At 57.7% G+C, this 135439-nt stretch overlaps 10 protein-coding genes across 25 annotated transcripts in view; 8 read left to right on the plus strand and 2 right to left on the minus strand.

The window, feature by feature from the left end:
* The window catches only part of LOC118706829 (Myb related transcription factor, partner of profilin), an 8773-nt gene extending 4610 nt beyond the window's left edge, over positions 1 to 4163 (plus strand). Inside the window, 2 exon segments of the mRNA XM_036416462.2 lie at positions 2886 to 3300; positions 3302 to 4163. Of these exon segments, the coding sequence (XP_036272355.1) occupies positions 2886 to 3300; positions 3302 to 3572 (686 nt within the window). The 3' untranslated portion in view covers positions 3573 to 4163.
* Positions 4164 to 7500: 3337 nt separating this feature from the next.
* Positions 7501 to 10100, plus strand: IRF2BP1 (interferon regulatory factor 2 binding protein 1). Its single transcript, XM_036416445.2, has one exon. The coding sequence runs from the start codon at positions 7930 to 7932 to the stop codon at positions 9697 to 9699; it is 1770 nt and encodes a 589-aa protein (XP_036272338.1). The 5' UTR covers positions 7501 to 7929; the 3' UTR covers positions 9700 to 10100.
* A 7393-nt stretch (positions 10101 to 17493) lies between these two features.
* On the minus strand, positions 17494 to 24922 carry FOXA3 (forkhead box A3). The gene is made up of 3 exons (XM_036416472.2): positions 24689 to 24922; positions 18232 to 19282; positions 17494 to 18194 (listed from the first exon to the last, which is right to left on the minus strand). Exons 1-2 carry the CDS (start codon positions 24755 to 24757, stop codon positions 18239 to 18241), a joined length of 1113 nt encoding a protein of 370 aa, XP_036272365.1. The 5' UTR covers positions 24758 to 24922; the 3' UTR covers positions 17494 to 18194; positions 18232 to 18238.
* Positions 24923 to 25662: 740 nt separating this feature from the next.
* Positions 25663 to 62347, plus strand: SYMPK (symplekin scaffold protein). Of its 3 annotated transcripts, none has more exons than XM_045573715.1 (28): positions 25663 to 25795; positions 31320 to 31384; positions 31800 to 31922; positions 32070 to 32135; positions 33321 to 33374; positions 33462 to 33535; positions 34368 to 34494; positions 35604 to 35853; positions 37928 to 38098; positions 39516 to 39755; positions 41319 to 41473; positions 42736 to 42886; positions 43756 to 43960; positions 45288 to 45438; positions 47579 to 47814; positions 48710 to 48791; positions 48991 to 49104; positions 50251 to 50398; positions 51206 to 51366; positions 53452 to 53560; positions 53867 to 53967; positions 55115 to 55205; positions 56105 to 56206; positions 59371 to 59558; positions 60337 to 60513; positions 61493 to 61588; positions 61736 to 62062; positions 62176 to 62347. In XM_045573715.1, the coding sequence occupies exons 3-28, from the start codon at positions 31818 to 31820 to the stop codon at positions 62317 to 62319; spliced, it is 3825 nt and encodes a 1274-aa protein (XP_045429671.1). In that variant the 5' UTR covers positions 25663 to 25795; positions 31320 to 31384; positions 31800 to 31817; the 3' UTR covers positions 62320 to 62347. The 3 variants fall into 3 exon arrangements, with proteins under 3 accessions (XP_045429671.1, XP_036272310.1, XP_036272312.1); XM_036416417.2 differs by having other exon boundaries at positions 31320 to 31381; positions 31791 to 31922; XM_036416419.2 differs by lacking the exon at positions 31320 to 31384 and having other exon boundaries at positions 25664 to 25795.
* Positions 62348 to 62633: 286 nt separating this feature from the next.
* On the plus strand, positions 62634 to 77669 carry RSPH6A (radial spoke head 6 homolog A). Of its 3 annotated transcripts, none has more exons than XM_045573704.1 (6): positions 62634 to 63175; positions 65912 to 66146; positions 69568 to 70338; positions 72196 to 72340; positions 73632 to 73745; positions 76781 to 77669. In XM_045573704.1, exons 1-6 carry the CDS (start codon positions 62649 to 62651, stop codon positions 76897 to 76899), a joined length of 1911 nt encoding a protein of 636 aa, XP_045429660.1. In that variant the 5' UTR covers positions 62634 to 62648; the 3' UTR covers positions 76900 to 77669. The 3 variants fall into 3 exon arrangements, with proteins under 3 accessions (XP_045429660.1, XP_036272236.1, XP_045429659.1); XM_036416343.2 differs by having other exon boundaries at positions 73632 to 73749; positions 76781 to 77666; XM_045573703.1 differs by lacking the exon at positions 76781 to 77669 and adding an exon at positions 74213 to 74801 and having other exon boundaries at positions 73632 to 73749.
* A 2460-nt stretch (positions 77670 to 80129) lies between these two features.
* On the plus strand, positions 80130 to 86781 carry DMWD (DM1 locus, WD repeat containing). Of its 3 annotated transcripts, none has more exons than XM_036416431.2 (5): positions 80130 to 80654; positions 81823 to 82005; positions 83836 to 85095; positions 85828 to 85899; positions 86191 to 86781. In XM_036416431.2, exons 1-5 carry the CDS (start codon positions 80220 to 80222, stop codon positions 86236 to 86238), a joined length of 1998 nt encoding a protein of 665 aa, XP_036272324.1. In that variant the 5' UTR covers positions 80130 to 80219; the 3' UTR covers positions 86239 to 86781. The 3 variants fall into 3 exon arrangements, with proteins under 3 accessions (XP_036272324.1, XP_045429672.1, XP_036272325.1); XM_045573716.1 differs by having other exon boundaries at positions 80135 to 80654; positions 81784 to 82005; XM_036416432.2 differs by lacking the exon at positions 85828 to 85899 and having other exon boundaries at positions 80136 to 80654; positions 81784 to 82005.
* Positions 86782 to 88278: 1497 nt separating this feature from the next.
* On the plus strand, positions 88279 to 98301 carry DMPK (DM1 protein kinase). 10 transcript variants are annotated; one of them, XM_036416434.2, is made up of 15 exons: positions 88280 to 88636; positions 90827 to 90918; positions 91138 to 91221; positions 91297 to 91392; positions 91798 to 91946; positions 92161 to 92254; positions 92590 to 92796; positions 92883 to 93146; positions 93730 to 93815; positions 95370 to 95481; positions 96188 to 96345; positions 96434 to 96531; positions 96700 to 96746; positions 97037 to 97122; positions 97466 to 98301. In XM_036416434.2, exons 1-15 carry the CDS (start codon positions 88477 to 88479, stop codon positions 97623 to 97625), a joined length of 1893 nt encoding a protein of 630 aa, XP_036272327.1. In that variant the 5' UTR covers positions 88280 to 88476; the 3' UTR covers positions 97626 to 98301. The 10 variants fall into 10 exon arrangements, with proteins under 10 accessions (XP_036272332.1, XP_036272331.1, XP_036272333.1 ...); XM_036416436.2 differs by having other exon boundaries at positions 92883 to 93131; XM_036416435.2 differs by having other exon boundaries at positions 88281 to 88636; positions 97033 to 97122.
* An 804-nt stretch (positions 98302 to 99105) lies between these two features.
* Positions 99106 to 103234, plus strand: SIX5 (SIX homeobox 5). The gene is made up of 3 exons (XM_036416430.2): positions 99106 to 99973; positions 100864 to 101672; positions 101959 to 103234. The coding sequence occupies exons 1-3, from the start codon at positions 99174 to 99176 to the stop codon at positions 102576 to 102578; spliced, it is 2229 nt and encodes a 742-aa protein (XP_036272323.1). The 5' UTR covers positions 99106 to 99173; the 3' UTR covers positions 102579 to 103234.
* A 503-nt stretch (positions 103235 to 103737) lies between these two features.
* MEIOSIN (meiosis initiator) lies at positions 103738 to 118959 on the minus strand (the record flags this gene model as incomplete). The annotated part of the gene is made up of 13 exons (XM_045573692.1): positions 103738 to 104109; positions 104680 to 104769; positions 105431 to 105663; positions 105733 to 105936; positions 106965 to 107038; positions 107410 to 107565; positions 108451 to 108545; positions 109351 to 109450; positions 110233 to 110240; positions 110388 to 110460; positions 111326 to 111460; positions 113196 to 113307; positions 118867 to 118959. Coding segments are annotated over 13 exons (1542 nt in total), but the record flags the coding sequence as incomplete, so codon positions are not given.
* A 12989-nt stretch (positions 118960 to 131948) lies between these two features.
* Positions 131949 to 135439, plus strand: part of FBXO46 (F-box protein 46) — a 16280-nt gene continuing 12789 nt past the window's right edge. Inside the window, exon 1 of the mRNA XM_045573713.1 lies at positions 131949 to 132059. The gene's annotated coding sequence lies outside the window, so the exon portion shown is untranslated. The remainder of the gene's footprint in view (positions 132060 to 135439) is intronic.

Consider the following 135439-nt stretch of genomic DNA (forward strand, 5'->3'; position numbering starts at 1 on the left):
GAGGGCTGCTTTAGACAGGGTAGTGAGGGTCAGCTTCTCGGAGGAGGTGAACTTTGCACAGTAACCTGAACAGAGAGATTGAGCCAAGCGGATGAGTATCTGAGGAAAGCACTGCATCCAGCTAGAGGAAACAGCACAAGCAAAGGCCCTGAGGCAGGAGTGAGCTTAAATCTCTTTGATCAGAATAGTGTCTCGAAGACCCACAGTGCCAAACTCAAAAGAGGAACTGAAGGACTGAAACAGCCTGGGGCTGCCTGAGGTGTCTTTGTTGACACTGAGAGAGAATTAGGACCATTTCTCTCAGACCTAAGAATTCTCCATAACAACATGGAGAATTCTCACTGTGTATCCGACACTTAAGCCAGAGGTGAGTCAGTGACTCCGAGTAATGGCCGTCAGGAAGATGATCTGTTATGGGGGCCCTTGGTCTCAGGCACTCACACACACCCAGTTACAGGTAGGGAAACTGCGGCTCAACCTGGGCAAATAGGATCTTAATTCCGGTGTGATGGTCCCTCCATGAGCCCTGTGAGTGTGGGGAGAGGGCCTCTTTCTCAGTAGACGAAAAGCCCTATTTTCAGGTGGCTGCAGTTCGCATGTCCTTCTGAGTGAGACTCACCACCCCCAGGCCCACAGCCGCTGCCCAGGGAGGGGATAAAAGTGTGGGCTCTGGAACCTACCTGGGTTCCACTCCCTCTTCTACCATTCGCCAGGCCTGTGGCACCTCTCTGGCCTCAGTCACCTAATCTGTAAAATGGGATGATAGTGGGAGCACCTATCCCGAGAATGGCTGTGAGGACAGTAGCGTGGGAGGACAGCGGAGCCGTTTTAGCCCAGGGATGGGAGCCATGGAAGAGGGGAGATCAAGGAGTGTCTTCCCAAGGAGGCCACCTGGGCGCAGAGGCCTGAGGAGGCGAGGGAGGGAGCCAGGCAGGTGGGTCTGAGGAAAGACCTTTCCAGGCCAACGAATGGCAAATGCAAAGGCCTTGATGCAGGAACATCCTTGTGTGAGGACCAATGAGAAGGCCAAGGTGGCGGAGCCACATGAACAAGATAAAGGCAGTGGGGAGGGAGGTGAGGTCTGGGAGATCATGGGGCAGATCCTGCAGAAACTTGGGGTCTTTGAGGACTTTCCTTCCTCTGAGTGAGATGAAAGCCAGAAGGCTTTGAGCTGACAAAGACAACATCTGACTTGTGTGTTTTTAAAAATATATTTTATTTGATTTTTTAACAGAGAAGAAGGGAGAGGGATAAAGAGTTAGAAACGTCGATGAGAGAGAAACATCAATCAGCTGCCTCCTGCACAACCCCCACTGGGGTTGCGCCCGCAACCGAGGTACATGCCCCTGACCGGAACAGAACCTGGGACCCTTCAGTCCACAGGCCGACGCCCTATCCACTGAGCCACACCGGTTAGAACTGACTTGTATTTTTTTAACATCTTCATTAAGCTAGAATTCCCATACCGTGTAGCCCGCCTGCCCCAAGTCAGTGGCTTTTCCCATATGCACAGAGTCTGCAACCATCACAGTCCATTTCAGACACTTTTCCTTCACTTGAGAGAGAATCCCTGCACCTCTTAGCCATCACCCTCTGCCCATCCCCCCATCTCCACCCTGCCCTAAGCAGCCACTAATCTACTGTCTGTCTCTGCAGAGGTGCCTATTTTGGACATTTCGTATAAGTGGGTCACGTGACACGGAGTCCTTGGTGACTGGCTTCTCTCCTGTAGCATAACTGACATGTATTTCGGTTGGGCCCTTGAGGCTCTTGCGGAGAGCAGCCTGTCAGGGGCAGGGTGGAAGCAGGAAGCCGGTGAGGAGGCAGCTGCTGTGGTTCAGGTGGGAGGTGATGGGTGGACCAGGTGGGGGCCGTGGAGGTTGGGTGCTGGATTCGTGTGGAGGCAGAACCAATGGTGTTTGTCGATGGGTGGTGGGGTCTTGGGAGAGAAAAGGAGGAAAGGGTTTTTGTTTGTTTGGTTTTTAAATATATTTTTATTGATATCAGAGAGGAAGAGATAGAAACATCAATGATGAGAGAGAATCATTGATCGGTTGCCTCCTGTACGCCCCCCTTACTGGGGATCAAGCTCACAGCCTGGGCATGTGCCCTTGACCAGAATCGAACCCGGGACCCTTCACTTGAAAAAGACGGGAGGCCAGTGTGCTCTATCCACTGAGCCAAACCGGCGAGGGCAAGAGGAAAAGTTTGTGGCCCGAGAGAAGGGTCCAGGCTGGGCCTGGGAAGCTGGAAGCCTCTGCATGTGGACTGTGTTCAGGTTGAAAGGGTGGAGCTGCCATGAGCCGCGATGGGGGTGGCTGGGGGAGGAGCAGGCTGGGGGGACCAGGAGCTCAGCTCCGGGCAAGAGAGCCAGAGGCATTGGTAGATGATCAGCAGGGTATGCGGAGTCCACAGTGGAGAGAAGGACTGTTCAAGTTCACAGCATGAATGAGATCCCGGGGGGAGATGAGATGGAGGAAGCCCGGCAGGCCTGGGGGCGCACTGGTACAGACCAGAGCCGAGGTTGACATCCTGGCATCATCCCGGTAGGAGACAACCCCTCCTGCCAGCCTCCAGGACTGCCCCTGCCGCTCCGGCCACCACCCCTCTCTCCCTGGGACCCAGCAAAGAGGTCTGAGAAGTGCGGGGACAGAGTATCAGAGGGTCCGAGCCTTCCAGATTCTAGGTTGGCTCTGCCCGATTCAGCGGAGGCCGCCAGGGTATCAGTCTAACGCACTGACTCTGCAGAGTGCGGGCTTCTGTTGCAAGGCATGACCTGACAAGTCTTAAAGGTGGCTCTGGGGCTGAGGTGGGTGGGAGGCGGGAAGGAGAAATCCAGACAGCATCGCAGCGTCATGCACACCTTCCCAAATCTCTCTCCGCAGACCCACCAGCCCACAGCGAGGGGGGCTCCAGCAGCCCGGAGCCCTCAGCCCGGCCCTCCTGCAGCCCCCCGGAGAGGGGCTGCCCACCACTGCCCAAGCAGCGTGAGTCCTCACCCCCTCCGGCCCTGCAGACCGTCCAGCTGCCCCGTCTGGCCTTGTCTCCACCGCCCCCAGCCCCTCCGGCACCCCCGCCATCGCAGCAGGTTCAAGGGGCACCCTCGCCCGCCAGCCCTTCGCCCCCACTCCTGCCTCTGCCTGTGCCCTCGGCCCCAGACCCCTCCCTGGACTTCCTGCGGGCTCAGCAGGAGACCGCCAACGCCATCAGGGAGCTGGCTGGCACCCTGCGGCAGGGACTGACCAAGCTGAGCGAGGCCCTCAGCGCCCTGCTGCCCCTTCTGCCCGGAACCCCCGTGGACCCCCCGCCCCCCCCCGCCCCCCCCGCCCCCCAGGCCTGTCCTGCCTCCACCCGCCCCCAAGGTGGAGAGCACCCCAGAGCCCGTGTCCCTGGTGGCTGCTGTCGTGGACCCGGCCAAGGTGGCAGCCAGGGGGGTGATCGTCGCCCTTAGAAACGAGGAAAGGACCCCCCGGGCGCCCCCAACCCCTCCTCCTCCCCATGATTCCCCCCCACACAAGAGGAGGAAAGGTTTTCCCACGCGGAAGAGGCGAGGCCGGTGGAAATCTCCGTGAAACCTGCCATTGGATTCAAGCTTGTCTGCACTTTCTGCCTGCACCGCCTCCCCCAGCTTTGCCCGGCGGAGGAGGGCCATGCGCCTGCCCTGCGCCAGCTGCACCCTGGCTCCCTGCTGCAGGGGGTGAGCACCCCTATCCGATCCCCCATACTAGTTAGTGCCTGATTCGCGGGGGCCCTCGCCCATGGGCCCCCCCAGCCCCTTGTCCAGTACAGCGCTGTCTGCCTGGCTGCTTCCCTTAATCCTGACTTCTAAGCCATTGGTTTTATGTTCTTTCTTACCGCCTTCGGTGGGCTGCACATCCCCCTCCCCTAACCACTCCTGGTCTTGACTTGAAGAGAATTGATCTGCCGGGGGCCTCCCCACTTCCCAGTCCAGACTTGGGAGGGAGTGGGGGCGGCGAGACAAATCCGAACGTGGATGACTATGAGGACACAGCAGTCTGTGTTGGGGGGGGAGGGGGGAGTTGTCACGGGGAGGTACAGGTTGGGTCCTCTGCCTCCCATTGCCCTCTGACCTCCGGAAGTCAGCCCCTTCCTTTCTCCTCAGTGGTGACAAGATACCAATAAACTTATTTTTAATACAATCACTTGAGGCTCCGGCTGAGACAGGCCTAGGATTTCAGTCCCTACACCTGCCCCTCCCTCCCATGAGCTGGCGACACACCCTTGAAGTCAGAGACTGGAGCCTTTGCTAAAACTGTCAAGGCCAGTGTTCGAATGTTATTCCTACTTACTCATCCTTCAGACGTCACAGAAATGTCTTCTCCAGCAAAGCATCCTGGATCCCCTGCCCCCTAGGATGGGTCTGCTACTTAATAGGGTCCCCAATTAAAACACATTTCCTCCATAGTTCAAGAAGGCAGGAGCTGATTTTTTAAATTAATTAATTAATTTATTTAGTATAGCAAAGGTGGGAATTTACTGAGAAACAAGCACAGACTCCCAGTTGGAGAGGGGAACGAGTCCCAGCAGCTGATTTTTAAAATATACATATATTTTATTGAGTTTTTACAGAGAGGAAGGGAGAGGCTAGAGAGCTAAAAACACTGTTGAGAAACATTGACCAGCTACCTCCTGCACACCCCCTGCTGGGGATGTGCCTAAACCAATGCATATGCCCTTGACCGGAATCGAACCTGGGACTCTTCAGTCCGCAAGCCGATGCTCTATCCACTGAGCCAAACCGGTTTCAGCCCAGCAGCTGATTTTCTTACTCTGAAACCTGCTGCAGAGCCTGGAGCAAAGCAGGTAATAACCACCTCCCTGGATTCATACCTGGCTCCACCCCTGGTGTGCCCTGGCCAGCTATGTAACCACAGTCCTCCATTTTCCTCATCTGTAAAATGGGCATCTTTTGATGTAGGAGGCTTTATTTTCTACAACTAGATTCTACTTACCTTCCAGGCCTTAGCTCAAATATCACCTCCTCTCCCCCAGCAGTTACCCAAAAATGAAGTTAATCATCTGAACACATTTATTTTTTTTTTAATATATTTTATTGATTTTGTACAGAGAGAAAGGGAGAGAGATAGAGTTAGAAACATCGATGAGAGAGAGTCATCGATCAGCTGCCTCTTGCACACCCCCTACTGGGGATATTCCCGCAACCAAGGTACATGCCCTTGACCGGAATCGAACCTGGGACCCTTCAGTCCTCAAGCTGACGCTGAGCACATTTAAATGGCAGGTCTACCTCCCTCACTAGGCTGAGCCTTGTCAGGTCAAGGCCTGAGCCTCTCTCGGTCACTCCTGTGTCCTCAGCATTACCTATGCTGAAGAGGAGTTGAATCTTTGAAATAATGGGCAGCTTAAAAACAAACACTTCACTTACAGTGCTTCTTTCCGGGCCAGGCACCATGCTCAGCATTCATACGCATGTTTGCATCTTCACCTGAAGGTAGCCAGTGAAAAGCAGAATCTAGAGGTCTCCGTTTTTTTGTTTTTTTTCCCCCCCTGAGTTTAGGAACTAGCCTTAAACTTGTCAGGTGCCAATCCAGTCCACCTGAAGCTGGCATCTGGCCAAAATTCTTGTCTGCCAGTAGAGTTTGCTAGAGGATGACCCAAATGCAATTTTCAGTAATACCTGGTGGCCCTTTTATAATAGTTGTAGATGCACCTTTAACTTTTGTACAAATGTAGATAGCACACAGAGCCATGATTGTGCACATAACATTGCTTAGGTTAAAGCAAAAGGAGCCCTTTCCAGAGTGTATAATTTCAGAGAGGGGGAGAAACAACAATGATGAGAGTCATTGAGTGGCTGCCTCCCACAAGCCCCACACTGGGGATCAAGCCTGCAGCCTCAGCGTGTGCCCTGATGGGAATCAAACCGTGACCTCCCGGCTCCTAGGTCCACAGCGCTCAACCACTGAAGCACACCCGCTGGGCAAGAAGTCCGTTTCTCACAAGTTAGAGGCGGGTAACATAAAATCAGAGCTGCTGTGCTTGCAGCTGGATGAGGGAGAGGAGTAGGCAGCCCCTGATCAGTAAACATTAAAGAATGCAACGCTGACGATACATTAAACTATTTTGGTGTTCTTAAATTGGACTCAGGCTTAGGAAGAGGCTAATGGAGGTTAGGACTTAGAGACCTGTCTTCCCCGCCCAGCCCTCACATCAGCTTGCCTGGCACTATTCCCAACGACTAGAAGAAGAAAAAACAAACATGGACCAGAAGGTCAGGGTTTGATTCTTGGTCAGGGCACGTGCTGGGGTTGCAGGCTTTTATTCCCAGTAGGGGACCTGCTGGAGACAGCCAATCCATGGTTCTCATCACTGATGCTTCTATTTCTGACTCCCTCTCTGCAATTTAAAAAAAAAAAATTATAAGAAAAAACACGGGGGCCCCAAAGCCTGGCTGGGCCTATCAGGTAGTAGGCACTCAAGGTTGTTGAAAGGTGGTCTGACGCTAGTTCTTCTCAGAGACTAACCCCCACCCCCCACCCCGACTCTTGCTCGCCATCTCTGGCCTCCTCCTCCTCCCTCCAATTGGGGAGCAGTAGAAGGTGGTGATCCCCTCAACTCCGTGCTCCGAAAACACGGGAGAAAACCGCCTCCCGCCCCCCAAAACCACCACCACCAAATTGATGGGGGTGTCGGAGGTAGGACAGTCTGTGGGAATAGGGAAGGCCTCCCCCCCCGACCTCCCAGACAGCGGAAGTGCGTCAGTTTGTCCGATCCGCAAAGCATTCTGGGAGTTGTAGTGAAGTTGGAGGCGGGCGGAGAAACGGACGTGGTAACCCTTTGGACGCCAGAGCGCGCTGTCGGAGCTGGAACAGAGTTGGAGGGCAGATGAGGCAACTGAGGCAGAGGCCTGCGCCTCTCTTTGTAGCTGGCTGCTGCTGGGCCGGCTCAGAGGCTGATACCCGGGAGTCTGAGGGAAACAAAGTGCCAAGTGGACAATCTCCCCACCACCACCACCACCACCATCCAATTGCCAACTTCCCGTCCCCTACCCAGAAACCATCCAATCAGGGCCCCTCCATTCCAACCCTGGAGCGCCTGCCTTCTTTACTGGCCATTGGTTTACCTTTGACGGGCGGGGAACCCAGTCTCAGAGAGGGCAAGGCCGGCGCTTAACGCTGCACAGCAAGTCGGAGCAGAAAGCGGACGCCGGGAAACATGTCTGTCTCCTACCATTTCTGGGTTCGTGGTACCTCTGACCATTGGTACCACATCCTTACCCCCAACTCCTGTGCCCGAGCTCCTCGCAGCGCCCCGACCTCCCTGCCCTTTTGGAGGAGTGAGTGGCAAAGGGATGCGCGCGGCAAGGAAGCGACGAGGGAACCCCCCCCCCACCCCACCCCCGCCGCCGCCGCCGCCGCCGCCGCAGCCGCAGCCGTCCCCTTTAAGAACCGGCCCCGGCGGGACTACGTTTCCCAGAAGGCTTTGCCGGCGCGTTATGTAACTTTCCCTGCGAAGCGGCCTCTGGGGCAGAAGAAGGTGGAGGCGGCGGCGGCGGCGGCCGTTGCAGTGGTGGCGGCGGCGAAAGCGACGCGAGCGGCGGGAGCCTGAGGGCGGCGGCGGCACCCGCGGCCCATCCCCGGGCCCCAGCTGTGCGCGCCTCGGCCCCGGAGCCCGGACCGGACGGGGGCGCCGACGCGCCTCTGTGTCTGCCTTTCCGAGGAGGCGGGAGTGAGGAAAAAGGCTTAGGGCCCAGGGGGCGGGGAAGGGGGGCCGGGCCTGGATCCGCGGGGAGGCCGAGCCCGAGGCCCGACTGCGGCTCGCGCTTCCCGGGGACGCGACTAGAAGGAGCGTCGTCGTCGACCGCGGCGGCGGCGGCGGCGGATCGAACGCCGGCGGCGGCGGGTGGAGCGCGGGGGCCGGGCGGCGCGCGCGCGCGCGCGGGGGGCCATGGCGTCGGTGCAGGCGTCCCGCCGCCAGTGGTGCTACCTGTGCGACCTGCCCAAGATGCCGTGGGCCATGGTGTGGGACTTCAGCGAGGCCGTGTGCCGCGGCTGCGTGAACTTTGAGGGCGCGGACCGCATCGAGCTGCTCATCGACGCCGCCCGCCAGCTCAAGCGCAGCCACGTGCTCCCCGAGGGCCGCTCCCCGGGGCCCCCGGCCCTCAAGCACCCCACCTCCAAGGACCTGGTTTCTGCCGCCGCCGCCGCCGCCGCACAGGGACCCCAGCTGCCGCCGCCGCAGGCCCAGGCCCAGCCCTCGGGGGCCGGCGGCAGCACCTCGGGCCAGGACCGCTACGACAGGGCCACCTCGTCCGGCCGCCTCCCGCTGCCCTCGCCCGCCCTGGAGTACACGCTGGGGTCCCGCCTGGCCAACGGGCTGGGCCGCGAGGACGCCGTGGTGGTGGAGGGGGCGAGAAGGGCCTTGCTTGGCTCCATGCCCGGCTTGGTGCCCCCCGGGCTGCTGGCAGCTGCGGTGACCGGCCTGGGAAGCCGAGCTCTCACCCTGGCACCGGGCTTGAGCCCTGCCCGCCCGATCTTCGGCTCCGATTTCGAGAAGGAGAAGCAGCAGAGGAATGCGGACTGCCTGGCGGAACTGAACGAGGCCATGCGGGGCAGGGCGGAGGAGTGGCACGGCCGCCCGAAAGCTGTGCGGGAGCAGCTGCTGGCGCTGTCCGCCTGCGCCCCCTTCAACGTCCGCTTCAAGAAGGATCACGGGCTGGTGGGCCGGGTGTTCGCCTTCGACGCCGCCGCCCGCCCGCCGGGCTACGAGTTTGAGCTGAAGCTCTTCACCGAGTATCCCTGCGGCTCCGGCAACGTGTACGCGGGCGTCCTGGCCGTGGCCCGCCAGATGTTTCACGATGCCCTGCGCGAGCCGGGCAAGGCCCTGGCCTCCTCGGGCTTCAAGTACCTCGAGTACGAGCGCCGGCACGGCTCGGGGGAGTGGCGCCAGCTAGGAGAGCTGCTCACCGACGGCGTCCGGAGCTTCCGGGAGCCCGCCCCGGCCGAGGCCCTGCCCCAGCAGTACCCCGAGCCGGCCCCCGCAGCCCTGTGCGGCCCGCCCCCGAGGGCCCCGTCCCGCAACCTGGCGCCCGCCACCCGCCGCCGCAAGGCGTCCCCTGAGCCCGAGGGCGAGGCGGCCGGGAAGATGACCAGCGAGGAGCAGCAGCAGCGACACTGGGTGGCCCCCGGCGGTCCGTACTCTGCCGAGACCCCCGGGATGCCCTCGCCCATCGCCGCCCTGAAGAATGTGGCTGAAGCCCTGGGCCACTCCCCCAAGGACCCCAGCGGGGGCGGCGGCCCTGGGCGCGCGGGGGGTGCCAGCCCCGCGGCCTCCTCCACGGCCCAGCCCGTAGCCCAGCATCGCCTGGTGGCCCGAAACGGGGATGCCGAAGTCAGCCCCACCACCGGGGCAGAAGCCGTCAGCGGGGGCGGCGGCGGCACCGGGGCCACCCCCGGAGCCCCGCTGTGCTGCACGCTGTGCCGGGAGCGGCTGGAAGACACCCACTTCGTCCAGTGCCCCTCCGTGCCCGGACACAAGTTCTGCTTCCCCTGCTCCAGAGAGTTCATCAAGGCGCAGGGCCCTGCCGGCGAGGTGTACTGCCCCAGCGGAGAGAAGTGCCCGCTGGTGGGCTCCTCTGTCCCCTGGGCCTTCATGCAGGGGGAGATCGCCACCATCCTCGCCGGAGACATCAAGGTTAAGAAAGAACGGGACCCCTAGACCACCACGGCCACCAGCCTGCTGCCCCTGCCCCCTGGCCACCCACCGCTGCTGCGGATAAGTTATTCCCTCCCCTCCCCAGCCCAGTGCCCCCCCCCCCCCGCCCGTGTACATACTCCCGTCCTCCTCCCACGGGGTCCCCTGGGGTACACGCGTTGAGGGTGGGGGGAGAAAGCCGTGGCCTCTGTCTGAGGGCGGTGTTCGGGGTCCCTCGGCCCCTCCGGTTTCCCTTTCCCCTCCTCCGCTTGGCTTCGCTGCTGCTCGTAGTTGGGGAAGAGGCGGCCCCTTCCTCCTGGAGAAGGGCCTCCTGGACTTGTCGCTCTTATCAATGAAGCAAAAGCATTTATCGCTCCCTCTCCTGCCCCCTGTCCCCCTTCAATAAACCGAAACGTGGGTTTCTTTTCCTTCGTGGTCCCTCAGTGTGTGAGCTGCTGCGCCCTCTTTGGGACGGGACTGGCCCTGCAGGGAGGATGCTGCTTGTGTCCTCCAGGTGTCGCTCTTCGCCCAGGCAGGCCCACTGGCGAGCCTGGCAAATGCCCGCCCCTGGTCACCGCCTGCTTTTCAGATGACAGGACAGGCTGCGGGGAGATGGCTGCGGCATGGGAGCCATCGCCACGCTTGGGGATTGGGTTTCTTTTCCGGAGCTTCCCCCGTATTTACCGAGGATATAGGGGGGAGGACTCTGCCTGCCCGTGAGGGGAGGGGAGGTGCATCAGGAGGCTTTTAGGAGGGATGGGAGCGAGGCTTGCGGGCAGAGTCAGAATTGGGCAAGATCGCTAGAGGGACTTCCATGAAGGAGACGGACTTCCGTGGGTCACTAACGGGGTCCTTGGAAGCACGCTGGCTGCTGCTGGCCTCCTGGGGCGCAAGAGGCAGGCGCCTGGGAAACCCGAACTGGCTCCTCGGGTGCATCCGGGGAGACCAGCCTCAAGGGGGGCCATCCTAGAACACTCACCGGCAGGGGGAAAGCACCGCCCCCCATGCTCCCCCCCCCATTCCCCTTCCCTCTGGCGGCTGCCTCTGATGTGCCAGGCCTTATCCCGCACCTGTCAGGTGGGCTGATCATTAACTAGGACTTCCTGCTCGCTGACGTCAGGGGGCAGGGCCTGAGCAGGCTGTGGCAAGGTAGGGGTTAAGGGGAAGGGGCAGCCCCAGAAGCCCAGCCCCCACCCCATCGGCCTCCCCTGTGACCCTGAAGTGGCAATTCCGGGGAGGGGAGGGGGGATGCCGGGCTCAAAGGCTAGGAGGTGGACAGTTGGGGGATGGTAGTCTTGCCACTGAGCAGCCCTGTCTCACACTGAGACCCACAGTTGCCCCAACTCAGGCCAGGTGTTAGTCACTAAATCTGGAAAAGCCTAACATTCGGACCTGGGTCACTCAGGTGTCGCACACACACATCTTGCAGACCATATGCCCCAACCTCCAGATATTGGGGGGGAGGAGGAGGAGGGTCTACACCTTGAGCTCAAACCCCCAGTTCTTGGACTGAGGGTTCCCTCCCCCTCCCCCAGCCATCAGGTCTCAGGTGTTCAGTCACCCTGGCACTGCCAGCCTGGGCTCTGGGCAGGGCTGGGAAAACCACCCCTGGTTAAATACACCAGGTGATAAGCCCAGGGCAAGTGAGACTGGATGGAGCTCCCTGCTTATGCACCCCTCCTGGCCATCTCGTGGCCTCCCGGACACAGCTCTGCAGACGCAGGCACTGGGCAGCTCCCCTCCCCCATCCTCAGGGCTCCAAACACCAGGGCCCTCCTTCTCCGCGGGGCCAAAGAGCTGTGGAGGACACCTGGTCCTTTAAGAACAGCTGGTGGGTGGGTGGGGGGGCAGGGGAGTCACCCCCAGCCTGGTCGGTGTGTGTATTCTAGATAGAGGTGGGTTAACCATTAACAGGACCTGACCTGTGTGGGTGTGAGGGGCTGGATCGGCCCCCCTCCCCCCCACACCAGGGTGGGTCCAGAGTGAAGGGGAGCTGGATGTATTTGGGGATCATGAGGAGGTGACCAGGCTCTTAAAGACACACAAAAGAGACGTGGGGGGGGGGGGGCGGGGGAGACAGCAGGTGGCAGGGAGATGCAGAGACCAGCTCCCTGAGAGAAGGCACACCTCGAGGGACCAGGAGAGCTCAAGAGACCCTCTGAGGTGAGGGTGAGGCAGAAACGAACTTCAGAAAAAAGGAGCAGAATGTCCAGGTCCATGGATATTTCCAGAAGAGAAATAGCCTGGCGCACAATAAAGATAGAAGGAGGGAAAGAGAGACTAAGGTTGGGAGAGGGATAAAGAGCCAGTGAGATGGACACCCTGTGAAACCGAGGAGCAGGATTGAGCTGGAGAGTTCTGTGCAGCGGGGACAGAATGGAGCTTTGTGAAGGACAGGCTCCATCTGTTTTGGTCCCTTGGTCCCCTGCAAAGGCCTGGCCAACTCCTCCCCCGCCAGGTCTCAGCTCAGCTGACACCTCCTCCAGGAAGCCCTCCCGGACCTCCAGGCTGCATCAGGTGGCATTTCTGGGTCCTGACACTTCTCATCTCCCAGCCCTGCCCCTGTTGTGGCTGTGGGCTCAGAGACATAGAAATAGAGGCTGGGGCTGAGAGGGACAGTGACAGAGGGAGAGAGAGAAGCTTACGAAGTATAAGAGGAGAGAGGCAGAGAGAGGCCCAGGGTTTGACCTGGCAGAGGAGGAGGCTGGCCCATGAGGAGACAGAAAACAGTGAAGTCACCACTGTGTCCCCGCAGCTCAGGGCCTGTCCCCTCCCGTCAGTGTGTACAGTGCCCACCGAGGGCCAGACCCCGAGCTGGGTGCTGTGAACACAGCCGGGACCAGATGCAGTCCCTACTCTCCCGGAGCTGACATCCGGGTGAGAGGTACAGGCGGACCCAGCAAATGGGACAGCCGTGGCTCAGTCAGTTGGAGCATCGTGTCCCAAACACCAAAAAGGTTGAGGGTTTGATTCCCAACTGGAGGAAACCAATCAATCGATGTTCCTCTCTCACTGGAATCAATACACAGATCCTCGGGTAAGAATTAAAAAATAATAAGCCAGAGGAAAGGGATAGAGAACGATGGGGGTTGCTATTTCAAGAGGGAGGAAGGGAGGGAAGGCTCACCGAGAAGACGGCGCTAAGAACGGAAGGAGGTAACGGGGTGAGCCAGGAGGAATCTGGGGGAGCAGCGTGTACAAAGGCCCTGGTTTGTTCCATGCGGCCGGGGCAGCGATGGCAAAGGGACAGTGAGGGGGCGTGGGGGCCGGAGGGCCGGCTGTAGGGCCATGGTAAGGACTTTGGATTTTTCTTGAACAGGTAGAGGGGTCTCCAGCATTGAGAGAAGGACAGAGCCAACGAGACAGAAATGGCAAAGAATCCGGGGGCATCTCATTTACCTACGCCTCCAGGGTTCAATACAGGCCCTAGCACACATGCTCAGTGGCAGGGTGAGACCCAGACCGGCCCAGAAAAAGTCAGAGTGACGTTAGGTGAACGGACAGGCTCCCCGGGGACACCCAAGGACAGCAGACACAGCCGGCAGCCCGGCCGAGAAGCCCCGTTTCTCCGAGAGCCCTCCCCACCCGGAAAGCTTCCCTGAAGCTGGAAAAATCCCCCAGGCCCCCCGCCCACCCGCCTCACCCGTGGTGTGCCCACTCACACCTCAGGCAGAGGAAGCTGGCAGGCCCCACAGGAACCTTTCTGTGCGGGGGGGTGGGGGTGGGGGGAGGCGGGCGGGCGGCAGGGACGAAGGGAGAGGAGTGGCAGGCAGGCAGGCAGCGGGCAGCAGCTACACAAAGGCCCCAGTGTCTGCCCTCTGCCCCCGGGTACAGATATAAATAATACGTACATATACCTTTATATGTGTGTGTGTGTGTGTGTGTGTGTGTGAATATATATATATATATGCACATATCCTAGTGGGCTGGAGCTGCACACTTCCCTCAGCGGCCTGGGCATGGCAGAAGCCTGCGCCTGTCATGGCTGGGGGCTCAGAGACAGGAATAGAGGCTGGGACTGAGAGGGACAGCGACAGAAGGAGAGAGCAAAACTTACAAAGTATGAGAAGAGAGAGGCACAGAGAACCAGCGTCTGACCTGGCCTGAGTGGAGACGGAGAAATCGGACTTCACTGAGAAGACAGAAAAGGGAGAAGGGCAGTGACAGAATGCAGACACAGTCGTTCTAGAGAGAGGCAGAGCCAGAGAGACCCAGGTGAGGGGAGGAGGGACAGAGAGGCCAGCAGACAGCCAGAGACGCACACACAGGAGCAGGCAGACAGGACGGGGCCGAGGCTGGGGCTTGGGGAGGCTGGTGACTAAGAGGGGGGGAGGGAGGGCACATCTCCGGTGTGGGGGCACCGGCAGTTTGGTCCAGCCCAGTCCGGGGCAGGCGGAGGGGCAGGGCGGAGGTGAGGGAGGTGGCCCTCGGGTTCCGGATCTCGGTGTTTACCTGGGGCAGGCTCTGCAAACAGGCGTCCGGCCTGGCCCATGGAGGGTGGGATGGGGTGGGCCCCAGCGCTGGCACCACTGGGCCCGCCACGCCCACCTGTGGCCTGGGCGGTGAGTAACGCGGTGACACCTGGGTAGATGGTGACACATCGAGGGACAGACATAGTGACACACAGAGACAGATATAGGAACCCAGAGTGTCAGAGACAGAGACAAAGACCCTCTGTCACAGACACACAAAAGACAAGGACAGGACAGGGACACGCGCAGACAGAGTGACAAACACAGCAACACCTACAGCAACCCACGGACGGACACCGACACAGACACAGACAGGCACACTCGACGCACGCTAGCATGGGGACCCGAGACACATCACAGAGTGAACACACAAACCCATAGAGGCACAATGACACAACCTGACACCAGGATACATGTGTGACATCCCATGACACACTGACACGGACATGCATGTGAACACTCGTACACTGCCTGCATGCCTAGCTTCCAGAGTGTGCCCCCCCCTTGCAGCCGGTTGTGATGGGGTGACTGTGTGAGGGCTGGAGACCCCAGGGCCCCCCTGGCTGCTGTTGCCCCTCCCAGGCTCTAGAACAGCTTGGCGGTCAGGGGCACTGAGTCTGCCAGACGGTCTGGGTTCAAGTCCCAGCTACCTGACTCTTACTACCTGTGTGGTTGGGGGCACATCCCTCCTTCTCTTCCCACCTCCAGATCCATCTCCAGGAACAGGTTCCCACAGGCCTGACATGGGGAGCCCTGGCCCTCGTGGCTATTACTGTTGCCATGGTCACGTCCTGTCTTCTGATGCAGATGGCCCTCGGCCCACCGCCTGGACCCACCCTGGCCCTCCGTCTCCCCCCACAGGCCCCTCCTTTGGACCGTGTCGCCTCAGGCCCACCAACTGTGTCTGGGTCCCCGGCTTCTCTGGGTCCGCATGGCCACCATCCCTCCATCCCCGACCCCTGGCGTCCTCGTGTCTGTCCATGCATCCCACGTCTGGCCATGGTACTTTTCCACGCTGGACGTCAGCCGGCTGTCCCTGGGGTGGGGGTCACACCTGCCCACGCCAGCCGAACCGGTGGCCACTAGACACCCTGACGGGTGGCCCCACCCTCCACCCGGGACCCTACAACAACACCCGCCTCTCCGGCCACCTGAGGTCCCCACAGGGGCGGCCTGAGGCCCGAGCCTGGGGACAGGAAGCCCCAGGCCTGGCCGCCCTGAAAGCCTCTTTCAGCCTGGGCCTCCTCCCGCTGCCACCGGCTCCTCCTGCGGAATAATATTTGGGCTGTTGGCCGGGGGGCGGGGGCCAGATCCGGAGGCCGCCTGGGAGAAGCCAGAAACCGCAGGGCTTCCTGCCTCAGGCCGGCCGACTCTGGGAGAGACCCCCAGGCCTGAGGGAGGGGGGCAGGCGCCCGGGGAGACTGAGGGCCTTTCTCTCGGCCCCAGTTGTTTTTTCCAGGAACCGGGAGGAATTCCCCAGCCTGCCCAGGACAGAGGCTGCAGGGACGACTGACAGGGAGCCAGCACGGCAGGGGGCGGGGGTGACACGCAGCCGGCAGGGCAGGGCGGGCACAGCGACAGAAATAGAGGGCCCGGCCTGGGCGAGGTGGCAGGTAGAAGCGGAAACTTCGGGAGCTGGGAGAGGGAGACCAGAGGGGGGGAGAGGCCAGATCCAAAGGAGGAGTGGGGGGAGGTGGACCCCGAGATAGAAAAGGAAGTCCCCGAGAAAGAAAAGGAAAGACCCAGAGGCCCGGAGGAGGGACAGAGGGAAAGCCATGAGAGAATGAGAGAGAGACAGAGAGACAGAGAGAGACAGAGAGGCAGACCATATGAGAGACAGATGTAGAGAGAGAGTAAGCGAACATTTAAAAAAAAGCAAACAAACAAACAAACAAACAAGGGGCAGAGATAAAGGCACAGAGAGAAGCTTAGGGACGCCCTGCCACAGAGAGAGATGACATTCAGAGACAGATGGGCACAGAAACTGGGAGAGACTTGACACACACACACACACACACACACACGGATAAAGAGACGGCCTCTGGTCTTTGAGAGACTGAACACATGGACGAGTGACAGAACCCATGACCAAAGAAGACAAATGGGAACTAGAAAACACCATTTCAAACAACCGTGCCCACCTGCTCCCGGCTGGCCCGTGACCTCGGCCCAGGCCCTCCCCAGCCCGGCTGGGTTTCTGCCCCATGAAACCAGGGCTGTCAGCGGCCACCGCGGGTCGGAGAGCCATGTCCCAGAACACGGGAGTGACAGACCTCAGTCTCAGAGCCGAGGCAGGAACAGACACCCAGAGGCCTGGAGGAACAGAGACCCAGGCCCCAAGCCAGGGGCCCCCAGGGGCCCTCCGTGGCCGAAGGACCCAGCTCCTTCCCCACACCCCCGCCTGCGAGAGCGACAGACACACGCCAGGGCCAGCCGACCCTCTGTACAGCAGGGACAGCGCCCAGCACACAGCCATGATATGTAAGCACAAGCAGACAGACAGATGCTGACACAGGTACACATGAAACACAGCACAGTCATACACTCCTAACAGAGAAACACATACCACACACGCACACACACACACACACGAGTCTGATAGCCTAGCCCAGTGGTCGGCAAACTCATTCGTCCACAGAGCCGAATAGCAACAGGACAACGATTGTGATTTCTTTGGAGAGCCCCATTTTTTAAACTTAAACTTCTTCTAATGCCACGTCTTCAACATAGACTCGCCCAGGCCGTGGCATTTTGTGGAAGAGCCACACTCCAGGGGCCAAAGAGCCGCACGTGGCTGGCGAGCCGCAGTTTGCCGACCGCCGTCCTAGGGCACCCGTAGTAAGCACACGGCAAGGTAGGCACAGACATACAAACCAACACCCTTTTGAGATAGAAACAATAGATAATAGACACAATGGTGACCCCAATAGACATACTGGGGACATATGGGGACCCAGAGGCCTTCGGGCACAGGCACACACAGGCGCCAACACAGTCTCCTTCCATTAACACCTTGCTCGTCCCTCCTCCTCCACAGCTTAACCCCAAACTGAGCCGCCCGGGCCTCCGAGCTGAGCCGAGGCGAGGTGTGTGTCCGGAGCGGGGGTGGGGACGTGGCCTTGGTCCCTGCACAGCCACCTCCCCCCACAGCCCTGGCCCTGCTCTGCGGGGGCTGCTATCGGTGAGCAAACTGTCCTTGGGGTCAGGGACAGCGAGGAGCCAAAGGTCAGGTCGATGCCTCCCGGGCCCCTCCCCCAGAGGCGGCCGGCTCCTGGGGCAGGAAGGAGCAATCCGGGGCTGGAGCTCCACGGGACCCCCCCGCCCCCCCCAAGGAAGAGACGTTCCGGAAGAGGCAGAAATGGTGCCTTTTAATGTTCACACACTGCAGTGTCCCACGTCCCAGGCAAGAACCAGACTCAGTAGGAACTCCCCACCCCCTGGGCGGCCTTCCCGCTCTCCCTGGAGCCAGAGGGTTCGGAGCAAACCACCGGAGACGAGATGCTCCCATCTCCACCCCACACTCCACCCGCACCCCAAAGAGGCAGTGGCAAGGCCCACACAGGGGCTGGTCCATGGATGTGTCAGCCAGCCAATATGGCGGCCATCAGGGCGCCATACGGACCCAGGCGGGTGTCCTGTGGGGTGGTGGCCAACGTGGCAGGAAGCCCCCCAAAAAGACGTGACCACAACCCCCAACCGGCCCAAGAAGATGCCATGGAGATGGCATCGCCGTCACACACACACACACACACACACACACACACACACACCCCGGTCAGCCACGGGGATGTCCATCCGCTTCCAAAGGGCCCACCACGAGGTCACCCCCACTGCGGCCATCGGAGTGACCCCCAATGGCTCCACCAACAAGGTCAGTCCCGTGGGGGTCTTCCCCACGGCCCCGCACGGCCCCCCGAGACATCAGAGGCAGCGATCGCAGCGCCTGGTGGCTGGACGTGATGCCCAGGTCACCGCAGCGGGTCACAGGCCGAGGCGTTAACTGGCGGGGACGGGCCCAGGGGGGTCCCGGGAGGACCGGGCCGGACGGTACCAGCGAAGGCCGCACCCCGCCTCCCCTCGCTTGCGCCCCGCTAGGAGGCGTTGAGCAGGGAGCGCGAATAGAGGCCCTGGTAGTAGACGCCCGGCTCCCCGGCCTCGGCCCCGTAGCCCCCGAACCCCACGTCCAGCTTGGGTGGCGCGGGCGTCTGCTCCGACATGAGGTTGTTGATGGAGAAGGGGTGGTTGAAGTTGTAGGGCGCGTCCAGCTTCAGCTCCCCCGGCAGCTCCAGGCCCGTGAAGTAGGGGGCGGAGGGAGGGGGCGAGCCGCAGTCCAGAGCCCCCACATCCTCGCCCCGGCCCTGGGCCTCGGGCTCCGGGGGCGGCGGCGCGGGCTGGGGCGGAGAGGCCACCGTGGCGGCCGCCGCCGCCGCCGCCGCCGCCGCCGCCGCCGCCGTGGGGGCGGCCGCGGACGACGTGGCGGCCCCCGCGCTGTTCCTGGCGGCGGCCGAGGCCCCGCCGCCGCCCCCTTTCTTGGCCTTCTCCTCCAGCTTGAAGCGCTTCTGGCGGCGCAGGTAGCAGCCGTTCTCGAACATGTTGCCCGAGCTGGGGTGCAGGGCCCAGTAGGAGCCCTTGCCCGGCTTGTCCGGGGAGCGCGCCACCTTGACGAAGCAGTCGTTGAAGGAGAGCGAGTGGCGGATGGAGTTCTGCCAGCGCTGCTGGTTCTCCCGGTAGTAGGGGAACAGGTCCATGATCCACTGGTAGATCTCGCTCAGCGTCAGCATCTTGCCCGGCGCCTGCTGGATGGCCATGGTGATGAGCGAGATGTAGGAGTAGGGCGGCTTGGCGTGCGCCAGGGACCGCCGGTACCCTTTGGGCACCTCCTTCCCGTGCGCCAGCCCGGGGCCCGGGCCCCCGTACCCGGAGCCGCCGCCGCCACCGCCGCCTCCGCTGGTGCCGGCGCCCAGGCCGGGGAAGGCGGGGCCCAGGGGCGCGGCGGGGGCCGGGGGCGCCAGGGGTCCTGAGGGCAGGGGCGAGGCGGGGAGCCCCCCGGGGGAATAGGGAGAGCTCAGAGGGTTCAGGGTCATGTAGGAGTTGAGGGGGGCCATGGTGGGCACCGGGGTCACCGGAGAGTAAACCTGCATGGAGAGAGGGGGAGAGAGAGAGAGAGATAGGGTCAGTGAGTCCCCATTCGTTGCTGGACCCACTGTGTGTGTATCCGTCCGTCCGTCTGTCTGTCTGCTGGCTTTCCATCCTTTCCCCCCCAGACAGCTGTTTCTTTCCCTCCCTCCCTTCCTTCCTTCCTTCCTTCCTTCCTTCCCTCCCTCCCTCCCTCCCTCCCTCCCTTCCTTTCTTTTTAAATATATTTTATTGATTTTTTACAGCACATGTGTCAAACACAAGGCCCGCGGGCCAAATCCGTCCCGCCAGGCCTTGCAATGTGGCCCGCACCGCGCTGTCATCACTGCATTCCGCTGCGTTTCCATCACAATGACAGTTTATGACTGTTCAGTAAACCATTCGGCCCGCGATTTAGGCTGGATTTTAGATTTTGGCCCCTTCTCTGATTGAGTTCGACACCCCTATTTTACAGAGAGGAAGGAAGAGGGATAGAGAGAATCATCAACCAGCTGCCTCCTGCACACCCCCTACTGGGGATGTGCCCGCAACCAAGGTACATGCCCTTGACCGGAATCGAACCTGGTACCCCTCAGTCCGCAGACCAACTGAGCCAAACCGGTTTCAGCGATAGCTGTTTCTTGAAGTCTTTCTCTCATTCCTCCTCATGCACCCCTCCCTGATCTCATCCCTCCACTCCCCTCGCTCATGCTTCAAGAGGTCTCCAAGTGGAGACCGGGACACCCTGGGGAGTGGCCAAGGCCTCTTTAGGGTTAGGGTATCTGTGAGGTCAAAACTATTGTCCTGGCGGAAACCGGTTTGGCTCAGTGGAAAGAGCATAGGCCTGCGGGCCGAAAGGTCCCGGGTTCGATTCTGGTCAAGGACTTATACCTTGGTTGCGGGCACATCCCCAGTGGGAGGTGTGCAAGAGGCAGCTGACCGATGATTCTCTCTCATCGATGTTTCTAACTCTCCATCTCTCTCCTTTCCTCTCTGTAAAAAATCAATAAAATTAAATTAAAAACATTAAAAAACAAAACAAACTATTATCCTGTAACACTAAGATGGATTAGCCTCCTATCACTCTCCTTCTCTCAAAAGTGCACAGTGGAGGTTTCCAGAGGCCATGGGACATGTGACGTGGCAACAGACTGAACACAGCAGCAGCTACACGAACGCAGCTGCTTCGTATGGCGCAGGCACTGAAGGATCTTCGGAGGCCCGACAGTGCCCCCCCTCTCACCGGATGTTCCAAAACATACTCATTTTCATCAAAACACATTGTTTGCACTAACAAATTATCGCTGCTTTGGAACTATCTAATACATTTACATTTTTTCCCTCAGTTTTTATTTCTTATGTGGTAACCATGAAGAGATATAACCGCCCTGGCCGGTTTGGCTCAGTGGATAGAGCATTGGCCTTCGGTCTGAAGGGTCCCAGGTTCGGTTCCGGTCAGGGGCATGTACCTTGGTTGCGGGCACATCCCCAGTAGGGGGTGTGCAGGAGGCAGCTGATCAATGTTTCTTTCTCATCCATGCTTCTAACTCTCTATCACTCTCCCATCCTGTCTGTAAAAAAATCAATAAAATGTTTAATTAAAAAAAAAGAGAGAGATAACCCACACCAATGAAAACTGCTGGAGGTCCTCCATAATTTTTAAGAGTGATAAGTGATCCTGAGACCACCACCGCCCCTCCCACCCTGAAATCCAGTCCCGCTGATTTACCCAATAACCTAACCTACATGTGTGCTCTCCATCCCCGAGGTTATAAAATCAGTGTTTCATTGGTCAAGATGTTTTGACTCCCAGGAATCACGTCTTAACCTCATATCATCTACTTACTATGCATCATCAATGTAAGACATCACTGATTGTAAGCTGTAATATTACATATCAGTCAGGATGGGGGGAAAAACAAAAACAAAAACAAAAACAACACTGCCCATCATAACCCCCAGACACCACTGGCTGTGAACCCCGTTCCGTTTTCAGAAACGTTCCATGGTGAGCAAACGCGCACTAGTGGAATTCATCGGACACTGACTGCTGCGTCTCTCTAACCCGCCACGGTCTCCCATCCATCTCGCACGCAGTCACCAGCCACCTGCTCCGTGCCAGGCCCTGCTCCCTGGATGCCCATTTCACAGCTGAGCAAGCCGAGTCCCCGAGAGGCTGCCGGGTCACACGGCCAGGAAGGGGCACCAGCCCGGTGATCTGGATGTCGCCATCAGAGCAGTGACCGAGCGGACTGACAGGCCTGCTCTCCTGGAGCCCACAGCCCCGCAGGAAGTGAGCAAGACACGGAAAACATGAAGCCTGGTGGATGGTGCCCTCTGTGTGTGTGTGTGTCTCTCTTTACTCCCTCCGTCCACTGTCTCCCGTCCTCTCTCCGCCGTCTGCCGGCTGCCCTGCTCCCTCCTCCCTGGCCCTGCCGGTGCTGCTCTGGCCCTAACAGGAGCCCACGCTCAACCCCTGTCACTGCGTCCACAGGTCCCGAGGGCCAGAGAGACAAGGGACAGCCAGGGTCACTCCGGAAGTCAGGGACAAGTGGCCACCGACGAGGTCCGAGTTCCAGCTGCAGACTCTCTCCTCCTTCCCATGTCCATCCAGGTCTCTGACGCTCCCTGTCTGTGCAGGTATGTCTGCCCTCTCCCTTAGCCCGTCCCTCCCTGTCTCTCCTCCCCACACTCAGTCAGTCCTTTATCTCCCACCTCTCTGCTCCCCACTGTCTGCCCCTCTGCCTTTCGCTGCTCCGGGCTCTCCCTAACCCTGACCCTCCCTCCCCATCTCCCCACCCCCACCCCACCTTCTCTCTCCCTCTGTCTCTCTCTCCCCCACTCCTCTGCCACCCCCATCTCTTTCTCCTTCAGCACACCTTGTACCTGCGTGCCTCCCTCCATCCGTCCCTATCACGCTCCCCACAAGTCTCACAGCTACTCCCCTGCCCATGCATGGGTCTCCCCGCCTGGTACCTGGCTTCGCCCGCCCCTCCCGGAGTGAGAGAGGAGGTGAGACTGTGTCCGAGTTAGGGGATCCACAGAGAGCCCTAAATCCCTCTGCGATGTCCCTCCCAGAGGAAGGCCCATGGGGACCCCCAGGGCCTCTTGGCCCGGCTCCCCAACCCACCCACCCGGAAGTCCTCCCTGAGGCCTGACCTCCAGCAGCCCGGCTGCCCTAATCCACCCGAGGCTTTCCCACGCCCTGGGGCTGGGATGAACCCCAGTGTCCGGGTCTGAGCCGGATTTCCCTGCCACCAGGGCGGGGCTGAGGTTGTGGGGGGAAGCCCTCCGGGGACCTGCACCCCCACCCACCCCAGGAGGGTGAAATTTCTCCCCTTTCATTTCCTTATTGTCTCGGGCGCTGGGTGTGACGGGGAGCAGAGGGAGGCGGTGTGAAACCAGAAGACTGACTCCCGGTCTCTGCCCAGAGCCTCAGGCAGCCCCCCACCCTCCTGGAGGCCTCAGGGTTTCCTCTCCAAAAGGGGGTGGGGGGCAGCTGACCTGTGAGAACTGGAGGCCAGGGAGCCAGCCGGGGGGTGAAAACACCACCCCCAGCAAGGCCGTGGGGAGGGCTAGAAGCAGAGTGAGGGATCTCTCCCTTCTCAGCTGCTGAGTGAGTGCAGACCTGACCCAAGTGGGGGAAGGTGGCTCAGCTGAGGGGAAGGCTGGGAAACCCTCCCACAGTATTTCCATCTCCAGCGCCCCAGGTGTCAAAATAGGTCCCCAAAAATATGCCCCCACGCGCGGGTCGGCTCCAGACCAGCCCTCACTTTCTGGCACAAGGGTCCCCTCAACTTCAACTTCAGCTCGTGGCCCAAATAACAACTGCCCTATCCTAGACCCCCCCCCAGTTTACCTAAGATGTGCCACCCGCCCACACGCCAGTTTCTGGTTGGTTCCCTTAAATCCTAGTCCCAGACTCTGAACTCTCCGGGGTGGTGCAGCTGGGATTCCCCCCACTGCTCCGGAGCCTTCGCCTCCAACCTGGTCTCCGCTTCCCGACACCTCCGACCCCCGGGGTCTCCACCTCTCAACACTCCCCCACCCCTCCCTGGCCGGCCTGCCCCACCCCGCGTGCACCTAACACCTCCACTGCCCCCGCGCTGGCCCCTCCCGGGCACCGGGCCAAGCCCTGAAGGCCTGGGGATCCAAGAGTTCCACCCTACAGCCTCAAACCCCAGACCCATAGCTCAGGCAGGTCCGGGGGCCCCTGTAGAGCCCAGATCTCAGTTCCCAGAGAGCTCAGGCCCCCGCCTCCCTCCCGGACCTCCAGCCCACAGTCCCCTTCCAGGTGAGGAAGCTCAGCGTCCGGATTCCCATAACCCTCAACTAGGACCTCCCCCCCACCCCCCACCCCTCCACAAGGTTGACGCTGGAGTGAGCTGAGGAGGAGTCCTGGCAAGAGGAATGGGAGGTAGATTTGGGAAAGGGCTCTTGGGGGTGGGGGTGGGGGTGAGGGAGCTAAAACAGACCCCCGCCCCCTAATCCAGGGTGGTCTAGCAAGAAGGGGGCTGGTGAGGACATTAGCAATTACTGGGGAACACAGAGAGGTGTGAAAGCTGACACCCTCCCGCCCCAAGGAGGACCCCCGCGGAGGGTCTCTGAAAACAATGCAGCCAGTGAAGTTCAGTGGGAAGGGGTAAGGGTCAGGAGTAGGGATGGGGGCGGGGAATGGAAATGGACCGCTCTCCTGCTCTCCCGCTCCCAGCTCCGACTCCATCTGGGCGCCCCCTGCTTAGCTGAACCCCAGCTCTAACCCACCTGTTACTTCAGACTCCCCAAAAACCAACCTCCGTCTCTTACGCCGGAGCCCCCTAACCCTTGTTTCTGACCTTACCTTATAGATCGCACGCTCTCCCTGAACCCCAAGTGATCTCTACCCCAGAACCCGCATCTTGAGCACTGCCTTCCAACCCTGAGCCCCCACCTCGCATTTCTCTTAATGGTGACCCCTTCTTCCATCTCTTCGTTCCTGTCCACCTCCCCTCCCGCCGCCCAACCCCGACTCTGATCCCCTTCCTAGTTCCCAGGCTCTGCCTACCCCTGCCTACCTGCTCTCCTGGAGGTCTGACTCCTTCCTAGCTTTGGTTTAGTTCCCGTGTCTCCCTTGCATTTGGGGTCGCCCACCTCCAGCCCTCACGTTGCAGCGGTGACCTGACCCTCGGCCCGCCCCCCACCCCCCAAGTTTCCCTGGTCCCCACTGACCCCTCACCCCGACGAGCCCGCGGGAACCGCGCTCCGGCCACGCCTGTCCCCGGTCCCTGGCGCCGGGACACCTGGTCTCCGAGTGTCCAGCTCCTCTGCGCCTCAGCTCTGGCTGGGGCCCCCCTTTGAGCCCGCACCCCGATCATCGCCCCCATGTAAGCCCCGCACCTCGATTCTCCTGTCCCCCACTCCCCGCCCCGCCAGCCCCGCGGACACACCTCGCCCGCCTCCGGGTAGTAGCTCCACTCCGCCAGGTCGTGGGCCTCCATCTTCACCGAGCCCAGCATCCCCCGGGCCTGCGCCCCCACCTGCCCCCGCGCCGGCCCGGTGGGGGGGGGAACCGAGCGCTCCGGATCCCTCGGCCCGCACGGCCCGCGCTCTGACCGGCGCCCGCGCGTCCGTCCGTCCGGCTGCCCAGAGTCCCCGCCGTCCCGGGCGCCGCGGGAGGCGGCCCAGCTTTATAGCCGGGGCGCCCCCCCTCCCCCGCCCCTGCCCCCGCCCTCCCCGGGCGCCCCTCCCGCGCTCGGGCTGGGGCGCCCCCTGCAGGACTGCGAGGAGACAGACCTCAGGCGCCGGGAGCCGCAGCCCGCGGACCGCGCGCTGGACGTGGCCGAAGCGGGAGGGAGCTACCGGTGGGAGGCACCGCTGGTGACAGAGGCCCGGAGGGCAGGACTCGGACCCTCCTACCCCGGAGGGCTTCAACGTCTAGACGGGAAGGGAGAGGAGCCAGAGCTGGGCATGACCTCCGGGAGGAAGGGGCCTCCGAGCGCGGGGGGCTCCCGGGCTCCAGGGACGCCGCCATCGGGACGGGTAAGAGACCCCGAAACCACATTCCCATCGGACGGGCTGGACCACAGATGCTTCCAACAGATGGAAATGCCCCAAACTGTGCAAAGGGTGGAGGCGATTGGGGCCTCAGCTCATGCACCCCTCGGGCCCCCCGGGCCGCTTTCAAACCTAGGAGCCACGCCACACAGACTCGGCACTCTCCCTCCACCACCAGCCGTCCAGGGACTCCGACCCACCGGACTCCATTTCCCAGAAGCCTCTCTTCCCGCCCCGTCCCGTCCCGCTCCTCCGCCGAGGGACTACATTTCCCAGAAGGCACGACGTTCGAAGGCCGGAAACGGAGAGCCGCCCGGAGTCTTCTGGGGCGGGAGGCCGCTCGCGCGCCTGGGCTCGGCCTGCTGTCCGGACTCCATTTCCCGGCGAACCCGCGCGCGCCGCGCGTGCGCCGTGCCGGGCGGCGAGCGGAAGATGGCGGTGGCGGCGTCTGGGAAGGGGTGCTGCTGAGGGTGCGCCACGGGCCGGAGGCCGGAGCTGCGGTGAGCGGGGCGGGCGTGGGGGCCCGGGGCCCAGGGTGGAGGGACCCTGAGGCTGCAAGGCGCTGGCGGAGGGCTGGGGGCGCTTCGAAGAGAAGGCGGCAGTGACGTTTGGGACCCCGATTTCTTCTGCTCGAGGACCCTCCCGTGCTCCCCTCGGGGCAAAGTTCCAAAGTGGGCCCCTAGGCGTGTCCGCCCCCGGCCGCAGCTCTGCCTCCGCTGTCTCTGCTCCTGCCTCACTTCCAACAGCCGCTCTGGCCTTGGGTTCCTTAAACAAGCCATGCGCCTTCCGGGAGTTTTGCACATGCTGCCCCTCTGCCTGCAAACATCCTCTCACCCCCTTCTGCTTGGCTAACTCCCATTCATCCCTCGGGTCTCAGCACCAACGTCACTTCCTCTGCCAAGTCGTCCTTTCCTGTCCTCTGTCCCGAAATCTGCCTCTTAAACGCTCTCCTAGGTCCCAGTTCATTTGCTTTGTGTCACAGGGGATCTAATTTGGTTTCGGACCTTTATTTGTTTGGCTATTTGAATAATCAAATACAGTATGAGCTCCATGGGGCCGGGACTGGGTATGTATGGTCACTGCTGTGTTCCCAGCACAGTGCTGGTCACATTGACGATGCCCAGTTGATGTTTGTTGAATGAATGAATGAATGAATGAATGAAAGAAAGATACCCTTGGGGCCATTCTGTATGTGAGGGTAGTTATCGCACTCCCAGGTGGGAGTGAGGCAGTGGTACTCCGAGGCGGGTACCGCTGGAAGGAAGGGGAAACAATGGTTACTGATAATAGTAAAAGACTGCACAGGCCACTGGTGTCCTTTAATAGGAAGACTGGCAGGAAAAAAAAATCCACATAATAAAACACTATGCAGCTGTAAGAAAGAACGAGGGAAATCTTTGCACACTGATCTAGAGAGGGCTCCAGCATATAGTAATGAAAAGCGAAGTGATGTTTAGTATATACTTCCTTTTTATTAAAGAAAGGGAAATATGCCGAGACTGGTTTGGCTTGATGGATAGAGCGTCGACTTGGGGACCGAAAGGTCCCGGGTTCGATTCCGGTCAAGGGCATGTACAATACATTGGTTGTGGGCACATCCTCGGTAGGGGGTGTGCAGGAGGCAGCTGATCGATGATTCTCTCTCATCGATGTTTCTAACTCTATCCCTCTCTCTTCCTCTCTGTAAAAAATCAATAAAATAGATTTTTTTAAAAAGGGAAATATGGATATAAACTTTAAAAAAAGTGGAAGAGGAAGGACAGGTAAAAAAAGATTGATGGATCTGAACGTATCATCATGAAAAGAGTGGAAAGGTTCATCATGAAAAGAGTGGAAAGGTTCGTCATGAGAAGCTCATCATGCATGAATGGGTGGGTATGCTGGGCGTTGGGAGGCAGTGCCCCTTGGCTTGCACTCACAGACCTGGGGGGGCAGAAGCAGTTCCTTTTAAAGAGACAGTACAGCACAGCGGTGAGGGGGCTAGGCCTCACTCCTAGGTCAGCATCTCACAAACCCTGGGCCTTTGGTCAGGGGTCTTTTCCTCCCTGGCTCAGTTGGTTGGGTGTCGCCCCAGGATGGAAAGGTTGCTGGTTGATTCCTAGACAGGGCATTTGTCAGGTTTCTGGCTCAATCCCCAGTCGGGAGTTTGCAGGAGGCACCAGATTGATGTTTCTCACATCAGTGTTTCTCTCCCTCTTCCTTCCTCTCGCTCTAAAAATCAATAAAAATAAATTTGAAAAGTAGTACCAACCTGGAAGAGTTGGCGTTGTGAGGTTAAATAAGTTCATACATAATAGCGTTAAGCCTGGCCGGTGTAGCTGAGTGGATTGAGCGTGGTCCTATGCACCCAGAGGTCGCCGGTTCGATTCCCAGTCAGGGCACATGCCCAGGTTGTAGGCTCAACCCTGCAGGAGGCAGCGGATCGAGGTTTCTCACTCGTAGATGTTTCTGTATCTCTCCATCTAAAATCAATAACATTTAAGAGAAATAAAACAAAATCAATAACATTTTTAAAAATATATATTTTATTGTTTTTTGTACAGAGAGGAAGGGAGAGAGATAGAGAGTTAGAAACATCGATGAGAGAGAGTCATCGATCAGCTGCCTCTTGCACACCCCCTACTGGGGATATGCCCGCAACCAAGGTACATGCCCTTGCCCAGAATCGAACCTGGGACCTTTCAGTCCCTAAGCCAACGCTCTATCCATTGAGCCAAACCGGTCCCGGCTCAATAACATTTTTTTAAAAGGAAAAGAAAATAATCATTTTGCTTAGAAAATAATAGTGATTATTTTTCAAACATTCTAAATTTTTTAAAGTATATTTTTAAATTGATTTTAGAGAGGAAGAGAGAGAGAGAGAAACATCAATGATGAGAGAATCATGGATCAGCTCCTCCTGCACAGCCCCTCTGGGGATTGAGTTGGAAACCCGGGCATGTGCCCTGACAGGGCACTGAACTGTGACCTCCTGATTCATAGATCGATGCTCAACCACTGAGCCACACTGGCTGGGCTTCGAACATTCTAGAGCCAAAGGCAGGGATGCTAAGCCCAGTGACTGGGGAAGGCCTTTGGCATTCACCCAGTAGATAATCACTGAACACTTATTAGGTGTCAATCACTGTTCCATAGTAGGGAAATTGAAAGTAAACACACACACACACACACACACACACACACACACACACGCATCTTTGCCCTCAGGGAGCTTACTAATAGGTAGTACATTGATGATAAATGCAGAAAAATAAAGCAACACTGCCGAAACCGGTTTGGCTCAGTGGATAGAGCGTCAGTCTGCGGACTGAAGGTTCCCAGGTTTGATCCCGGTCAGGGGCATGTACCTTGGTTGCGGGCACATCCCCAGTGAGGGGTGTGCAGGAGGCAGCTGGTTGATGTTTCTCATCGATATTTCTAGCTCTCTATCCCTCTCCCTTCCTCTCTGTAAAAAAGAAAAAAAGAAAAAATCAACATTTTTTAAAAAGAAAAGATAAATAAATAAATAAATAAATAAAGCAGCACAGATGGGGAGGGAGAGAAAATTGAAATTTGAAGTAGGGTGATCAGGAAAGACCTCACTGCCAAGACATTTCAGCTGAAACCTGAAAGGAAGAGGAGGGAGGGAGCTGGGCCAGTGTCTGTAGAGGAGTATTCCCAAGCAGGAGGGAGAGAAGCACAAAGGTTTGGGGGAAGGGCATGCTTGGCATATTTAAGGGACAACAGGAGGCCTGAGCAAGGTGAGGGAAGTGAAGGCAGAGGTAGGAGGGGCCAGATCACAGGAGGTCTCTAGGCTTGGTGAAGATGTTGGCTTTGACTCGAAGCAAGATGTGGGGGTGACGGGCAGAAGGGAGACCAGGAAGCAGGCTATTGGCTAGTCATTTGTTTAGCAGATACCTGTAGACAGTATATATGTTCCTTTTAAAAGGTAATATTTTGTTGATTTTTTACAGAGAGGAAGAGAGAGGGATAGAGAGTTAGAAACATCGATGAGAGATTCATTGATCAGCTGCTTCTTGCACACCCCCCATTGGGGATGTGCCCACAACCCAGGTACATGCCCTTGACCGGAATCTTACCTGGGACCTTTCAGTCCGCAGGCCGACGCTCTATCCACTGAACCAAACCGGTTTCGGCAAGATGTATATATTTTTAAATATATATTTTTATTGGTTTCAGAGAGGAAGGGACAGGGAGAAAGAGAAGCATCAACGATGATTGGCTGCCTCCTTGCACACCCCCCACCGGGGATCGGGGCAGCAACCGGGGCCTGTGCCCTGACTGGGAATCGAACCGTGAAGTCCTGGTTCATAGGTCAACACTCAACCACTGAGCCACACCAGCCGGGCTCTTTGTTTGTTTGTTTGTTTAAAATAGGGGTGTCGAACTCAATCAGAGAAGGGGCCAAAATCTAAAATCCAGCCTAAATCGCGGGCCGAATGGTTTACTGAACAGTCATAAACTGTCATTGTGATGGAAACGCAGCGGAGTGCAGTGATGACAGCGCTGTGCGGGCCACATTGCAAGGCCTGGCGGGACGGATTTGGCCCGCTGGCCTTGTGTTTGACACATGTGGTTTAAAATATATATTTTAATGACTTCAGAGTGGAAGGGAAAGGGAGATAGAAGCACCAATGATGAGAAAGAAGCATTGATCCGCTGCCTCTTGCACGCCCCCTACTAGGGATCAAGCCTGCAACCCAGGCCTGCGCCCTTGACCAGAATGGAACCTGGGACCCTTCAGTCCATAGGCCGATGCTCTATCCATTGAGCCACACCAGCTAGGGCAAGATGTATCTTTTTTACCTTCCTCAAATTCTGTTTAACAGATTATGCAGTACCGGTCAGATCTTTTCCCATATACAGTGGCAGCTGTATTTATCTCATACTGGTGTTTACTAGGTGTGCCAACTCATGTATCTCAGGATAGTCCTGGGAGGTTGAACTGTTACCACCTCTGTTCCACAGAAGGGGAAACTGACTCCGGTCCTGCTGTGTGTTCATACACAAACGTGACAAAATGGATGGAATTGCACATACTCTGTGGTACAGCAGGCTGCGCGGACATCTTTTTATGATCCTACACCAAGACCCACCCACGTTGTTTTTGTTATTTAATCCTCACCTGAGGACCTGCTTGGAAAGAGGAAGGAGGGGAGACAGACAGACATCGATTGGCTGTCTTCTGTATCCTCCCAACCATGGTTCCAACCCACAGCCCAAGTATTTGCCCTGACCAGGAATCGAACCCAGAACACTTTGGTGCAGAGACATGCTCAACCAACTGAGCCACTTCAGCTGGCCCACCAAAGTGTTGTGTTTTATCATTTCCTTTCTCTTCTACTTTCAGGGTTTCTTTCTTTATTCCTTCCTTCCTTTTATATATTTTTATTGATTTCAGAGAGAAAGGGAGAAGGAGAGATAGAAACATCAATGATGAGATCAGCTACCTCCTGTACACCCTCTCCTGGGGATTGAGCCCGAAGCCTGGGCATGTGCCCTTGATCGGAATCAAACCTGGGACCCCTCAGTCTGCAGGCCGATGCTCTATCCACTGAGCCAAACCAGCTAGGGCATCTTTCTTTTTTTAAGCATCATTCCTTCTTTCGTAAAAAGGGGACACACTGTACACATTGTCTTCCATTTTGCATATTTTCACTTAAAGTGTGCTGAAGCCCACTGTTTATTAGTGTGTATTGTCCTCATTCCTTCTTTCCCCTCCCTCATTCCTTTTGACAGTTGCATAGCATTTGATTATGTAGATATAATACATCATCATTTTTTAGCCAGACTCCTTATTTGAGAACGCTCAGATTACTAGTAGTCTTTTGCTATTAGGAATAGTCTTTGGTTGGTATCCTTATTTCATAATTGTGCCAGTGTTGCTTTGGGACAGATGCCCAAAAGTCTCCCCTCCCCTCCCTACCCCACATTTTTTTCTTTAATTTATTGATTTATTTTTATTAATTTTTAGAGAAAGCAAGAAACATTGATTTGTTGTTCCGCTTATTTATACATATCTAGGTTGTTCCTTGTATGTGTCCTGACCGAGGATCGAACCCAAAACCTTGGTGTATTGGGACAACAAGGTGAGGCCACAGTGTTATTACCACCTTTTGAAAGACAGCTCCATAGCATTCTAGAAAGTGGCTGATACATAACGTATTTAACGAGGCCCTTTCTTGCATATTGAGTCATTACTGCGCAGGATTCTGCAACCAGTCCCCGTGTCAGAAAGCTCACTCTGGTGTCCAGCCCGGAGCATACAGCTCAGACGGAGAGGCCCTGAGGCGGGCGAGGGGCTGCTGTGTGCGCACTTGTCCGCTGTGTGTACAGTACTGGAGGGGGCTTGGTACCGCCCCTGACCGGACAGGCGTCAGTCTCCCCCACATTACAGCCCTCGGGTGCACTTACAGCCGAGACAGACCCTGAGACGGGAGGGCTTCGGAGAACCCCTCGGGCTGGGACGGTGAGGGGAAGGTCCGCCCATCTTTTCCTCTCCAGGGCATACTGGCGGCAGCCATGGCAGGCAGCAGCGGGGACAGCGTCACCCGCCGGAGCGTGGCGTCACAGTTTTTCACGCAGGAGGAGGGGCTCGGCATCGATGTCATGACCACTTCGGAGAGAGTGAGCACGGGAGAAGGGCTGGGGCGGGGGTGGGGACACAGCCCCTGTCTGGGCCGTCCGCCCCCAGCTGGCAGAGCCCAGGGCGTGTGAGGGGCTGGGCTGGGCCGGCCAGATCAGCACCACCCCCTGCCTCTCCCCTCCTTCTAGGTGGTTGATCTCCTGAACCAGGCGGCACTGGTCCCCAGTGAGTCCAAGATCACACTGCTCAAGCAGGTGAGGGGCAGGGCACGGGAGGGCCTGGGGAGCCGTGAGGAAGACACACGGGTGCTGACAGCACTGTGTCCCCATTCCAGCACGTAGGCTGTGCCTGCCGTGCTGTGCGGTGCCGTTCAGGCTGCTCTCCTCTCGTTCCCACCAAAGCTCCGGGAGGCAGGGTCATTCCATCCCCTTTTATGGGGAGAGAAGCAGTCTCAGAGCTTAAGTATCAGCCCTCAGTCAGTCACTCTGCTAGGATTTCAGATCCTGTGCGCTTCATCCTTCATTTCCTCCCTGAAGACATGCAGGTCATGTGACAGTGAGGACGGAGTGAGCAGAGCTGGGAGGAGGCGTCCGGGGGCTGTGGAGCTCGGGGAGGGCTTTCTGGGAGAGGGGACGTGGGCTGAGACATGGAGGATAAGGACGGAAAGCAGCCAAGCGTGGGAGGGGGGCTTGAGAAGAGGTCACAATAGCTTGTGCAAGGGCAGAAGAGGACATGGGAGTCTGCAGGGGTGTGGGTGTGGGGGTGTGGGGTGGTTCAAAACAGGAAGCAGGTGGGGTTCCGAACCCCAGGCCTGCTACCTGCTCAGTACCCCACTCTACTGGTGGGGGAGTCAGCTACTCCCTTTGTGTAGCTGACTCCCCCAGAGTGGGGTACTGAGGGGCCTTCCTGGGGGCGGGGGAGTTGCTGTGAAGGTAGCTCAACAGCAGCACCTTGGGTCGGAGGAGCCAGGCCTGTGCTGGCGCTGGGCGTACGTGAGAGTGTCTGTGGGAGTCGCTGATTCCAGAGGACAAGTGACAGGGACAAGGGCCTCAGGCACGGGTTCCCGCCGTCATCCGTTCCTGCTGGACTGTGGCCGTGCGGGTGGGGAGTAGAGGCAGAGGACAGTGGGGAGCTGATGACGGACGAGCCTCAGGAAGGCGGAGCCCTGCAGCACGTCCCTCCTCCAGCCCCGTGCGTACCACACACTCACTGTCCGCCAGGACGCGGCCTGTAGCAGCCCGAGGGGCTGTGTGAGAGCCCCCCTCACAGAAGAGACTCAGGAAAAGCCCTGCCGGCCCCGGTGCGATGGCAGAGCCAGGGTTTGAACCGAGTCTTCTGTCTGCGGCCCACCCCGTGCTCCTGTCCCCCACACTCCTGCCTGCGCCATCGGACCTGGTTTTACATGGTGCTCCTCCTCCCCATCCCCACTCTCCTTCCAGGTCCAGGAACTGATCATCAACAAAGACCCCACGCTCCTGGACAACTTCCTGGATGTGAGTGACAGGGGGGCGGGGGCGGGGCAGCGGCGAGGGGCCGGTCCTGGCACCGCCCTGACACGCCTTCTTCCCCGACATCGTCAGGAGATCATCGCTTTCCAAGTAGATAAGTCCATCGAAGTGCGCAAGTTCGTCATCGGCTTCATCGAGGAGGCATGGTATGGGGCGGGCGGGGAGCCCCTGGGAGCGCCCCTGGAGTCCCCCTCCGTAGCTCCCCCCCGGCCCTGCCCTCAGAGCCTGCCCTCCACTTCCCAGACCCCGTCTCCGTCCCATGCACAGGCTCCCCAGCTCATAAGTCAGAGGTTTGGAGTTGCCGGGGATAACTATTGTACCTCTGCTTCTCCCAGGGAGGACTGCTGACCGTGCCTTTAAAATGGAAACGGCATTTGACCGTTCCATCTGCTTCCCTGGCTGTCGCTCCAGCCGCCATGCCTCCTCCCGGGCCGCCTCAGTGGCCTGTGCAGGCTTCCCCTCCACTCTCTCCTCTGTTTACTTGAGGCGAAACTCGCATGACAGACCATTAACTATTTTGAAGGGAACTCTGCTGTTGCATTTAGCACATTCAGGATCTAGTTCCAAAACAGTTTAATTCCCCGAAAGGAAACACTGTTCCCATCGCCCCTTCCTCCTGCGCTTGGCAGACAGTGATCCTGCCAGAATGTGAGTGGATCGGGCCCTCCCTGCTCTCAGACCTCCCGGCCAGTCTCCCTGAGATTGAAACCCACCCTGGCTCTTCCAGGGCCTCACCCTCACTCGGCTCCTGGCCTCCCTGCTGTTCCTCAGAAAATGCTGTTCTGCTTCCTAGCCCCTCTGCTTGCAACAGTGTATCTGCAGGAACCTCACCTCCAGGGGGCCCTGGCTCTCACCCTCCCTTCCTCTGTCCTCAGCAACCCTCCCTGGCCCTGCCCTGACTTCCTTTTCCTCATGAAGCCCGGTTCCTTCCACCTGCCCAGAGACGGGCTTGATTTGCCCTTTTTCCTCCCTCCCCAGCAAGCGGGACATCGAGCTGTTGCTGAAACTGGTCGCGAACCTCAACATGCTCCTGAGGGACGAGAACGTGAACGTGGTGAAACGGGCCATCCTCACCATGACCCAGCTCTACAAGGTGGCCCTGCAGGTAGGGCTCCCTGCCCGGAGCATCCCGGCTGACACGTGTTACAGACTCACCTGTTAGCGCTCAAAACCAGCGTCAGATCGGGTTCCTTCCGAGGTGCTGTGGGTCTTTGGGAACAGGCAACAGGGTTGTCTAATGGTCAGGGACCGCCATGAGCCCATGCTTTATCCATGTACGCATTCAGCAAACGTTCCCCAATAGCTCTCCTGTGACCAAGATGGGTCAGTGCTCCCATCATGGTGCTCACGGCCCAGGGCGAGGACACCCCTAATGAAAGAACCAGGGGCCCTGGACGGTGTGGCTCAGTTCTTTTGAGGACCATCCCATGCACTGAAAGGTCACTGGTTCGATTCCTGGTCAGAGTATATATTCAGGTTGTGGGTTCATACAGAAGGCAACTGATGGATGGTTCTCTCTCGCATCGATGTCTCTGTCTCTCCCTCTCTGTTCTCTCTCTTTCTTTCCCTCTCTCTCTTTCTAAAATCAATAAAAACATACTTTTAAAGAAATCACAGAAATATTAAATAGTGCTATAAGGAAAAGAGCACTATGGTGCATTCATTAACGATCATGTGAAGATGAATTCATTCAGTCTCTGCCTCCGCCTCTATGGTCAACATTCTCATTCCTTTGTCCTGCTTAAGATTTGAGCCTTCATCACTCCAGTGGTCACTTCGGTGACCCTCGTGGGCAGGACCAGATCTGTCTTGATCACCACTGGTCCTGTCCCCAGTATCCCTTAGCTCAGGGCTGGGGACAGACTTGTATTTTTCTTATTTGTTTTTGTTAATCTTCACCTGAGGGTATTTTTTCCATTACTTTTCGGAGAGAGCATGAGAGAAAAACATCACTGTGAGAGAGAGACATCAACTGGTTGCTTCCTACACAGACCCTGACAGGTGCCAGGGAACAAACCCACAGCCCAGGTAGGTGCCCTTGACCTGGAATCGAACCGCGACCCTTCAGTGCTCAGACCGGCTCTAACCACTGAGCGCCCTGGCCAGGGCCAAATGGAATTTTCATCATCATTGGTGGATATCCGGGAGCGGAAGAGTTGGCGCCTGATGCCTTGTCCCCGTTTCTCTGTCTGCGCTCCTCCCGGCCGCTCGCAGTGGATGGTGAAGTCGCGGGTCATCAGCGAGCTCCAGGAGGCCTGCTGGGACATGATGTCCGCCATGGCCGGGGACATCATTGTGCTGCTGGACTCCGACAACGACGGCGTCCGCACCCACGCCATCAAGTTCGTGGAGGCCTTCATCGTCACCCTGTCGCCCCGCATGGCTGACTCGGAGATACCCCGACGCCACGAGCAGGACATCAGCCTGGACCGCGTGCCGCGGGACCACCCCTACATCCAATACAGTGAGTGCTCCGTCAGCTGTACTCCTCCTCCTCCCCCCACTTCCTCCTCCTCCTCCTCCCGCTTCCTCCTCCTCCTCCTCCTCCCGCTTCCTCCTCCTCCTCCTCCCCCCACTTCCTCCTCCTCCTCCTCCCGCTTCCTCCTCCTCCTCCTCCTCCCACTTCCTCCTCCTCCTCCCCCCACTTCCTCCTCCTCCCGCTTCCTCCTCCTCCTCCTCCTCCCACTTCCTCCTCCTCCTCCTCCCACTTCCTCCTCCTCCTCCTCCCACTTCCTCCTCCTCCTCCCCCCACTTCCTCCTCCTCCTCCCCCCACTTCCTCCTCCTCCTCCTCCTCCCACTTCCTCCTCCTCCTCCTCCCACTTCCTCCTCCTCCTCCCGCTTCCTCCTCCTCCTCCTCCCACTTCCTCCTCCTCCTCCCCCCACTTCCTCCTCCTCCTCCTCCTCCTCCCACACTTCTTGGTTTTTAGTTTCCTGGGACAGTATAATGCCGTGCTCAAGTGCCTGAATACTTAAGTTCAAATCCAGCGTCACCATTCACATACACCCCGGTGTGAACTTGGGCCAGTTCCCTCTCTGAACTTCATTTTCTCTGGGAAGCGGAGGGATGGAGGTGATGGTACACCCTTTCACTGTGGGTAGTGAGGCTCTCTGAGGAAGGTGAGTGTTCAGTAAATGCTAGTTTTTCCAATTGCAAATTATAAAAGTAGGACGCCGATACCACTAAGTGTTGAGCAATGAATGTGGAGGGTAAAAGGGAAAATACCCCCGGTCTTGCTTCTCAGAGAAAAGTACTACTCAGAATACTGTTTCCTTCCAGACGATTCCATGCAGACAGGTACCTGCCTGTGTGTTCCTAGTTTCTACGTTTGGTGACTTTTTTGTTTACAGAGCAGAGACATGCTTTAGATTTCCAGCTGAGAGTATTGGAGTGGAGTGGCTTGTGTTTGAATCTCTGCTCTCTTGGGACCTATTCTGTTTCTTCATTGGTAATTGGGGGTCATTATGTACTTTAGGGTGAGCATTGTAAGCATTCCTCCACTGCTGCTCTTCCGTATTGCTTGACAACCTTTTTAACTCAACGATATTATCTTGAGTTTTATCTTTCCCCATGAAAATCATGTTCGCCCTGGCTGGTGTTGCTCAGTGGATAGAGCATCAGCCCACACACCGAAGAGTAACGGGTTCGATCCCCAGCCCTGGTCACCTGATCAGGGCACATGAGAGGGGCTGTACTTCTTCCTCCTCTTCCCACTTCCTCCTCCTCCTCCTCCCGCTTCCTCCTCCTCCTCCTCCTCCCACTTCCTCCTCCTCCTCCCCTCTCACATCCATGTTTTTCTCTCTCCCCATCCCTTCCACTCTCTAAAACTCAATGGAAAAAAATTTCCTCAGGTGAGGATAACAAAGAAAATCATGTTCAGTTGCTATACAATATTCCATAGTATGGTTACATCCCATTTGGTGTTTGTTTTTTGTTTAAATTATATTTTTATTGATTTAAGAAGGGGGGAGAGAGAGAAACATCAGTGATGAGAAAGAATCACTGATTGACTGCCTCCTGCGTACCCCACACTGGGGATGGAGCCTGCAACCCGGACATGTGCCCTGACTGGGAATCAGACCGTCACCATCTGGTTCATATGTTGATCTGAGCCATGCTGGCTGGGTTTATTCCATGTCTTATCCAGTGTTTTTGCAAAGAAAGATAACAGTGAGGTTATGAAGGGTCAGCTTTTGGGACTGGGTCAGTAGCATAGGGTGGTACGAAGGACTCCGAGTTCCCTGTGTGTACTTACGCATATATAAGTACTCAGCGTTTACATCCACACAGTTCATCCCGTCCGATTCTGGGAGTTGGATATTTAAAATTCTCTCATGTTTTGAGCAGTCTCGTCACTACATCTTTATACTCATTAAGTCTCAGAAGACTCATCCGTGCTAAAGTTCCTGTTTTTCAGCCAATCACAGCCTTCCATGTACGAGGTCGCTCTCCTGTCGGCCCCAAAGGCTGCTCTCTCCAGAGCCCCGGGAGAGAGGCTCCTGCTAACTGGCTCCCTTCTCCCCCTCCCTCTCTCACTAGACGTGCTGTGGGAAGAGGGCAAGGCAGCCTTGGAGCAGCTCCTCAAGTTCATGGTGCACCCCGCCATCTCCTCCATCAACCTGACCACAGCGCTGGGCTCCCTGGCCAGCATCGCCCGCCAGAGGCCCATATTCATGTCCGAGGTGATTCAGGCCTATGAGACGCTGCATGGTAGGTTGGTCCTCCCCCACCCCCGCTACCCGGCCGTCGGCTCTTTGCCGGGGAAATGTGGGTGCCAGGTGGTGGGCTCCTGAGAGATTCGTCATTCATCCAGTGGGTGATGGGCACAAAGAAGGCTCTCTGGGTTCGATGCTGGCTTCACTATTGAGGGGCCTGTGGGTGAAAGGACACCAGGTCTGTGAAATGCCTTAAACATTCCAGCCTCTCTCCCTCCCCCCAAAAGCAGGGAGGATCCATGTGTCAAAATAAGCGAGACGTCGATGGGCACATGGCGATTCCTTGTTTTCTCTGCTTTTGTGCACATGTCACACTGGCAAGTTGAGCAGAGATGTGAGTGCAGACCCTGGCTCTGTCTCCATCTGTGGGTTTATTGTCTCCCATGTTGGGGTCCTTCTGTGTCTCCTCCCTTGAGGTAGCCAAGATGGCCCCCAGTAGCTCCAGGCTTCCGTTCTGTTCACTTGGCAACCCCAGGAAGAGAGAGTGTCTCCTCTCCAGTCATTCCAGCAAAACTCCGCGACCTGGTGGCCATTGTTTCTGATTGGCCGAGAAGAGATGACAAGCCTGTGTCTGAGCCAATCACAGTGGCGCAGGGGTTGCTGTGCTCTCACCGGCCCGGGGGCTTTGCCCACTTGGACGGAGCATGGAGCCAGGGTGGTCCCCTCACGGGAGGATGGGAGGGCTGTTGGCCGAGGAGGCGGGGAAGGACGCCGGGCAGGCCCCGTTACCGGCGTCCTCGTTTGCTCTGGCGCAGGGGAGGCTCGCCCACCAAGGTGACTGGTGGGCATTCCAGTGTCATTCTGGTGGCAGGGCCCCACGTGAGCTGTGGGAGCAGCTCAGTGGGACATTCTGGAGGTGACGGTGAGGCTGTAGTCATCCCCAGGGGAGGCATATTGGGATTTCCCGTCCAGAGATGGAGGGAGACGAGATTCTGTGTGTAATAAAGGGAAGGGTAAGTTTTCTCTTTGGATTAGGTTGTAATGCTGATGAAAACCTCTCGGGGGAGGGGGGGGGGCGGGTGTTATTTTTAATTTTTTTAAGTATATTTTATTGATTTTTTTACAGAGAAAGGGAGAGGGATAGAGAGTTAGAAACGTTGATGAGAGAGAAACATTGACCAACTGCCTCCTGCGCATCTCCCTACTGGGGATGTGCCGCAACCAATGTACATGCCCTTGACTGGAATCGAACCCAGGACCTTTCAGTCCGCAGGCTGACGCTCTACCACTGAGCCAAACAAGTTTCGGCATCTCGGGGGTTTTAAGCATAAGCTGGTATAGAGGGAAGGCAACGCATTCGATCGGAGCATGAGGAACTTTCAGGAGACGCCTGTGAGCACTGCTGGGACTTGGGAAGTGAGACTGAGGCCCGAGGGCTCTGCTCACAGCAGAACCCTCCTGTCTCTCCTCAGCCAACCTGCCCCCGACGCTGGCCAAATCTCAGGTGAGCAGCGTTCGCAAGAACCTCAAGCTGCACCTGCTGAACGTGCTCAAGCACCCGGCCTCCTTAGAGTTCCAGGCCCAGATCACCACCCTGCTGGTGGACCTGGGCACCCCGCAGGCCGAGATCACCCGCAACATGCCCAGCAGCAAGGACGCCCGCAAGCGGCCTCGCGACGACGCGGAGTCCTCGCTCAAGAAGATGAAGCTGGGTGAGCGGAGAGCCGGGCGGGGTGGCAGGAGGGTGGGGTGGCAGGAGGGCGGGGTGGCAGGCACTGACCGTGTTTAGTGTTTCAGTCACTTCATCAAACTAATCTCCATTTTTATTAACGTTATAGTTACATTGTGTATGATGACATAAATATCAAAATGGTTATTAAAGTATAGAGTATGCTCTAAAGCAGAGTTTCCCAAACTTCTGACATGTGTGTGCCCCTTCTATAATTTCCGTAACACTGAGTACCCCTCGTCCTCATGAGAACGTAGAATTAGGCGCAGCTAAGCCTGGTGCAGTGCATATCCCCACCAAACTCCGGCGCAATGCGTACCCCCACCCAACTCTTCCCGTACCCCTGGGGGGACGCGGACCGCACTTTGGGAGACACTGCTCTAAAGTAATTATGAATTATTTAAATTATACAGAAAGGAACACAATAAAAATAGTCTCCCTCTTGCCCCTCTCCCCAAAAGTAACCACTCCCAAGTGTCACACTTAGCCTCATCTATGTAGAATTCTCCTTCCTTTTGTTTTATTTATGTGGATTTTCTTTATTTTTTATAATTTCTTTTTTATTTTTATTTTTTATTTTATTGATTTTGTACAGAGAGGAAAGGAGAGAGATAGTTAGAAACATCGATGAGAGTCATTGATCAGCTGCCTCTTGCACACCCCCCACCGGGGATGTGCCCGCAACCAAGGTACATGCCCTTGACCGGAATCGAACCCGGGACTCATCAGTCTGCAGACCGACGCTCTACCACTGAGCCAAACCGGTTTTGGCTCTACTGATTTTTTACAGAGAGGAAGGGAGAAGGATAGAGAGTTAGAAACATCAATCAGCTGCCTCCTGCACCCCCTCTAGTGGGGATGTGCCCGCAACCAAGGTACATGCCCTTGACCGGAATCGAACCACTGAGCCAAACCGGTCAGGACTTCTTTTTTAAATATATATTTTTTATTTCAGAGATGAAGGGAGAGGGGGAGAGAGATAGAAATATCAACGATGACAGAGAATCTTTGATTGGCTGCCTCCTACGTGCCCCCTATTGGGGGGATCGAACCCACAACCGGGCATGTGCCCTGACTGGGGATCGAACCTGCAATCCCTTGGCGCATGGGATGATGCTCAACCAACTGTGCAGCACAGGCTTGGCAGCCTCTTTATTTTGTGTCCATCATAGAGGCAAAGTGCTCTGACTGGGTTTCATTTCCCCGAGCCTGGTGACACTGAACGCTATTTCAAAGACGGGGGGTTTTAAACAGTAAAGCTCCGGAAATGATTAGTTAACCAGTTTTTATCTTCCTGGAGCTTAGTGTGATCAGCTGGGCTGGGCTGACATTCCCATTCCCCAGATGAGAACTGAGGCCTGGAGAGAGGGGCAGCTAGTTCCCAGGGTCACATGGCCCCTCGATGGCAGAGCCAGGCCTGCAACCAGGTCTTCGTCGCCTGCGCTGCCCCTGGCTGCGGAGGCTGCGGAGGCGGCCGCTGGCTCCCTGGGAGGAGGGAGGACCTGCGGCCTCTCGAGAGCCGGCACCTGTCTCCTCCTCTCTCCAGAGCCCAACCTGGGGGAGGACGACGAGGACAAGGACTTGGAGCCAGGCCCATCGGGGACCTCGAAGGTCTCAGCCCAGATCTCAGGCCAGTCAGATACGGACATCACAGCCGAATTCCTGCAGCCTCTGCTGACCCCCGACAACGTGGCCAACCTGGTGAGGAAGGGGGGGCCGGTCCCCGCAGGCGGGAGGGGGCGTCTGTGTCCTTTTCCTGCCTCCACTCCACACTCCACCGCTGCAGGCGCATCAGTCCTGAAACTCTCTGTTCGGGGCGGGGCGGGGTGGGGCGGGGGTGGGGGAGACAGTGGGCCCTCCGACCTCTTCTCTGACCTTTCCTCCTCCGGGGTCACTGGCCACGCCCCCCACGGCTCCTCTTTGGTGGTCAGTTCCCATCCAGACCCACTCCCTCTCACTCACCCGGGGGCAGGGCCGTGTTAACTAGAGAGTGAACTCCGTGACTTGGTGCTAAATGGTGTGGGATTGGCGTCGGGAGCAGGATGGCCAGCCTTTTCTGTCTTCTTTTCCAACATAAGCATTTAAGGATCTGATTTTCCATCTAAGTATCATTTTGGCTGCATCCCACACATTTTGATTTATACTCATGAAATTCATTATCTTTTCGTTGTAATTACTTCATTACTTAAAGTATGTGCTTAAACTTCCAAGTTTAAACTTATTTGAAATTATCTTCTTATGATTTCCTGACAGACATGGATATGCTTTGTTAGGATACTGATGATTTTTTTAAAAGTATATTTTATTGATTTTTCACAGAGATGAAGAGAGAGGGATAGAGAGCCAGAAACATCGAAGAGAGACAATCATCTATCGATTGCCTCCTGCACACCCCCCACCGGGGGTGCGCCCACAACCAAGGCACATGCCCCTGCCCGGAATCGAACCCGGGACCCTCAGTCCGCAGGCCGACGCTCTATCCACTGAGCCAAACCAGCCCGGCTGATTTTTTTTTAATTTTATTTTATTTATTTTTATTTATTTATTTTTTTAAGTTGATTTCTGGTCCATGTTATATTTTTTGCTGAACCTCCTTCTACTCTTTGGGCAGGGGACTAGCTCTGCTGCCTCTTTGCCTCCACCCCTGCTGCTCCTGTACCTGAAACACATCCCCGCTCCCTCCCACAGCAAGACTTCCCCCTTTGCCGGGGGATTCCTATCCTCCTCTCAGTCCTCCGCCCAGGGGCCAGCTCCTCGGGGAGCCAGGGCTGTCCCTGGTCCTGACGTGTCTTATGGCCCCTGCACCTTCCCCGTCACGCACCACACCGCTGCATGACTCACGGCCCCTCTGCCTGCCCAGGGGGTCTGTCACGGTCACTGCCATGTCCCCGGCTGCCTGGGCCTGGAGCCAGCGCCTGTCAGATCAGTGAGTCAGGAAAGGCTCCCCTTCCTGGCGCCCACAGGTCCTCATCAGCATGGTGTACCTGCCCGAGGTCATGCCTGCCTCCTTTCAAGCCATCTACACCCCCGTGGAGTCGGCAGGCACCGAAGCCCAGATCAAGCACCTGGCTCGGCTCATGGCCACACAGATGACGGCCGCAGGCCTGGGGCCCGGTGAGTGTCACCCGGGGCCCACGGAGACCGGGGATCGGCCCCGCCTCCCGCTCCCTCCTTCCTGGAAGGGCGCCGCCTCGCGGTGGAGCACATGACAGTCATGTGAGATTTTAGATCCACTGGAGGCAGCTGCTCAGTGATTGTCATCACTGAAGTTTCTCTCTCTCCCCCTTCCTCTCTGAAATCATTAAAAACATATTCAAAATAATAATGAAATAGTTACAAATCCTGTAGATCTATTAAGTGCTCAGTATTTTAGACCCTGGACTTTGAAATCCAACAGGCTGGGTTTGATGTCTAAGTTGAACCAGACTTTTTCTCAGTCACTCAGGAGCTGTGTGACTTGGGCTAAGTTTCTTAACCTCTCTGAGCCTCAGGTGTTTTGTGTGGTTTTTAAAAAATATTTTTTATTGATTTCAGAGAGGATGGGAGAGGTAGGGAGGGAGAGAAACATCAATGAGGAGAGAGAATCATTGATCAGCTGCCTCCATGCATGCCCCCTACTGGGGACCTATCGCACAACCCAGGCATGTGCCCTTAACTGGAATTGAACCTGGGACCCTTCAGTCTGCAGGCTGATGTTCTACCCACTGAGCCAGACCAGTTGTTGGGTCATGTGTCAGAGTCTGTTGGTTGCCATTAAATGTCCATCCGCTTACCGAAGTGGCTGTGCAGCAGTGAATGGCATTTCTAGTCGGAGCCTCGGTTGTATTGCAAAGTGACACAAAGCCGACCTGTTCCCGACATGCATTGTGCAGGCCTAAGCGAGTCCTGTGTGTCCGAGGCTTGGACCAGAGCCCGGGGCATGGCGGGTCTTGCATGGGAGCACGCGGTCGGAGGGCCTGGAGCCTGTGTGGCCTCCCTCTCAGGTGTGGAGCAGACCAAGCAGTGCAAGGAGGAGCCCAAGGAGGAGAAGGTGGTGAAGCCCGAGAGCGTCCTGATCAAGCGCCGCCTGTCCGCCCAGGGCCAGGCCATCTCGGTGGTGGGCTCGCTGGGCTCCATGGCCACCCTGGAGGAGGAGGCGCCCCAGGCCAAGAGGAGGCCCGAGCCCATCATCCCTGTCACGCAGCCCCGGTGAGTGCCCTGCAGAGCTGGGGTGTGCGTGTGCGCGTGCATGTGTGTGTGTGTGTGTGTGAGAGAGACAAAGCTAAACAGAGACAGAGTCCTCTTTTTCTTTTTAATGATTTCAGAGAGGGAGAGAGAAACAGAAACATCAGTGATGAGAGAGAATTATTGTCCTGCTGCCTCTTGGACATCAAGCCCACAGCCTGGCATGTACTGTTGACCAGAATCAAATGTTGGGACCCTTCAGTCCTCAGGCTGATGCTCTATCCACTGAGCCAAACCAGCCAGGGCTGATGCTTTTTTTTTTTTTAGAAAGTGGAAGAAGGGGTCGGTTGCCTCCTATACCCACCCAACCAGAGCTGAGGTTCGAACCTGCAACCACTACTGCCCTTGACCAGAAATCGAACCCACCACCCTTTGGTGCCTGAGTTGACGCCCTAGGCCAGTGTTTCTCCAGCTTCTCTCATGATGAGAATCACCTGGTGGAGTTGTTAAACTACAGATTCCTGAATCCCAACTAAGAAGGGCTAAACTAGAATTTTGGGAATGTACAGGTAAAATTGTATACTTAACTTAATGCTCTGTCTTAGAGCACATACAGTTTTACCTCTATGTTCCCCAAAATTCTAGTTTAGCCCTTCTTAGTTGGGATTCAGGAATCTGTAATTTAACAGCTCCACCAGGTGATTCTCATCATGAGAGAAGCTGGGGAAACACTGCCTAGCCAGTTAGATATGCTGACCAGGGCCTTAGGAGTTCGTGGGATTTTTTTTTTTTTTTTTTACCTAAAAACATCCTCTTATGTATAAAACTGGAGAGATATTTTCTCTCTCTAAGGATCAGGTAGAATTAGATTGAGTTCACAATCATGGTTAGATGATTAACTCGTAGGGTTGAGATGATCATGGTTCCCAACATGTCGTAAGCGCTGCTGGTTGTGACCATCACTGTCCTCGTTATGACCGCCTCACAGACCACAGTCCAGCCGCTCCCTGCCCAGGGTCCAGTCGGCAGGGCCATGCTGACCCACTGCCACTCCAGGCCTCCATGCCCCTCGTGTCCCCACTTGAAGGCCTTTCACTTCCTGCTCTGCCTGCCTGGAATCTGTGCCAATTGTCCCCTCTTCATTCAGACCTCCGCTCCCTCATGGCCGCTCGCCCTGCGACTCCCTTTACCAAACCAGAGCGCTCACTGCCCCGTGCCCTGCTCTGCCGCGGGGCTCCAGGGCGCTGGGCAGGCCGCGTGCGGTGTCTGCGTGGCCTGGAGAGTCACGCCCGGGCCGGAGCTCCGGAAGGGCCTTCCGAGTCTCTGTGTCCCTGCCTTCTCTCCCACGCAGGCTGGCGGGGGCCGGCGGCCGCAAGAAAATCTTCCGTCTGAGCGATGTGCTGAAGCCCCTGACGGAGGCCCAGGTGGAGGCCATGAAGCTGGGCGCCGTGAAGCGGATCCTGCGGGCGGAGAAGGCTGTGGCCTGCAGCGGGGCGGCCCAGGTGCGCCTGTCCCCCCAAACCCATCTTCCCGGTCCCCGCCCTCAGCCCGCCTCACCGCCCTGTCCCCCCAAACCCAGCCCGCCTCACCGCCCTGTCCCCCAAACCCATCTTCCCGGTCCCCGCCCTCAGCCCGCCTCACCGCCCTGTCCCCCCAAACCCATCTTCCCGGTCCCCGCCCTCAGCCCGCCTCACCGCCCTGTCCCCCCAAACCCATCTTCCCGGTCCCCGCCCTCAGCCCGCCTCACCGCCCTGTCCCCCCCAAACCCATCTTCCCGGTCCCCGCCCTCAGCCCGCCTCACCGCCCTGCCCCCCCAAACCCATCTTCCCGGTCCCCGCCCTCAGCCCGCCTCACCGCCCTGTCCCCCCAAACCCAGCCCGCCTCACCGCCCTGTCCCCCCAAACTCATCTTCCCGGTCCCCGCCCTCAGCCCGCCTCACCGCCCTGTCCCCCCAAACTCATCTTCCCGGTCCCCGCCCTCAGCCTGCCTCACCGCCCTGTCCCCCCAAACCCATCTTCCCGGTCCCCGCCCTCAGCCCGCCTCACCGCCCTGTCCCCCCAAACCCATCTTCCCAGTCCCCGCCCTCAGCCCACCTCACCACGGAGAGATGCCCCTCCCCGGCTCTCATTCCCAGCTCGGCCGCTCACCAGCCGCCCTCTTCAACAGCCTCCTGTCCTCCGTATCCACACAGATGGCGGAGGAAGAGACACACACACACACACACACACACACACTCACACTCACACACACTCTCACACTCACACACACACTCACACACACACACACACACACACTCGCACACACACACACACACACACACACTCACACTCAGACACACACACACACACACTCACACTCAGACACACACACACACACACACACACACACTCTCTCACACTCACACTCACAAACACACTCGCACACACACTCACACACACTCACACACACACACTCTCACACTCACACACACACTCGCACACACACTCACACACACTCACACTCACACATACTCGCACACACACTCACACACACACACTCACACACACACACACACACTCTCACACTCACACACTCTCACACACACACACTCACACTCAGACACACACACACACACTCACACTCACACTCACACACTCACACGGAGGGCTGCTGTTGTGTTCTCTGTGCTTCACACTATTTTTGTTCTTATTTAGATTCACACATACCTGGTTTATTTTTATTTTTTTATTTTTTACATTTTTTGTTAAATACACACATACCTGGTTTTTATTTATTTATTTATTTATTTATTTATTTATTTATTTTTACATTTCTTTGTTAAACACACACGTACCTGGTTTAAATCCAGTTCTGTCACTTGCTGGTATTGTAGCCTCAGTCTAGTGAGTTCTCATTTCTTGAAGTTTTTATTTTTTATCCTCACCTGAGGACATGTTCGTTGATTTTAGAGAGAGGAAGGGAGAGAAAGGGTGAAAAACTTCAGTATCAGAAAGAAACTGATCGGCTGCCTCTCGGACACGCCTCCAGCGGGGACGGAGCCCACAACCTAGGTGTGTGCCCTGATCAGGAGAAGGACCTGCAGCTGCCGGTGTGCAGGCCAGCACTCCAGCCAGATCAGCCACCTGCCAGGGCAGGTTTGATTTCATTAACCAAGTCGTATATAAACACTCCGGGCCTGGCCGGTGTGGCTCAGTCCCAGTGTTGTCCCAGGCACCGAGAGGTCTCCGATCGATTCCTCGTTGGGACACATGCCCGGTGTCGGGTTCCATCACCATTCGGGTTGTGGATGGGAGGCCACCCACTCCCTTTCTCTCTAAAATCAATAAAAATACATTTTTTTTTAAAGAACTCCAGGCTATAGAGATAGATATCTGCGCCCCATCCCTGTCCCTAGACAAATTCAGGAATCCTTCAGGATCTTTTCTGGTGTATTTAGGTGCTCCTAGAAACTGTCATCCTTTTATTCTATAATGATTGGCTTTTTTCTCCTTTTCTGCCCCCTCCCCCCTCCCCCAATGGGACCTGCTGGCATTGGCTCCGCCCTGCCTTCCTCCCTTCACCTCGGGCTGCCCCCGGGGGCGGGGTGGGGGTGGGGGGCTCGAACCTGGGCGGGAGCTGCCAACACGCTCGCTGTCCCGCCAGGTGCGCATCAAGATCCTGGCCAGCCTCGTGACGCAGTTCGACGCCGGCCTGAAGGCCGAGGTCCTGTCCTTCATCCTGGAGGACATCCGGGCCCGCCTGGACCTGGCCTTCGCCTGGCTCTACCAGGAGTACAACGCCTACCTCGCCGACGGCACCGCGGGCTCCCTGGACAAGTACGAGGACTGCCTCATCCGCCTGCTGTCCGGCCTGCAGGAGAAGCCGGACCAGAAGGACGGGTGAGGGCGGCCCGCACCTCCTGTCCCCACGCATCCCCCTCCTGCGTCCGCCTCTCCTTTCCAGATCCTGGCCGGCTCCCTCCTCCCACCAGTCCGTCCGCATGTGTCCCTCCCCCCCCACCCCCAGCTGGAGGCCCACGGAAGGGTGCTCAGTGTGGCCTCTGGTCACCCCAGGCTGGATCTCCAGCGGCCGTTAGCACCTGACTGGGCCTCCACTCACCATTGGGCCTCCTTTTCTCACTGTAAATAAGTGCTGCCTCGTAGGCTTCTCTCCGGCCCAAACAGAAGGCAGTTCTGTGCCTCCCTGTGTCCTCAGCCTCCAGCTTTTCTCTCCGTTCTCACCAGCAGCCAGGGGCACTGGATGGTGCAGATCCACTGAAATCCTCCTCTGGGTCTCCGTTGCTCTCCCATAACCTCCAGGCGCCTCCCGGTGCCCTGGGACCTTGTGGGATCCACTCCCTACCTACCCTTCAGCCTCTGTTTTGTGCCAAACTTCCACCACACTGGGCTCTCGTCTATTCCTTGAACATGCCAAGTTCAGAGCTTGGTACCTCCTGTTCTCTCTACCTGGAAGGCTCCCCACACTGCATGGCTGGCTCCTTCTCACCCACCAGCGTTGACTCCGTCGTCATCTGTGGTGGCCTCCACACCTAAAATAGCACCCCCTCTCCCTCTCCCTCCTGCTGCGGTATTAAATGAGGAGAGCTCGGAGTCCCCAGTGGACGGAGGGAAGGCACTGAGTCTCAGAGAGGGGAGTCTCCGCCCAGGTCCCCAGCTGGCAGCGCGGGAGCCGGCTCTGTGCCCGCAGAGCCATGTGCGGCCTCTGAGCCCGGTGGTTCAGAGGAACTGGGGGGCGGGCGTCCTCTGCAGCCGCTGCCTGTCCCTCCCTCCGCAGGATCTTCACCAAGGTGGTGCTGGAGGCGCCGCTCATCACGGAGAGTGCCCTGGAGGTGATTCGCAAGTACTGCGAGGACGAGGTGAGCCAGTGAGGCCAGAGCCCTGCTCGCTGCAGCCTGTGGCGGGCGGGGCCGGGGCCCAGCGTGGGGCCTGGGGGGCACCCAGCCGAGCCGAGACCCTGTGGAAGGGTGTGTGCGGGCAGGTCCAGGTCTGAGCGAGGCGAGAGAGCCACCCCGAGGCCCCAGCAGGCGGCTTGAGCCTGGTCCCCCCCTCTTGCAGAGTCGCACCTACCTGGGCATGTCCACTCTCCGGGACCTCATCTTCAAGCGCCCGTCCCGCCAGTTCCAGTACCTGCACGTCCTGCTGGACCTCAGCTCCCATGAGAAGGACAAGGTGATTCCCGCCGTGCGGCTGGGCTTCCTGCAGCCCCTCCGCCCCTTCCCCTGGCGGCGCCTGCTCACAGCGCCTGCTCACAGCGCCTGCTCACAGCGCCTGCTGGGCGGTGGTGGTTTTTCACGTGTGATGTCATGAAGCTGTAGGATGTGCACACGTGTGTACTCACCCGCCCAGGAGGGGCAGTCCCCTTCCTGCTCTTACTCCGCCGTGTGGCGAGCCCCTCTTCCTGCCTGGCGCTGGGCCGGGCCTGGGCGCTGGGCCGGGCCTGGGCGCTGGGCTGGGCTGGGCCGGGGCGCTGGGCTGGGCTGGGCCGGGGCGCTGGGCTGGGCTGGGCCTGGGCGCTGGGCTGGGCCTGGGCGCTGGGCTGGGCCGGGCCGGGGCGCTGGGCTGGGCTGGGCCTGGGCGCTGGGCTGGGCTGGGCCTGGGCGCTGGGCTGGGCGCTGGGCCGGGCTGGGCCTGGGCGCTGGGCTGGGCCTGGGCGCTGGGCTGGGCCGGGCCGGGGCGCTGGGCTGGCCGGGCCTGGGGCGCTGACCAGGGGCGGAGCAGTGCACCTGTCAGCGGCAGTGACACTGCGTGGGGGGCTGGGAGCCCTGGCCCACCTGATGGAGGTGGCCAGGGAGGGGCCAGGAAGGCTTCCGGAAAAGGAGGCGTGTGAGCCGAGACCTGACAGGTGCGTGGACGGTGTGCTCTGGGCAGAGGGAACGTGTGCGGCAGCCTCACGCCAGCTCCCTTCCCGGCGTCCGGGCCGTCCGCTCGGCAGACCCTCTGTGTGCTCCCGCTCGGCCTGCGGTGCTGGTGGGGCCCAGCCCCCGTCGGTGCTCAGGGCTCCCAGCGGGGGGTGTCTGAGTGACCCAGGACATGGCACACGGCCCGGCATTCCAAGCAGTGGGCACCTCTGCCAGGTCCCACAGCCAGGGCGAATGCTGCCCCCTGGAGGAACTGAGGAAAGCTGCTCTGGGTGAAGGGTAGCAGGGCTGGTGGTGCGGGAGGGGCGGAGCAGGTAGGCAGCAAGGCGGGCGGGACCCGGCGTGGGCTCCCAGCCGTGGGCGCGGGGCACCCAGCTGGCCTGGCCCTTTCCGCGCGCGCGCGCCGCTCACACCGGTGCAGCCAGAGTTGGCTCAGCGTCTGCCCCCTCCCCCGCAGGTGCGCTCCCAGGCCCTGCTGTTCATCAAGCGCATGTACGAGAAGGAGCAGCTGCGCGAGTACGTAGAGAAGTTCGCCCTCAACTACCTGCAGCTCCTGGTCCACCCCAACCCGCCATCCGTGCTGTTTGGAGCCGACAAGGACACAGGTTCGGTGCCGGTTCATCGGGGCCTGTTGAGCACGGCTGTGCTCCGGGCTCTGTCCTGGGTTCAAGCTGGGCCCGCCCCGCCCACCGGGGAACACGGCGGAGTAACAGCCAGACCAGCACGCCCCGGGAGCGAAACCCAGGAGCTTAGGAGCCCCCAGGGGTGCCTGACCCAACCCGAAGGGTCAGGGGGATGTCCTGGCGGAAGGAGCATGGGGCTGAGAGCCGGAGGGCAGGAGGGCCAGCCACGGGGCTCCGGGGGGCCGGGCAGGATCATCGCCTGTTCCCTCAGCAAAGGCCTGGCCCCCGGAACTACAGACGGGGGACCTGGGCCCTAAGTCAATGAGCCATTGAATTGGGAGGTTCGGGCTGGGAGGGAGCACGGGGCCTCCTGGGAGCACAGGGCCTGGCCCAGCCTGGGTGCTGAGGACGCTTCCACGGGGGCGCTGGCCACGTGTGGCCCGGAGGCGGGGAGGAGGTGCAAAGGGAAGAGCCGGCGGCAGCGGGCCAGGCGGAGCCTCCCAGGAAGGGCTGGGGAGGGGCTGTCAGGGCACAGAGCCCAGAGGCAGAGGCTGCCCCTCGGCCTCGTGGGGGAGCAAGTGGTCAGAGGGGACGGGGTGGGAATTAGGGCAGAGGCTCCTAAAAGGGGGGCAGTCCTGGTCCCACCCCGTTTCCCTGATCGGCTTCCTGCCCTAGGACAGTCTGCTTCCAGGCCCCGCTCTATCCGATTGCCCCCCACAAAGGGCAGGCGTGGGCGCGGGAGGGGTGGGAGGGGAGTGGCCAGCCTGATCCCGTCTCCTGCCCCCTCAGAGGTGGCGGCGCCCTGGACCGACGAGACAGTGAAGCAGTGTCTGTACCTCTACCTGGCCCTCCTCCCCCAGAACCACAAGCTGATCCACGAACTGGCCGCTGTGTACACGGAGGCCATCGCCGACATCAAGCGGACGGTGCTGAGGGTCATCGAGCAGCCGGTGAGCCCCGCCTCCTGCCCCGCCGTGTGTGTGTGTGTGTGTGTGTGTGTGTGTGTGTGTGTGTGTGTGTCCGTGTCCCGCGGGAGCCAGCTCTAAGGGTTGTCGCTGGGCCTCGCTGCAGCTTGTGCTCATGGCTGCGTCCGTCTTCGTGAGAGGACAGCAGGGTGGCCCACAGTGAGCCTGGAGTTGGACAGACCTAGTTCACATTCTGCCTCTCACCTTTTTTTCAATATATTTTCAATATATTTCAGAGAGGAAGGGAGAGGGAAAGATAGAAACATCAGGGATGAACCGAAACCCGTTTGGCTCAGTGGTAGGTAGAGCATCGGTCTGCGGACTGAAAGGTCCCGGGTTCGATTCCGGTCAGGGGCATGTACATTGGTTGCGGGCACATCCCCAGTAGCGGGTGTGCAAGAGGCAGCTGGTCGATGTTTCTCTCTCATCAATGTTTCTAGCTCTCTCTCCTTTCCTCTCTGTAAAAAATCAATAAAATATATATTTAAAAAGAAAAGAAACATCAGTGATGAGAATCATTGATTTAAATATGTTTTTATTGATTTCAGAGAAGAAGGGAGGGGGAGAGAAAGAATAATCAGTGATAAGAGAGAATCATTGATGGGATGCCTCCCGCATGCCCCCCGCTGGGGATCAAGCCTGCGACCTGGGCATGTGCCTTTGATGGGAAGTGAACCCGGGGCCCTTAAATCTGCAGGCCGATGCTCTACCGCTGAGCAAAGCTAGCCAGGGCCCAAGAGAATCATTGGTCGGCTGCCTCCTGCACCTACTCCCCTGGGAGTTGAGCCCACACCCTGGGCATGTGCCCTGACTGATAATTAGCCATGATCTCTAGGTTCATAGGTCAATCCTCAACCACTGAGCCACACGGGCTGAGCTGCCTCTCACTTTCTCTGCAAACATGGCAGGGCGGGCGGGTGGGCAGGCACAGTCCGCGAGTTAGTTGTAGGAATTTGTGTAAACATGTCCCTCATGAGCTGTCCTGCCCCTGCCTCAAGCCCCAGGGTCACCCCCATGAGAAGCAACTCAATTGCAGACTGGCCCTGGGATCTGGAATGTCTGTCTGTCCTGCCAATTTGCAGCTGGATTTTAACCACTCTTACGTCTCTGCCTTCGATACTTTCATTCCGGAATGTGCCGGATCTGGTCAAAAGGAGAGTGTGTATCTTAATCCCCACACACCTGCCACCGGATCCGGCCTGTCCCTCCCTGCGCGGGGGATAAGTGGTGGTCTCCCCAGCCTGAGGGCGAGCCCAGGGCCTGAGGGGGAGCCCCTGGAGTGTGGCTCCTTGAGGGCAGAGCCTGTGGGTCCCCCTCACTGCTGTGGCAGAGGAGGGCACAGTCGCCTGAAGCCTGGCCCTCTGCCCCCTGTGCTGGGTGCTCACGGGGGCAGCAGCCCGGAGAGGGTGGGCAGGTGTCACTGATGCCTTCGGAAGCCAGACAAGCTCCCTGAGAAACTGAAGGTCAGTTGGGTGGAGATGACGGTGAGAAAGGGAGGCCGGCAGGCCGCGGGATCGGGTGCGAGACCGAGGTGCTCTGCCCCGATTTCCCATCCTCAGCGCCGTCTCTGGCTCTCCCCACGCTCCAGGTCTGTGCAGATGGAATGGTCCTATTAGTTTAGTAGGGGTGTCGAACTCAATCAGAGAAGAGGCCAAAATCTAAAATCCAGCCTAAATCGCGGGCCGAATGGTTTACTGAACAGTCATAAACTGTCATTGTGATGGAAACGCAGCGGAGTGCAGTGATGACAGCACGGTGCGGGCCACATTGCAAGGCCTGGCGGGACGGATTTGGCCCGCGGGCCTTGTGTTTGACACATGTGGTTTAAGGCATACGTCATAATGACTTAATATATGCGTCTGTTGAGAAACAATTGCAGCAGTAAGTTTAGTTCACATCCGTTAAGTTCCTCTTTCTAGTGATGAGAATCTGTAAGGTCTGCTGTCACCAGCTCTTACCCCCGAGTCCCAGCACTCCCGAGCCACCCTGCCCTGGACGCTGGGTCTCCCTGAGCTTTCCCCCCACGTCGCCCAGCTCCTTGCTCAGGCCTCCCTGTCTCTCTCCCTCCAGATCCGGGGAATGGGCATGAACTCGCCGGAGCTGCTGCTCCTGGTGGAAAACTGCCCCAAGGGGGCGGAGACTCTGGTCACGAGATGCCTGCACAGCCTCACAGACAAAGGTGCCCCCGAGTCCCACCCTCCCGCCCTCCCTCCATTGCCCAGGCCTCCCCCCTGCCCTCCAAGGACCTGGGTTAAAGCTGCTGGGTCCCCTGACGTGGGACCTCTTGTCCCTCCCCACCCCGGACCTCAGTTCTGCGTTCAGGACAGCCTGTGGCTAAATGCACTGAAACCCGAGGGCCAAGGCTTCTGCTCTGAATTGAAGCTGTTCCTCCCCTCCTTTCCCACCCCCCCCACCATCTCCCCTCTTGGTGCCCCCCCCCGCCCCTCCCACCCCAACACCCGGGCCGCCTCCTCACTGCCTGCAGTGCCGCCCTCCCCGGAGCTGGTGAAGCGTGTCCGGGACCTCTACCACAAGCGGCTGCCCGATGTCCGCTTCCTCATCCCCGTGCTCAACGGGCTGGAGAAGGTAGGGAACTGGGTGCCCCACTGTGCGCTTGCGGGCTGGAGAAGGTAGGGAGCTGGGTGCCCGGTGCCCACTGTGCGCTCAGCGGGCTGGAGAAGGTAGGGAGCTGGGTGCCCTGGGCCCCACTGTGCGCTCAGCGGGCTGGAGAAGGTAGGGAGCTGGGTGCCCCACTGTGCGCTCAGCGGGCTGGAGAAGGTAGGGAGCTGGGTGCCCACTGTGCGCTCAGCGGGCTGGAGAAGGTAGGGAGCTGGGTGCCCGGTGCCCACTGTGCGCTCAGCGGGCTGGAGAAGGTAGGGAGCTGGGTGCCCGGTGCCCACTGTGCGCTCAGCGGGCTGGAGAAGGTAGGGAGCTGGGTGTCCGGGCCCCACTGTGCGCTCAGCGGGCTGGAGAAGGTAGGGAGCTGGGTGTCCGGGCCCCACTGTGCGCTCAGCGGGCTGGAGAAGGTAGGGAGCTGGGTGCCCACTGTGCGCTCAGCGGGCTGGAGAAGGTAGGGAGCTGGGTGCCCGGTGCCCACTGTGCGCTCAGCGGGCTGGAGAAGGTAGGGAGCTGGGTGCCTGGTGCCCACTGTGCGCTCAGCGGGCTGGAGAAGGTAGGGAGCTGGGTGTCCGGGCCCCACTGTGCGCTCAGCGGGCTGGAGAAGGTAGGGAGCTGGGTGCCCACTGTGCGCTCAGCGGGCTGGAGAAGGTAGGGAGCTGGGTGCCTGGTGCCCACTGAGCACATCCGGGGCTGTCAGACCAGTGCCAGTCTCAGCCCAGCCTCAGCCTCATCGGACCTCCCGCAAGCCACGCCCCTCCCTGAGCCTGTTCCCTGTCCCGAGGCCTAAAGGAACCCCCAGGGCTGATCTGTTCCCGGCAATAGGAACCTCCTCCCCTTCTCCCCCTCCCGGTCTGGTCCCGGTGGGCTGTGTGCTGTGAGCTCCATCCGCCCTGTGTAAGGAGGGGGTGATGGTAATAACACCCCATCATGGGGGGATCATGAGCTGGTCCAGGGGTGCGTTCCATGGCAGGGGTGAGGAAGGTGGGGCTGTCACTGAGCTGGGGAGGAAGCTCAGCCCTAAGGGGCCAGAGGGAGTGAGAGGAGGAAAGGCTCGGAGGCCGGAGCCACAGGCAGCTGACCTGCCCCCCCTCTCCCCCCCCCCCCCCCCCCCCAGAAAGAAGTGATCCAGGCCCTGCCGAAGCTCATCAAGCTCAACCCCATCGTGGTGAAGGAGGTCTTCAACCGCCTGCTGGGCACCCAGCACGGTAGGTCCCGCCCGCCCCCGGCCTGCGCCTCGCTCCCTCCTCTGGGGGCTCCCTCGCGGGGTCAGGCAGGAAGAGGGGTCACGGAAATGAGGAGCCTTTAGGGAGAGGGGCCTCGCCCTGCTCCCTGGGGCTGCCACCCAGACTCGGCACTAACAGCTGTCCCAGCCCCCATCCTCCCCTCCCCGGCTGCCTGGGTGGCGGGTTCAGCATGTGGAGCCTGGAGCTGAGCTCCTGTCTTCCATTCCTGGACCGAGTGCTTCCTCCCTCCGGCATTCCTGCTGCTCCTCAGCTCCCGCCTGAACCCCTCAGGCCTCGGGGGAGGGCCGTTTTCGTCAGGGTCAGAAAGAAAGACTCGCCCTGGCAGAGGTGGCGCTCGGGTTGAGTGACCTCCCTGCACCGAAGGTCATGGGTTTGATTCCCGCCAGGGCACCTGCCCAGTGCGGGCTCCGTCCCCAGTGGGGGGTATGCAGGCAGCCAATCATCAGTGTTACTCTCCCTTCTTCTCCTTCTAAAATAAATAAAAACATTTAACTTGGAAATTAAACGTTTAACTTGGAAAAATTACCCAGTGGGTGTTGGAGGCTGTCCCTCAAACCCGGGGATTTAAAACGTGCACCTCAGCTGAGGTCTGGGACCCTCAGCCGGCACCTGCAGGGCCTGCATTGTGAAGGAGGGCTTCCCGGAGGAGATGGCTGCCTAGTGCTCCTCGTTCGGCCCTCTTTCTGTGTCCTCAGTCTTTGCCTGCTCTGGCCCTGTGTGTGTGTGTGTGTGTGTGTGTGAGTGTGTGTCCCCAGTCCCATTGAAGCTGAGGGCGCCTCATCTTCACTCACTGCTCCCCAATGGAAAGCCTTCACTTAGGCTTCCATCCTGTCTCCTCCCTCCCCCGCCCTCCCCTGCAGGCGAAGGGAACTCGGCCTTGTCCCCGCTGAACCCCGGAGAGCTGCTGATCGCATTACACAACATCGACTCGGCCAAGTGCGACATGAAGTCCATCATCAAAGGTGAGGCTCCCCGCCCCCCTTAATGGCCCGGCCTCTCCGGACCCAGGAAGATCCCCAGTCCCTGCCTCCCTGGAACCACCAAGCCAGCCGCTGTGCCACCTGCAACTCCACTCAGCTCCAACGCCCACCCCGTCTTCCCCGCCCTCCTCCTCCTCTGTCCTTCTCTTCTCCTGAGAAAATGGCGCATGTACCACATGCTGGCACACACCTGCCCTCCCCAGCCCCGGCCCCAGGAGCGAAGCGGCGCCTGCAGCCAAGTGGGGGGCGGGGGGCAGAGGGCACCGGCCCAGGCTGGACCAGGAGGCCATGGGCGGGGGTGGCGATGGTGTCAAGCTCACCACCATCAGCAGCTTCACGGGAGCTGCTGTCCCTCTGGCCTGAGCACCCACTCTGAGCCAGGCTCTCCTGGGTGCCGCCCAGCGTGCCTCCCCATCCACACCTCCCGTTACCTGGTGAGTATGCGGACTCCAGTTTGTAGAGGAGGAAGTGGAGGTGCCAGAGAGGTTAAGGAACTTGCCTGGGGCCACACAGCACCCAAGTGGGTGTCGGAAATAAAACAATCTGAAGTCAGTGGACCTGAGTTGGAATCCCAGTCCTGCCGGTCCCACCGGTTCCACCTCTTCCGTGGGAAGGCTCTCCCTCGGCTCCCAGCGCCCCCCCCCCCCCACGCCCTCCCCGAGAAGGTTTCTGGTCCAGAAGCCGAGCTCTCCCTGCAGCTGGAGTGGACGCCTCCCTGTCGCTTGCTCTCCTCGGAAGACAACTGTCCTCTGGTTCCTCCTGTCTCCCTCAGGGGCGGTGGCAGTCCCCTCCTGTCACTTTGCTTTCATGTCTGGCCTTCCCCGGCAAGCTCTGCGCCTTTAAGTCGGGGGAGGACCTGTAGCATGCCAAGCCCGTACCCCTGAGGAGGCACCCGGTCCCAGGCAGGCTGCATCCCAGAGCAGGAAGCAGGCCAGCTCCCCAGAGAAGCTGGAATCGGGGTTTTCAGGAATGCCACGATGAAACCAAAAGCGGACTTCCACAGCCCTCGGGCTGGATCCGGCCCCTCGTGGAAGGGTCTGGAAGCCGGGGTCCCAGAGTGGGCGACGCTCTCAGGCCCCTTTGATGATCTGAGGAAAGTTAGAGATTTGTTCCCAAAGACCAGTGTTTGGCAAACTCAGGCAGCAGAGCCAGGTATCAACAGTACAACAGGCTCTCTTTTGAGAGCCAACTTTCTTAAACTTTGTCTAAAGCCACTTCAAAATAGACTCGCCAAGGCCGTGTTATTTTGTGGAAGAGCCACACTCAAGGGGCCAAAGAGCCGCATGTGGCTCGGGAGCCACAGTTTGCCGACCAAAGACCATAAGCACACACGGCTTCGTATTCAATTTGAGGGGACTCACAGCCCCCGCCACCCTGAGCCCCTTCGTGGATCTGGATTTAGGGCCTGATTTCCCACGTGGGCACCAAGCCCCTGGAGATGTCAGCGAGGCCCGGCCTGCAGAAACGCCCCCACCTGCTGCCTCCTGCCAGCCCCGGCCACGGCCTCCGCGCTCCGGCCAGCTGAAGGTCCCAGCACGTCTCTCTGCTCGGGCACTAGTACCTCCACTGACTGGACGCTCCAGATCCCAAGTCAGTCCTGTTTTGTGCACCATCGGAGCCCCCAATCGCTGATGGTATTAGCAATGCCCCCTTTCTCTCGTGAGTTTCTCTATGGCAAGACCTGCCCTCACGTCTGGTCCCGTGACTCACTCACTGGGCACTTCCGTTCAGCCAGCGCTGCGCCGGGCTGTGCTAGGACCCCGCGGGGATAGAGATGGCTCTGGCCCTGCCCTTGCAGGGTCCCAGGAACAGCTCGGAGAGCCCGGCTGGGATAGGGCGCCCAGACGGGCTGCCAGCTTCTGGAGAGGGGAGTCAGGGAGGGCCCCCGGAGGAGGACTCCTGAGCTGAGGCCCCCGGAGGATAAGCAGGGGCAGAAGGGGTGACCTTCCCGGAAAAAGGAGGAGAAATGAGAGGCCAAGAGACGCACTTGCAGGGCCTGTGACCCTTGAGGAAACCCCCACAGGACTGGATCGCCAGGGCCTCTGGGAGGTGCGAGGTCAGGTTGAATTGCAAAAGACCCTTCAGCCTGCGTGTGGAGGGAGGGGTCGGAGGGCTGAGTGGGAAGCTCCGGAGGAGCTGGGCAGAGCTGAGGGGCGGAGAGGGAAGGGCTTTGTGACATGGTAGAAGGGACCTGGGACGGCCAGGAAGTGAGGGGAGCAGCCCCCTCGTGCCCGTGCCCGGCAGGTCTTCTCTGGCACTTTCCTCACTCACTGTCCTCTGCCCTTCGGCCCAGATGCCCGCCCTGCCCCGCCTCCTCCCGCCTGCCCGCCTGTCATTCTTCATCTTCCCCCTTTCCTCCCGGGAGCTGCCCGTCCTCACAGCGCCCGCCCGCTCTCCGCTAGCCCCTCAAGTATTGGCGCCTTTCTCGTAGCTCAATAAAGACTTCCTGGTTGACACTCACATGGCCAGTGGTGTTTGGGGAAGAGGGGGTTCAGGCTGGGGCCTCCCCGTTAGCACAACAGACCGGAGCACCACCCATCCCACCGATGTCGCTCCCGAGGGAGCGGCCCCACGGCCTTCGTGGGTGCTTGCGTTGGCCCGGCCCTCCGGGGGCCCTCCGATTGCCGGCCCAGGCTCCTCCTTCTCTCACCCCTCATTGCTCTGTGGTTGTGTTCCCACAGTCGGGCTTGGCGCCCCAGAAGCAGCCTATGCCCTGTGCCCTGATGGGTGGGTTTGGGGGGTCCCTTGCTGGTGGAGGGCCATCTCCTGGCCACTACGGGGTGCTTATGGGACTCGGAGCGGCCTTGCTGCATAGTGTGGGGGAGGTGCCGTGCCGCCTAAATCAAGCCAGAACGGGTTCCCAGCGGTTGACAACATGCCTTTCCTGCCTTGGCTCTCCAAGGGTCTCCTCAGAGAAGGGCCCTGGTCCCCCCGTGGGGTCCCATGTGGGGCTCGCAGGAGCTGGCCACGTCTTTCCCCTCGGGCCGAGCCACCGGTCCCCTGAGAAAGCGACCCCCTGCTGGGTGGGGAGCCTCCCGTTTCGGGTGTGCACACGGGCGGAAACGGGGCTGCAGCTGAGGGGGGGGGTGCGCCCGCCCCCGGGGCAGCTGGGCAGAGAGGACAGGCCCGCTCTCCGCCTCCTCCAGCCACCAACCTGTGCTTTGCGGAGCGGAACGTGTACACGTCGGAGGTGCTGGCCGTGGTGATGCAGCAGCTGATGGAGCAGAGCCCCCTGCCCATGCTGCTCATGAGGACCGTCATCCAGTCCCTGACCATGTACCCCCGCCTGGGGGGCTTCGTCATGAACATCCTGTCCCGCCTCATCATGAAGCAGGTAACCAACCGCCCTGGACATGCAGGCCCTGGCAGCGGGCTGGCTGCAGCAGGAGCTAACGCTGGCTGAGGCCGACCGCAGGCCTTTCCGGCCTGCCCTGGGCACCCAGGGGTCCTCCTGCAGCCACGGGGTAGCGATCTGAGGGGGGCGGGTGCTAGAAGCAGGCAGAGGCTTCAGGGTGCACATCCCAGGAGAGGCGTGGCTGCCCCTTGCCCCCATCATGGTGCACCCAGGCAGGATGCATCCCAGCGCTGATGCATTCAGGAGAAGCCACAAGTCTGGGTTTTCAGAAACACCGCGATGAATCCACAAGCCCTCAGACGGGATCCGGCCTGCAGGCGGCCACGCTGCCACAACCGGCTTAGAGGTTAAATGCAGGTCCACACAGACCGGGGTCAAGTGCTGGTTCTGCCCTAGTCACCAGCGGAACCTGGGACAAGTCCCTGCATCTCTCGGGCCTCCTGTTTCGCAGGGCGAATGGCGCCCCCTGGAGGCTGCAGTGGGAATGAAATGAGACGATGCTCACAGCACAGCCTGGGCCTGGCCCAGGGAGACCCGGTGCAGGGGCCACTGTTTCTCCTTCCCACGTAGTCGCCCTGCCCCCCTGCTGGGGAGCTGGGGGAGGAAGTTTGACCCTCTGAGGAGGTCGGGGCTGTGTGTAGCCAAAGGAAATCTGTTAGATGAGCCCCAGCAAGGCCCCATGTTGGCCCGGTCCTCCCAGTTCCAAGGGTGGCCACTGGCATGCCCCCTTACACCCCCTTCCTCCCCGCCCGTCCAGGTGTGGAAGTACCCCAAGGTGTGGGAGGGCTTCATCAAGTGCTGCCAGCGCACCAAGCCCCAGAGCTTCCAGGTCATCCTGCAGCTGCCACCCCAGCAGCTGGGCGCCGTGTTTGACAAGTGCCCGGAGCTCCGGGAGCCCCTGCTGGCCCACGTCCGCTCCTTCACCCCCCATCAGGTACCCCCCGCCAGGTACCCCCCCATCAGGTACCCCCCCGCCAGGTACCCCCCGCCAGGTACCCCCCCGCCAGGTACCCCCCGCCAGGTACCCCCATCAGGTACCCTCCCCCATCAGGTACCCCCCCGCCAGGTACCCCCCGCCAGGTACCCCCCCGCCAGGTACCCCCCGCCAGGTACCCCCATCAGGTACCCTCCCCCATCAGGTACCCCCCCGCCAGGTACCCCCCGCCAGGTACCACCCCCATCAGGTACCCCCCCCCGCCAGGTACCCCCCATCAGGTACCCCCCATCAGGTACCCCCCCATCAGGTACCCCCATCAGGTACCCCCCCCATCAGGTACCCTCCCCCATCAGGTACCCCCCCATCAGGTACCCCCCCGCCAGGTACCCCCCATCAGGTACCCCCCCACCAGGTACCCCTCCACCAGGTACCCCCTGCCAGGTACCCCCCCCGCCAGGTACCCCCCACCAGATACCCCCCATCAGGTACCCCCTCCATGAGGTACTCCCCATCAGGTACCCCCCGCCAGGTACCCCCCCATCAGGTACCCCCCCCCATCAGGTACTCCCCCATCAGGTACCCCCCCATCAGGTACCCCCCCCGCACAGGTACCCCCCCATCAGGTACCCCCCCCACCAGGTACCCCCTCATCAGGTACTCCCCCATCAGGTACCCTCCCCCATCAGGTACCCCCTCCATGAGGTACTCCCCATCAGGTACCCCCCCATCAGGTACCCTCCCCCATCAGGTACCCCCTCCATGAGGTACTCCCCATCAGGTACCCCCCCATCAGGTACCCCAGGAGGGGGGTGGCACCCCAGGCCCAGGGGGGTGGAGGGGAGTGGGCAGAGGGAGCCCTGCAGCGCCACAGAACGGCAAGGGTTCTGGAGGGTCAGGGACCAGCCTGGGGGCTGGGGTGCCCCGGGGGGCCTCTGGGTGAGAGCTCTCTGCAGCACCCCATCCTGCTCTCCCCTAGCAAGCCCACATCCCCAACTCCATCATGGCCATCCTGGAGGCCAGCGGCAAGCAGGAGCCGGAGGCCAAGGAAGCCCCCGCGGGGCCTCTGGAGGAGGTGAGGGGCCCCCGGCGGCACCGCGTCTTTCTGGGGCTCCTGCTGGAAGGGGGGTGGGCGGGCAGTTGCCCTTACTCCAGGCCCCCCTGCTGCCTGCCCCAGCCCAGCCCCCTCCCCTGAGCCGCTGTGTGCCCCTCCCGCCCCCAGGATGACCTGGAGCCGCTGGCCCCGGCCCCCGCCCCCGCCCCCAGGCCCCCCCAGGACCTCATGGGCCTGCGGCTGGCCCAGGAGAAGGCCTTGAAGCGGCAGCTGGAGGAGGAGCAGAAGCTGAAGCCCGGGGGCGTGGGAGCCCCCGCTTCCGCCGCGGCCGCGGCCTCGGCCAGGCCGGGCCCCCCGCAGCCGGACGAAGCGGTGGATTTCCGGGAGGAGGGGCCCGAGGGGGAGACCCCGGCCATCTTCATCAGCGTGGACGACGACGCGGGGCTGCCGGAGGCCGCCCTGCTGGACTCGAGCCTCGAGGGGCCGCTGGCCAAGGTAGGGCGGGCGCCGGGGCGGCAGAGGAAGGAGCGGGGGGCCCGGGCGCAGGTGTCCCAGGCCCAAAGCGGGGGGCGGGCGGCGCCCCCACAGAAAACCCCCTCTGTCCCCAGGAGGCGGCCCCGGGCGCCGCCGCGAAGGAGGAGAGGAGCCCCCAGAGCCGCACCCCCGCCGGAGAGGACCGGCCCAAGACCCCCAGCCCGCCCTGCGCGGCCGCCGAGGAGGCCGGGGACCCCGAGACCAAGGGCAACAGCTGACGGGCCTGGTGGGGAGGGGGCCGAGGGGGAGGACGGGGGGTGCTTTGCCTTTCAAAAAAAAATAATAAAAAAAAAACACATCCCGGTTCTGGGGCGCGGTGCGGCCTCTCATCTGGCACCTCCGCCGTGAGGCCCGCGGCGGGGTGGGGTGCGCGGGCGGAGGGGTCCCCCCCCCCCGGGCTGCGCCTGCGCGGAGGGCCCCCCCCCCCCCGGCCCGCGCCGCCCCCGGTAACGGCCCGGCCCCCCCTCCCCCCCGGAAACCGGCGGCTACCCGGCCAGTGCACGGCGGGCAACCGGCCGGCCGGCCTGCAGGCCTCCGTCCGGGCACGATGGCCGACCCGCCGTCCGACCCCGAGCAGCCTCCGCAGCAGGGCAGCCCCCCGGAGCCCTTCACGACGCCCCCGGAGGCGCCGCTGCAGGCGGAGCCGGAGACCCCGAGGAGCCAGGAGATGCTGGCGGCCCAGGGCTGGCCGCAGGGCGCCGGGCTGGGCCAGTACGAGGAGCCGCCGGGCGGCCTCGCGTACCAGCCGTACCTGGACGAGAACCTGATGCTGGAGCAGCTGCAGCAGGGCCAGGGCAGCCTCTTCCAGCAGCTGGAGTCCGCCTTCCAGGACGGGCAGCCCGACCCCCTGGCCCAGTACCACGCCTACCAGCGGGAGGAGCAGCCGTTCCAGCCGTACGGCGGGGCGCAGCACGGGCCCTACATGAGGGACGACCCTTCCCTCCAGTTCTCGCCCTCCGAGCTGGGCTTCATGTCCTACGACATGGAGGTGTCGGAGCCGGAGCCCCGGGAGCTGGCCGTGCAGAACGCCAAGGCCTACCTGCTGCAGACCAGCATCAGCTGCGACCTCAGCCTGTGAGCCGGGAACGGTGGGGAGAGGCCCCGCCAAGACCCCCATCTACCCCTCAGCTCTGGGGTCTCCTCAGCCAGGGGGTGGCTCTGGAGCCGTCTCACTCAGACCAAACACTGACAGTAGCTAAGAAGGACAATCGTTAGCAGACCTGGTGCCAGTCGGCCCTGCACACAGGCACCCCTAGTTCTCACACTGACATTGGCACCTCCACGGCCCGTCTTCACGGAGGAGGAGACACACAGAAGTGAGGGCCCCTGTCCAGAGCCAGGAGTCCCGCACAGGGGATTGGGCTCCCGAGGCCCCGTTCCTTGCCGCGTGCGTCTGACCCATGACGGGAGGATGGTGAGGGGGACACCTTGCCAATAGCCAAGCGTTTGGGACACAGCGAGCCCCACGGCCTTGAGGCTTGCGGTGTCTGAGGAACGGCAGTGGAGCCGGTGTGATGAGATGGAGGGGGAGGAGGGGCAGTGGGCGGAGATGGAGCTGCAGAAGGGACAGGTCTCGCTACAGCACCAAGCGGGCCCCCCTCCCTCCGGAGCTCAGAGCCAGGGTCCCCCAAAGGAGGTCCATGTTCCTCACAGACTCACAGAGCTCAGCCCCGCCTGCTCTCCAAACTTCACCTCCTGGAGTCTGGTCAAAACCAACCCGTCGCACTTCCTCCGCCGGCGTCCCCTGCCGGCTAGCACTTCACACTCCCTCACTGACCAGCCCCCGGCCGGAGGCTGGCCTCGCCTTACCCTTCCCAACGGACAGCCCCACCGCACCCAGGACGTGCCAACGGGTTCCCACCCCACGGGCGTTTGGATGCGTTGAAGGCAAACCAGTTTGGTCCTGGCTTTAGATCCTGGCCGTGCGACCACATACCCTTAGACCTCACGGCCTCACGCTCCCCCAGCCTTAGTTTCCTTACCCGGAGCGCCGCGGGTCATAGCTGTTCCTCGGATCATGGTGGGGAGAATACAGCCCTGCTCTCGAACGCCCAACACACTGCCTGATGGACGGGGAACGGACACCATTGCCACCCGGTTACCGTGCCGGCCTCCCCTCCTCCCACAAGCCTTCCCCCTCCCTCATCCCTCCAGCCACACTGGCCACCTCTGCTCCTCCCACACGCCCCACACCCTCAGCTCATCACCCTGCACGTCCTCTGTGAACGCAACAGTCCTGCTGCTTCCTCTGCGATGCTCTTCTTCACGTGCGAGCACACCGGCGGGAGCCTCCGGTGCAGCATTCAACAAGCGAAAGTGGGCATCCCCAGTCACAGAGTGGAAAGCACTATAGTCTTTTATATAGATAAATTTTTTGTTAATATTTTTCTTCTAAATCTTATTGATTTTTTACAGACAGGAAGGGAGAGGGATAGAGAGCTAGAAACATCGATGAGAGAGAAACATCGATAAGCTGCCTCCGGCACACCCCCTACTGGGGATGTGCCCGCAATCAAGGTCCATGCCCTTGACCGGAATCAAACCCGGGACCTTTAAGTCCGCAGTCCGACGCTCTAGCCACTGAGCCAACAAGTCAGGGCTTTGTTGATATTTCTTACAGGAAGGAAGGGAGAGGAGAGAGAGTGAGAAACATCGATGAGGAGCATCGATCAGCTGCCTCCTGCCCACCTCATACTGGGGATAGTACTATAGTCTTTTTTTTTTAATTAATTGATTGATTTACTTATTATTGATCTTAGAGACATAGAAACATCACATGATGAGAGAGAACCATCAATCAGCTGCCTCCTCACGCCCCACACTGAGGGATCGAGCCCACAACCCAGGCATGTGCCCTTGGCCAGAATCAAACGTGGGACCCTTCAGTCTGCAGGCCGATGCTCTATCCACTGAGCCAGACCAGCTAGGGCACGCTCTGGCCTTTTGTCTTTATGTTTGGAGTGTGCCATCGGTTACTTGTCGCTCTCCTTTATCGGATTATTTGAATTTTGCCTTCTATTCTTGGGTTTCCTAGTTTTTTAAAAAACCATGAATGGGTATTGAATTTTATCAAACAATTTCTCCGCACCTGTTGAGGGGACCTTACAGACCCCCTTTAACACACGGTCATGACGAGTTATAGTCTTTCTCACTTCAGTCCAGTCGTACATCCCTGTCAGTTCATCCACTTGAATCATGCGTGTCATCCTTCTGAGCAACTGCTAGGCGCCATTTTGTTTAAGATTCCAGCATCTCTCTCTTTTTAAAAATATATATATATTTTTTATTGACTTTTTACAGGGAGGAAGAGAGAGGGATAGAGTGTTAGAAACATCGATGAGAGAGAATCATCGATCAGCTGCCTCCTGCACACCCCACCACCACCACTGGGGATGTGCCCACAACCAAGGTACATGCCCTTGACTGGAATCGAACCTGGGACCTTTCAGTGCACAGGCCAACGCTCCATCCACTGAGCCAAACCAGTTTTGGCTCCAGCATCTCTTTTCTCAGTGAGATCAGCATGGGATTCTTTTCCTTTCTCTCACTGCAAACCATCCCCCACCCCTGGCGTCCCCAGCCCCATCCCCTGCTTCCCTGTCTCCTCAGACACAACCACCCCTGACAGTGTGAGCTTTGCCTGTTTGGTGACCGTCTGTCTCCATCACCAGAATGTCAGCTCCACTCCCGTCTCCTTCGCCGTGTCCCCGGCGCCAGGCACAGGGCCGGGCGGGCACGGGGCCGGGCGGGCACGGGGCCGGGCGCGAGTGAGTAACCCCCCCCCCCCACCTCCCCTCCCTCCGGGGGCAGGTACGAGCACCTGGTGAACATGCTGACCAAGATCCTGAACCAGCGCCCGGAGGACCCCTTGTCCATCCTGGAGTCGCTGAACCGCACCACACAGCTGGAGTGGTTCCACCCCAAGCTGGACTCGCTGCGGGACGACCCCGAGATGCAGCCCACCTACGAGATGGCCGAGAAGCAGAAGACGCTCTTCATCAAGGGCGGTGGCGTGGAGGGCGAGCAGGAGATGGAGGAGGAGGTGGTGAGTGCGAGGGGTGGGGCGGTGGAGGGTGAGGGCAGCCCAGCCTGGGGCATGGCCCGTGCTGAAGCCTGGACGTGAGGGAGCATGTGATCTCAGATCAATGTGTGTGTTCAGTGTGTGTGTGTGTGTGTGTGTGTGTGTGTGGAGGAGGGGTGCTGTCACAGGGGCCTTGGGTGCCAGGCTGAGGGGTGCAGGCTCTCTCCGGAGGCCACGGGGCGCCTCGGGAGGGCCGGAAGCAGAGGACAGACTGGTCAGCTCTGCTCGTGCGGAAGCTGAACCCAGCTGTGGTGTGGAGGCAGAGGCTGGCCTCTCCCGCCACCCCCTCCCTCCTCCCTCCCACGTAGGGCCTCTGTGCCGTGTTTTCTGGGAAACACTGCCTCCTGGGACCTCTCAGCCCTGAAGCGTCCCCCAGCCCCTGGACCCCGTTTCCCCTTTTGCAAGTTGAGACCCGCTAAGGGCTCTCCCGCCGACTAGTTTCCAGAATGGGGTGACTGCTGAAACGTGGGGTGAAGCATTCTCTCTCACTTTGAAGAAACACGTTTTGGGGTCTCTCTGCTTCTGATCATTCTGACGCCTCTGACGCCCTGAGTGAAGACCTTCAGGCGTGTGGTCTTCTCTCAACCCCGAAACAACCCACAAGGCAACTGCTGCTTTATTATATCCTTCCCCGAGGCCCAGGGCACGGATTCCTGCGCCTGTGGGATCAGGCTGAAACTGGCTCTCCATCCGCTGAGGGGTCCCGGATTATAAGAGGGTGCAGGCCAGGCCGAGGGACCTCTCTGGTGCACGCACAGGGCCAGGGAGGGATGCAAGAGGTTGGCCAGCAGGGGAGGGACCACGGGAGGGCTCCAGGGCATGTCCGGCCCAGTACCAATCAGCTAGTCCCCAGCAGCAAGCTCACCTACCGGTCTGGGCGTCTGGCCCCTGGTCAGCGCACATCATAGCTAACGGTCAGTTAGGCTTTGATAGATAGATAGATAGATAGATAGATAGATAGATAGATTGATTGATTTGTAGAAGAAGGACTTGGGCTCAGAGGGAACGAGCGAGGCAGGGCTGGAGACAGAACCAGGAAGACAGAACTTTGACCTCCAAAGCCCTGCTAAGCTCTGCCTAATCTGCAGATGCTGTTTGTCTGTGCTGGCTTCTGGATGCTAGGATTTTGGCGAGAGTGGGGTGGGACAATGAGAATTAGGAACAACAATCCGGCAAAGAAACGAGCCCTGGTGCCGAAACCGGTTTGGCTCAGTGGATAGAGCATTGGCCTGCGGGCTGAAAGGTCCCGGGTTCGATTCCAGTCAGGGGCCTGTACCTTGGTTGCGGGCACATCCCCAGTAGGGGGTGTGCAAGAGTCAGCTGATTGATGATGATTCTCTCTCATCGATGTTTCTAACTCTCTATCCCTCTCTCTTCCTCTCTGTAAAAAATCAATAAAATATTTTTTTTTTTAAAAAAAGAAAGAAAGAAAGAAAGGAGCCCTGGTGAGCAGAGTGCACTTGAGAATACAAGTTTTAGGCACAAAGGACAGTTCCGTTTTATTTGAGGATATAGTTTTGTGTTTCAAATCAAGTCTCTCCTGGGGAGGCCCCACCCCCTTAGGACTGCACCTTTCATCCTCCTCACCCTAACCCCACACAGTCCCTAAGGCCCCGCCTCCTTAGGAGCAGTCCCTCCCTCTCACGGTCCCCAGGGATCACACCTGCGTGTCCCTTACGCCTCGGAAGCTCACAAGTTCACAGGCCCCAGGCGCAGGCGTGGCCTGCTCCAGTGCGATCATTATCCCCTCCCCCTTTCTCTCCATCTGATTTCAGATTCTGGCAAAGAAGCATGCTGTCTCCCTGACTTGGGCTGTGGGTTCCCCTGCTCGGCCAGGCTGGCCAGGCTGGCCAAGGCCAAGGCCAAGGCCAGGTTGTGCCGACCTCATGAGGAAGGGCCACTTCCGTTTTGTTCTCTGCTGTATGTTAGTGCGTGCACTAGTTTGGACATGGTACTCATTGGATTTTTTTTAATACATATGTATTTTGATGTTTTTACAGAGATGAAGGGTGAGGGATTGAGAATTAGAAACATCGATGAGAGCCGAAACCAGTTTGGCTCAGTGGTAGAGCATCGGTCTGCGGGCTGAAAGGTCCCAGGTTCGATTCCGGTCAAGGGCACGTACCTGGGTTGCGGGCACATCCCCAGTAGGGGGTGTGCAAGAGGCAGCTGGTCGATGTTTCTATCTCATCAATGTTTCTAGCTCTCTCTCTCCCTTTCTCTCTGTGAAAAATCAATAAAATATATTTAAAAAAAAAAACATCGATGAGAGAGAAATATTGATCAGCTGCCTCCTGCACACTCCCTACTGGGGATGTACCCATAACCAAGGTACATGCCGGGAATCGAACCTGGGACTCTTGAGTCTGCCGGCCGATGTTCTATCCACTGAGCCAAACCGGTTAGGGCTCATTGGATCTTTAATAGAGATTTATGGGCTGACTGAATGAGAAAATATTGGGACAGCCTGTGGCCAAGTGGATAAGGGGCAACTGGACCGAAACTGCCCTGTAGTCTAGTCCCAGCCCTTGACTTTCCTGTTCTTGCTCCCTTTCTGCGCGCACGCGCTTGCGCTCTCACGCGTGCTCTCTCTCTCTTTCTCTCTCTCTCATCCTGACCAAAGCAGACGGTGAAAGAGGAGGCAGCGAGGGCAGGAATTATCGCCGCCATCCTCCAACATCACTGGTTCCTGGGTTCAAGACCAGCCTCTTCCTTTCATTTGCTGTGTGACTCGGGGTATCTCTTTAAAGTGCCTTTAGTTGCCATAAGAGTAAACATGACCGGAAAGGGGGCAGGGGGAGGGTTAAGGCAGTCAGTGATGCGGTGAGGACCAGGCAGTCAGGTGTGAGACGGGGCTGCCTTGTGGCCCCGGTACAGCTGCTGCAGCGCTGGCTCTCACATCCCACTCCAGGCGGGAACAAGGGGAGGGATGAAGAAACCAGGGATTTTTTTTTTCTTCGTGTGATGTTGCCTTTTCCATCAAGGCACATCCTCCCCGAGGACTCGCCAGGGGGTGCCGAAACCGCTTTGGCTCAGTGGATAGAACATCGGCCTGCAGACTGAAGGGTCCTGGGTTCGATTCCGGTCAGGGGCATGTACCAAGGCACATCCCCAGTAGCGGGTGTGCAAGAGGCAGCTGATGCATGACTCTCTCTCATCGATGTTTCTATCTCTCTCCCTTCCTCTCTGTAAAAAAAACTCAATAAAATATATATTTTAAATAAATAAACAAATAAACGCCGGGGGGGGGGGGGCGGCAGGAGCAGCTGGGTCACCCCGCAGGCCCGCTCTCTGCCACCCCAGAAAAGCCAGGCCAGGGAGGAGCAGGCCTTCAGCTCCCTGCCCTCCGCCCCCGCCCCTCTCCCCTCCCCTCTCCCCTCCGCAGGCGGACACGGCCGTGCCCAACATCATGGAGTCGGCCTTCTACTTCGAGCAGGGCGGCGTGGGCCTGAGCTCGGACGAGAGCTTCCGCCTCTTCCTGGCGCTGAAGCAGCTGGTGGAGCAGCAGCCCATCCACACGTGCCGCTTCTGGGGCAAGGTCCTGGGCCTGCGGCGCAGCTACCTGGTGGCCGAGGTGGAGTTCCGCGAGGGCGAGGAGGAGGTGGAGGAGGAGGAGGTGGAGGAGCTCATGGAGGGCGCCGACCTCACCACCGAGGCGCACGGCGAGGAGGAGGGCGGCGAGGAGGACGAGGAGAAGGCGGCCGACGTGCTGCCCAAGCTGCAGTGGAGGCCGCCGCCCGTCATCCCGCGGGAGGAGAGCCGCTCGGGCGCCAACAAGTACCTGTACTTCGTGTGCAACGAGCCGGGCCGGCCCTGGGCGCGCCTGCCGCACGTCACGCCCGCGCAGATCGTGCAGGCGCGCAAGATCAAGAAGTTCCTCACCGGCTTCCTGGACGCGCCCGTGGTCAGCTACCCGCCCTTCCCGGGCAACGAGGCCAACTACCTGCGCGCCCAGATCGCGCGCATCTCGGCCGCCACGCACATCAGCCCGCTGGGCTTCTACCAGTTCAACGAGGAGGAGGGCGACGAGGAGGAGGAGGGCGGCGCCGGGCGCGACTCCTTCGAGGAGAACCCCGACTTCGAGGGCCTCCCCGTGTTCGAGCTGGTGGACTCCATGGCCAACTGGGTGCACCACATGCAGCACATCCTCCCGCAGGTGAGGCCCCCCGGGACCCGGGAGCCCCCCAGCTGGGGGGGGGGTCAGGGGGGGCTCCCCCAGGCACAGCAAACGCCTGCCCTCTGCTCAGCCCTCCTTCCTTCGTTCATTCATCCACCCGTCCATCCGTTCCTCGTTCCTCGTTCAGTCAGTGAGGCAAAGGAAAGCCAGAATCCCTGTGGGGCCACATGCACCTCGGAGTTCTGGACTTTTCAGATTTTAAAAAGGCAACTGCAGCTGAAACCGGTTTGGCTCAGTGGATAGAGCGTTGGCCTGTGGACTGAAAGGTCTCAAGTTCGATTCTGGTCAATGGCATGTACTTGGTCAATGGCACATCCCTGGTGGGGGGTGTGCAGAAGGTGGCTGACTGATGTTTCTCTCTCACTGATGTTTCTGACACTCCCCTTTGCTCTCTGTAAAGGATCAATAAAATATATTTTTTTAAATAAAATAAATAAAAAGGTAACTGCATGCCCCATGGAGCAGGCAGCACTTCAGGCCAGGCTGGGGCTGCAGCCCAGGCTCAAAGGCCTCAGCATCATTCCTGCAGCAAAACTGCACAGCCTGTCAAAACCGGTTTGGCTCAGTGGATAGAGCGTCGGCCTGAGGACTGAAGGGTCCCAGGTTCGATTCCAGTCAAGGGCATGCATCTTGGTTGTGGGCACATCCCCGGTGGGCGGTGGGCAGGAGGCAGCTGATCAATGTTTCTCTCTCATTGATGTTCCTAACTCTCTATCCCTCTCCCTTCTTCTCAGTAAAAAAAAATCAATTAAATATATATTTTTTTAAAAAATCTGAACAGCCTCCCCCCAGCAGGTCATGAGTGCGGCCAGATGCCTGGTGACAAACTTCTGATTTTCAGAGCTTTAATTTTCGGGTTTGGGAGCTGTGGGTAAGAGATTATGGGCCTTCATTTATTGAACGCCCATGTGCCTGAGTGTTATACCCACTTGTTTACTCATTCAAGGAAACACTAGCTATAGGCTTAAGATGGTTTCATTCATTCATTCATTCAATAAACATTTATTGATTCCACAAGGTTTTTGTTTTTTTTAAAATATATTTTCAGAGGGGAAGGGAGAGGGATGGAGAGTTAGAAACATCCATGAGAGAGAAACATTGATCAGCTCTCTCCTGCACACCCCCCACTGGGGATGTGCCCTCAACCAAGGTAAGTGCCCTTAACTGGAATCGAACCTGGGACCTTTCAGTCTGCAGGCCGACACTCTTATCCACTGAGCCAAACGGATTAGGGCTGATTCCCACAGGTTTTAACGAATCCAAATAACCCCTCTGGAGATCCGTACAGCTCCCGTTGCCTTCTCATAGTTGATGAAACTGAACTCTGCAATGTACTGTGCCCTTGGGTTCACTCATTCCTTCAACAAACACGGATCAGCTCCTCAGTACCGCATGTAACCCAACAACAATCCAATGGGAGAGGCACCTGTAACACTCCCATTTCACAGATGGGAAAACAGAGGCCGATACGGCTGCCGAAGGTCAGCTCCACAGGGCAGAGATTTGGGGTCTCTTTCCCCAGGAGTGCATCCCAGCACCTAGAGCCGGGGCTGTATACAGTAGGTGCTCCTAAGAACCTGATGAGTGAGTGAATGGATGAACGAGTGAATGAACGCACAGAAGGGGGCCACACGGCTCGCAGGAGGCAGGAGTCCCTGCCTCCATGCAACCACTGCCTCGGCCCATGTCCTGCCCCAACTTCTGTGCCTGACCCTGTCCTCCCGCCCACACCTGGGCCCCTGAGGACAGTCCCCGGGGCCTGCCCAGCCCCGCACCCGCGCCCAGAGCGCAGGCTGCCCTGTCCTCTGGCTGCCGCCTGACTTCCTCCACCTCCAGGGCCGCTGCACGTGGGTGAACCCTTTGCAGAAGAAGGAGGAGGAGGAGGAGCTCGGGGAGGAGGAAGAGAAGGGCGATGAGGGGATGGAGGAGGCGGAGCAGGAGATTGGGCCGCCCTTGCTGACGCCACTCTCAGAAGATGCAGGTACCCGTCTCCCTCGCCTTGTGCCACCAGCCTGAAGTGTGTGCGTGCGTGTGTGTGTGCATGTGTGCGTGCGTGTGTGTGAGTGTGCGTGTGCGTGTGCGTGTGTGCGTGTGTGGGCGCGTGTGTGAGTTTGCGTGTGTGTGTGTAAGTGTGTGTGTGAGTGTGTGTGTGTGTGTGCACGCGCGTGTGTGTGCGTGTGTGTGTATGAGTGTGCGTGTGTGTGTGTGTGTGAGTGTGCGCGTGTGTGTGAGTGTGCGTGTGTGGGCGCGTGTGGGCGCGCGTGTGTGCGTGTGCGTGTGTGTGCGTGTGTGTGCGTGTGTGTGTGAGTGTGTGTGAGTGTGCGTGTGTGTGTGCGCGTGAGTGTATGTGTGTGTGCGCACCTGTGTGTGTGTGCGTGTGAGTGCATGTGAGTGTGCTGCGTGTGTGTGCGCGCGTGCGTGTGTGTGCATGTGCATGTGTGTGCGTGTGTGTGTGCGCGCGTGTGTGTGAATGTGTGTGTATGCATGTGCGTGTGTGAGTGTGAGTGTGTGTGTGCGTGTGTGCGTGTGTGTGAGTGTGCGTGTGTGTGTGTGTGCGCGTGTGTGCGTGTGTGTGTGTGTGTGTGTGTGTGTGGCGGGGGTGGAGGGGCGCGGGAACGGACAGGCTAGAACATTGCAGGGTGACCTCTCGGAGCCTCAGCTGGTCCCTGGCCTATAAAACGGACCTCATGACAGCGCCTCCTCCTGGGGTTACGGGAAAGCGTCCACCTTGTGAGCGGCGTCCGGTGCCCAGTAGGGCAGTGCCCACCTGGGGGGATGTGGGCTTGGGGAAGGAGAGAGAGAGACAGAGAGCGAGAGAGAGAGAGAGAGAGAGAGAGAGAGAGAGAGAGAGAGAGTTGGGGAGGCGGAGCTTGGACGGGATTTCGGGAGAAGGGTCAGTCATCTCCTGAGGTCGGGGCCTCGGGCCCTGGGGAAGCAGGAAGGGGAGGCTGAGAGCGGCCGTGGGCAGAGCCCATGTTGTGACCCACGCGCTGCTGTCTGCCCTCTGCCCTCTGGTCCGAACCAGTGGCCAGCCGGAGGGAGACGGCAGCGGCTGCCCTGTCTGGGGCCCTTCGGGGTGCAGGCACAGAGGGTCCCTGGGGCGCAGGGGAAGGGGTGGCCCTGAGCAGGCTCCAGCGCTGCAGCCCGCGCTGTTCCCTCCACACCCCTCCTCCTTTCCCCTCTCCACCCCTCCCTCCCTCTGGGGGCTGTGCAGGGCATGGGCAGCCAGCAGTGGCGCCTCTGACCTCCTGGTGCTCTTCCCGTCCCCACAGAAATCATGCACATGTCGCCCTGGACCGCCCGCCTGTCCTGCAGCCTCTGCCCGCAGTACTCCGTGGCTATCGTGCGCTCCAATCTCTGGCCCGGGGCCTACGCCTTCGCCATGGGCAAGTAGGTCTTCTCCTGGCCTCCCAGCAGAGGGCGCCCCAGCAGGCCGGCTGGGCGACTCGCGAGGGTGGGCAGAGGTTGGGAGGGAAGCCCCCAAGGCTGAGCCCCTCACTCTGCTTCCAGGGATCCCACTGGCCTGAAGGAGAAACCCCACACCAAGAGGGAAGCCCCTCGGAAAAGAGAATGGGGACCAGGGAGGGGAAGGGGCTGGCCCCAGGGAACAGGGCACGTGCAGGATTCAAACTGGGATCTCTGGTCCCCTGGCCCGGGCCTCCCCGCTGTATGTGTCACAGCTGACGGGACTCAGGAGTCCCCTTTGGGGTGGCCCTGACAACAGCAGAGTCCTGCGCCCCGTTGCCAGTTCTTCCCATTTGAAGGTCTTCTTTCTAAGGGCCAGATGTCTTCCCCACCAGTTGCTCTCAAAGATTTTCAGGCCGCAATCACTTTTGCATCGTCCCACCTGCAGCTACACACTCCCACCCACCAGCCTCTCCGCCCCTCTTACCAGGCTTAGCCCAGCCTTTCTGATCAACCACGAGAGGGCGCCACCTGCCGCCACGGGGCGAGCGTACTTACCCGGTCTGTCCACCAGGTGGCAGGGCGGTTTTTCATAGATTTTTTTTTTTTTTCCTTTTCTATTCGCTACCATGATACCCAGTCGAGGCGGGAATTCAGGTCATCTTGATACTTTAGCCACATGCTTGGCGATGATTACTTTTTCTCCTCCCGAAGCAGGGAAGAGGCACGCTTGCTCTTGCCGGCACGCTTCTGGCCACATCCTAATTTGTCCATATCCCTCTGAAAACAAAAGACCCAAATCGGGAGCACCAGTCACCCATCCACCCTATATCCCCTAACCACTCGTCCATCCACCCTCCCACCCACCACCCAATCATTCATCCATCTAGGCACCCATGCATCCATCCATCCATCCATCCATCCATCAATCTTTTTTTTTTTTTTCCACTCTAAAAGACTTGAATACCAGTGCTGGCCAGCTGTGTGCTGGGCCCCAGGCCCTTTGTTGGAAGGGCAGATGTGGATCCAGCCCTGGGAGCAGAGCGTTAATTGCATAACATCTCTCACCCGCCCTCCCCCTCCCCCCACTCCTCCAGCAAACCCTCCCCCAAACCCTGTCACAAACTAAGAGGAGTGCCCCTGAGGAGAATGGAGGGATCAAGCAAGGGTTCAGACCAGCCTTGATCCGAAATCTTTGGGGGAAGAAAGAAGCAATGGGGGGAGGGGAGTAGGCGGAAGGACATTCTAGACCAGAGTGTCTCCTGAGTGCTAGGGCTGGGCTCGCTGGGGGATCTGGTGGAAGCTCAGGCTGTGGATGCATGGGTCAGGGCTGGAGGCCGGGACTCTGCCTTCCTAGCAAGCTCAGCCTCCGATCAGCCTCCGGATCAGCAAGGTCAAAGTCAAACTGCTCCATGACAACCTCCCCATCCCGTCTCTCCTGCTGTCTCTCTTTCTCTCCCTGCTTCCGCCCTGCCTCTCAGCTTAGTCTCCTATTTTCTCCTCTTTTCTTCCCCAGTTAAAACTGGGGAGAGGCGAGGTGGCCGGGACCCGACCGATCCTGTCCCGAGTATTCTCCCCTCCCTTCACAGCGCAGGCACCACACAGGGATTCTTGTCAGTTTGTCACTGCTAGCTAGGCCCCACATCTGGACCAGTGCTGTCCATCGTAAATGAATCAGGAGTCACCTATGGCATTTTAAATTTCCCAGTAGCCTTATTCAAAAGGTAAAAATAGCCCTAGCCGGTTTGGCTCAGTGGATAGAGCATCGGCCTGTGGACTGAAGAGTCCCTTGTTCGATTCCGGTCAAGGGCACCTGCCCAGGTTGTGGGCAGCCAATAAATGCTTCTCTCTCATCATTGATGTTTCAATCCCTCTCTCTCTCTCTCTTTCTCTCTCTCACTCTGAAATCAATAAAAAAATATATATTTTTAAAAGTTAAAACTAAACAGGCAACATTCATTTTAATATATTTTATTTAACCCCAAATACCCAAAACATTACAACATGAAATCAATAATGTAATAATGATTGATAAGCTATTTTACATTCTTCTCTTTATACTAAGTCTTTGGAATCTGAGCTGCATTCATGCTTACAAGCACACCTCAGTTTGGACCTATCCATTTTACCTGGGAACACTTGGCCTATGTCCACATCTCACAACCTTTCCCATTGCAAAAGTGGACTCACGCACCCAAGTTGTCCCGGTCAGACTTAGATGTTTCCAATACTAAGTTGAGTACTAGCTTTATTGCTAAAATTTAAATGAATTAAAACAAAACAAAAAATCCACTCCACCCAACCACAGCAGAATACAGATCCTTCTCAAGTGCCCAGGGAACACTCCCCGGGACAGACCATATGCTAGGCCGTAAGACAGTCTCAGTGGGTTTAAAAGGGTTGATCAGCAGAAACAGGTTTGGCTCAGTGGATAGAGCATCAGCCTGCGGACTGAAAGGTCCCAGGTTTGATTCCGGTCAAGGGCATGTATTATACCTTGGTTGCGGGCACATCCCCAGTAGGAGGTGTGCAGGAGGCAGCTGATAGATGATTCTCTCTCATCGATGTTTCTAACTCTATCCCTCTCTCTTCCTCTCTGTAAAAAAATCAATAAAATGTATTTTTAAAAATTAAAAAAAAAAAAAGTTGATCAGAGGAAATAAGTTTTCTGGCAACACGGGAATGACATCAGAAATCAGTAACAGAAGGAAACTCACACACGTGTAGAAATGAACACATTCCCGAACCACCAGTGGGTCAGGTGGAATGAGAAAAGTAAATCGATCTAGACATTCAGGGTTTTGGGTGTGGGAGCCGAGTCTCATGGGCTCAGCTGCCGCCGTTGGACGCCATCTGGGGCTTGACGTTTGCATGGGGTGTAAGGAACACGGGAACAGAACAGCACAGCGGGCACCCTTCTCCCCACACACACAGCTCCTCCGTCCTGCGCCCACCCTCAGCCGCCGAGGCTGGGGCCTCGGAGGGAGGACTTCCCAGTGTCTCCCTGCCCCTCCAGGAAGTTTGAGAACCTGTACATCGGCTGGGGCCACAAGTACAGCCCGGACAACTTCAACCCCATGCTGCCGCCACCCATCCAGCAGGAGTACCCCAGCGGCCTGGAGATCATGGAGATGAGCGACCCCACGGTGGAGGAGGAGCAGGCCCTGAAGGCCGCCCAGGAGCAGGCGCTGGCGGCCGCGGAGGAGGAGGAGGAGGACGAGGAGGAGGACGAGGACGAGGACCCGGACGACTGAGGCCCCGCAGGTAGCTGGCGCGATGTTCCTCGGATGTAGCGAGGAGCTGGTTTTTTTTTCACTGTTCGTTTGCTTCCTGCCTCTGGGAGGCAGCTGCTCTCAATGAAATGTTCCCACGGCGCTCCGGCCCGCTCATTCATTCCTTTGCTCACCCACCTGTGGCCGTGACCTTCACGTCAAGGCGATTGACTCTGCTGGGAGCACAGCTCCGCAGTCCCTCCCGTTCCCCTTGTTCACTCCCCCGGGCATGAAGCGCCTCCGGGAGCCGCGGCCTGTGAGCTCAGTTGGCTGGAGCGTTGTCGCCGAGGGTTCTATTTCCGGTCAGGGCACATCTCTGGGTTATAGGTTCGATCCCCGGAGGGGGCAGATATGGGAGGCAACTGGCCGATGTTTCTCTTTCACATCCATGTTTCTCTCTCTCTCCTTTCCCCTCTCTAAAAATCAACGGAAATGTCCTTGGGTGAGGATTTTTAAAAATAAAAAATAAAAATGAAATTAAAAGCCTCCTGTCAGCTCAGTCCAGCCCAGAGGACACAGAGATGAGCAAGCAGCCTCTGCTTTTCCATGGCTCAGACTCTACAGGGGAGACAGGAGCACCCCCAAGCAATGACACCCCAGGTGGTGTTGCCCAGACGACTGACAGAGCCCTCTGCTGACGCTTCAAGGGTCAGGAGCAGCTGGCCTGGTAGCTCTGTTTGCTTAGGGCAGTGGTCAGCAAACTGCGGCTCTCGAACCACATGCGGCTCTTTGGCCCCTTGAGTGTGGCTCTTCCACAAAACACCACATGTGGGCGGGTGCGCACGTACAGTGCGATTGCAACTTCGTGGCCCATGCGCAGAAGTCGGTTTTCTGCTCTCAGAAGAAGTTTCAGTCGTTGTCCTGTTGATATTTGGCTCTGTTGACTAACGAGTTTGCCGACCACTGGCTTAGTTTGCTACGTTTGCAGGTTTGATCCCTGGTCAGGGCACCTACAAGGATCAGCCCATGAGTGAATAAGTGAAACAACACATCGATCTCTCTCTCTCCCTTCCTCCTTCTCAACTTAAAAAAAAAGGGGGGGGGGTGAAGGACAGAGTGGGGAAGAGCATTCCGGGCAGAGGAACAGCGTGTGAGGAGGCCCGAGGGTGAGAGAGCGTGTGACGTGCTTCTCTGACCTCATGTTTTGGGACACGGCGTGAGGGGTCAGCGGTGAGAGCGGGGACAGGAACGCAGTTGGCAGGAACAGATCACTCAGGGCCTAACCCGCCCTGAGAGCACCAGGGAGCCACAGAGGGGCTTTCAGCAGGGAGGCCTGGTCATGTTTGTGCGTCAGACATGCCTCTGCAGGTGCCAGGGGAGGGCGGCCAGGAGAGTGAGACAGGAGCATGGGAGAGCAGGAATAAGGCTGGTTCAGGGCCTGGAGCAGGATGGACCATGGCTGTGCAAAGGAAGGGGCTGGACAAGAGGATTTTTAGGGACAGGAGGGGGAACAGACACTCAGGTCTGGGGGGTGATAGTGCTGGCCCTAAGAATGGGACATAGGCCAAAACCGGTTTGGCTCAGTGGATAGAGCGTCAGCCTGTGGACTGAAAGGTCCCAGGTTCGATTCTGGTCAAGGGCATGTGCCTTGGTTGCAGGTGCATCCTCAGTAGGGGGTGTGCAGGAGGCAGCTGGCCGCTCTCTCTCTCTCTCTCTGATTGATGTTTCGGCTCTCTATCTCTCTCCCTTCCTCTCCATAAAAAATTAATAAAATTAGAAACTAGAAACACCAATCAGAAAGGATATATGCACCCCTATGTTCATAGCAGCACAATCTACAATAGCTAGGATTTGGAAACAGCCTAGGTGCCCATCAGCAGATGATTGGATCAAAAAACTATGGTACATCTGCACAATGGGATACTATGCTGCCATAAAAAAGAAGGAATTCTCATCATTTGCAGCAACCTGGATGGAATTGGAGAACATCATGCTGAGTGAAACGAGCCAGTCAATGAAAGAGAAACACCACATGACCTCACTCATTTATGGATAATAAAGAACATTATAAACGGATGAACCAAAAGATAGATATAGAGACAGTAAAGCAACAAGCAGATTGTCAAATTACAGTGGGGAGGGTAGTGAGATCTGGGGGAGATAAGAGATCAACCAAAGGACTTGTATACATGCATATAAGTACAACCAATGGACACAAAACTCTGGGGAGGGAGGGTAGGTATGGGGGGGCAATGTTAAAATATGTACACAGATAATTTAATAATAAAATAAAATAAATCAATAAAATACATTTAAAAAAAAAGAAAAAGAATGGGTCACAGGAGGGGAGCAGGATTTGGAGTAAGACGCCAAGTTAGCTCATTGTAGGGCTTGTTGAGTGTGAGGAAGACGCCCGGGGACATTTGGTGACTAGTCTGGGAGGCCACTGAGTAAGTGGGACTCGGATTATCTGTGATGGGCAGAGTGGCTTCAGCAGAAGTCAGGGGCACTGTGGGGACGGCTGGGACCAGGAGAAGATCCGGGGTTATGGGCGGATCATTGGAACACTGTGAGGGTGAGTGAGGGGGCTACTGGCGCAGTGAAATACTGGAATGGAAGGTGGGTGTTGGAGGACCGAGTGAGACTGATTGCGATAGCGAGTCACGGCGGTTGGAGGGAAGTGTGGAGATGTTTGGGTTGGTGTTAACCAGCAGTGGGCCAGATGAAGTCCTAGGGGTTTTATGGAGACCTGAGATCAGTGAGATTTGGGGGCTCATCCGCGGTGCGGAGGAGTAGCTGGCGATGCTGCGGCCAGTGGGGAGATTAGATGTCCGTGGGAACACTGGGGGTCAGGAGGGTGGATGTTGAGGGTCTCTGGGGTCATCTGTGAGGTCACAGGGAGGCCAGGGGAGGAAACAGGCCTTCTCCGGAGCGGTCCTCCGTTGCTAGGCAAACGGTTCCCAGGGCGCCGTTGCTAGGGACAAGTTCTTGTTAAGCGCCACGCCCCTTCCCGGCGGCCCCGCCCCCGCAGCCAACCACAGGGCCGTCTCCGGCACCGAGGCCCCGCCCAGAGACCGAGAACCGTTACCAGAGCGACGGCCGGGCTCGTTCCCCCCGTTGCCAATCAAGGAGGCGTCGCCCGGGCGACGACCCCACCTCTTCCGGCGCGGGCCCGCGGCTTCCGGCGGGGGGCCCGGCGGCGGGCGGCGGTCGCGCAGCGGCGGGGCCCGGGGGGCGCCCAAGATGGCGGCGGGCGGCGCGGAGGGCGGCTCGGGCCCGGGCGCCTCCATGGGGGACTGCGCGGAGATCAAGTCGCAGTTCCGCACCCGCGAGGGCTTCTACAAGCTGCTGCCCGGAGACGGCGCCGCCCGCAGGCCGGGTCCGGCCTCCGCCCAGACCCCGGCGCCGCCCCAGCCGCCGCAGCCCCCGCCGGGCCCTGCCTCCGGCCCCGGCGCCGCGGGCCCCGCGTCGTCCCCGCCGCCCGCAGGCTCCGGGCCCGGGCCCGCGCTGCCCGCCGTGCGCCTCAGCCTGGTGCGCCTCGGAGAGCCGGACCACGCCGGGCCCGGGGAGCCGCCCGCCACGCCCGCGGGCCTGGGGGCCGGAGGAGACCGCGTCTGCTTCAACCTGGGCCGCGAGCTCTATTTCTACCCGGGCTGCTGCCGCCGCGGGAGCCAACGGGTGAGTGGCCTGGGGGCTGAGAAGCTGGGGTCCCTTGGTGACCCCAGAAGGGGTAGGGGGCCCCGAGATAGGCATCCAGATGTGATGGCCATCCCTGGGGGGAAGGGTTCGGTGGGGGCGGGGCGGGGGGTGATGCATCATCCTGAAAGGTGATGGAGGCCTCCCGGTGCCGGGCATCCTGGAGGTGATGGGAAGCCTTGGGGTCATGTGGGATCCCCCGTTATGGGGGGAGGGGGTGGCGGAGGTTCTGGGACGGTGAGTATTTTGGAGGTGATGCAGAATCCGAGATGATGTCGATCCTCGGGGTTCTGGTGGCAGGCATTCTGCGGGTGACGGGGATCCTGAGGTGATGCAGAACCCAGGGGGATTGCAGTCTGTGGCGGCGTTAGGAGGGGGGCCCCAGACCTGGGCAGCCGGAGGTCAGGACTCTGGAAGTGATGGGGGCTTAGAGGTTACAGGGATCCCGGAGAAAATTCCGGTTCCGGAGTTAATGAGGGTTCCCGGAGGAAATGAGGGTCTCTGAGCTGATGGGAGATGGGGAGGTGATGAGAGCCCAGAGGGGGCACCCTCAGGTGTGTGGGTGCCTCTGCGGTGACCGTGGTGCCAGAGGGATGAGGATGGGGATCCTGCGAGTCCAGAGGGTGTGAAGGCACCCTGAGGTCTAATGGTCCCTGAACTGATTTAGGGACTCCAAAGGGAAGGCACTCCTGAGATGAGCTCTAGAGGCCTGAGGATTTGGGTGACCCTGAGTTTGGGGGTGGGGATGGGGGGAGGAGCCAGGGTTGGAATATTGTGTTGCTAAGACCCGGAGGAGATGGCTGAGGTTATGAGGTAAGACTGGAAAGGAATCAGAGCTCAGGGACTATGGGGCCCCCGAACCCTGATGCTGAGAGTCAGGGTGTCCCTGATGTTGGAGGGAGAGGCACTGTGGTCTTATGCCCTGGGTGGGGGTGGGGGGGGCCCTTCCTGTCTGTTTTTCTCTGTTCTGTGTGAAATTTGGGTCCCTCTTCCTGTCTGTGGTTGCTCCCTCCCTCCTCACTCACCCATCTACCTACCCACTTCCCTCGGGGGTTAACCTTGCTTCCTCTTCGTGGTTTCCCCCAACCTCAACACTCGCTTCCTTCCTCGGTGGCGGAAGCCATTAACTCCTTTTCTCCCGTCGCTTAAGTCCATCGACCTCAACAAGCCTATCGACAAGCGGATCTATAAGGGCACCCAGCCCACCTGCCACGACTTCAACCAGTTCACCGCTGCCACCGAGACCATCTCCCTGCTGGTGGGCTTCTCCGCCGGCCAGGTGCAGTACCTGGACCTCATCAAGAAGGACACCAGCAAGCTGTTCAACGAAGAGGTGACTGTGGACCCCACGTGGCCCTTCCCTCCTCGCCCACCCAACTGCACCCGTACTGTTTGCCGTTACACCTCGGCTCCTGGGACAGGATGAGGGCGGAAAAGGGGGCGGGCTGACAGCTGTGTGGGATGGGTGACAGACAGCAGCCGGTGTGCCAGCCAGCAGTGACACCAGTGCCCACTGCGCCCAGGCCCTGTGCTTTGTTAGCCACATGCTGGCGTTTTCATCAGCCAAAGGGTTAGGTATTGAGAGGCTATTTTGCAGATGAGAGAACTGATTTGGACCGGTTTGAAGTCAGAGCCGTGGGTCCTCACCTTCTGGGCATAGGATTCAAATGCTGGCGGTCCCACATTTCCTCGCCGTGCGGCTTTGGGAAGGTGCCAGTGCCTCCCGCACCTCGGTTCTGCTCTGCAAACAGGGTTTCCCCCCGTCCCGCAGGACTGTGTAAAACCATGCCCGGAGATGGCTTCGTCCTGGGCAGACGTGGCACAAGAGGAAATGCCAGCTGGCAGCCTTATCTGTGGGGACTCGGGCCCTGTGTCTGTTCGGAAGCGTGTTCCACCCACACAGAATCGCGTGAATGGTGGGAGGGAGAGGGCAGCAGCGGATGGAATAAAGTGCGCTAGCTCACCTGCTCACAGGACACTTCCTGGGCTTTTGTTCAGGGCCAGGCTGGTTCTCGGCACCGGGGGTCTCATCTCCGGGACCCGGAGGGCCCGCCTCGCTAGGCAGGCAGTGACCCCCAGGGGAGCCTGCGGGCGCCAGGTGCCGAGTGCGGAGGGAAAAGCCAGGGAAGGGGCGTGGCGGGTCGGGGGAGGCAGTGGGGTCCGGAAGGGCCTCACTGGAGGGTGACATTGAAATGAAGACCTGACGAGGCAAGAAGAGTGACCGGGAAGGACTTTCTGAGTAGAGGGGGCGGCGGGGTCCGAGCAGCCGCTGAGGCGGAGGAAGTGGGTGAGCCCCGGAAGTCAGTCAGGGCCCCGGCTGGGCAGGGGCTGGAGGCTGGAAAGGCAGCTTTAGAGCCTTTCCCGGGGGTTCAGCTGAGCCGGGAACAAAAGTTTTGATCTGATGATTCGCTCAATTCTCCCAAGAACGAGAAGCAACTTAGCTCTGAGAAAAGAAGTTAATTCCTTTCATTCGGCCGGTGCCTAAGGCGTCAGGGCTGAGCTCTCTGGAGCCCTGGCTGAGAAAGGCTGCCCGGGGCTCAGGGGGGGCGCAGGCGCTGACTCACTCTAACGGCAGCTGCCTGGCCTCGGTGCAGAGGACGGACGCCGGCAGTGGTGGCCTAGAGACCAGGGAGGCCACACGGGGTTGGTGGTGGCTGGGACCATAGTGTTTGGGGTTCAGGGTGTGCAGAGGTCAGGTTCTGCATGTTGTTGAAGAGTTATATGGAGAGTTATATGTGAGTTATGTGGATAACAGGAGCAAAGATGAGCTGCAGGCGGGATGGGGTTGACATTCACGTGTCCAGGAATCACTTGTCAGGCTGCTCCTGTGCTGGGGCCGGAACAGTGAGCGAACGGCTCCTTAGGGGAGCTGACAGCCTGTGGGCCAGTTTATGGCCTTGAGTCCGGCATGGAAAGGTGGGGGCATGAGACAGAAGACAGCTCCCTGAAGGCAGGACTGTCCCCTTACCTAAAGGACATCGAGGCTCCGCGGAGCTCTGGCTGCATCAAAGCCGCCCTTCCGTGTCCATGACCGCCCTGTCCCTAGAGGGGGCTCCTCTCCCAGGGCCTGGGCCGAGGGGAGGGCCTGCTGGGGATGCAGGCTGGGAAGGAGGTCTGTCCGCGTCTGATTGCCTTCCCCCAACCCCATCCTCTCTCCTGGCAGCGGCTGATCGACAAGACCAAGGTGACATACCTGAAGTGGCTGCCGGAGTCGGAGAGCCTGTTTCTGGCATCGCACGCCAGCGGCCACCTGTACCTGTACAACGTCAGCCACCCGTGCGCGTCGGCCCCGCCGCAGTACAGCCTGCTGAAGCAGGGGGAGGGCTTCGCCGTCTACGCCGCCAAGAGCAAGGCGCCCCGCAACCCGCTGGCCAAGTGGGCAGTGGGCGAGGGGCCCCTCAACGAGTTCGCCTTCTCGCCCGACGGCCGGCACCTGGCCTGCGTCAGCCAGGACGGCTGCCTGCGCGTCTTCCACTTTGACTCCATGCTCCTGCGGGGGCTCATGAAGAGCTACTTCGGGGGCCTGCTCTGCGTGTGCTGGAGCCCCGACGGGCGCTACGTGGTGACGGGCGGGGAGGACGACCTGGTCACCGTGTGGTCCTTCGCCGAGGGCCGCGTGGTGGCCCGCGGCCACGGCCACAAGTCCTGGGTCAACGCCGTGGCCTTCGACCCCTACACCACGAGGGCCGAGGAGGCGGCGGCCGGCGGGGACGCGGAGCGCGGTGTGGAGGAGGAGGAGGAGCCCGAGGTGGCCGGCCCAGGCTCGAATGGGGGCGACCCGCTCTCCCCGATGCCCAAGGCCGGCTCCATCACGTACCGCTTCGGCTCGGCCGGCCAGGACACGCAGTTCTGCCTGTGGGACCTCACCGAGGACGTGCTGTACCCACACCCGCCCCTGGCCCGCACCCGCACGCTCCCCGGCACGCCCAGCACCACCCCGCCCGCTGCCGGCGGCTCCCGGGGTGGCGAGCCGGGCCCCGGGTCCCTGCCCCGCTCGCTGTCCCGCTCCAACAGCCTCCCGCACCCGGCGGGCAGCGGCAAGGCGGGCCCGGGCGCGGGCACGGAGCCGGGCGCCCCGTTCAGCATCGGCCGCTTTGCCACGCTCACGCTGCAGGAGCGGCGGGACCGGGCGGCGGAGAAGGAGCACAAGCGCTACCACAGCCTGGGCAACATCAGCCGGGGGGGCGGCGGGGGCGGCGGCGGGGACAAGCCCAGCGGCCCTGTCCCCCACAGCCGCCTGGACCCCGCCAAGGTGCTGGGGACGGCCTTGTGCCCGCGCATCCACGAGGTGCCCCTGCTCGAGCCGCTGGTGTGCAAGAAGATCGCCCAGGAGCGGCTGACGGTGCTCCTGTTCCTGGAGGACTGCATCATCACCGCCTGCCAGGAGGGCCTCATCTGCACCTGGGCGCGGCCGGGCAAGGCGGTGAGTGGCCGCAGCGGCCGCCGGGACGGGGGCTCGGGAAGAGGCGGGTTTGGGAGAGCAGTCTGTCACCATCACGGCCTCTAGCCCGTAGGGTGAGGGGCCACCATGGCCATCTTAGTGCCTCAGCAAGCCCTGCCACATCTTACCATAGTTCTAGAACCACACGGTCAGGTAGAAGAGGGGAGTGGTAGGGACCATGGCCAGGTACCAGCAGGCAGCCACGGCCCAGCACAGCCAGGTCGGTGTTGCTATGGAAACGTGACTTTTAAGTGATGAGATGTTGGATACTGGGGGTCACCTTCTGTGGGCAAGACTGAGCCCTGGGCCCGCCCCCAGCCTGGCTCTGGGCTGTTGGGGCAGGAGCCGGTGCTGGAGGCAGACAATACCAGGCTCAGGCCCAGTCCTGCTCCTCTCCTGTGTGACTGCAGCCACGACCTGCCCCGCACATAGGACAGGGAGGCGTGGAGGCGGCAGGAGGCGGTGGGTGCGCCTCCCGGGGTCCGAGGGGCTCGGGTGGAGCACAGGCCGGCACCTGGAGCCGGGGAGCCGGGGACTCCGGTGTCTCGGCTCCTCGGGTCTGGCTTGGCGCCCAGCGGTCACATCTGAGGGCCGTGGCGTGGCTCCTGGGGAGGGAACTTGTGTCCCTAGAGCCTAGAGCACAGTCTCAGCCTCACAGGTGAGGGTGGGGCTTGGGGAGTCTGAGTCCTGAAGGAGACCCGTCTGTCTCCCTAGTTCACTGACGAGACCGAGGCCCAGGCAGGGGAAGGAAGCTGGCCCAGGTCACCCAGCGAGTCAGTGGTAGAGGTAGGCCTGTCCCCGAGTCCCCCCCGGACCCTCAGGTCCCCCTCAGAAAGGGACCCCAGCCTTCCCCTCCTCCCCACCTCCACCCGTGCCCCTTCCTCTGCTCAGGATTACATCACCGAGGACTTGAATCATTGCCTGAAAGTGCCGCCTGTTGGGCCGGGGAAGCTAGTGGAGATGAAGTTCCAGAAGCCAGAGCAGCCTCCTGGGGTGGGGGTGTCGGTGGACTGAAGGGAAGCCTGGGTGGTGGGACTCGGATGCTCTCTGACCCCGCTGTCTCCCTCCTCTCCCCAGGGCATCTCCTCCCAGCCAGGCAGCTCCCCCAGCGGCACCGTGGTGTGAGCCGGGACGGTGTGAGCCTGGGACGGTGTGAGCCGGGACCGTGTGAACCTGGACCGTGTGAGCCCGGGACGGACGCGGTTCCCTGCCCCGCCTCGCCTCCCGCCATCACCCTCCGCCGGCCTCACGGACCAACCTATTAACAAGACTAACGATGATGGATGGGCTGCTCCGGCCCCCCACCCTGCACAAATTTGGGGGGCAGAGAGTCCCCCCAGACTGGCCTAGACCCTGGGGGGACGTAGTGGCTCATGTGACCTCAGCCTTGTCCCCACCCACTGCCAAGTACACCGACCGACCCCTTCCGCTGGAACGTCAGTGTTAGCCTCCTGCCTGTCCCCAGCATGTGACTGGTCATGGGCGGGGGTGAGGGTGGGCTCACGCCCGCCAGACCCCAGCTCCGCAGTGTGCCCCTCAGTCCGCGGGCGACCCGAACCCCACCCCCGCTGGTGTTCGTGCTTTTGAAAAGTGTTAAGTTATGGAAGCCCTTTGGGGCCCTTCCTGTCCCCGGCGCCTCTTATTTATACTAAAGTTCCCTGTTTTCACGGCGTCTCTGGCCCCTTCCTTGGAGGTGTAGCGGGTGTGTGTGTGCTTTCACTGTGTGTACAGCAGTCTTTTTTAAAGATAAAGTATATTGAGAAAGGTACAGAGCCCTGGCCGGGTGGCTGGGCTGGTGGGCACCCCCAGTGCACTGAGCTGCTGGTCTGACCCGTCAGCTCGGGCAGGGAGATGGGGCCCATGGCAGCCCATCAGTGTCTTCCTCCCTCTCAGCTTGTCCTCCGGGGAAGATTAGAAAAGTAACAAAGAGAAGAGCCGAAACTGGTTTGGCTCAGTGGATAGAGCGTCAGCCTGCGGACTGAAAGGTCCTGGGTTCGATTCTGGTCAAGGGCATGTACTTTGGTTGTGGGCACATCCCTAGTGGGAGGTGCAAGAGGCAGCTGATTGATGTTTCTCATCGATGTTTCTAGCTCTCTTCCTCTCTGTAAAAAACCAATAAAATATATTAAAAAAAGAAAGGTGGAACTGAGCCAGCTGGCTGCCTGGCGCAGGAAACGTTACCAAGGCCAGAGAAGGGCCTCGGAGCCTGGGGCAGCAGGCTTGGAAAGGAGGTCAGAGTGGGTGTCACTGGGGGAGCATGCGCCTGTCAGTCCATTTTAATGGGGGGGGGGGGCAGCCAGGCCTGCTGCCTCTCGCCCCCTTTTTCTGGGAAACACCGGGTGGGAGAAGGGATGTGCTCAGGGCACATTGGCTGAGGAGGGTACCCCTAACCCTGGAGGGAAGAGAACCCCCAGGCCCCCTCTTCAGTCCTCAGCGGGAGTCTGCAGCCTTGCTCGAAAATGCCCAAACTCTACTCCATGTTACAGGGTCTTCCCAAACGGGGGCTCCCAGGCAGCCCCGCAGGCCGGAGGGAGCGCCCTTGGGCTCGGGGCTTGGCCTCCGCTGCCCGGACCAGCCTCCTCCGGAGGGTGCGGGTGCGCCGCCCGGAAAGGACACCGAAATCCCTCCTGGCGGCTCTCCGCCCGCCCGCCCGCCGCCCCCAATGTTTGTTACTAATCCTGGCCGGGCAGGAATGTGGCCGCATGCCGGGCCCAAGGAGCTATTTTGGGGGCTCCTCCGCCTCCCCCAGCTTGGGCCGGTGTCACCCCTGGTCTTGGCTCCTGAGGGCCTCCCTTCCCAATTCCCTCACCACCCCTTCCCCACCTCCTGCCAAAAAAAAAAAAAAGTGTAAGGCAGAAGGCCTGTGGGCTAAATTTAAACCGTCCCAAAGTCTGAATCCCAGCTGAGTCACCCACAAAGCTGCCCTGGCCTCCTGCCCCCCTTCCGAGGCCTCACCCCTTTCTCCTCCCCCGGCCCCAGGACTCGGAGGAGTGGGAGGGCTCATCTCCGGCCTGTCCCACCTGTTGTCTTGGCTTCGCCTGTACCCCGCCTTTTATTGGGGGGAGGAGGGTTGTTGAATGGTTGGGATTCTCTGCCCCCCAGTCTCACACTGGAGTGGGGGGGGAAGGGGCTGGCTTGTGAGGGGTTAAGGCTGGTAGGCGGGAGGGGCCGGCCAAGGGGAGGGGAGAAGGGGCGGAGGCCTCTGCCTCCTGCAGAGAGAAGTGGCCAGAGGCCCAGGGGACAGCCGGGGACAGGCGGACATGCAGCCAGGGCCCTGGGACCTGACCAGGGGCTGCCAGGCCCCGTGACGAGAGGACCCCAGGCCCTGGCCCGGGGAGGGGGCCATGGTGCTGCCTGCCCGACATGTCAGCCGAGGTGCGGCTGAGGCGGCTCCAGCAGCTGGTGCTGGACCCCGGCTTCCTGGGGCTGGAGCCCCTGCTCGACCTTCTCCTGGGCGTCCACCAGGAGCTGGGGGCCTCCGAACTAGCCCAGGAGAAGTATGTGGCGGACTTCCTGCAGTGGGGTGAGTGCCCGCCCGCCCGCACCCCCTGCCCCGTTGGAGGTGGGGCAGGGCAGAGGCAGGGGATGGGGTTGGGCACCGGTGGCTCTTGGAGGGCAGGGCAGCCATGGGGAGAGCTCCCTATTCAGGGGCCCAGAGCATGGGCTTGGGTCTTGGGGCGACATGCCCCTACCCCCATGCCACTCTTGCCGGGCAGAGCGGGGTCAGCAGAGACTAGGGCAGCCAGGACTCAGAGCCACGACTTAGGAGCCATGGTAGGCTGGGCTGGGAAGAGCCTCCCATGGCCCCCTGCGCCTCTCCCCACGTCCAGGCCTAGCGACATGCAGGGAGTCCTGTCTCTGAGGTGCCCACACCCCCCAAAATGGGCCCTATGGCCTCCCCCCGGCTCCCAAGCACAGCGGCCAGCACAGACGCGGACGGGGCAGCTGCCAGGGGCGCGGTCCGCGGGCAGGTGTTAGGCCCAGCCTCTCCAGCTGCCCCAACAGGTGCCCAGGCCCTGACAGGCCCAGTGACTCAGGCAGGCCCCAGGGGACAGCCAGCTCTGAGACGGGAGCCATCCAGGCCCCTGTCTGCCCCCCGGAGGGGGAACCCCATCCATTTCGGTCCCTTTATGTCTGCAGCCTTGACCCCAGCTCACAGACCTGCTACTTCTCCTTCGTGACCTCGGTCCTCCGCGGCTCCCACAAAGCCCCTTCCTGCCAAGTCTTCCCCAGAAATAGGTCCCGGCCTCCAGAGGGAAGATGTGTGAACCCCCGCCTCCTGCCTCGTCCGTCCCCACCCTCTCCTGGCCCAGGGCTCGGGCGCACTGGGGCTTCTGTCTCTGACCGTCTGCCGCTCTGTCCCACCACCACTCGGCTGTCCCTCCCTTGCTCTTGGTCCTTAGGCTCTGTCTGTCCCTCAGTTTCCCCTTTCTGCCTTCTCCTGCCCCTTCTTTCCTGTGTCCGTCTCTTCAGAACCCAGGCCCTGCTCCCCTCCTGCCTCCCAGTTTGCAGATGGGAAGGTGGAGATCAGGGCCACTCAGCCTCTGGAAGGACCTAACACCCCGCTTGCCCCCAGCCCCTGGCAGCTCTTAGACTTTTTCTGCAGAGGATGACGTTTGACCCGCAGGGTAAACTGAGGCCTGTGGTGGGGGCAGGGGTCTGGCTCTCCCGGGAGGAGCGCTCCTTTTGTGGCCCGAGCAGCATCCTGGGCCCTCCCCTGCGGGCTGGGGCGGGGGAGGGGGCCTGGGTTCCCACTGCCTTAAAAGGGCTCAATGTCTTGGCTCTCTCCTCCCGCCCCAATCCTGGGCCCTCGCTGCTGCTGCCCTGCTGGCCCACTCTCCCCGAACCCCATCCAGACTCCTAGCTCCCCTCCATCACCACTGTATCTCCTGCTCACCCCCATCCCTGCTCCACCCTACCCCGAGGGCTCCAGTGGCTTCCACCTCTGGGGGTCTAGACCTCCCTCTCCCAAGCCCTGCATCTTCTGCCTCTCCCTCCCTCCCCCCTCCCCAAACTGCCCGGGTTAGCACTCCTAGCTCTAGGACCTTGGGCAAATGAATCCACCTGTCTGAGCCTTGAGTGTCCCCCCACCCCCCCAACACACCTGTCAGTAAGGGAGTCCAGAGCGCTGCTCCTGGGTTGCAAGGACTGAACACGTCTGACCTGGGCCTGGAGCCGTGGATGCGGGCCCACTATGGCCCTGTCCCCTCTTCAGTTCCTTCTCCCAGCCCCGCCCCCAAAATCAGTGTTTCCCTCAGTGGGGTCCAAGAGCCACCCGCCTCTGTGCCTGGGGGGGCCGGGTAAAGCTGCACGTCCTGACCCTTTTCCCATCACCCCAATTGGGGGTGGGGGCCTGAAGCCCAGGGAGCTAGAACTGGGCCCGTCCTCCCTCTGCTCTGGGGCTCCTTTCTGCAGACTTGTGTCCCCCGTACCCCACCCCTGCTCCACAAGAGCCCTCTGGCCCCACGCCTTGTCCCAAAAAGGGGTTCCCAGGCACCCCACTTCCGCAGGAGGGCAGTGTGCATCCCCCAAACCTCACCGTGTTCACGTGGGAAGCTTTGGGAGGCGAACAGTCAGGAAGGGAAAAGGGCCGAGAGAAGGGGAGGCGGAGAGTGAGGCTCAGAGAGGGGAGGCTGAGGAACAGCGTGGGGACTTCCTCCTCGTCTCCACTGTCAGTCCCGGTGACCCCCGGTTCTCACCGCCCCGCCCCCAGTGGAGCCCATCGCGGCGAGGCTTAAGGAGGCCCGGCTGCAGCGGGAGGACTTCGAGATCCTGAAGGTGATCGGACGCGGGGCGTTCAGCGAGGTGAGGCCCGCCGCCGCGGAGCCCGGACCTTCCCCGCCGGGGGCGGCCCCGGGGCTGGGGGCCCGACCTGAGGAATTGATGAATGAGTTCCGAGCCTAAAACCGGCGGGGGCGGAGCTCACGGGCGATGGCGTGGCGCGGGCGGGGTTTCGGGGGAGTCCTGTCTGGGCTTTGGGGGGTTCCCCACCGCCGCCCCCAGCCAGCCCGCTCCGGCCCCCAGGTGGCGGTGGTGAAGATGAAGCAGACGGGCCAGGTGTACGCCATGAAGATCATGAACAAGTGGGACATGCTGAAGAGAGGCGAGGTGAGGCCGTGCGGGCTGCGCGGGGCCCCGGGGTCCCCCGCTCAGCCCACCCGCTTCAGCCCCCGCTGCCCGCAGGTGTCGTGCTTCCGCGAGGAGAGGGACGTGCTGGTGAACGGGGACCGGCGCTGGATCACGCAGCTGCACTTCGCCTTCCAGGACGAGAACTACCTGGTGAGGCCCGGCCCGGCCCGGCGACCAGGGGCTCGAACCTCTACCCAAGGCTGTGGAGCAGGGAGGCGGGCGGGGTGGGTTCCAGGGTGGGGAGTGTTCCTGTCCGTCCCCCGGGCTGCCGCCTTTGGGGGCCTGACCTGGGATGGGAGGGCTCGGCAGGGTCTGTGTGGGGTGTCTACACTGAGCGTCAGGAGGCCCCTGGGGGAGTGAATCGCTGCCTAGAGACATCTGGAAGGATGTGGGGGGGGGGGGGGTGGAGGGGAGGAGGGTCTCTGATTTGTCCTGGAAGACCTCTGGGCTGCTGCCGCCTAGGAATGAGTGTGTCTGGGGGTCTGTGCAGGGCTGTCAGCCAGGTCACCTGGGGCTTACTGGCCCCCCCGGGACACGCCCCCCCCCCCCCCCCAGTACCTGGTGATGGAGTACTACGTGGGCGGGGACCTGCTGACGCTGCTGAGCAAGTTCGGGGAGCGGATCCCGGCCGAGATGGCGCGCTTCTACCTGGCGGAGACCGTCATGGCCATAGACTCGGTGCACCGGCTGGGCTACGTGCACAGGTGGGCGCCTCGGGGGCTGAGAGTGGGGCCTGGGCCAATGGTGGGGCCCAGCGGGGCAGCGCCCGGAGAGGGGCCTGGAGACAGACAGCCTGAGGGCGAGGCCTGGAGGCCTGGGAGGTGGGGGTCTAGTCCCCAAGAGAATGGGGTCTGAGCCTGTGAGGTGGCGGGAGGGAGGCTCACCTACCCCCTCCGCTCTCATCTTCCCGCCCGGCAGGGACATCAAACCCGACAACATCCTGCTGGACCGCTGCGGCCACATCCGCTTGGCCGACTTCGGTTCCTGCCTCAAGCTGCGGGCGGACGGAATGGTGAGCGGTGCGCCCGCCGGTGCCACCCAGGAGGGGTGGGGCCCGGGCGAGTGCGGGGCGGGGTGGGGGGCAGGCTGACGCCGGCTGGCAGAGCCCGGAGGCCGGCCGGCCTGGAGTGGGCGGGGCGACGGGGCGGAGCCACTCAGGCTGGGCGGGCTCAGTCAGGACGGGCAAAGGGCGTGGCCAATCGCTGGGAGTGACCAGGGCTCAGGGGCGTGGCCAAGCGCTGGGAGTGACCAGGGCTCAGGGGCGTGGCCAAGCGCTGGGCGTGGCCAGGAGGCGGGGCCAGGGCTCGGGGGGTGGGGCTGAGCCCAACTCTGACTCTGTTGACCCAGGTTCGGTCGCTGGTGGCTGTGGGCACCCCCGACTACTTGTCCCCCGAGATCTTGCAGGCCGTGGGCGGCGGGCCGGGCTCGGGCAGCTACGGGCCCGAGTGTGACTGGTGGGCACTGGGCGTGTTCGCCTACGAGATGTTCTACGGGCAGACGCCCTTCTACGCCGACTCCACGGCGGAGACCTACGGCAAGATCGTGCACTACAAGGTGAGCGGAGCCCCGGGGCCCTGACCGCACCCCAACCCCCCGCACCTGCTCCCAGGCTGACGCCCCGCTCTCCTCCCCTCGGGCAGGAGCACCTTTCTCTGCCGCTGGCCGATGCAGGGGTCCCCGAGGAGGCTCGCGACCTCATCCAGCGCCTGCTGTGTCCGCCCGAGACGCGGCTGGGCCGGAACGGAGCGGGAGATTTCCGGAAGCATCCTTTCTTCTTTGGCCTCGATTGGGATGGCCTCCGAGACAGCGTGCCCCCGTTTACCCCGGACTTTGAGGGTGCCACCGACACGTGCAACTTCGATGTGGTGGAGGACGGGCTCACTGCCATGGTGAGCGGGGGCGGGGTAGGTACCTGCGAGCCCTGCTCCCCTCACCCCTTCCCCATAAAGCTCGGGCCACCACAGTGCCCACCGCCTGGGGTCCTGACATCATTTCTTCTCCTGAACAACTGCTCCATGCCTGTCCAGGGCTGGGAACCCAGCGGTTGCCAGACTCACAGTCCAACGGGGGACACACACGAGTCCCCAAACAATGACACCCCGGAGAAATCAGGGCTGGGATGGAGGAGACCAGGGGGAGGGCCTCCTGGAGAAGGGCACCCTCAGGGCCGAACCGGAAGGAGGAGGTGGAAGGCGGGAAAGCACATAGGAAACTCTTCCTCCCGAGGCCGCCTCTCTCTCAGCACTTACACTAGCCGTCCCGGTGCCCTGTGCTGGGCACTGCCCTGGTTCCGCACCCGCTTCCGGTTTGGAGAAGTATAAACTGATACCGTATTTATGGGCTCCCTGAGGGAAACAGGACACGATAAATTACCACTTTACATGAGCCCTAAGGGTGGGTTTGGGGAAATTTTAAGTTATGACGTGGGGGGTGAGGGGCCAGTCCAGACAACCGGTGGTCACCTCCTGCCTGGTCCTCTCCTGTTAGGAGACGCTGTCAGACATGCGTGAAGGCATGCCGCTGGGGATCCACCTGCCTTTTGTGGGCTACTCCTACTCCTGCATGACCCTCAGGTAAGAGCCGCCCCCGTGCGACCTGAGAGGGGCGGGCTGGGGGTGCCGGCCTCCAGGCCCCGGGGGCCGCTCAGGGTTATGGCACCGGGCCGTCCGCGCCCAGTAGGATTGCAGGATCGGTCTTGGAACCTTACTGACTTGGGGCCAAGGACTCAGGAACCCAGAGTTGTAGGGCCTTAAGCCTCAGATCACAGTGCTCTGAAATTTTAAGATTCAATTGTGAAACCTCAGAGCCACTTTGAGATTTCTAGTGCAGAGTCATGGGACCTCAGAATCCTAGAAAGCAAAATGTTTAGAATTTTAAAATCAGTCTGAGGACAACACCAATTCAATGAGTCACTCACATGAAGCCTTTTAAAGCATTAATTCTAGCCCTTGCCAGGTAGCTCACTCAGTTGGTGAGCGTCACCCCAAAATACGTAGGTTGTGGGTTCAATCTCTGGTCAGGGCTCATACAAGGATCAACCGATGACAGCATAAATAAGTGGGACAACAAATCGATGTTTCTCTCTCTCTCTTCGCTCTAAAATCAATCAATTGATAAAAAAATAAAACATGAACCCCACTAATAGTACATTGCTTGGCATTAGTAAATTATAATTAATATGTGGATAAAAGGAAGCCCGTCATCAGCGATGATCCCTGGCTCATGTGCACACACACACTTTTTAAAAAAAAATATGTTTTATTGATTTTTTACAGAGAGGGAGGGATAGAGAGTTAGAAACATCAATGGGAGAGAGACATCGACCAGCTGCCTCCTGCATACCTCCTACCAGGGATGTGCCCACAACCAATGTACATGCCCTTGATCGGAATCGAACCTGAGACCCTTCAGTCTGCAGGCTGGCGCTCTACCCACTGAGCAGAACCGGTTTCGGCAACACACACATTTTTAACAGCCCCGAGAACCTGCTGCATTCTGGCCTGTTTTGTTACCCGACAATCCATTACAAACACCATTTGTTATGAATGAACTACAACCTGATGCTGACCCGCTGTGTACACTCTGCTGAGTGGGCAGGCCAGGGCTCAGTCAGCCTGTCCTCTGCCCTAAGCCAGGCTGCCTGCAGGTGCCGATGGTTAGGCAGAGACATAGTTCCATGAGGGGCTCGCTGGAGGAGGAACAACTTTTATTGCCACTTAGTATTGGTAGGGAGCGTGTCCCCCTCCAGTGGCTGGTAAGGGGGATCCACACATAAAACTCTGCCTTTGGAGGTGGCCAGAGCCGGGCAATGTTCCACTCAGAGGTCCCCTCACTGTCCTGAGGCCCTGAGGAGAGGGATCTGCAAAGGTCACATGGAGAGGGAGGAGAGGAGGGGCCCTAGAACATGGGTGTTGTGCCCCGAGTTCCCACAGACGGCGCGGAGGGCAGCTCCCGGGGGCCGAGGCCATGCAAAGGGCAGGCTCTTTCCATTCCAACAGGAAGACCTGTCACACCCACTCAGCACCTTGTTCCCGTCCCTCTGCCCGCCCCCCGAAAACCTCGGGTCTCTGGATCTAGCCGCCCCATGACCAGAGGCTAGGGAGTCCTGGCTCTCTCCCCCTCCCCAGGGACGATGAGGCCCAGGGCCCCGTGCCCATGGAACTGGAGGCCGAGCCATTGCCGGAGCCGCCTGTGCAAGTGCCCAGCCTGGAGCCCGCGGCGGCCCCGCAGGAGGAGAAGGTGAGTGGGGGGAGGAAAGGCAGAGATTCCGGGGGGGGGGGGGGGGGGGGCGGCGTGCCACGGAGCACAGCCCTCTGGGCTGACTCACAGGTGGAAAACGTTCCTTCAGCCAGAGGCCATCAGAGGGCGTGGCGTGTGTGTGCAGGGGGCTCTCTGGGCAGGCAGAGCCCTGCAGGAGGGGGACCACCCATGGGAAGAGGAGTGCCCACTGGTTAGCAGAGAAGAGCTTCAGGGCAAAGGCCCTGAGGTGGGAACCAGCTGGCTTGTGCTTGATCCTGAAAGGCGGGTATTGAAGCTGAACCGTTCCAGCAGAAGCCAGAAGCGGGGTGAAGGGTGAGGGGAGGGAGGCTGCAGAGGCCAAACCAAAACAAACCAAACCAAACCAAACCGGGCCTTCTGGCGCAGCAGGCCTTCTCCTGCTGACACGAGGAGCTGGGGAAGTTCTGAGCGAGCCTGCAACGTGGTCACGTTGTCAGTGTTTTAGGAACAACCCTTTGGTTCCTGTAAGGAGGTGGATGACAGGCTGGATGGAGATCAGGGTGGGAGACGGGTTAGGGAGGAAGGGTGCCTGGATCATTGCAGGAACTGTGGGGATTCCAGAAAGATCTAGGAGTGTAGAAGGCAAGAGAGGATCCCACGAATCTCTGCCCAAGTCGCGAGTGCCCCAGGAGCCACAGGCAGCCCTAAGCCCAGTCCCTATGTGCAGGCTGAAGTGGCAGCTCCAGTGGCAATCCCAGCGGATGTGGCAGAGGCCGCGGTGACCTTGCAGGAGCTCCAGGAGGCCCTGGAGGAGGAGATGCTTACGCGGGAGAGCCTGAGCAGGGAGCTGGAGGCCATGCGCACGGCCAACCAGAACTTCGCCAGGTCGGGGCCAGGGCACAGGGGCCTGTCGCTACCTTTAGCAGCCTCTCCCGGGCACCCCAAAGGGCTCACGGTCCTTACCTCCCCTCAGTCAACTCCGCGAGGCTGATGCCAGGAACCGAGACCTCGAGGCGCACATCCAGCAGCTGCAAGAGCGGATGGAGGGGCTGCAGGCGCAGGGAGCAGCAGGTGGGTCCCTCCTTCGCCTCTTTCCCCCCCGGGGCACCAGGGGAGGTGGGCTCTCCGGTGTGTGTGGACACCTGGGGGGGGAGGGAGAGTGGCCTAGGCTGAGGCACACCGCGCCACTGTCCTCCTCAGTCACTGCACGCTCCCTACACCTCTCTCTTCTCCTTCCAGCTGTCACGGGGGTCCCCAGTCCCCGGGCCACGGATCCACCTTCCCATGTAAGCCCCCTCTTTTTCCCCTGCGTCAAAGCCTGCTGCCCCCTCTGCAGACCCTGTCCCCCGTCTCCCCATCCAGATTGAGGGCTCACCTACTCCTTTGGGGTTCCAGGCAACAGAACCTTCCATTCAGCCCCATACCCACCAGCTCTCCCACGGTTCAGGCCTCTCACCAAATCCCTCGATTCCCTTCCCGACCTCAGTTCCCTGTCTCTCCCTACCTCCCCCCCCCCCTCCCCACTGAGGTGGCCAGGGCTCCGATTGGGTCACCTGTCCCTTCTCTCTCCAGCTAGATGGCCCCCCGGCCGTGGCTCTGGGCCAGTGCCCGCTGGTGGGGCCAGGCCCCATGCACCGCCGCCACCTGCTGCTCCTTGCCAGGGTACGTCCGGCTGCTTACACCCACCCGCCCACCCGCCCACCCGCCGCCTCCGCGTCCCCCGCCTCCTCAACGAGCCCCAAGCCGCCTGTGCTTAGCTGCACCTCTGTGGGCGGGGCTTCTTCCGGGGGCGGGTGCTTTGGGAGCCAATCAACACAGGCCGCCAGAAAAGCAGCCAATGACAGCGGTCAGACAAGACTAGAGGCCTGCAAGTCGAGCAACCACAGCTGCCCGAGGCGTCGGGGGTGGGAAGAACGAGGAACCATCTATGAAGGGGGCGGGGCGAGCCCCAGCAACCAATCAGACGTCCGCTTCCACGGTGCTGATCCCGCCCTCTCCCCCGCAGGACCCTAGGGCTGGCCTATCGGAGGCGCGTTCCCTGCTCCTGTTCGCCGCTGCTCTGGCTGGTGCCGCCGCCCTGGGCTGCCCTGGGCTGGTGGCCAGCGCCGGCCACCCCGCCCGGACCTGGCGCCGCCCGGGAGCCGTCTTCGTCCCCTGAACTTTAGAGCCCCGGCCTGCCCTCCACTCGGGCCCCGCTGGAGGGTTGGGTGACGCGGGCTCGGCCCAGAAGCCACTTCCATCGCCTCCCGGCTCACCCCACTCCAAGTGCGGGTCTCCACCCAGCGGTAGCCTTGTGATCCGGCCCGCCCCCTGGCGGCCGGGGAGGGAGGAGCCGGGCCCAAGGCCGGAGCGCGGGGCTGACAGGAGGCTTGTAACCCGGAGTGGTGCTGTGGGTGGAAACGCGGACCACCTCCTCCGGCCTGGCTGAGGCCGCGACGTAGATCGGCAAACTGCGATCTAGAGAAGGCATCAGGGCCAGAGCTGCTCAGCCATCCGTGTTTCACCCTCCACGCACCCCACCCGCACCGGCTCGAAAACCACCCCTCCTTGTGCATGAAGCCCTGCTCGCCCGTTCTCTGCGAGAGAACATCTCGCGCGAGCCCCGCTGCTAGAGCTCACGTGCGCTGCTCTCGGAGCCTCCGCCGGCTCCTCCCGCCTGGGCGGTTTGGGTATTTATTGACCTGTCCTCCGACCGGCTGAAAGCTCCAGGACCCTGCACCCTAACCCACGTTTTAGATGCACTGAAACCCCGACCTCCCTCGGTATTTATTGTCTCTCCCCACCTAGGAACCCCACCCCCGACCCCGGTGAATAAAAGGCTCCCTTGTCTGCCCAAAGCTCGGAACTCAGGGCCTGCTGTTTGCGGTGCGGGAAAGAGGTTGCTCGGCGGGCCAATCAGAAGGCGGGCGGAGGCGGCCAATGGCGCGCCGGGGACTAGCCGAGGCGGGCGAATCAGGGGCGTGGGCGGGCGTCGGGGGGCGTGGCCTAACCGCTTAACCAATGGAGGAGGCCGGCGGGCAACCCACCCCCGAGACACCGCCCGCTGTCCAGCTGTGGCCCAGCTGTGCCAGCGGCTCGCGGGGAAGAAGTGGGCAGCGCCCGCCGCGCGTGCGTCCACCCTCCTCCCACTGCGCCTGCGCGGGCCACGCGCATCCGCTCCAGGGACCTGCGCTCCAGAAAAGTTACAGCAAACTTTCTAGCCCGCTTCGCCCGCCCCTTCTCCGGGCCAGACCCGCCCCCCTGTGGAGCCGGGAATTCCGAGGGGCGGAGCGCGGGCCGAGATGGGGAGTGTGGGGGCATTCAGAGGACCCTGGAGACGGAGGCGTGCAGAAGCGCAGTCCCGGGGCGGAGGTGGCTTCGCGCCCTTAGCCCTCCCGGACGGCCCGTTACCTTCTCCGTTGTCCCGATGGGAAACTGAGGCCCTGAGCAAGAGGCACACGCGGGGGGAGGCCAAAAGAGCGGCCTGAGGCGAAGGGAAAACAAAGGGAGAGTCACGGACAGACGAGGAGGGGGGGACGGGCACACACAGATCCTGGGAGACCCTACTGAGGCGCGGGGCCAGGCACTGGGGGGTTCGCAGGCTGGACAGGGGGAGAAGACCGGGAAGCGCGAACGGGGGGGGGGGGTGGCGTGGGGGGACGGGCGGGGGAGGGGGCTGGGGAAAGCCCGAGGGAGGAGGAGAAGGAGGGAGGAACTTCCCAAAGTTGCAAAACATGGCTACCTTGCCTGCCGAGCCGAGCGCGGGGCCGGCTGCAGGGGGGGAGGCGGTGGCCGCGGCGGCGGCCGAAGAGGAGGAGGAGGAAGCGCGCCAGCTCCTGCAGACGCTGCAGGCGGCCGAGGGTGAGGCGGCGGCGGCGGCCGGGGCCGGGGCGGGCGACGCGGCGGCGGGAGCGGAGGGCCCGGGGTCCCCGGGCGTTCCCGGGTCGCCCCTCGAGGCCGCTGCCGAGCCGCCCACGGGCCTCCGCTTCTCGCCGGAGCAGGTGGCGTGCGTCTGCGAGGCGCTGCTCCAGGCGGGCCACGCCGGCCGCCTGAGCCGCTTCCTGGGAGCGCTGCCCCCGGCCGAGCGCCTACGTGGCAGCGACCCGGTGCTGCGCGCCCGGGCCCTGGTGGCCTTCCAGCGGGGCGAGTACGCCGAGCTGTACCGGCTGCTGGAGAGCCGCCCCTTCCCCGCGGCCCACCACGCCTTCCTGCAGGACCTCTACCTGCGCGCGCGCTACCACGAGGCCGAGCGGGCCCGCGGCCGCGCGCTGGGCGCCGTGGACAAGTACCGGCTGCGGAAGAAGTTCCCGCTGCCCAAGACCATCTGGGACGGCGAGGAGACCGTCTACTGCTTCAAGGAGCGCTCCCGCGCCGCGCTCAAGGCCTGCTACCGCGGCAACCGCTACCCCACGCCGGACGAGAAGCGCCGCCTGGCCGCGCTCACCGGCCTCTCGCTCACGCAGGTCAGCAACTGGTTCAAGAACCGGCGGCAGCGCGACCGGACCGGGGGCGGCGGCGGCGCGCCCTGCAAGAGGTGAGGGGACCCGGGCAGCGCGGGGCCCGCTCCCCCGGGAGCCTGCTGCCCACCAGCCCCCTCCTGGAGCCGGCGCCAACTCCTCCGGCGCCTCCCGCTCACGCCCTCCCTCCGGCGCCCGCCGGGCGGGAGGGACAGTGCGGATGCCACGGGCACACGTCCCGGCCGCTTCTCCCTCTGCTCCACTCAGGACCCCATCCTGGATCCCCATCCGAGTAGGCTAGGCTGGGAGACAGTGAGAAAAGGGGGCTCCGGGAAAGAGGGAGGGGCCTTTGTTCCCGCACCCGGCTTCGGCTTCGGGGCTTCTTTCTGGCCGCTGCGCTGCCCGGTCCTGCCCCGACCCCGGCTTTCTCACTCATCCTTCCCCGCCCCCCCCCCGCCCCCTCCGGGGCCCAAACGGCGTGGTCGGTCGTCTGTCTTTGTTGTGAAACGTGAACCTTCCCCAGCTCCGGTTTCCCTGTAACCCAAGCCCTTCCCCTCCCACCCAGCACGCCAGCCTCTCCCTCCCTCCCGCCTCTGACGCCCTGGGAGGGCACCGAGGGCCGAGCTGGCGGCCACCTCCCGGCTCTCCGCAGCCTTCGGGCTGCTTTCAGTCTGACCCCGGACCGGCAGCCTGGGTGCTCCCTGCTCTGGCCTCCTCACTCCGGATTCGGGCAGCTTTGGCTTTTATGCAGTGATGCCCTTGCAGAGCTTGCAGAGGCTCTGCCCATGGGGTCCTTAGGTGGTCTCAGAGAGGAGGCTTCATCCTCCCCCACCAGCATCCCCCCATTGTTCCCAAAAGTTTGGGCTGGGAAAGATGGGGAGGCTCCTGCAGCTCTGTGCGGGCAGCTGGCTGGCCCGTGGGGGGACCAGCATTCAGGGCCGCCGCTCACAATCCTCTCTCTGCACAGCGAGTCTGACGGGAACCCCGCCACTGAGGATGAGTCCAGCCGCAGCCCTGAGGACCTGGAGAGGGGGGTGGCTCCAGTGGCGGCAGCGGAGGCCCCTGCCCAGGGCTCCATATTCCTGGCTGGGGCCGCCCCGCCTGCGCCATGTCCTGCCTCCTCCTCCATCCTGGTGAATGGGAGTTTCCTGGCCGCCAGCAGCTCACCAGCCGTGCTTCTCAACGGGAGTCCCGTCATCATCAACAGCCTGGCCCTGGGGGAAGCCTCCGGCCTGGGCCCCCTGCTGCTCACAGGGGGTGGGGGCGCCCCGCCACCACAGCCTAGCCCCACGGGGCCCAGCGAGGGCAAGGCCTCCTTGGTCCTGGACCCTCAGACCGGGGAGGTTCGACTGGAGGAAGCTCAGCCTGAGGCCCCGGAGACCAAGGGGCCCCCGGTGGCGGCTGCGTTGGGACCGCCTGGAGAGGAGGTGCCAGCGCCTCTGCCCCAGGTGGTGCCTGGGCCCCCGCCGGCTGCCGCCTTTCCTCTGCCCCCAGGCCCAGTGGCTTCTGTGGCTGCTCCCCAAGTGGTGCCCCTTTCCCCACCCCCTGGGTACCCTGCAGGCCTGGGCCCCACCTCCCCGCTATTGAATCTGCCCCAGGTGGTGCCCACCTCCCAGGTGGTGACTCTGCCACAAGCTGTGGGGCCACTGCAGCTGTTGGCAGCTGGGCCAGGCAGCCCCGTGAAGGTGGCGGCTGCAGCGGGCCCTGCTAATGTGCATCTGATAAACTCCGGGGTGGGCGTGACGGCCCTGCAGCTGCCTCCGGCCACGGCCCCAGGTACCCCTTCTGCCTCCGTCCAGCCTGGGTTGGGGGGGTGGTTGTCTCAGGGAGGAAGAGTGCTGTTGGTGGGCTTGGGTTAGGGTAGCTCATCCCTGTTATGTCCCAGAACCCCTTTGTGCCAGGTCGTAGGGAGGCTCAAACCACCCAGACTTAATCCCACTCCGAGGGGATCGGTTTGCCTCTGGCTAATCTCCCTCCTCTCGCCTTCCAGCAGCTTAACTGCCACCTCTGCTCCCGGCCAGCAGCCCCCTCTAACCCTGTGCCTCCGCGTCTCTCCCCACAGGAAACTTCCTCCTGGCCAACCCCGTGTCTGGCAGCCCCATCGTGACGGGTGTGGCCGTGCAGCAGGGCAAGATCATCCTCACTGCCACCTTCCCCACCAGCATGCTGGTCTCCCAGGTCCTGCCGCCCGCCCCCAGCCTGGCCCTGCCCCTGAAGCCAGACGCGGCCATCTCAGTGCCCGAAGGAGCCCTCCCCGTGGCCCCCAGCCCCGCTCTCCCAGAGGCCCACGCCCTCGGCGCCCTTTCTGCCCAGCAGCTGCCACAGCCACCAGCTGCCCCTGCCGCCACCATTGCTGCCAGCCTGCCCTTCTCCCCAGACTCCTCCTGCCTCCTGGCTGGCTTCCCGGCGCCCCCACCCGAAGGCCTCATGCTGTCACCTGCAGCCGTGCCCATCTGGCCTTCGGGCCTGGAACTGAGCACAGGCACAGAGGGGCTGCTAGAAGCGGAGAAGGGGCTGGGGACACAGGCCCCCCACGCTGTGCTGAGGCTCCCGGACCCTGACCCCGAGGGGCTGCTCCTGGGGGCCACAGCAGGGGGCGAGGTGCAGGAGGGGCTGGAAGCTGAGACCAAGGTCCTGACCCAGCTGCAGTCGGTGCCCGTGGAAGAGCCCCTGGAACTGTGACCCGCCAGGCCTCTCGCCTCTCCGGACAATGGTGCTTGAGATCCAGGACAGCTGGGAGCAGGGAACCTTTCAGGAACAGTTGTTGATCTGAAGGTTCCACATACACTACACCCTCTCCCGGCTGCTTAACCTCCAGGCCCTGGACGTGCGGGGCTCACCTCTGTCCACGGGCACCGTCCCTCTGGATGGGAAGCCGCCTCTGTTACAGCCCTTCCTCATTCTGCCCCATATATGTGGGGAGATCTGGGGGGTCCTGACTCAGGGGCTCTGCCCCCCTTGACCTGGTACGAGCCGTGAGCTGAAAACCCTGCAGAATGGCTGGATTTGCAACCCCCTTGAGCCCTCTCCCTATCACTCCTGAAAACACTATTAATAGCTCCTCTGACCTCCAGAGTTCTCAGAACAGCCTGGAAATCTGGTGGAGGACGGGCAGTGCTGGCCCGGGGACGGACAGCCTCCCAGCTGGGCTCTTCCAGCTGCAGCACGATGCAGGTGTGGGGAGGCCTGGGCGGGGTTCCCCTTCATGGCGTCCAGCCCCAGACCAAAGATCCCCTCCCCCGAGGGGCAGCCTTGACCCCCGTGTCTAGTTTGTATCCTAAATCTTTATTTTTCTAGGACATGTTATGCCTACATTTCATTAAAATAAAGTTAACAGGCAACTAAAAGCTCCAGGAGTTTGGGTTACTTTCCAAACAACTTTCCCAAAGCAAAACAGCCACACAAAACCCAATTCCAGATTCTGGCTTTCTGATCCCTGCGCCCTGAGGGGCCAGGGTGGCAATCAGGTTTGTGGTGCGGAGGGAGAGTGTTTCCTTTCAAACTGCGGCCCCGGGGCCTCCAGATCCAGGTGGAAGGCGCGCCCCCAGGGCTGCTGGAGCGGGGGCAGGGGTGCGGGTGGGGGTGAGGGGGGGGGGACCAGGGCCGCCTGCCTAGTCTCCCTTGCTGGTAACAAGGGTTCCACTTTATTTTGTTGGCAACAATAAATAACCTATAAATAGAACAGGGGAGGGAGGAGTAGGATAAGGTGAGAATGAACGGGGTTGAAACCATTTGATTCTGGGGTAGACAAAGGCAGGTCAGAGGGGAGTCCCAGCTCCTCAGCTTCTCCCTCATTTCATCCAGAGCTTCCTTCCCCGGGGAAGAAAGGAGCTGCGAGAAGGGCAGAGCTCCGCTGCCCACATAAAGGCAAACACACAAACCCTGCGGTCAATAAGCCCCCTCCCAGCCTGGGAACTGGCCAAGGAGACCTGCCCAGCAGGGTGAGGCCCAGGAGGGGGCAACCTCTTCCTCACTGGCTCAAGGTTTCCAACGGGTCGCGGTCGCGGAGCAGCAGGTGGGGAGGAGAGGTGAAGTGGTTACGGCTCATCTGTGGCGAGAAGGCAGCTGAGCGGCGGGCTGTGAGGCACCCTGGGCCCGGTCCGCCAGCAGCTGGTAGAAGGGCTTGGGCACCCCCCAGTCCTCATCCTCGCTGCTGGAGCTTTCCTGCTTCACAATCCGATTGTGCTGGCGGCTGAACCTTCGCGCTTTGATGCTGGGGGGAGAGGCAGTGGGCGGGCGGTGCCTCACCACAGTGCTCCGGCCCGCAGCGGCCAGGGCCTGAGCTGGAAGGGAGGCAGGGCTTTCCCTGGCCCCACAGGGCGGGGAGCCCCTGGCCCGGTCTATATAACGGGACTCCATAGGGGCACTTTGCTGAAGCCCCACACTCCTGTCAGTCTCTGCACACTGAGGGCCAGCTGGGAAACAGGCAGGTGAAGAGGAGGTGGTTTCCAGAAGCAGGGGGTGAAGAGGGAGGGGGCCAAGTGAAAGGGGAGACCCAGTTTCCTGCTTCCTGCTCTGAGAAATGCCCTGCGGCAGAGAGGGCAAAGGAAATTTAGGGCAGTGGGGCCAATCCCAATTAAGGTACTTGTCCTTCTAAGCTCCAAGGTAGAGCACCTTTCAACCTGTCACCCCAAATATTTCATAAAAGTTTGCAACATCCAAACTCTCTCCCCAGGAAGCTCCCAGCCTGTTTCCAATCTCACGAAACTCAAGGCTCTGACAGCCACGCCGGGGGAGGCGTGGAGGGAGGCCCTCCGCTCCAGCAGGCCGCTGGGCTGCTCACCTGTACGGTCTCCGCTCCTGCTCCGTCATCTCCCGCCAGAGCTGGGCCAGCTGTTTGGTGGCAGTTGTGGATGCAGTGCCCGGGCAGGCTCTGGGACAGGAGGGAGGCGGTAAGGGGAGGCCTGTGTGGGCAGAGACCCAGCTCTGACCTGACCCGTGCCCTCCTGGGTTAGATACCTTGAAAGGACCCTATTACACACCCTGGAGCTGAGGCATCAAAAGGGGGCGCTGACTAAATGGTTGTTGGAAAGACGCCCCCTGTATCCACTGCTCCCAATACCAGCCCTGCATCTTCCGGTAAGGCACCAGCTCTTCTCCCCTGTGGCTGGGGGGCCTCCCACCCCCCGGCTTCAGGCTGGCAATGATGGGTTCTGGGTTGGGCTCCTGATCTACCAAGTCGGACCCAAGAACTTTGTCTTGCAATCTTAGGAGTGAGGAGCTCTCCTCCCACAAGGCTGCTAGGATGGGGCTAGGACATCATGAGCCTGGACCTTCCAGGACTGGCCTTGCCCAGCCGGCCCCCCCCTGCCTGAGGCGGAAGCCATCTGGAGAGAGTGACACCAAGAAAGGGACAAGGACTCCAGACAGCACCTTGTGGGCGCTTGGGCCCACATCGGCACCTAATCTACCCCTGTCTTTTTTTGGGTTATGTAAGCCATTTTCTGGGGGAATGTGTGGCTGAGGACAGTGCCCATGGGTCAGCTAGCAGCGGGCAACATGCTCTGAGAGGCGGGCAGCCAAAGAGGACCCACCGGATGTACTGCTTCCGGTTCATCCTACAGAACATGATGAAGCCATTGACACACTTCTTCTTTGGCTGCGTGGAGCAGGGGGCTTTCTTGTTCTTGAGCTTCACGGGGCGGCCGTCTGCCCGGGCCCTCCTGCCCTTCCTCCTGGCAGCGGGCAAGGCGGACGCCCGCCGGGTGGGGGTCCATGTGCGGTCTCCATCCTCGTCGCTGGCGGACTTTGGGTCCGCAGGGTTGTCCTGGGTGGGGGCAGAGAGATGAGAGCTGGCAGGAGAAGCGGGACCCACCTCAATGGCTGTCCCCCTCACCTGCTGCCTCCACACCAGCTCGGTGTCCATGTCGGTGACCAGGCCCTCAGAACTGTCCTCACTCAGCGAGAGGTGGCCCAGTGACGCCGAGGACAGGCACAGGCTGTGGGAGTCACAAAGGTCTTCGGGGAGCTCGGCGGGTGTGCCCTGGGAGGGGATGTGAGCAGACATCCGTGTCCCTTCATGCTCCAGCTCACTGCTTTCCTAGGAAATGAGCGTGAGAAACGTATCAGATTCAAGACCGCCTCATCCAAACACCCTCTGGACATTCAAACAAATGTTCCCAAGTTCCCTCAGGGGTCAGAGGGGGACTCTATTGGGCTCAGCTCTTCTGCCTAATTTGGGGGCAATATCTCTTAATCTCATCAGTTACCGCCTCGCCTGGTAGCCATGATGTCCCGGGCATCAGTGTCATCTACAGACCAGTCTCACTGCATGTCTTGCAGGGCTGAGAAGCACCTAGCACAGTGCCTGGCACTTACTGAAGCCTCCGCTAAGGGCATCTATTTCCCTACTACTCCCATTCAACTGCTCATTGAGGCATGCCCCCCGCCCACACACGCTGGAGGAAGAATGTTTTGGGGACCAGGGTGAGGGCTGCCCCTTTGTCAGATGGACAGCGAACCCCAGGAGCAGACGGTGGTGACAGAGGTCAGGGTGGGGCTTGGGAGGAAGCTCTTTCCAACTGGGGATTCCTGAGGTTGCTCATCTATTTTCTGTCAAAATGGGGGCCCCAGAGACGCTGGTTTCATAGGGCAGTTGTAATATTATGTGGGGTCTTTTATGGGCACCTAGCAGTTTAAAAAAAAAAAAGTGTATTTTTATTGATTTTTAGAGAGAGGAAGGGAGTGGGATAGAGAGAAACATCAATTGTGAGAGAGAATCATTGATCGGCTGCCTCCTGCACGCCCCCTACTGGGGACCAGCCCACAACCTGAGCATGTGCCCTGACCAGGAATTGAAACTCAACCTCCTGGTTTGTGGGCTGATGCTCAACCACTGAGCCACACCAGCCAGGCCCTGACAGCCTTTTAGCTCTCATCCCTTTTGTCTAGTTCATTCCAAGTGCCCAGCATGGGGTGGGCGCCTGGTGGCCAACAGTGAACATTCAAAGGATGAGCAGATGAGTCTCTGGAAACGTTGAAGGGATGGATGAGTGAATTGAGCAGGTGAGTGACTCATGGAAAGCAGGACGGCCGTTCCTGTGGATGGAGGGGTGGAGAGATGCCTACCTTCTCCAGTGGGACGTCCAGCCCGCAGGCAGAAGGTGAAGACACAGGATCTAAGAAAACTTCTTCAAAGAGAGCTGTCCGGGAGGGAAGCCAGAGGTTGGTATGAAAATGGCTCCCTCATGGCACCAGGGCTCTGTGCCACTCCCTAGGTTTCGGGATCTCCTCCGCCATATTCAAATCTAGCTCCCAGGCCGCTCCCTGGGGCCACCTCCACCCTAGGCAGAGGGAGTTGGTCTCTGCTGCAGGCTTGTGGAGCCTCCTGCTCCCCACGCTGGCCTGGGGCTCCCCACATTCCACTAGGCTAGGGGCTCTTCGAGGCAGGACCGGACAGCATTCCTCCCTGGGCATCCAGCACTGCCCAGCACAAGGCTGCACACTTACTCGGTGGGCATCACCGTGTGTTTTCTGAATGAACCAAGGGTCAGGTCCAGCCCTGCATGCTCACCTTGGGTCAGGTAGTCGCTGCCGTCCTCCAAGAACTGTTCTGTCAGCAGTTTCCCTGGGGAGCTGAAGAGGGAAGGACTGAGACCTAGGATCTCGCTCGGTTGGCCCGTCGCACTCCAGTTGTCAATCTGGGGAGGCCCCAAGGCCAGTGGGCTTCCTGAAAAGGAAACATCAAGCTTGGCATGTGGTCACAGATTGCCCTCTGCCCCAGCTGGCTTTGAGGAGGTGGTGCCAGACACTGGGGAAAGATGACTGTCAACTGCTCATTTTGAGTGCTTGGTGAAGGAAATTAAAAAGGCACAATGCCTGTCATTCTACCAGGGAGGGCAAAACAATAAAAATAAAATCTATAATAATAAAAGCATAATATGCTAATTAGACCGGATGGCCTTCTGGATGACCTTCCAGATGAAGCTGGGGCTGCGAGGGAAGCCCGGGTCCCGGTGCCAGCGGGAAGCCGGGCCGGCAGCCGGGGGAAGGAAGGCCCACTTTTGCACGAATTTCGTGTATCGGGCCTCTAGTCAGTATCGTAATGTGACAGATCTGACAGAATGATTGCACTACCTGGAGCTGTGTTAAGAAGAACTCTGAGCCGAAACCGGTTTGGCTCAATGGTAGAGAATCGGTCTGCGGACTGAAAGGTCCCAGATTCGAATCAGGTCAAGGGCATGTACCTGAGTTGTGGGCACATCCCCAGTAGGGGGTGTGCAAGAGGCAGCTGGTCGATGTTTCTCTCTCATCGACGTTTCTAGCTCTCTATCTCTCTCCCTTCCTCTCTGTGAAAAATCAATAAAATATATATTTTTTTTAAAAAAAGAAGAAGAACTCTGAGGTAGTGTCTGGGATCACCAGAAGCAGTGATGCTTGATTAACAATATCTGCCATGGCAACCAATGGCTAGTGACTGTGTGCTTGCCATTCCTGTGCTTAGCGGACATCTAGTCACCTTCCCACTTTCCCCCTTCTACTGAAAGCCTCAGAAGGCAGGTACCAAGAAGGCCCCACACCAGCCTGCAAGGAAGAGAGACAGAGTTCCAGTCACCATCAGGGCTGCCCTCTGGGGTCCAGGCAGGAAGCCAAGGGTCTGGGGCGTCCTTGTCCATCTCCTCACTGGAATCGTAGAACACCAGCTCGTACCTGCAAGAGGTGGAATTCAAGAGGCAGAGCCGGAGCCCTGGGCTGGGAATTGCTGTGCCCCTGAGTGAGCTGTCTCCCCGTTGGGTAGCTCAGTGTTGCCCACTGTGAGGTAAGACAGGGATCGCTCCATGCTGGCTGCTGGGGAGAGCTGGGGGCAGCAAGTTTAGTCAGCTTGAGGCGCTGTCCTCATAGAGCTTCAAGGTTTGTGAGGAGAGACAGCTGTAATGAGGCACTGACCACACAGTGATGGGGGTTGGGGAGGTCAGGCAGGTGGGCAGGGCCGGAGGGAGGGTAGCGCTGAGCTTGGCCTGAAGGAGGTAGAGTTTTCCAAGTAGATGAGGGGACCAGGTTTGCTGGGAAGAGGGATGGGAGTACGAAGAGCCCAGAGGGGGCAAGGGCATGGCTCCCAGGGGGAGGGGGGAGTATTTGCAGGTGTTAAAGGTAAGTTTCATGGATGAGGGGCAGGAGAGGGTGCTGGCAAGGTGAGCTGAGGCCAGAGAAGTTCTCAAATGCCCATGAAGATATTTGGGCTCGGAGGGAGGGCGTTAAGCCACAAACTGACATGGTCAAAGTTTGTGTGACTAGTAAGGATGGCTTAGAAGGGTGAGACAGGAGACAGGGATACCGGTGAGAGGCTGGGGCCCATCTCTCCTTCGAGCTTATGATGCCTGTGGAAAGCTAGGCCCACAGCAGTGCTCATGGCACAGCCACCATCAGGTGTAAATCAGCCTCATTTCCCACTGCCCCTCAGCCATTCAGGACCAAACAAAGTCTCCTCCACCTAGAGCCCTCGGCTCTTCCTTACTTGGGATACGGCTGTGTTCTGTAGAGAAAACAGGTCTTCTCGGCCTCTTGCTGGGTCCGGAAGGCAGGGGAAGGCGCATCATCCTGGACATTGTGTTTGCCTGAGGAGGCAATTTAGGATGATCACTCCTCTGTCTGGAATGGAGTCCAGACTCACGGATGCAGGGATGAAGAGGTGCCAGGGTCTGCCACAGCCTCCCTCCCCCACCCTAGGCAAAACCTCAAGCTTTGGGACCTCTGCATGAGGCTCAGGGGCCACCCAAATCAGCACTGGGTTTCTGGAACTCCACTCCTTTAAAAGAAGGTGTAAGGAAGATAAGATCCTTAAGTGGAATAATGGCGATGAAGATGATAATAGCCAACAAATACAGAGAGCTTACCATGGCCAGCACAGTTGTAAGTATTCTACATACTAGTCACTGACCCTTTGTGAAAGAGTACCATTATTACCCCCATTTTACAGTTAAGTAAACTGAGGCATTGAGCTATTAAGTAACTTGCCCAAAGCCACATAACTAGCCAAACTGGGAAGCCCTCCCTCCCCAGGTAGGCCAGGCGCCTCCTCTGGGGCCCTCACACTCCCTGGACAACCCCAGGAGGCTGGGACCACTCTGGACCATCAGTGATAGTGTGTGACTCCTTCACTGGACTGTCCCAGCACCCAGCACATGGCCTGGCTGAGGCGGTGCTTAGAGAGTAAGGGCTGAATGAACAGGTGGACTGGCTCAGGCCATGTCTTCCCTTGCCCACTTTCTCGCCTGACTCTGCTGAGTGAGCCATCACGCCTTTTGAAGCTGGTACAGAGACAGGGAGTCCCTAGAGTTCTGCCACTTGCAGCCCTCACACAAGGGTGGCACTGACTCTGTTCCGCCCTCACACCCACAGCAGATCCTGAAGGGAACAGAAAACTGGGAAAGAGACCATAGCTGTATGGGGTGAGAGGCGTTGACAACCCATCTAACCAGGGCTGTGTCTGGATGTTGGGGATGCCTAATAAGGGGTGTACAAGTGCCTGGCTAAATGAATGGTGAGACCAGCTTGAATGTCACAGTAACGCTGTTCTTAGCCACATCCAGCAATGTCAGCCAGGACCTTCCTCCATTTCTATCACCTTAAGGCAAAGACAATGCAGCATCTTGGAGGAGTGCCGGCCCCTTCGCGTTTCCTCCCCTCTGGTCTGGGGGAGGGGTCACCTGCATCTTGGGCTTGTCCAGGGCCAGACAGCAACAAGGGTTCTGGGCCTCCTGGATAAGCCTGGGTCCTTAGTTACAGGCCATAGTCTGACATTCTCTTCCCTTGCTAATAGGCTGGAATCATCTTGCCAGATCAGAAAAAAGATGGAAGCCCCGCTTGCACCTCAGACCACGGAAACCCGACCTTCTGATGTGAGACACAGGCACAGGCACTTTTTAAGGCAAGTGGATGATTCAGATGTGCAGCCAGGGCTGAAATCACTGACTAGGTCCAACTCCCATTTCAAAGGCATGGAAACCGAGGCCCGCAAAAGGGAGAGGACATGTCGAAAGGCTGAGGCTGGACCCAGGACACTGGTCTTTCACTCTTAGGTCTCTCCTCCCTGCTGTGCATGCTCCCTGATTCTCTGGCCGGGGGTGGGTGACTGGCCATAAAGACAATAAACGCTGACAGTAGCTTCCCTTCACTGGGAACTGGCATATGCCTCTCCACTTAAGCATTGCTTAAGTGATACATTTTCAGGCTCCTAATCCTCATGACCTCCCTGTGGCAGGCACTGCAATTTCCAGATGAGGAGGATGAGGCTCAGAGGACAGTGCACCCCCGCCTCAGAGCTAGTAAGAAGTGGAGCCAGAAATTGAACCCAGGCGTGTCTGACTCTGAAGCCTCGTTAGGGGCTCAGGATTGCTGACTGGGCCTCCGAGGGGTATGACGACCCCAGAGAAGGAGCCCCACTTCCATCTGAACCCAACTTCCTGTCTGCCTCCACTGACAGCTTGTACCTGATGCTCGGGTCAGCTTCTTCTTCCTAGGTTTCCGACAGGTTCCCCCAAAGCCCGACTGACAAGAGTGTGGGCAGCCGGATGGGGTGACGTGTCTCTGCCTTGCTGAGCCCACAGTGGCGTTCCGGCCCAGCCCTGCACAGGACAAAGAAGGAGAGAGGTCGTGTCCTCCCAAATCCTCCCTTCCAGACAATGCCTCCCAGTGAAGGCAGGGCACGGGTGGTCCGCCCCAGTCCACGGGAGGAGATCAGACTTGGCTGAGGCTGCAGTCAGACAAAGGTGCAGGGCGAACACTGGGGCTTCCCCAGGCCATTCTGGGCCTTGGCAGAGGGAAGACAGACTCAGTGCTTCCCAAACTGGCCCCCATTTCCCCCACCCCAAACCAATTCCTCCTCCCACCTTCCTCAAGACAGCGAGGGTTCCACCACCCATCCTGGTCACTAGGTCTCCCTCAGCCTCTCAGTTCTTCCCCGTTAACATCTCCCAGATGTTCCCTCTTCTGTCTACACTCAGCTGTCATGCCAGATGGAGCTGCATTGTCTCCTGACTGGACCATTCCTGAACGTATGTTCACTGATATCTCCCTGACTCTAGTTTCTCACCTAATAACCAATCCTCCACACTAAATGTTGGGGACCTCTTTCTGAAAAACAAAACAAAAACAACAACAAAAACCCTGCAGCCCAGCCGAGTGTGGCTCAGTGGTTGAGCATCAACCCAGGAACCAAGAGGTCACTGGTTCGATTCCTGGCCAGGGTACATGTCCAGGTTTTTGGCTCGGTCCTCAGTAGGGGGCATGGAGGAGGCAGCTGATCAATTATTCTCTCTCATCATTGATGTTTCTATCTTTCTTCCTCTCCCTTCCTCTCTGAATCAATAAAAAATATACTTAAAATATGTCAAAGATGGCTCATTGGATAGAGCGTCAGCCTCCGGGCTGAAAGGTCCCAGGTTCGATTCCGGTCAAGGGCATGTACCTTGGTTGCGGGCACATCCCCAGGAGGGGGTGTGCAGGAGGCAGCTGATGGATGTTTCTCTCTCATGGATGTTTCTGACTCTCTATCTCTCTCCTTTCCTCTCTGTAAAAAATAAATAAAATATATTAAAAAATAAAATAAAATATGTCAAAGATCTTCACAGAGAACATTAAAAAAACAAAATAAAACAAAACAAAACAAAAACAAAAAAACCAACCCTGCAAAAACCTGATCCTGGCTGCCCTGGCTGAAAGTCCATCAGTAAGTCCATCCTCATCTCCCGCCTCAGGCAGGTGCTCGAAGCCCTTCTGGCTCTTGTTTCTTCCTCTTTCCTACCCTTCTTGCCTGTGTATGTTCTACACCAGCAATGCCAGCACCCAGCACATCCAGTACTGGATGACTGGCGTGTTCTAGGCTTTGGGCAACAATGCTCTCTTCTTGTATTAACTCATTTAGTCTTCACGACAAACACAGGAGGGAAGTACTAGACTTAGTCCCGTTTTGCAGAGGAGGAAACAGAAGCACAGAGAGGCTATGGAAACGTGTATCTAAGTCAGGATCTGGCTCAAGAGCCTGCACTTGTCCTTCCAATGTTACATGGCCCCTCAACCACACCCATCTGCTTGGCGGTCCCCGAACATTCCACACATGTCTTCTCATGCCTGCACGCTCTTGCTCAGATTGTTTCTTCAACTTGGCAGGGCTCCCCCTTCTACTGTCCTCAAAGGCCCAGCGCCAAGACCCCTCCCCCCTCAGTCTTCCCAGGCACCCTCCTCTGACTGTGCCCCTGTGCGAGGCTGTGTGATCCTGGAGGGCCTGGGATGGCTGAAGGCACTCAGGGTCCCTGACAGCAGGACAATGCTTACGTAGCAGGCCCTGGGAAACAGACTTACCCCCAGCTCCACCTTCCCCATTGATGGCGTGGAATTTGAGCAAAGCCTTGGCCACATCGATGTGCCTCTGGAGGTACTGAATGTAGTGCAGGATGTACTGCAGAATCTCCTTCTGCCCATCAAAGAAAGACGGGGTTACGCACAAGAGAGGGGGCCCGAGACAACGAGAAGCTGCCAGAGACCAGCGGCAGAAAGGCTCCAGGACCCCAATCCCCACCCCAACAATTCCTCCATTCACAGACACGTTCCTATTTTGCTCTTTAGTTCTCATTGTGGCTCAGCAAGGTAGCGATACAAGTAAGGAAACTGAGGCTCAGAGTGTCACAGCATTTACGAAGGTTACAGAGAGGACATGGCCAGGCTGGGATCTAAACCCAGGTCCAGTTTTGCACACACTGTTCAGCTTCCCACCCCGGCCCTTTGCACACGCTGCTTTGTCTTTCTGCAAAGCCTTCCTCTTCTTCCCACATACTCCCTCCCCGGCATCTCCTCCTTTGAGCTTCCAGAAGCTTTCCCTCCTTCCCCACCCCTCTCGCCCACGCTGGGTCAGAGGTCCCTCCTAGGCACTCTTATAACACCCTGGGCCTGATTCCACCAAGGCACTTGCCACACTGTCTTATAATTATCTGTTTACACATCATTCTCTTCCACTGACCTTGGATTAGCTGAGGGTAGAGACTGTAACTAGTTGATTTCTATATCTCAGGCACACAGAACCGAGAGGTGGCTCAGCCAATGACTGCTGAAGCAGTGAATCTCCCCCACAGCACCAAGTGCGAAGGCTCCTGCCCACCAGGCATCACCCGTCCGGCCACAAAACATTGATTTGTATGGGCATCGGTATTAGTATTGGTATTGGCATTGAAGCTACTCCTGCCCTAGCCAGTTTGGCTCAGTGGTAGAGCATCAGCCTGCAGACCAAATGGTACCGGGTTCAATTCTGGTCAAGGGCACTTACCTTGGTTGTATGGTCCTACCCTGGCTAGGGCACCTGCAGGAGGCTACCAATTGATGTATTTCTCTCACATCAATGTTTCTCTCTATCTTTCCCTCTCTCTTCCACTCTCCCTAAAAATCAGTGGAAAAATCTCTTCTGGTGAGGATTAACAAAATAAACAAAAAAAGACTACTTCCCACTAAGGGCCAAGCATGTAAGGAGGACCTAGACATATTTTTGTTTTCCTTCATGGAACTTACCCTATAGTGAGGACAGTAGTTATTAATAAACTCATAAATCATACAAAATTATCATTAAGTATCTATATATATAAAAGCCTAAGCAACTATTACAGCCAGTTGACCGAACAACAGGTTGACCGGTTGCTGTGATGTGCAATAACCACCAGGAGGCAGGTGCCCAATGACAACCTCCTGCAGCAGGCCAACTTCCCTCAGTCCCTCCTCCAGGCCAGCCAGCTCTGATCAGGACTGGGCCAGGCCGAGGGACCCCACCTATGCATGAATTCGTGCACTGGGCCTCTAGTTATGAATAAAAGAGTATAGCAAGGGATTCTGCAATTAAACTTAGATGTCCAGAAAGTCCCCTTGGAAGCAGCAGCATTTAAATTGAGACCTGAAGAATGAAGAAGTTAGCCTCATCAAGACATGAGGGAAGAATATTAATAAGTATTTTTTAAAAATATATTTTATTGATTTTTTACAGAGAGGAGGAGAGAGGGATAGAGAGCTAGAAACATCAATGAGAGAGAAACATCGACCAGCTGCCTCTTGCACACCCCCTACCAGGGATGTGCCCGCAACCAATGTACATGCCCTTGACCGGAATAGAACTCGGGACCCTTCAGTCCACAGACCGACGCTCTACCACTGAGCCAAACCGGTTTTGGCAATAAGTATTTTTTGGATCGTACTGGACCCCTAAGAATAACAATAAAGCCATTAGTAGTAATCTTCCAAACCCAAACATGGTCTCTAGAGGGGACTTATGTGAAACCGTTCCATAAAACATGATACAGCAGACACTGAAATTATTTAACCTGATTCACGAAAGGAAGCTATGATCTAACTAAGGAATACATGTGACATAAGCAAGGGACTATTACTTTGGAAGGGCCTGGTTCCAATCTGCCACTTCCTGGCTGTTTACTGGGAGCAGTTGTTTTACTTCTTTGAGCCTCAGTTTACTGATCTGTGCAATGGGGATGAGATGCTCTCTCAGGCTCAGGGGATTATCATTAGGAGTAAATAAATTAGTGTGTGTGAAATTGCCAACACAGAGCCTGATATGTTAGTTGCCTAATAAATGTTTAGTTGATGACAAGGAGAGTACTTTCAGTAAGTTCTCAGGGGATTAAATGAGAACCTTTTCTAACTTTTTATAACTAGACCAGGGTTTTTTTCCAGAGCAGATACTAAGTTTTTATCTTAGTATCTCCAACACCAGGATTGGCACAAGTTGGGCACTCATTAAGCTGAAGTCTTTGTAAACCGTAAAGTAATATAAAATGTTACTTATTATTACTAGTATAAAGGTTTTATGCAGGAAGGTATTGGGCCTCATCTCTGATTTCAGGACAGAGGCTCAGCAATTAAAATTTCTTTTGGGAACTGCACCAAAGGTTCAAATACCAGAGATCTTCGGAGGATAAGATGCAACTTCCTCAACAGATGAAATTCATTCATTCATTCATTCATTCATTCATTCATTCAATGAACATCTATTGAGCACTGATTGACAGAATGGTTGAGGATGTGGACCTTTGGAAAGAGACACATCTGCCTCTCTCTCACTGCCTCTCTCCTCTGCACAATATGACCACTCTGTGCTTCAGTTTCCTCAAACCAAAAAATGAGCATAAACATATGCATCTCAAAAAAGCCTTGTGGGGAGGATTAAGTAAGAAAATGTACATAAAACATTTGGCATTCAGGGTCTGACACCTAGAACTCTCAGTCCATTGGGATCAATTGTTCAATGGTTATTATCTGCTCTATGCTAGGCCCTGTGGGGTAATGGGGATAGAGATTTATCTATTATGGTCCTTGCCATCCGAGAACTCTTCACGTAAAGGGGATAGGAGATACGAAAACAAGCAGTAATATGCTGAAGGCTTTGGTGGCCAGAGGAAGAAGCTACAGCATCATACAGGGCAGGGGGCTCTTAACCAGCCAGAATGGTGCGTTAGGGTGTCACAGATCTAACCTACAGTCTGTCTCAGACGCAGGAGAGGCCACACATGATGGCCCACATTAGTTCCCCAAGCAGCAGACTGAGCAGGTCACATAGCCCTGAGGAACTGTGATGTACTTTAAGCAGACTGCTCAAGTGTGAAGTTTGGGGACTGACAGGAACTCAGGTTGTATGTGGAGCAGGGTCCCAGGACTGAACTTAAGGAAGGATGAAGATGGGGAAGATGGGGCTTATTAAAGTAGTAGAAAGTAGGCTGAGGCCTGGGGAGAATTCCATGAGGAGATGTGGCCATCTGGTCAGTGATAAAATTAGGCCTGTCCCCTGACGACAAGGTCATTCCTCCAGAGCAGGGACCGTGTCCCAGACATCTCTGCCCTTCCTGCCAAGACCTTAGGACAGCCTCTGTGTAGCAAATACTCCAATGACTGACAGAGGACAAAACCCCTCCAGTATTTTTGAGCACCATAGTGTTCTGTGTAATGCCTCTCCCCAAATCATCCATGTCCTCGTCCCCAGAACCCGTGATTGTGTTGCCTTCTATGACAAAGGGGACTTGGCAGATGTGCTGGATGTGACTGAATTAGGACCGTCAGGTGGAGAGGTTATTCTGGATTATCTCAGTGGGCCCAGGAGATAATCACAAGGGTTTCTTAAAAGCTAGAGGCAGGAAGGTCAAAGGCAGAGAAGGTGAAATGACAACGGAAGCAGAGAGAGAGAAGAGGAGATTTGAAAATACGACTCTTCTGGCTCTGGAGGGGCTGTGAGCCAAGGGACATAGGTGACCTCTAGAAGTTGGCAAAGGAAAGAAAACACGTTCTCCCTTGGAGCCTCCAAGAACCAAGTCTGCTGACACCCTGCCTTTAGACCAGTGAGACTAATTTTGGATTTCTGACCTCCACAACTGTAGGAGAATAAACTTGTGTTGGTTTAAACCAGTAAATTTGTGGTAATTGGTTACAGTAGCAACAAGAAACTAATATAAGGCCCTAGCCATCTTGGTTCAGTGGACAGAGTGTCAGCCTGTGGACCAAAGGGTCCTGGGTTTGATTCCGGTCAAGGGCATGTACCTGGGTTGCAGGATCCTCCCTGGTCAGGGCACATGGAGGGGGTAACCAATGTATGTGTTTCTCTCACATCGATATTTATCTGTCTTTCCCTCTCTTTTCCACTCTTTCTAAGAGATCAATGGGAAAATATCCTCGGGTAAGGATTAACAACAAAAATAATAATAAAATAAAATAAAATAAAATAAGCACCCACAACTGAGAGATATTTAGGGGGAGAAGCAACATGACTAGGGATTGATGGAATGTGGCAGACAGGGAGAAGCTTAGGGGTGGGATTTGGCAAATCTTTCCAAAACACCTGCTCCTCTGACCCTCTCTGGAGGCAAGTAGCATGCTCTAGCTGGGACCAGCTACTCCTGTGTTCAAAGCTTTATCTTCCTGCCAAATTCTGAGTTCTCAGAGGATGAGGACTGGGTCTCAAATTTCTTTCCCTCTCCTTGTCATAATCATAAAAGCTCTGACACCCAATTTCTTGGATCACATGATCTCACACATCTAGAGGAAATAATGAACAGCATAAACAGACCCAGAGAAAGAGAACCAGCGATCAGACTCTCAAACCTCAGAGGGAAAGTAAGGGAGGAGGGGGGTAAGGGGAAGAGATCAACCAAGGACTTAAGTGCATACATATGGGCCTAGCCAGTGGCCATGGACAACAGGGGTTGAGGGGGACATATCTAGGGAGGGGTTTGGGATGGGAATGGGGGAATAAGGACAATTATGTGAGACCATAATCAATAAAAAAAATAAAATAAAATAAAAACTGGGGGGAAAAAAAAGCTCTGACACCCAATAATCTTTCCATAAAATGGCTGCTGAATGAATAGATAAATGACTGACCGAGATAAACTATAGCAAGAAAACATCACACCAAGCCTTCAGGATCTCCGAGTCTCCCAATAAGTTGTTCCCCCTGGGAGTGGGGTGTTAGCTCAGCACCATCTACATTAATTGAATAGCCAATGGGGACACGCAGAGAAGCTTTGTCTGTTTCTATCGGGTGGAGATGATACCCACAGGTCACAGAACAGGGAGGGAACTGACACTTATTCAGGGCCTGTCATGGTTATTACGTCATTTTGGCTTCACAATATCTCTGGGTAGAAGGAGTTATCTTTATTCACTTTACAGCTGAGAAACACAAAGCGTGACAGGCTGATAACCTGCGTGACCTGCCCAGGGTTCTGCAGTTATGGGGCTGAGGGCTCAAACCCAAAGCAATGACCTCTACCTGGCTCCTTGCCTATTTTCCCCTCCCAGCTCCTCCTGCCTCCTTTGTGAGAAAGAATCTTGCAGTCATGTGCTCAGACTCCCAGGAATTCCCAGTCCCATCTCAGTGCTGTCACTGAAAGAGTCTGTCTACTAGTAGGTTTCTCAGGACAAGGGAAGTTAACCAGCTTACCGACATTTTAAAATCTACCTTCCAAATCCACCTCCACTCCGGTCCACGTACCTTAGTAAGCTTCTTGGTCTTTGGGGCCAGCGGTAGCAGCAATGCCAATTCATGGAGCTTGCTGGTGTGGTTTTTTCTTTGCTTCCTGTTTTGGGACAAAAACAGTTTTTTTGTTTTGTTTTTTAAAAATATATTTTATTGATTTTTTTCAACATTAATAATCTTGTTTTTAATATATTTTATTGATTTTTTTACAGAGAAGAAGGGAGAGGGATAGAGAGTTAGAAACATCAATCAGCTGCCTCCTGCACACCTCCCACTGGGGATGTGTCTGCAACCAATGTATATGCCCTTGACCAGAATCGAACCCAGGACCCTTCAGTCCACAGGCCGACGCTCTATCCACTGAGCCAAACCAGTTTCGGCTATTTTATTGATTTTTTACAGAGAGGAAGGAAGAGGGATAGAGAGTTAAAAACAGCGATGAGAGAGAAACATCAATCAGCTGCCTCCTGCACACTCCCTACTTGGTATGTGCCCACAACCAAGGTACATGCCCTTGAATGGAATCGAACCTGGGACCCTTGAGTCCGCAGGCTGAAGCTCTATCCACTGAGCCAAACCGATTAGGGCCAAAAACAGGTTTTGATTAGGACATCCAAAATGGAATTTGGTATCTGAATCCAAAACCTCCTGTCTCATTGTTCCTCATCTCAGGGATGTCCTCCACCCCAGGCACCTGAGACAGAGTGCTGGGCATCATCTGGACAGCATCCCTAAACCCCTGTCCAATCAGTCACCAAATCTTGTCCATTCCTCCTCTGATCCCTTCTCTCCATCCCTGCAGTTCCTGGCTTAGGCCATTTACTGACATACTAATGGTCTCCCAGCTTCCCACCTGTCCTCCTCCACTCCATACTGTCTAGTAGAATCAGAATGATCTTTCTGAAATACGAATCTGACCGTAGTTTTCGCATCTGTGCAACGGTTATGAGGATATTCATTCAGGGTCAGAAGATTAGCAACAGGACTAAATAAATTAGAGCGTGTGAAATCGCCCAGCACAGAACCTGACATATTAGTTGTTTAATGGGTGCTTCAAATCTCTCAATGCCATCCTATTATTAAGGATCAAGTTTAAACCCTCAACATTTGGGGGGTGGGCACACCATGCAATATACAGAAGTTATGACATAGAAACCCATGCCTGAAACCTATATGCTCATGTTGACCAATGCCATCCCAATCAATTTAATAAATATTTTAACACAAAAACTCTCAATGTGGCTTACAATACCCCTCATGGGCTGGCCTGGCTGGCCATTCTTTTACTTCCTTTGGTTCTCTCCCATTGTCTGACTCTAACTCCACAGGAAGGTGAGGTATCTTAGCTATGGTCTCCCAGACTCAGGGTTCATGATCTCTGACCCCTGACCTGGGCTGAGAGCTGCATCTAGAACAGGGTCTGGTACCTAGAACAGGGCCTGCTACACTGCAGGAACTCAGTGCATGTTTGCTAAATGAATGATTAAAAAAAGGCATGCCCTAGTTCAGTGATCGGCAAACCGAGAGCCACATGCGGCTCTTTGGCCCCTTGAGTGTTCTAACGCCCTTTCTTCAAAATAGACTCGCCCAGGCCAAACACCGACTTCTGCGCCTGGGCCACAAAGTTTCAATCGCACTGTACGTGAGCGGCCGCACGTGGTATTTAGCTGGTTCGGCTCAGTGGCTAGTGTCAGCCCACAGACTAAAGGGTTGTGGGTTCAATTCCAGTCAAGGGCACGTACCTTGGTTGCAGGCCCTAGCCTCCTGGTCAGGGCATGTTTGGGAGGCAAACATGCCCTTCCTTTCCACTTCCTTTCCACTTCCTCTCCCCTTCCTTTCCACTCTTTCTAAATATCAATGGAAAAAATATTATCTGGTGAGGATTAACAACAAAAGGGCATGAAAGCAGTTGACTCCTGGGCAGATGAAGAACTTCTGGGATCTAATCCCTGAATTAATAATTCATAATATGCCCACATACACACCCCATACCCTCTCCTAACAGATGGAGACACAAAGACATTGGAGCCTGTCTCCTAAATTACACACATATGCCATTGCTTTTGCTACTCCTTCAGGCATGCCCAAACACCTGTCTCCATCAATCTTTTCTTTTTTCTTTAAAAAAAAATACTTTATTGATTTTTTATAGAGAGGAAGAGAGAGAGACAGGGAGTTAGAAACATCGATGAGAGAGAATCATCGATCAGCTGTCTCCTGCACACCCCCTACTGGGGATGTGCCCGCAACCAAGATACATGCCCCTGACCGGAATCAAACCCGGGACCCTTCAGTCCACAGGCCAATGCTCTATCCACTAAGCCAAATCAGTTTCAGCTCCATTAATCTTTTTTTCTCCTTTCTTCATAGCCTAGGTCAAAGGTCACCTGCCCCATCCTCCCTTGCCTTCCTGCCTGGCCCTGGGCCGGATGGACACCGTGGAAACGGAGAAGAATCGCTGTCTCTGTCCTTGAGGAAATGGAGTAGTGTGAACGACACACTATCCCCCTAACCAAACTCTGACCTCCTGAAAATATCTTTCTCACTCATCCACTCAACAATTACTTATTGGGCACCAACTATATGCTAGGAACTGTGATAGGTGATAGGAATCTATAATAATAAAAGCATAATATGCTAATTAGACCGGACGACCTTTCAGACGAAGCTGCGACCTTTCAGAGGAAAGCTGGTGCCGGCGGCCAGGGGAAGGAAGGCCCACTCTCGCACAAATTTTGTGCCTCTAGTAAAAATATAAAAAACAAACACAGCCCCTTCTAGGGCCCACAGTATAGTCAGGGATAAAGTCATTAATCAAACTGTCACGAAAACAAACATAAAATTGCAAGTAGGACCAAAACCAGCTACGTAACTTGCTTGGGGAGCAGCAGTACAGATAAAAATGTGGGGCCCGCCGAAACCAGTTTGGCTCAGTGGATAGAGCATCAGCCTGTGGAGTGAAGGGTCCCGGGTTCGATTCCGGTCAAGGGCATGTATGTTGGTTGTGGGCACATACCCAGTAGGGGGTGTGCAGGAGGCAGCTGATCGATGATTCTCTCTCATCGATGTTTCTAACTCTCTATCCCTCTCTCTTCCTCTCTGTAAAAACATCAATAATGGCACACGCACTTTCAGAGCAGCACTTCAAAACATATGAAGAAGTAGAAAATTAGGTGTCCAAATGGTTTGCCTCAAAACAAGAAAAGTTCTATTGGGATGGTATCCACAAATTACCTGAAAGATGGGAGAAATGTGTAGCTAGGGATGGAGATTACTTTGAATAAAGCACTTTTGATGTTTCTCTTGGAAAAAACAAAACAAAAAACCATCAATAAAATATATTTAAAATAAAATAAAATAAAAATGTGGGGGCCCTTGTTCAAAAGCTGATAATTTAAGATGGTGAGAGCAGAGCACTACACCAAGCACCAGCCTCTTCTAAGCTCAGGACCCTGTGACTACACGAGTCACATGTCCACGAAGTGGATCCGATGGAGACCAAGGCGAGGTTATGGAAGCTTGAATTCGTTTTGTGTTTTGTTTTTGTTAATCCTCACCTGAGAATTTTTTTTTTTTATTATTGATTTTTAGAGAAGTGGAAGGGAGGAGAGGATACCGAAAGAGAGAAACATTGATGTGAGAGACATGGATTTGTTGCCTCCCACACAAGCCCTGACAGGATTAAACCTGCAACTGAGGTAAACACCTTCGACCAGAATTGAACCCAGGACCCTTTAGTCCACCGGCCAAAGCTCTTACCACTGAGAAAAACCAGCTAGGGCAAAATGGGCTATTAATGAACCTGAATGAATCAAATGAATTTTAGCTTTTGTTCTTCCAAAAACAAAGAAACAATTAAGAGCCTGCAACCAAGACATGCATCCTTGACCGGGAATCGAACCCGTGGCCCTTCAGCCCATGGGCCAACACTATCCACTGAGCCAAAACAGCCAGGGCATAGCTTTGACTATCGGCTTTCACCTAATCAATGAGGTTTTCTCTGAAGAAGTAAACCTGGCCAGAACCTGTTCTGAAGGATTAGAGGAAATATATAGATAAAGAGCAAAAGAAAACATTTCAGATAGAGGGAACATGTGCAAAGGCCCTGTGGCTCAAGAAAGCCTGGAGAATCCGAAAGAAATAAAGTCATAGTGACTACAGCATAGAAAGCAAAGAGTCCTATAGGGTGAGACAAGACTGCAGAAGGAGATAGAGGCCAGAGAGGCAGGGTCTTGTAGGCTCACAGAGTTTTGCTTTTGTTCAAAGACCAACAGGAAGCCATTAAAGGGCTTTACACAGGGGATGACATCATTAGTTCATCTCCTCAAAACCATATGAATACATATACATATCAGTCGACTAAATGAAGGCATGAAAGAAAAAAATCAGCAATTGGTCTCTAGTTACCTCCTGGTATTCACCATAGGGGGTCTGGGGTTCTATCCTTGGAGGAAAACTGGGTAGGCTGTCTGGCCCTGATATTTAGTTTTTGCATATCGCTTTTCTTCCATTCTAGAGGAGCCGAGAGGAGCAACACAGGAAGCAAGGAAGAAAAAACATCCAGGCCCAGTGTCAGACATTTGGCCATGTCTGAACAAAAGGGTTTGGGTGTTTCCTCTGGGTTTCGCAAAGCACCAAGAAAGCCTTCTTTGCAAACATTTTTTAGAGGAAGAAAAGGGTGATTAAGGATCATAAAACCCTGGCATCTTCTGGGCAGTAGTCCTGAATCGGTGTGACCTGGGCTCTGCTCACAGGGGCCTCTGGGAGCCAGATAGTCCCCCCCCAGGGCTGCCCCTTTCCTTGCTGATGGTTATGGTTTTAGTCAAGTTCTTTCTTCATAGTCTCTACTTTTCACCCACTTACACCAGCTCTGCCCTCTGGGTCTGTGGGGAACAGGTCAGCACCAACCACAAGAATCCCTTTCCCGTTTTTCTAAACTGCCAAATTTATTTCGGCCTCAGGGTCTTACTATTCCCTCCATTTTAAAAAATATATATATTTTATTGGTTTTTAAAAATATATATATTTTTATTGATATTTTACAGAGAGGAGGAAGGGAGAGAGATAGAGAGCTAGAAACATCGATGAGAGAGAAACATCGACCAGCTCCTCTTGCACACCCCCTATCGGGGATGTGCTCGCAACCAATGTACATGCCCTTGACTGGAATCGAACCTGGGACCTTTCAGTCCACAGACCGACGCTCTATCCACTGAGCCAAACCAGTTTCCGCTATTTTATTGTTTTTTTACAGAGAGGAAGGGAGAGAGTTAGAAACATTGATGAGAGATAGTCATCGATCAGCTGCCTCTTGCATGCCCCCTACTGGGGATGTGCTCACAACCAAGGTACATGCCCTTGACCGGAATCGAACCTGGGACCCTTCAGTTCAGGCTGACACTCTATCCACTGAGCCAAACCGGTTTCAGCTATTCCCTCCATTTGAATGTTCTTTTGCTCTGACTTTGGCATAGATGGTTTCTTTTTTCCCCATTCACCGCTGATCTTAAATGTAACCTCTTTAGCCCTGGCCAAGTGGCTCAGTTAATTGGAGTGTTGCCAGTCAGGGCACATACCTAGGTTGCGGGTTCGATCCCCAATCGGGGCGTGTATGGGAAGCAACTGAACTTACATAGATGTTTCTCTTTCTCTAAAAGAAATTTAAAAATCAATAAACATATCCTCAGGGGAGGATTTAAAAAATATGTAACTGTCCGGCTGACGTGGTTCAGTGGTTGAACCTATGAACCAGGGGGTCACAGTTCAAATCCCAGTCAGGGCACATGCCTGGGTTGCAGGCTCGATCCCCAGTTGGGGGCATGCAGGAGGCAGCCGGCCAATGATTCTCTCTCATCACTGATGTTTCTATTTCTCTCCTCCCTGCCTCTCTGAAATCAATAAAAATATATTTTTTAAATGTAACCTCTTCAGAAAGTTCTTTCCTGACCACTCAATCTAAATAAGCATATTTTTGTTACTTGCTATATCATTTATTAGCATACAAAATCTTATTATAAACAACCCTTCCTTAATGGGAAGGATTTTTGTCTTTTTTATTTACTGCTATATCTCAGTCTGACATCCCGTAGGCATAGTAGGGCCCATGTTACCTTTAGGGGCTTATGAAAATATTTTAATTTATTTTAAATCAGAAGAAAAAATGTATACAATCCAAATTAGATTATATTCATCTTTATATCAATGCTGTCATTAACTATAATTTTTATATGCTTTTGATAGGGCAGTGGTTGGCAAACTGCGGCTCGAGAGCCGCTCTGTTGACCAATGAGTTTGCCGACCACTGACCTAGACGCTCGACTCCAATAATTACAGGCTGTTGTTGTTCCTTGTGATTAAGCCTCTATCCCAGTGGTCGGCAAACTCTAGTCAACAGAGTGGCAAACGAGGCCTGTGACCCAAAGTTTGCCGACCACTGTAATAGGGGAAGGGGTCCAGGAAGACAAAATTGCCTTTGGCCATGAATGTCATAATGTGGCCCTGACTTGATCCCCAGGTCTTAGAACACGTGTGTCAAACACAAGGCCCTCGGGCCAAATCCGTCCCGCCAGGCCTTGCAATGTGGCCCGCACCGCGCTGTCATCACTGCACTCCGCTGCGTTTCCATCACAATGACAGTTTATGACTGTTCAGTAAACCATTCGGCCCGCGATTTAGGCTGGATTTTAGATTTTGGCCCCTTCTCTGATTGAGTTTGACACCCCTATCTTAGAATAATGCTCAGCACTTAGTAGGTGCTCAATAAAAACTGTTGCATTAATGAATACTTCTTCTGCCTTGTCACAGCCTCTTGGGCTTTGAAATGACAAATGACTCTAATTCCTGTGTTTCCTCTTCCCTGAGCTAAATAACCTAAACATTTCCTAGTTCCTTTATTTTACGGGAGCTGGAAGGAGCCTTAACTGAGAGCCAGTCCAAATTTCTATAAGGCGTGGGAAAACCCAGGCCTGGTCTTACATTTGCTCTAACACGCACAGGAACTTAAGAGTTAGAGCTGCCACACCGAAACCAGTTTGGCTCAGTGGATAGAGCAGCAGCCTGTGGACTGAAGGGTCCCGGGTTCAATTCCGGTCAAGGGCGTGTACCTTAGTTGCGGGCACATTCCTAGTAGGGGGTGTGCAGGAGGCAGCTGATCGATGTTTCACTTTCATCGATGTTTCTATCTCTCTATCCCTCTCCTTTTCTCTCTGTAAAAAAAAAAAAAAAAAATACTTTTTAAAAAAAAGTTTTGCCCCAAAGTGGAACAAATCAGGGAGCAATTCCAAGAGGCAGCATAATAATTGGCGATAAGCTTCAACGTTTAAAGCAGACAGACCTAAACTGAAATCCCAGCTCTGCCACTGGCTGTGTGACTCTGGGCAATTGCTTTCTTCTCTCTGAGCCTGTTTTGAACTCATTTATAAAAAGCAGGTGGCTAGGAAGTTTGATCTTGTCAGGAAGGTGTCCAACATAGTGCCTGGAACATAGGGAGTGCTCACGAAAGATTAGTTCAAGACAGAAGGGAAACAAGTCATTTGTCAGAATGATTTAGGGATAAAGGATGTTAGGGAATGGGGAGGAGGTATTTATTGTATGACTGTGATGGATAAGCCTGTGGTTTTGGTTTGACCAAAATCCGATCCCCCCTTTTTCTGGTAATAGTTTCCTTTGGGGGAACACCATTGCCCCTCTCTCAGTCCTCGTGGTTCAGAGAGGCTAACATCAACCTCCTCTTCCACTTGGGAGCACGGAAGCCGATTGGTTCCGGATTGGGGTCCTAACCTCGGTTTGGCCAATTAGAGTCCATGGATTCTAGAGTGAGACTGTGCTGGGGTTGTCAAGTTAGCAAGATCTGGATTTAGAGCTGCCGGAAGCGATCTCATCCTAACAAAGGGAGAGCCTGCTTGAGAAGGAAGCCAGCATGGACCATAGCTGAGCTGCAAAAGGCAGTTTCATGTCAACACCATTAACCCCCACCTGGAGCCAGCGAAGCCTGAAGCCTCTGAATTTTTTGTTTAAAGAATCCAATTGAAATTGCTAAAGTTTCTCCACTTAAAAAATAAAATAAAATAAATAAAAATAAATAAATTATCAATTAAAAAAAAAAAAGAATCCAATAAATCCCCTTTTAGGCTCAAGCTGGTTTCAGCTAGGTTTCTGTTACTTGCAACTAAGAGTCTTTCTTAACACAAGGGCCCCGCATCTAGAAAGGGGGAAAGAGAATGCATTGCTGGTGACCTTTGGGGTTCCAGGAGGAATGCACAGCGGGACAGGCACTCTCCATTTTCTTCAGAGTGCTCCTTCTGAGCACAGCACCTAAGTAGAGAATTTGAACAAAGCAGACACTTATTTTGGGGGGTTAATAAATGAAGAGATGAATGGACAGAAAGTCATGGGGAGAGGTGGGAACAGTAGGATATACATAATGACCTATAGCTATTTTTTCCTTCTTCTTTTTTTTTATATATATATTTTATTGATTTTTTACAGAGAGTAAGGGAGAGGGATAGAGTTAGAAACATCGATCAGCTGCCTCCTGCACACCTCCTACTGGGGATGTGCCCGAAACCAAGGTACATGCCCTTGACTGGAATCGAACCTGGAACTTTTCAGTGCACAGGCCGACGCTCTGTCCACTGAGGTAAACTGGTCAGGGCCTTTTTTTTTTCTTTTAAGTTTTTATTGATTTTAGAGAGGAAAGGAGAGGGAGGAAGAAACATTGAACAGCTGCAGGGAACCAAGCCCACAACCCAGGAATGTGCCCTGAATGGGAATTGAACTGGTGACCTTTTTGTGTACAGGATGATGCTCAACTAGCTGAGCCATACCAGCAAGGGCAGACTATGTTTTCTTTTCTTTTTTAAAATATATTTTTATTGATTTCAGAGATGAAGGGAGAGACATAGAAACATTTGTGATGAGAGAGAATCATTGATTGCCTGCCTCTTGCATGCTCCACACTGGGGATCGAGCCTGCAACCCAAGCATTGCTCTGATCAGGAATCAAACTGTGATCTCTTGGTTCATAGGTTGATGCTAACCACTGAGCCATGCCAGCCGGGCTGTTTTTTCTTTATCCTGACTTTGGAGGGAAGGAGAAAGTGATCCAACCCTCAATCGGCTGTGAAAATCCCCTCTAGAAGATCCCTGACATTTGGTACGTACTTGATGGAAGAGTGAATATGTGAATAAAAGAAAGGAAGGAAGGTAATTTAAGACACTCAGAAGACCAAAGCCTGCAAGGGCTTAGGGATGATCTTTGCCAACCACCTCAGACTTCTCTAATCTTGAAAATGATAGTTATATTCCTTGTGGAGTTGTTGTTAGAATTAAAGCGTATGGCCCTAGCTGGTTTGACTCAGTGGATAGAGCATCGGCCTGCAGACTGAAGGGTCCCTGGTTCTATTCCAGCCAAGGGCACATGCCTGGGTTGTGGGTTCAATCCCCAGTGGGAGGTATGCAGGAGGCAGCCAACCAATGATCCTCTCTCATCGTTGATGTTTCTATCTCTCTCCCTCTCTGAAATCAACAAAAAATATATTTAATATATATTTTAAAAAGAGCTAAAGCATATAAAAACGAAAGCACATCAAAGAAACAGAAGGCTTAGCAAAGACTCTAGCAAAACAAAAAGCTCAGTAAACATTATTTATTATATATTATTGTCCACCAGAGTGGCTGGAGCTGTAAGGAAGATTGGGAGGGGGCATGGTTACCTGTCACAGGAACTCCGAGAACTGGCTTTGGGGCGTTCAGGGAAACACAAATATCTGCTGGCACCCCACATCTGCAAAGAGGGAAAGAGAAAGACTTGTTAGTGACTCGAGATTCCAGGAGGAAGGGGGGGCATGATGGGCAGCCTTCATTTCCCCGCGGTCCTCCTTTGAACACCAGGTATCCCAAAGTGGTGTTCCAAAGCCCCACAAATATGGGCCCCCAAACCAAATTATTACCCCAAAACTCTGCACTGAAGCCCATGAACCCCACATTGTAAGTTGGGGGCCTCTAAGTCAAGGTCCAGAGCTGAAACCAAAGAGCAAATTCCCAAACGATGACTTCAGAATTTCAGTCTTAAGAATGAGATGTCAGCCGAAATTGGTTTGCCTCAGTAGATAGAGCGTCGGCCTGCGGACCGAAAGGTCCCGGGTTCAATTCCGGTCAAGGGCATGTACCTTTGTTGAGGGCACATCCCCAGTAGGAGGTGTGCAGGAGGCAGCTGATCGATGTCTCTGTCCCATCGATGTTTCTAACTCTCTATTCCTCTCCCTTCCTCTCAGTAAAAAATCAATAAAATATATTAAAAAAAAAAAAGAGTGAGATGTCAGACCCTGAAACAGAGACCGCCAGGCCTGAAATCCATAAGCTCTGATACTAAAACACTAAAACTATGTGACATTGAACTCCCAAAGTGAGCTGAGATGCCCTAGACCCATCAACTGTCAACTTCTAATCCAGAAATATGACCCCAATCCTAACATTAACATAGCAAACCACAAACCTTATGAGAACCAAAATCCTAAAGAAATCTGAGTCCCGCAAAGCAAACTTCAGCCCTTCCAAATTGACTTCAGATCCTAAAAAAGACCTCAAGATCGTCAAAATGTCGCTTCAGATCCTCATGTTATGACCCCAACCCAAAACAGAGATCCCGCATGTGAGTCCTACTCTGAGACCCAGACTCTAAAATTGAAGCCCCCCCAAACATAAATAAATAAACTAATTAATAAAATAAAATTATAGCCCCATACTAGGGACCCCAGGCCCTAAAACATAATTCTCAAGGTTCCAACCTGTGACTCCAGACCCTAAATCTCACACCCTGTACTCTACATTGAGACTCTGGACCCCAAATCTACACTGAGATTTCAATCCTCCCAAATCCGACCCCAGGCCCTCAAAATGTCACCCCAGAACTCAAAACGACGACTTCCACACCCCAAAATCAGGACCTCCGGATTCCAACAGGGAAGCTTCCAGTCACAAAATCTAAGACCTTGAGATTCCAAAACTTGTTACATCCAGACACAAATCCCGAGACCCCCAGACCCCCAAAACCTAGTCAAGAGCCTTGCAGGATCTCAAGTGCACCCGGATTCCCCAACCGAGGCCCAGCCTCACACCCCAACCCCGCGCTGCTGCTCCCCTCCCGCCTCCCCCGCCACCTGCAAGGCGTGCGGGGGGCGGAGCGAGGGCACCGGCCCCTCCGCCCCCCGGGAACCCCCAGAGGGAGGCCGCGGCCCCAAAGCGCTGCTCCTGAGGGGAGCTAGGCGGGTTCCCCACCCAACTTCCCCTCCGCCTCCAACACCCGCCTCAGGACGTGCAAAATGGCGTGAGGCACCCCTTCTGGTTTAGCGCCAGCCCCACACGTGGGAGCCGGATCAAACTGCGTCTCCTGCGGGTCCTGGAAGGCTGGCGGTGCGGTGCGTGCGGGCCCTAATGCGGCCTCGGCCACCTCGCTCCCATTCCAGGCGCTGGGGTAGGCGCGGATGCCCTGGCGCCGCGACCTTGTGTGAGGCCTGAGGAGAGCAAGCCTGCGTCCCTGGGGCCCAGCCTCGTGCGCCCCCTGAGGACGAGCCCCGTGCACCCCTGAGGCCGAGCCGCATGCGCCCCCTGAGGCCAAGCTTTGTGCGCCCCTGAGGCCGAGCAGCGTGCGCCCCCTGAGGACAAGCCACGCCCCCCCCAGTTCCCGCCAAGAGTGCTGGGCGCGAGATGGGAAGCGGGAAAGGGCAGGTGCAAGGGGACGTGCGCATGCGCGCCCTGTCTAATAGCAAGGCGCGAACTGGGCCTCGCGCCTTCTGACACTTCTCGCCGAAGCGCGCCACAGTGCCGACCAATCAGCGCACAGTCAGCAGCACGCTTGTGCTACGGGCCCCGCCCCCTGCCTGGCGACGCCTCGGCAGACCACGCCCCCGCTAAGGGCTCTAGCTGGTCCAGGGCCCCTGGATCCTAATGGAGAGGAGGCGGGGTCTTCTCAACTGCCACCTCTGGACTGGACTGTCACCCTTCAGTCTCCCATTTCCATCTTTTCTCCCTTCAGCGCCTATCTAACCAGGGCCTACTGTTCCCAAGCACCATGCGGCAAGTTGGGGATTTGGCCGTGCTTTTCCCAGGTCTGTCTGGAAGGCTCACAGAGCTTGAGAATCCCGTGAGGCAGGGGCTAATTGAAGTTAAATACATGGAGAAAGCCATTCAAATGGGACCATTGGAATTGGGCCTTCGTAGCAGTTCCCTTCACGATATGTGCTCTGATATAGCAAACTCTCCATTTTAGAAAGCTCACTCAGGGCCGTTGAGGAGGATGGCCTGGAAAGGAAATGCAGAATAGAGGCCCGGGTGTCCAACACATTTCAGTGCCAATCCCTTTCTCGCTGTGTTGCCATGGAGAAGAGGTTTAATCTCTTTTTGCCATATTTATAATTTTGGAATAATTCTCACTAGGGTTGTCTGCAGAGTGATATATATATATTTAAAACATGCGGTAAGTTGGGAATTTATACTGTTTTTACACTTATTTACGCTGTTCCGGGTGTTTGTGCAAGATACACAAAGGTGCCTGTCCTCGTGGAGCTTGTATTCCACTACAATGTGGACAAGTTCCTAGTGCATAGGGTATCTTCCCTTTTAAAACTTAATTTTCTCATTTGTAAATTAGGAGGTGATGATAAGAAAACCAGGGGGGGAAATGGGGGGGAAAGTGTTTGACAAAATACAGGGTACTGTAAACTATTGTGTTAGTCAGTTTAAGTGAATCGACAAACTAGTCCTTTCCAAATTCTCCACCTCTCACAACCGTCCCTTTGCAATTTTCTCAATTCTCTTTCCAAGGGCCCCGGGCCAAAATGGAGGAGGCTGGACTCCATCTCCCAGAGCGCCTGGCGGGGCGCTCTTTGCGCCTGCGCTGCCAAGCGCTCTCTTTGCCTCCAGAGACTTAGTCATTCTTTTCCTCGGCCCGCCCAGTTTGCTTCCTTCCCCACCCCCAAACTTGACCGTGCTGCCTTCTGGGAAGTGTAGTCCGTGGCCGCACGGACTCCAATTCCCAGCGGGCCTCGGGGCGGGAACCCGGAAGGGGAGGCTGGAGAGGAGCGAGTGGGGGGAAACCCGCGTAGCCGAGGGAGCTTCGGCGCGGGGAGATGGTGAGAACCCTGAGCGGGGGCCGGGGGGCGCTTAAAAGCCGAGGCGGGGGTTCGGGACCGGGGGGCGAGACGGAAGAGGTAGGGGCTAAAGAAAGGGCTGGACGAAGGGAAATCGCTGGGGGGAGGGGGTTCGGGGGAATGGGAGCCGGAGGGAGTAGAGGGATGGGGGCTGGGGATGGGTGTTGGAGGTGGTGAGGGAGTCGAGCTTTGGGATTGACTGTAAGGGGGCTCAGAGCTCGGGAAGGGAGTCCTGAATTGGAGAAAGGACTAGGCGTCCAGGCAGAGGGCCTGATGGGGGCAGTTTTGAGGGGGTTAACCTGGGGGATATGAAAAAGCATGGGTGGTCGGGGCTAAGATGAATGAGGGGGTCCGGAGGTTTCGAGGGAGAGGCCAGTGGGCCTCTGGGTCGGATTGGGAACCAGAGAGCAAGTTCAGATAGTGGGAAAGAGAAATCATTGGTGGAGTGGTGTGTGAGCTGGGCTCCAGGACTGGGGCTGGGATGGGAACATGAGATTCTTAGGAGCCTGGTTGTAGCGATAGTTTTTGTAGTCCAGCCAGCGACTCCCGATAAACTGGACAGTCAGAACTGTAAGGTAATAGGACCAGACCGGTCCTCGAGACAAGCTTTTGCATTCTTATTTCTCAGCGGGATTTAGAGAAGTGGAGTGGTGTTTGGGTATGGGTACTCCAGCATTCAGATCTCTTGTTCTGCCACTCCTTTGTGGCCTGTGCAAGCGTCCCCCCTCTGAAACTCAGTGTGCCCTTTTATCTGTATTGTGGGAACAACTTGCCACTGAGAAGAGGGGAGGCGCCCTGGCTGGCAATGCGTCCGCAGGCTCGGAGCTGCTGGTGAGAAGTTCCCCACCCCAGGAATGTGACTGGGTCACAGGTGCTAATGGATTCCCTCCTTTTCAGTCCAGCCCCGGGGGCATTTTCTGAAAACCTGACACTGATCTGGGCACACCCTGGCTCGGAAGCACGCTGGGGCTCCCCTCAGTCTGTTACAGCTAGCACTTACTAGATTACAAGCTAACACTTATTGTTCAGGAAGTGCCTAGTCCTGTTCTTAGCTGTCTGTGCACATGAACTCATTTGATTCTGACAACACTCCTACGGTGTAGGCGCTGCTATTTCCATTCTACAGAGAGGCGGCAGAGGCACAGAGAGGTGGCAGAGGCACAGAGAGGTGAAGCAACTTTCCCAAGGTCATCCAGCATTAAGTGGTAGATTTAGGATTCCAATCTAGGCATCCGGCTCAGAGTCTGGCTTTCACCACTGTAATTTAGTCCCATCTCCTTGGACTGAAGTACGGTGTCATGAATAGAGCCATGAGTGGGACAGAGACTTTTCTTCCGTTTGAATTTTAGTTCTGCCTTTTACTTGCTGTGTGACCTTGGGCAAGTCTTTTGCCCCCCACTCTATAGAATGGGATCCGGAACCCCGGGTTATGGGGTTCATGGTGGTACATGGGTAAAGTGCTTGGAGTAAGTGCTCAGTACAAGAGTGTCTTTTTCTCTTTCTTTTAAGGCGAATGGGAAATACAGAAGGCAGTAGAGAGGGACCAGTGAGTGAGACATCAACCATGCTGCCTCCTTCCTTTTCTTTCTTTCTTTTTTTTTTAAAAAAAGTATATTTTATTGATTTTTTTTTATAGAGAGGAGGGGAGAGGGAGAGAGAGAAACATGGATGAGAGATGAGAGAGAAACATGCATCAACTGCCTCCTGCACACCTCCTATTGGGGATGTGCCTGCAATCAAGGTACATGCCCTTGACGGGAATCGAACCTGGGACCCTTCAGTCCACAGGCCGATGCTCTACCCACTGAGCCAAACCTGTTAGTGCTGCCTCCTTCCTTTTCTCTCCCAGGTGCATCCATGTCCTGGCTTCTCATTCCCCATCCTCTACCCCTGGACTCCCAAGGTGACTCCCCGAGGGGGTGCTCAGAAACTCAATCTGCCCTCATTCCCATCTCCATCCCCAGCCAAATATAAATAATTCACGTGCCAATGCCCAGCCTGGCCCAGTTCCAGGTATTTCAATGGATAGGAAATATGTCTAACAACGGTGGGTTTGTTTGTTTTTTTTACCCCGCACACTTTTGGTCGTTAGGGCCTCGCATGGCAGTTTGGCAACTTTGTACATTCATCTTGAAACAGCTTCGTCCCAAGTTTATCTTGCAAGTCCTCTGAGTGTGATAGAAAAGCTTTGATATCAGAGAGGTCCTGGCTCCGATCCCCACACCTCTGCCGCTGTGGGTCCTCAGCCACGTCCCACTCTCACTCCGGACTTCAGTTTTCTCGTATGTGAGATGGGGCTGCCTTCCCACCGGGAGGGTAAGGAGTTGGTGAGGTTAATATATGGAATGACTGGTGCTAAGGAAGCCCTTACTAAGTGTGAAGTCTTTTAATGATTCTCATTCTTTCAAGAACAATTTATTGAGCTTGCACTCCAGAACCAGAACATCCAGATTTGAATCCTGGTTCCATGCCCCCCATCCACTGTGTGGCTTTGGGCAAGCCGCTTAACCCCCCTGGACCTCAGTTTTCTCTTCTGGGAAATGTGGGCTTATTTCTTGGGCAGTCCACAGTGTGGATAAAGCACCTACTGTGTGCTGCGGCCTGCCCGCGGGGAGCTCGCTGTTGGGCACTTGCAGCTCTGGTGGCACTTGTGCTCATTTTTCTGGTTTGGGTTTCTCTCTCACTGATTCACTTTCAGCCCCTCGGGCCAGCTCTGCCTGCGTGTCATTGTTTTCGTGGATTTTTAACACTTTGACTCTGACTCCCAGTGAATTATCTGTAATCATATAGCTTTGGGGGAAAGTTGCCAACCTCTCATTCATCCTGTTCCTGTGTGTCATGTCTGGGCGCCTGGGGTGATGTGACACCAACCCCCCCCCTTTCCTCTATTTGTTTGTCTTAGGAAATATGTCCGCGTTCCAAGTTATTTCGCCTTTTCTTGACATCTTAAATGTGATTTTAGCCTGTGTTTGTCTGAAGCTTACTTGTACAAAATGCTGTTTTGTTTTGTTTTAACCACTTTTAATGGTACATTTCTAGCAGCTGTGGGAATCTGTATCATTCCTAAAAGCACAGGTCTTGCAAAAAGGCGTGGCTACCCTAGCTGGTTTGGCTCAGTGGATGGAGCTTCGGCTGTGGACCGAAGGGTCCCGGGTTTGATTCTGGTCAAGGGCATGTACCTGAGTTGCAGGCTCCTCCCTGGCCTGGGCTTGCTCAGGGCATGGGCAGAAGACAACTAATCTGTGTGTTTCTCTCACGTCAGTATTTCTCTCTGTTTTTACCTCTCTTCCACTCTCGTTAAAAATCAATGGAAGAATACCCTTGGGTGAGGATTAAAAAAACAATAAGTGGGGTAGGGGGGAAAGAAAGACGTGGTTTATTACCTGCTTTGTGATGCCATCTGACATCTTCTTAAGATCGTAACTTCCCACCCAGACTGA

Source organism: Pipistrellus kuhlii, unplaced genomic scaffold, assembly GCF_014108245.1.
Source record: "Pipistrellus kuhlii isolate mPipKuh1 unplaced genomic scaffold, mPipKuh1.p scaffold_m20_p_55, whole genome shotgun sequence".
NCBI classification, from domain to species: domain Eukaryota; kingdom Metazoa; phylum Chordata; class Mammalia; order Chiroptera; family Vespertilionidae; genus Pipistrellus; species Pipistrellus kuhlii.

Coding starts and splice junctions, on each gene's coding strand:
- IRF2BP1 (XM_036416445.2), top strand. CDS start 7,930: ATGGCGTCGGTGCAGGCGTCCCGCCGCCAGTGGTGCTACCTGTGCGAC.
- FOXA3 (XM_036416472.2), bottom strand. CDS start 24,757: ATGCTGGGCTCGGTGAAGATGGAGGCCCACGACCTGGCGGAGTGGAGC. Junction 19,283..24,688: donor ACTACCCGGAGGCGGGCGAG/GTGTGTCCGCGG, acceptor CTCTCCATGCAG/GTTTACTCTCCGGTGACCCC.
- SYMPK (XM_045573715.1), top strand. CDS start 31,818: ATGGCAGGCAGCAGCGGGGACAGCGTCACCCGCCGGAGCGTGGCGTCA. Junction 33,375..33,461: donor TCCTGGACAACTTCCTGGAT/GTGAGTGACAGG, acceptor CGACATCGTCAG/GAGATCATCGCTTTCCAAGT. Junction 35,854..37,927: donor CCACCCCTACATCCAATACA/GTGAGTGCTCCG, acceptor CTCTCTCACTAG/ACGTGCTGTGGGAAGAGGGC.
- RSPH6A (XM_036416343.2), top strand. CDS start 62,649: ATGGCCGACCCGCCGTCCGACCCCGAGCAGCCTCCGCAGCAGGGCAGC. Junction 70,339..72,195: donor TGCAGCACATCCTCCCGCAG/GTGAGGCCCCCC, acceptor CTCCACCTCCAG/GGCCGCTGCACGTGGGTGAA. Junction 73,750..76,780: donor TACGCCTTCGCCATGGGCAA/GTAGGTCTTCTC, acceptor CTGCCCCTCCAG/GAAGTTTGAGAACCTGTACA.
- DMWD (XM_045573716.1), top strand. CDS start 80,220: ATGGCGGCGGGCGGCGCGGAGGGCGGCTCGGGCCCGGGCGCCTCCATG. Junction 85,096..85,827: donor GGGCGCGGCCGGGCAAGGCG/GTGAGTGGCCGC, acceptor CTGTCTCCCTAG/TTCACTGACGAGACCGAGGC. Junction 85,900..86,190: donor CCAGCGAGTCAGTGGTAGAG/GTAGGCCTGTCC, acceptor TCCTCTCCCCAG/GGCATCTCCTCCCAGCCAGG.
- DMPK (XM_036416434.2), top strand. CDS start 88,477: ATGTCAGCCGAGGTGCGGCTGAGGCGGCTCCAGCAGCTGGTGCTGGAC. Junction 91,222..91,296: donor ACATGCTGAAGAGAGGCGAG/GTGAGGCCGTGC, acceptor CGCTGCCCGCAG/GTGTCGTGCTTCCGCGAGGA. Junction 97,123..97,465: donor ACCTGCTGCTCCTTGCCAGG/GTACGTCCGGCT, acceptor TCTCCCCCGCAG/GACCCTAGGGCTGGCCTATC.
- SIX5 (XM_036416430.2), top strand. CDS start 99,174: ATGGCTACCTTGCCTGCCGAGCCGAGCGCGGGGCCGGCTGCAGGGGGG. Junction 99,974..100,863: donor GGCGGCGCGCCCTGCAAGAG/GTGAGGGGACCC, acceptor CTCTCTGCACAG/CGAGTCTGACGGGAACCCCG. Junction 101,673..101,958: donor GCCTCCGGCCACGGCCCCAG/GTACCCCTTCTG, acceptor CTCTCCCCACAG/GAAACTTCCTCCTGGCCAAC.